A 144,179-nucleotide genomic window follows, 5' to 3' on the forward strand; every position below is an offset into this window, starting at 1 on the left:
AGAGTGGTGCGCTGCAAACCGTAAGTGGGGAAAGGGCCTAAGAGTAGCACAGATCCAGGAAACAGGGATGGATCTCAGGTCAGCCTGTTGTCTTCTCCCATGCCACCAGGCACAGTGATGCTTCCTATACCTCAGAGGTTCACTTTGGTTGCCTGGGTGAACAGATTGCGCATGGTGACCAAAATGACTGAATGCATACCGGGGGGTTCCCTCATCTATTTGGTAAGGCTACCGGCCAGTGGTGTACATAGTTCCAGGTTATAGATCTCAGCTTGTGGAACAAAACACCGAATGCAGATTGTAGGCATCATAAAACAGAACTGGTTCCCCCGTGTACGCAGTGTCGAAGTTCCGCCCTGATAGGGCATGTGCTGATAGTAAATCTAGCACTACTTGATAATTGCACTCACCAATGGCCTCCAGGTGACAAAAGGCCACCACCGGAGCGACCACTGAGCTGGGGTAAGTATGTGGTTTTATTCTGTCCTCTGTGTTTGACCCCCCTCCAAATTGTGGGGAACCAAGAATACAAGGATCTAATCCAGCATCCACACTTGCCTGCCAGTTGCAGTGGCATAGGAGGTTAAGAGCTCGTGTATCTAATCTGGAGGAACCGGGTTTGATTCCCAGCTCTGCCGCCTGAGCTGTGGAGGCTTATCTGGGGAATTCAGATTAGCCTGTACACTCCCACACAAGCCAGCTGGGTGACCTTGGGCGAGTCACAGCTTCTCGGAGCTCTCTCAGCCCCACGTACCTCACAGGGTGTTTGTTGTGAGGGGGGAAGGGAAAGGAGATTGTAAGCCCCTTTGAGTCTCCTGCAGGAGAGAAAGGGGGAATATAAATCCAAACTCCTCTTCCTCTTCCTTCTCTTCTTCCTCTTCCTCTTCCTCTTCCTCTTCCTCTTCCTCTTCTTCTTCTTCTTCTTCCAAGTAGGCAATGAAGAGCAGATTAAAGCTTCAGCTCTTCTCTCCCCAACTGTTCCCCCCCCCCCCACACACACGAATAAGCATTTGGAAGCTTCTGGATCTTATGAGTCCTTTTCACTCTCCTAGCCAGTAGTGTAACGATGGGTGTGTGAGGGGGCTGGAGCCCCAGGCACCATTTTGGCAGGTCACGTGGAGGGTGTGTTGGCGAGGCCTCCCTCGCGACTGTGTCCCCCCCAAACTCCAATTGGAGTTCAGGAGCTGGGGTGCAGTTGAATGTTGAGCTGGTCAGTACAAACTCATCACGTCCTGAACTCCACGTGTTCAAAGTGAGACAGGCCTGTTTAATGCTGGTTTCTGCTTTGAGCCTGCTGTTGAGCCCAGGCTACATTGAGCCCATGATCGTATTGAGCAGTTGGGCTGACCCAACTTTATACTGTTGGCTCCGTCCCCCAAGCTCGGAGCCTACAGGATCACTATAAGCAAAACGTTACTTGGTAGCGCTTTCCACCAGCACTATATGCAAACTGATTTCTTTTGGTTAAGTGGCTGGAAGGAGGGAAAAGGAGATAGACACCCTTATGATTGTAAGCCCATTTAAACCATTGTGCTCCCAGGCATCTCAAGACTTCAGGAGATGACCCATGATTGAGATGGGAAAAGCACTCAGTGCATGCTCAGAAACACTTTTACTTAATAGATGCCAAGACATCACCTAACCCTAATCGAGGTTTATCTCAGGAGGTAGTTTTTAACACTGCAGGGCTGATGTCAAAAATGGACTCATGGGAGAAACCTGGGTTAGGTGACATCTTAAGTAATTAAGGCCTGGGAGGAGAGAGCTGAGGAAAGAGAAAAAGAGTTCCTATCATTTTGTTTTATTTATCTCATTTATAAGTCTGCTTTTCTTGCTGAGACTCAAAGCGGATAACACAGATTGCAGCATCTAGAGAAAGGAGGAATGATGTTATTTTAACTTTACAGAAATTTAATCCTGTCATGGAATGATGCTATCGCTAGAGCAAAGGGAAATCACACATGACTGTGAAAAGCATCTTTGGTTTTTGATCTCCTGGATGGAGAACAGGAAGCTATGCAAAGGTGCCAGGATGCAACTTCAAAGGCCTAAATTACCTCGTGGCCAGAACACAGTTTTCTTGAGAAGGGGGAAACAAAGGATTTTAGATTCCATCTCCAGAAATGGTCAGGGAAGCATCTCTGGGCTATGGGTTCCCAGAATGGGGACAAAGGAATCCAAAAGGACGTGTTTAGCTGAGAGATCTCTGTAACCAAAGTTTGTTTTATTTCTTTGTTTTGAATTTTTACAATAAAAAATCGTTGAGAACTCAGCTGGAGTGGAGTTTTGAAGCAAAGAACCAAGATCTTACTGAAGCAAGCTTGCTACCCCGTGGGCTTGGCGTGACAAATCCTGGTTTAGAAACCAGGTTGTGCAAAGGAAACCTACACTGGGGACATCACAGAGCAATGTAGTTTGACAGAAAGCTTCAAGAAGTAAGAAGCTTGTATTTGCACTGGGCAAGTAAGAGAAGGAGGGAAGGCATATGCAAGCACAGGGAACAAGTCACCTTTGCTGCTCACAGAGGGGTTTCATAACATCTGAATGCAACCATCTATGAAACTAGCATTACCAAAGTGCAGGGTTAGACTATACATTCAGGAGATCCACCAATAATAATATCACTAGCCAGACATAATTCCGGGCAATATTCAACAGGCAAAACACAAAATGAAAAATTACTGGGAAAAAATATTTTATTATCCACAGATCTTACAGAGTCTTCTCTACATAGTTTATGTATATGTCCTGTGTGATTGTACTGTTTTGCCTATATGAGGTCATACAGTTTTGAAGTGATATGTATAGGCTATGTAACATTCTAAAAATGTACGGGGTTTCTGGAATGTAGGATCTGGAGTAGAATACGGTTGCTGTAAAATCTGTTCACAAAGAAATAACTTGAAGTGGAATTCTAATGACGAATACATCATTCAATTTACTATAAAAATAGTTCATTTGCATTTTATCATGGAAAATAAAGACAATAAAGGTTTATCTGCGGCCGCCATTCTTGCTATTTTCGACATGCAACCACACAGAAACTTCCGGATCACCACACCGGATGCCATCCACGCTGCCAAACGGACACACTGTACGATGCATCTACACATTCTTCAAACAAGCAGCGCCATCCTAAGGTGGGGGCTGAATTGGCTCAGGGAGCTGATGACTGATCCTTACACAAGTGTACCTGTGAGATACACGGTGAAAGGGCCAGTTACACCAGTGAAGGACTCCAGGCCCTCTCCCCTGCTTCGGAACACTGGAACTGCAACTCAAGTTCCCTGGTATCGTCATGGGTAGATAGCGGGTCATGACTGCAGCTGGTCCACTCCCTCCTTCAGCCTGGGAAGACTCTGACAGAGGCTCAAAGCTGTACAGTCAGTGGTGGGATCCAAAAATTTTAGTAACAGGTTCCCATGGTGGTGGGATTCAAACAGTGGCGTAGCGCCAACGGGGCTGGGCAGGGCATGACGGGGGCGTGGCCGGGCATTCCAGGGGCGGGGCATTAATAATTTCTCTGTTACTGTAAAAAAAACTCTTACTGGAAAAAAAAAGTTCCTAATTTCCAGCTGGTATCTTTCTGCCCATAATTTAAAATCATTATATAGCAAGTCCCCCATCGCCTACCAAGCCAACAGAAACAACGACTTCTCCTCTAATTGACTGCCTGTCAAATACTTAATACTTTCAAATACTTAATTTTGTTTCTAGAAATCAAAAGAAGGATACTTTCCTTACACAAGGAACTTTACCATATTTCCAAAACACGTTTTTAAAACAGCCCAACAGGGAGAATTATCCCGTTTTCTACCCTCGCTAACCAGCCACATAGGGAAACAACAACAGGACTTTATGATTTTTGGACCTAATGGAATTTCTAACGGAAAAGCGGACCCAATTAGTAACCCCCTCTCGGCACACGCAAATAATTAGTAACCCACTCTCGGGAACTGGTGAGAACCTGCTGGGTCCCACCTCTGTGTACAGCCCAAAAAAGCCCCCCCCCTCAAAGAGAACAAGTGCCCCCCAATGCAGCAGTCATGTCCATGATGCCCCAAGCAGGCATAGTATAGCGGTTAAGAGCAGGTGGATTCTAATCTGGATAATTGAATTTGACTCCCCATCCCTCACCTAAGCAGTAGAGGCTTATCTGGTGAACCAGATGTGTTTCCGCCCTCGGCACTTCTACATTCCTGGGCTAGAAAGCATTCGGTTTCTGCAGGTGTCCTTTGCCAGCAGAAATAAACCCGTGAACTGATGAAGCAGAATGTTTGCTGCTCATGCCGTGTGGGAATTCCCAGCTCTGAATATGCTGTTGCCCTATTTACTTTTCAGGGGAACAAAAGGAGGAGCCAAAACACAGAACTCTGGTGGGAGAGTTGGGAGGCTCTTCTCTGTGCCTCCAGGGCTGGCGCCCGGGGACCAGCCACCTCCCATGTTCCTCTGCGAGACTTGGCTGAGTGGGACATAAGCTTGCAAATTGCACACGGAGCACAACTCAAGACTTCCTTCCCTTTCCCCACGCTATAGCCAGGCTGTGCAGGTGCCAAGCTGAGTACTAATTAACAGTAAGGGAGTCCATAAAACAGCATCTGCGAACAGTGCCCTTTCAACTTGGGTATTGCATGGGGTTGGGCATCCGTGATTGTGGGCGATGGGAATGGTTGATGGAGTTTCCCAAGCACAAGGGGGCTCCACTGCCCTGCCCAGCCCCATTGGTGCTATGCCACTGTTTGAATCCCACCACCATCGGAACCTGTTACTAAAATTTTTGAATCCCACCACTGCACAGGCTGCCATGTAACTAAACCCATTAGGGAGTGGAGTAGCAGTGCCAAGCTTAAGCCGTGGCCAGGGGGTGCACATAGGATGGCTCTGCTCAAATACAAACGTGCGCAGATGAAGAAGAAGAAGAAGAGGAGGAGGAGGAGGAGGAGGAGGAGGAGGAGGAGGAGGAGGAGTTTGGATTTATATCCCCCTTTCTCTCCTGTAGGAGACTCAAAGGGGCTTATAATCTCCTTGCCCTTCCCCCCTCATAACAAACACCCTGTGAGGTGGGTGGGGCTGAGAGAGCTCAAAAGAACTGTGACTAGCCCAAGGTCACCCAGCTGGCGTGTGTGAGAGTGCACAGGCTAATCTGAATTCCCCAGATAAGCCTCCACAGCTCAGGCGGCAGAGCGGGGAATCAAACCCGGTTCCTCCAGATTAGAATGCACCTGCTCTTAACCACTACGTCACTTTTGCTCATGTTTTCCATTTGGAGTTCTCACTGCACTCATTTTCTTTCCAACTCACAACATTAAACAATACCACATGTAACTAGACACAGATATAGGCACAAAATACAAAAAGAGAGAGAGAGGAATGCTTAATGCCCTTCACATTCTAACAATATGACTCAATCATTGTATTTTCATAGCGGAAATACATTTCAGAAAAACAAGTTACAAAAGCCCGTAACATACGGTGCGATCGGACATCTTTTGAGAATTCCTTGTGTATGCGGTGCCATTTGGAAGCCATGAAACCCAGCAGCACAGTCGATGAGGAGATTTGATAATGGCCAAGATAACTGCTCAAGAACTTACAACTGCATAGCAAACTCACAAATCATGGGCAGATTGTACTTTGAATGCAATACTATTGACATGCAACCAACAATTCGATCTTGTATTAAAAAGACTTCACGTTGAACACTAATCAAGAAACAGCAAGTTTTTGGTAAAAAAAACAGATATCTTTTTTTTAAATTTAGTGCCCTAAGAAGAAGAACAAAAAAATAGCAACACCAGAATTTGATGACAATGGCAAGAAGCCACAGAATACGGACAACGATCAGCGAGGCTCTTCTAGGATTGGTCCTTTGGCTGTTCAACACATATTTGGTCAGATTTGATTGGTTAGATCTACTCAAATGTTGGTCATGCATTGAAAACACCAGGGCAGGAAGGAATGACAAAAAGAGAAGGTTAATCCATGAAACTGCTGTTCATCATAACGAAAATGTAAAGCGCACATGAAAATGAACTTTATTTTGATTATATTTAATAAGCCAGACAGATCTTCCTGACACATGTCACAGAACTTCAGGGAAAAGCCAGGCAGAAGGAACCTGATATGACTGATTGACAGATTGGTATATCCCAACCCTGTGGCCCTTCTAGGAAATCTACACTCCTACAAAGAGGTGCAAGTAGACTCCAGACTACTTCTATTCAGACTACTTCTGTTCAGATGCCTCACGTATTAACCTTGCTATCTCCATTGTTACTCACATGCTACACTTCATTGTTACTCACTTGCCAGGCCACTCCTATTCAGATGCCCTCACCTATTGACCTTTACTCACAGGTATATATACTCCACTTGCTTTCCTTGCTTACTATCAGATCCTCTGAAGATGCCAGCCATAGATGCAGGTGAAACGTCAGGAGAGAATGCTGCTAGAACACGGCCATACAGCCCGGAAACCACACAGCACCCCAGACTCCTCTTGTTACTGAGAAGCTATATCCAAAATGTGTAAAACTTTAGCTGAGGTGATGGCAAAATTTGTCATTTTTCCTCAGTTGTCACATTAAACTCAATTTATCCAATTAGTTTCACCCAATTTATGGTTTGCTGCTTGAGGAAAGCTTCTTTAATCATGATAAATCACGATAAGGTCATAGAGGCACAGTAGGAAATCATTTTCACTGCTTCAGATGTGAATTTTTATGCAGCCTGGTTACATACTTTACATCCCTTCCATTCTGCTTCAAGAAACTTACATATGAAATGCTACATATGAAACATTTGCTGCTCCAAAAATTATATTTCATTAACTTCCAAAAAGGAATATATTGGCCTCCCCCCCACTGAAAAAAACCCCTCCCCAGCAGGTTACATTGTTAAATTTGCATGCTGCTACCTGAAAATGTTTGCAGTTGTGTGATGGATATGCTAAAATCCAGATTTTGAAAAAGCAAATTAAAATGTATTGTCAAAGGCTTTCATGGCCAGGATCACTGGGGTGTTGTGGGGTTTCCGGGCTGTATGGCCATGTTCCAGTAGCATTTTCTCCTGACGTTTTGCCTGCATCCGTGGCTGGCATCTGAGGAAGATGCCAGCCACAGATGCAGGTGAAATGTCAGGAGAAAATGCTACTGAAACACGGCCATGCAGCCCGGAAACCCCACAACACCCCAAACTAAAATGATTTTTAAACATTATGATCAATGCAAAAGGTAACAAGCAGTGGTGAAAAGCAAATCGGCGTTCTCATTTTATTACAAAGTACTGAATTATAAAGGTAACTAAAATGGAAAACACAGCAAAGAGAAGAAGGATGATTGTGGCGCACTGTTCATCACTAAGAGCCCATTGTGTGGTTTCCACAATGTCCTTGCCAATTGTTGATTCTGTCTTTTGAGGGATGAATACTGTTGTGGCACTGTAAGGACCGATGAGATCCCGATGGCCGGAAGAATCTCTGACCTGTCGAATGGCACACACCCGAAAACGAGATTCACAGTTCAGCTGGAGGCCCGAATAACGGAATGACCAATCAGGGCCTTTATAAATCTACCAAGAGACACACAAAATAATCAAAAATTACTGTCTGTTTCTTACAGAGGCATTCAATGTAGGTTAACTACCTGAAGAATTTTAGGTGACAGTATCAACTGATGAATCAAAGTTGTACACCAGCAAAACTTAAATTCCTTTTTGAGATACAGTGGAACCTCGGTAATCGTTGCCTTCGGTTTTTGCCGGTTTTGGTGTTTGCCGGTTGCCCCAGGCCGTTTTTTTGCCTAGGTTTTTGCCGGGTGCCTCCGTTTTCGGCTACGCTGTTTGGGTAAATTTACACTTTTTGCATACATTTGTGTAGCGCACGCGCAAATGGCGTAGCTTTGGTTTTCGCCGGTTTCGGTTTTCGCCGAGTGTCGCCAGATGGATTACTGCCGAAAACCGAGGTTCCACTGAAATGGAAAAGTAAAATAACAGAAGTTACTCACTTCTATCAAACGAGGGCATTCTTTAATAGTTTTTTTCATTTCACATCACAGTAACAATAGAACCACAAATAGTACATTAATGCCAACACCTTGATTTGCCTTTTATGTTTTCTTTCAGTGTCAGAACAAGCTGCTAGGATATTTTTCTCTTCCCAGGCCAATGACTAGTGATCCAGCCATGCACGTTTTGTGAAGCAGAGGGAATGCTAAGAAAACTGATTGCTGACAGGATCATCATAACCAAAATGAAGCGCTTTAGTCCAAAGGCTGTCCTTAGATTATAATAAAGGCCCTGTCCACAACATTAGCTTATACTGCGAGTGCTAAGTGGAAAGAACATTTAAGTACACATTCTAGGAAACGGAAGACACAACCCTGAACTGTATGAGAAGACAGGCAACTCTTATTTAATTTAGGGCTATAATAAAATCACAGAGTCACAAAATGAGTTGTGCTTCCTTTCCCCTCTTGAAGGAAATCTGCGTCCCGGTGAGAAATAATGCTTACAGACCTAATGATGATCAAATTTTCAGGGCACTATTGGGAGAATCGACCGGAAGATAAAGATGATGCTATTGATAATATCTTTTCCTTTTGCAGTTTGGTTTCCTTACACTAATTCTGAACAATGCAATAGCTGAAATGATAGCATATTCTAAAATGTTTGGGCCACAGATTCTTTGGCCATTTCCACACAGCCACGCTGGGGGTTGGGTCGGCGTACATAACGCCGACCCAACCCCCCCGGGACTGTTCGCACGAACGGTCCCGGTGATGAAAGGGAAGATGGTGCCGCGGAGCGCCGTTGCCCGATCGACCTACCTGCCCTGTGACCGTCCGGCGCGTTGCAGAGGCCAGAGGACAAGCCCCCCTGCCCTGTGCGACCGCTCCAGAGTCGCAGGGCAGGGGGGCATGTCCCCAGGTCTCAATGACGCACCAGACGGTCGCAGATAAGGTAGGTCGATTGGGCAAGGGGAGGAGGGATGGCGCCTTCCAGCTGCTGCCGTTCGCACGGCAGTGGCTAGAAGCCGCCGTTTTCCAAAAACCTCGCTCAGGGAGCAAGGTGGGAAAATGGCAGCTTCGTGCCGCTGGGGAGGACCGAGGGCAGCATGGTTGCAAAGCAGCTGCACCCCCCATGCGAACAGCTCCCTGGGGACAGCATTTTTGCCGTCCCCAGGGTGCTGTATTTGCCCCGTGCGGAAAGGGCCTTTGAGTGAAATGGACTGGAGGTGCTTTGCTATATTCTCTTCGCTTCATGCCTCGAAACCCAGAGATGGAAAGATTTGGGGAGAGGAAGTTTTTTCCCCCTGAAGCTGGTGGGATAAGCAAGAACAACGCTGAAGACCAGTCATTACAAGTTAACGCTGCTTAAAATGGAGGCACAAACCAGATGCTGGAAGAATCTCCTTAAAGCAGTTCATAAATGTCCATAGTTTTCACTTTCAAAGATTCATTTGAAAGAGGACATTTAGTATTCTTGCTTGGCAGGCCCCATCAGCTAAAGCTGCAGGTGCAGTTTATACCCAAACTTTATTTGCTTTTTTAATTCATCTTTTTCAATTTATTTGTATTTATATACTTCTTTTCTCCCCAGTTGGGACTCAAAGTCAACTAGAACTTTGTCCCCCCCCCCTTCATTTTCTCATAACAATAACCCTGCGGGGCTGGTCAGGTTGAGGGCATGCAACTGGCTCAAGATCACCTAGTGAGCTTCTATGATAGAAAAGGCAATTCGAACCCAGTTCTCCCAGGATCCTAGTCCAAATGTCCATCAGCACTGGCTATCAAATGCCCCAGACTGGAAGAAGAAACATTCCTCTCTGTCAGGGATTGCATTGAGTTGATTGAGACGCACTCCTAGCATAATGTGGTGTTACAAAATATATTGCCAGGGGATTGTATGCAGTTGATCGCGATGCATTCCTCATTCGATGTAATTGCTATAAGATATAGGCAATCAGCCTGCTATATGTTACCAATGCTTTAAGGGGACATTCTTTCTTTGATATTTCCATTATGGCTTCACACTCTGAGTGGATAACTAGGCATCCCCCTGACACTTCTGGTCCCATGGGAAACAGGATGTTTCCGCTGTTCTGTGGGGGCAGAAGACCCGGCGGCTTTATCTCCATCTATCACCAACCTTGGGGTGCCTTTGCTCTTTCTCACGTTCTTTGGAGAAATGGGAGGGGGGATTCACTTCTGAATAAAGGGCAAAAAGCCTGGTTTGGCAGAACTGGCTTTCTCAAGCTGGGTGCTTCGCTGCCTATCAATAAATGCTGCTGATCAATCATCCAAAGTCTGTTTATTGCTTCAAGATTCGAGACCTGACACTCTCCCAAGTTCTACTTTGGGGTAGTAATGCAATCTACTACATCTTCCTCAACCTTCCTTCCATTGATATATTTGTACCGTTGTAACATCATCATCTACATTCTATACATGCACGTAGGTAAGGGGGGGGTTCTCTGGTTTGAACCCCCCCATTCATGTCCGAAGCTCCGCCCACCCGTTTGTGGGTTTTTAAAACATTTTTAGAGTTTTTCGGTTTGTGGCCTGCAGGGGGTGCATTGTTTGGGCTAGCAGCACCAAACTTTCAGGGATTGTTTGGGGGACTCTCTTGATGATACAACCCGGGTTTGGTGAGCTTTGGTTCAGGGGGTCCAAAGTTATGGACTCCCAAAGGGGGTGCCCCCATCCTTCATTGTTTCCAATGGGAACTAATAGAAGATGGGGACTACACTTTTGAGGGTCCATAACTTTGGACATCCTGAGCCAAACTTCACCAAACCTGGGATGTATTATCAGGAGAGTCTCTTATTGATACCACTTGGGGTTTGTGAAGTTTGGTCCAGGGGGTCCAAAGCTACGGACTTCCAAAGGGAGTGCCCCATCCTCCATTGTTTTCAATGGGAGCTAATAGAAGATGAAGGCTACATCTTTGAGGGTCCATAACTTTGGACATCCTGAGCCAAACTTCACCAAACCTGGGATGTACTATCAGGAGAGTCTCTTATTGATGCCACCCAGGTTTTGTGAAGTTTGGTCCAGGGAGTCCAAAGCTATGGACTCCCAAAGGGGGTGCCCCCATCCCCCATTGTTTCCAATGGGAGCTTAGGAGATGGGGGTACACCTTTGAGGGTCCATAACTTTGGACCCCCTGAACCAAACTTCACTAAACCTGGGTGGTATCATTAGATAATCCACCCCTGAAAGTTTGGTGCTTCTAGCTTAACCATTGCACACCTGACAGCAGGCACCCCCCAAATTTCCCCAGATTCTCCTTTTAAATCCACCCCCTTCGGCATGGATTTAAAGGGAGAATCTGAGGTCCTCAGTTTAGAAGAAGAAGAAGAGTTTGGATTTATATCCCCCCTTTCTCTCCTGTAGGAGACTCAAAGGGGCTTACAATCTCCTTGCCCTTGCTCCCTCACAACAAACACCCTGTGAGGTGGGTGGGGCTGAGAGAGCTCCGAAAAGCTGTGACTAGCCCAAGGTCACCCAGCTGGCATGTGTGGGAGTGCACAGGCTAATCTGAATTCCCCAGATAATCCTCCACAGCTCAAGTGGCAGAGAGGGAATCAAACCTGGTTCCTCCAGATTAGAATGCACCTGCTCTTAACCACTACGCCACATTGAAAGTGATGCTGTTTCAGGGTGGGGGATAATCCACCCCCAAACAGCATCACTTTCAATGTTGTTTAACTAGGGACCCCAGATTCTCCCTTTAAGGTGGATCTAGTTTAAACACCATTGAAAGTGATGCTGTTTGGGGGTGGATTCCTGCATCACAGCGGCTGCCCCGGGGTGTGTGTGTGTGTGTGTGTGTGTGCAAAACTCAGATTTTGCATCAGGCTCCATTTTCCCTCTATGCCTCAGCCCAGAGGGGAGGGGCAGGGCAGGGCAGGGGAATCTGCCATCCCCGACCTCGGAGAGCTGCTTTTATAAGCGCTAGGCCAGGGGTGGGGCTTGGGGAGGCGTGGCCATGCCCTGGGGCGGGTGGGGGTGTGGCCCCACCCTGAACCCCCCCCATAAAAAATCTATATCTACGTCCCTGATTCTATACATACAAATAAGGGAGAGAGCACCCCTGATATGTGGTTGCTGGTTTCCCAGTAAGCCAGTGGTGGGATCCAAAAATTTTAGTAACAGGTTCCCTTGCCAGCCCCACCAGCCCCCCCTCAGCAAAGGGGACAGAGGCGTACCTAGGCAAACCTGAGCCCTGGGCAAAACCTGAGTTGGATGCCCCCTCCCATGGGCAGCCCCCCCACCACGACCCCCCAAAATTTTTTTGCACCAGGTCATTTCTAAATCATCATCACATTATAGAAAATGCCCCAACTCACAAATCTGAACACAGCAGTGGTGAAACACACAGGTTCTTTGATAGAGACTGGTGAGATAAAAGGTACGAAAGGCTGAGAATCAATGAATTGCAGTTCCTGAAAGGGATTAACCCAGTTCAGGGAGTTACATTATTAGGCACAATTGCTATATGGAACCTTCATGTTCAAAGGCAGTATGCCTCTCAGGGAGGCGAGGGCGTGGAGATGGAAAAGCAGACCCAATTAGTAACCCCCTCTCGGCACACACAAATAATTAGTAACCCACTCTCAGGAACTGGTGAGAACCTGTTGGATCCCACCTCTGCAGTAAGCGCGAATATAACATCTAAACAGAGTAATTATTTCAGATCTTTTTACAGTTCTTTTTGACCCTCCTTTTTGTTGACGGGTTTGAGCCCCTGATTCTCTAGTACAAGACTAGCTTTCCATCACTACAACATACTTGATCTCAAAATGCTGTTTTAAAATGGCTTCAATAAATATGAAAGTTCAAATAGCAATTAACGGAAAGTATAAAAATCACAAAAGGAAGTCTACAGGAAATCGAGAAAACATCGAGCTACGGACAATGCTGTTTATTCTTCCTGCAGAAACTAAAGGGTAGGTTTAAAAACCAAACCCAAATAATACCCTTTATTAAGACCGACCCAAAGCTAGGCCGTGTTTTTAAAAACTGAAAACTGACACAGCATGAAGATCCATTTCTTGCCAAAAATGGTGTGGGCCAGTAAGCAGAGCTGGAAAAAGAGGGAAATGCCTACTTATTTCAAAACTTTCCCCTCCAAACATACCTGTCTGAATTCAGTGTCCTTTACCATCATAGCCTGAAGACTGTAAACAATGGAATCCCCTTTCATGGGCTGTAGCCTCTCCCATGTTATTTCGCAAGTGTGATCATTGATTCTCTCAATTTTCAGCACTGAAGCAAAATGAAGGCAATGCGTTAGTGTCGCATTTCCTAATTAGAGCAGGAAATTTACCAAAATGTTACGAAGTGGTTAGTTATGATTAATTACTATTGGGACGGTTATTGCAAGTCTAGCGCATATTGCACTTTTATTATCTGGATCAATTATCTTAATTCATTTACAGGTATGATGAAAGGAACCGTTTTAGTAGCAACATTTTGTTTTTAATGTACATAGGCAGTGACCACATAATTTTTGTTTATTTAGGTAGCACAGGGGTCTGCAACCTGCGGCTCTCCAGATGTTCATGAACTACAGTTCCCATCAGCCCCTGCCAGCATGGCCAATTGGCAGGGGCTGATGGGAACTGTAGTTCGTGAACACCTGGAGAGCCGCAGGTTGCAGACCCCTGATCTAGCATCATATACATTGATTGCATAGTCATACTAGTTCAACTTAGGATACTGTGAGCTATGTTTTGGCAGTGCTTGGGTGTTGGCATGAGAAATGCTTAGGGCTTTGCTATTCTGCTGTCAAAAGAGAGCCAGGGAACTGTGGCGCTTGGTATCAGGTTAGTTACAGAAGAGACCTGCGCTCAAAATACCACTCAACTGTGATATAGGATGGTTTGGGAAGGGTCCCTTCTCTGTTCATTTAGGATACCTCACGAGGTCACTCGAAAAGCAGGAGTATGGAGCTGCTTGAAGTGAAGGTAGAGTAAACTCATAATATGTAATTTAGCATTACATTTCAGTTTCACTGTCTAGAGGCGTGTACCCCTGCATTCCAGAACTTTTTTTCCCTGAGTGAGATAAAAATGCTATAATTTTTAGCACCTTTCAAGAAATGTGAGATGGGAAGAACATGGAGATCCTGGGAGATTACTGGAAAATATACATAAAGCAAAGGACTATAAGCCCAACTCACGTTACCGCTAGGTTAAAAAACAATTAAATCAGTTACCTTCTTTCAACAGATGGCACAACTGGGAAAGTATTACATCTAGCATTATAAGAAGTAAAAACGGAATTAACTTTGGCCCGTTCCGCATAAACCTTTTAAAACATTCTGAGGTAGGGAATAAAATGTTTCCTCTGTGGAATTCTGCATTGCTTACACAGCATACTTGCCCCTTGCATACTTGCTGCCTTACATAAAGCCATGCCTTAGCATATGCCTTACACGCACTTCCCCAAAATGATTTATTTCCTGCCTCCAAACATTTTAAACAAATCTCATTTGAAAAAGATTCTCTAGCCTGAGAGGTTTCCAAAACAGTGTCACAGGCTGTGCGATCTCTTTAAAACATTTCCCACACTTCTCTGCCATCTCTGAATTTCCTCCTCGTTGCCATTTTCTGAGCTCACTCTGTCCCCCCCCCCCATTCATTTGCAGTATTCCTGTGTTTTTTTTTTGTGGGGAGGGGTTAAATCTTTAAAGCATCAACTGTAAAAGTGTCAGGAATTGCAGAAAGAAGCATTGAAGCATCGATTCAAGAAATAACATGCGCGCGCACGCACAAAGGAAAAAACACCAAATGGCAGCCAGAAATTGGGTTTTTTTTTTGGGGGGGGGTGCAAACAAACATTGAGATAAGTGTGGGGGATTGAAAATATTTTACAAACATTTTTTGGGAGATTTGTGCGGAAAGGGTCTTTAACTATTATTATATTTGTTTTCTGGTGCAATACATTTCCTGCTAGTATGGAACTCACATGGTAACAAGTTCAGATCATTGGCTCACATACAGCCCTGTTCCTAGGCTTGTGGGGATAAGGGAGAGGTGATCTGGGGCTGTCTGGTTTCTGGGCAGTGGCCCAGCTATGAAATACCCTGGGAAGGGCAAGCAAGACCAACATCCATACTGCAGCATTCCACAGCGAAAGCGTACAATCTGGAAGATCAAAATATATCCTTACTTTTCAAGGCAGGCGGGACAGATTTAGTAGTGGTGAAAACATATCCTTGGGAAAGAGGACCTTCCCCCGCCCCGTTGCAAGCCTGGATATAAAACGTGTATGATGTCGACTCGCTAAGTCTTTGTACTTTGTACGTATGACAGGATCCCCTGTATATGGACACAATCCTGAAGGCAACAACAGAGTCTTGATTAATCAGTTTCCCACTCGTTTCTTTGAAACAAACGAACTCTGAGTTGGTCATAACAATAAAGTGATCAAGCAATTCCTAGCGTTGCGAGGCAATTCCTGGCAACTGGCTGGAGAGTTCTGGAGCAAGATTACCATAAAGTTTTTGGCAGTTGCTAAAGCTACCCTTATTACTTCCAAGTCGCTCTAGGAATTGGCAGGAACTTTATGGTCAGAACTTTCTGTAAATAGACCGGGAATTATTTTTCTTTTTAATCGTTCTCCCCAGGATGATTGCGCTCAGCTTTGGCCCCACTTGCCACCCGTCAATCAGCTGAGCACCAGCAGGCAACAGCTCCAATTAGCAGGAGGTCTTCCACCTTGCTGTCCAGATGGCAAGAAGCATTTGAGCTTAGTAGGGGAAAACCTGGAAGGTGGACAGTTAGGAGACATGTAGACATGTGGAGTCTTAAAAACTTGCTCCAGTTTGGATGCCAAACGGAAATAAAACATTCCTGTAGAAGCAACCTAATTATGAAGAGTACTTACCGTCCAGTCTTATCGTCCATTAGAAGGTGATATTGAGTGGAATCTGAAAGCATTCTTGCAATCCCCTCGCCCCACTTCAACTTAAGAGTCTGAGAACCATACGCGGAACATTCTAGACGAGGCGGGTCAGGAGGGAGGGGCTTTGTTTTCAGTTTCACTATGTTGCTGAAAGGACCTGCTCCAAGGCTGTTCCAAGCTTGGATTCGTATTCTAATGATCAGGCATGGAAGGAAACAGATTTTGTCAGATTTGTGACTTGGCACAGTATACATTGTGTTTTATCCTTTTATGTTTTGATGTTATTGGGTGAAACATGCCTTTCATACTTGAGAATACTATTTTTACTGAGAATTCTAACTGAATAATCAGTGGGTCGGTCCTACCATTGAGTCACTAAGTTAGTTCATGGAAAGATGTACTCCTCCCACAGTAAATACCTGAGCTTCCTAAATGCTACTGTTGGGAGTTGAGTGTCAGGGGGCCTGCATCTAGATCACAGGTGTCAAACTCGTGGCCCTCCAGTTGTTCATGAACTACAATTCCAATCAGCCCTTGCCAGCATAGCCAATGCTCATGTTGGGAGGGACTGATGGGAACTGTAGTTCATGAACATCTGGAGGGCTGCGAGTTTGATACCCCTGATCTAGATGATCATTCCTAGCTCAATGTAATTGCTACAAGATATATGTAACCAGTCTGCTATATATTTAATTAATTAACTAATTAATTAATTAATTAATTAATTACACTTATATACCGCCCTCCCCCGGAGGGCTCAGGGCGGTGGACAACAAAGCATAAAGATAGAGCACAATTTAGAACGGTAAATATCAGAAATTAATTAAAAATGGCTCTATATATATTAAAACCAGATCCCATTAAAAGCATAGTATCAAATTATATCACTGGTGTCCTCGGACATTCTTTCCTTGATCTTTACTTTATGGCTTCACACCCTGAGTAAATAGCTAGGCTTTCCCCTGACACTTTGGTCTCATGATAACCAGGGTTGTTTCCGTTGTCCTGTGGGAGTAGGATGCCAGGTGGCTCTCTGTCGCTAACTATTGTCGACCTTTGGGCACCTTGGCTCCAATCTAACTCTATCTTGCATTTCTGGGAGGGGCGATTGTTAACGGAATAAAGGGGATTGCAAAAGCCAAGTTCATCAGAACTGGCTTTGTCAAACTGGGTGCTTCGACGCCTATCAATAAATGCTACTAGTCCATTTATTGCTTTAAGGTTCGAGACCTAACATCGAGGGACCTTCCAGAACAAAATGCCATGAGCCCATAGGGGCCACAGCAAGAAAGACTCAACAAGAACTGTGGTCTTACCCCCTTGGGCAAATATAACGAATCCTAGCTACAGTATACATATGATGCACACTTTTGAACATGGTAAGATGTTCGTGGCGAAATTTGCAACATCTCAAAGCCCAATGACTGCTCCCCACTGTAAGCTTTGCAAGTCATACCTGTACGTTGTGTCTGGCTGCAAATTATCTATGAAATAGCTTGCCACCTTCCCCACAGTAATGGGCTGCTTTTCCCCATAATCTATGGTGTAGCCGGTTATCTCGGACCCATGGTCGCAGGGCCTCTTCCAGCTGATTGCAAGGCAGGTGGAAGGTGAATACAGCGGGTTTTCCACCTTAGCTTCTTGGAGGCAAGTCACCATGGCAGGGATAGAGCACGGAGTCAAACGGACCGCCGGATCACTAAAAGGTCCCGCGCCTGCAACATTTACAGCCTGCAATGAAGACCAGAAAGAAATAAAGGCCATGTAAACTTTGGAATCCGAGGTTACTGGAAAACTAGCATCTTGTTATCTTTCTTTACCTGAACCTTGGTGTAATATAAAGTTGCTGGCAAGAGGCCTTTCATCTCATAACTGAGTCCTGGCCCACAGTAACAGATATTCATGCTTCCTTCTGCAGTTCCCCACTGCAACCGGTATTCCGTGATGTCTGCTCCATTGCTAATGGGAACCTTTCAAAACGTTAGAAGTTGGTGGCATTAAAATTCGTTATTCAAAAAAAACCCCAATTTTTGTCAAAGTGACACTCTTTAGAAACTGCAGGACAACACTTCTTCTTTCTGTGAAATTGGTCTGTTTTAAAAGGGAGCAAATTGGTAAGTGTTTGGGTGGAACTTGCTATGCAAAGGTGTGGTTGATAGTATTGTATTGCGGGGGGGGGGGGGGGTCACTCCAGGGAGTGATTCACATTTGCATTCCCTGCAGCAGTATTGGTGAATGCAAATCCTGTGTTTGGGTGGAGTCCATTGCCCACGAATTTAGCATGCCTTTGGCCCTTGCTTCTGTTGTTTTAAAGTACTGGTAGCCAAGCTTTGTTAATTCTCAGAGTCTCTTCTTTCTTATTGAAGTTGTCTTGGTGTTTGTGAATTTCAATGGCCTCCCTGTGCAGTCAGAATGTTACTTACTGATTGGTTCCCCACCTGGGGACATGACAATTTATACCCCACTAAAACATTCCCTTCTCACTGGACACAGTATGTAACAGACTTCCCTCTGTGATTCACCTCTGAAGATGCCAGCCACAGATGCAGGCGAAACGTTAGGAACAAGATCCACCAGGCCATGACCACACAGCCTAGAAAACCCACCACAACCAGTTGAATCTGGCTGTGAAAGCCTTCAACAATACATTGATTATGCTATCTTCATGGTTATTCACATGCTAAATGGGTGGGTCCCATTTAACACATGCAAATCAAGCTTGCTAATTAAACCCTTTATACTTGTTAACAGGCACATGGTTCTTTCTCCCACCCTGGACATTCCACAGGTATATACACTCTGCTTGCTTTACTACCATCAGATCTTTTGAAGATGCCAGCCACAGATGCAGGCGAAACGTCAGGAGAAATTAGAACATGGTCATACAGCCCGGAAACCACAGAACCCCCCAAGTGATTCTGGCCATGAAAGCCTTCGACAATACAATAGAAGTTGTTTCCTTCACGCAAGGTTATCTGGGCCTGCATTCTTGCGTTAAAGAATATTTCATCATTCGAAATAGATGCCTATTGTGCTATTCCCATCAAAATAACCAGGAGACTGTGGGATATTTAGCTATGAATTATGAAAGGGAAGGAACACATGAAATCAGGCTTTTTCACACGTTGGGGCCATACAGATTTTTTTTTTAAGTCAGTATTACCGTTGGGGATAAAAACCCTAAATTCAGGTACAGAAAGTCTATAAGATGAGAGACTCAGAAAGAAACGCAAACTGCTAGAAATAAACACAATGAAATTCCTACCTCCCAAAATATGACAGCGCATGTTGCAGATCTGCACGTCACTTCTGGTGGCCGGCATTGGTCCGGGGGGGCAGGGGCTGTTGAATGCTGGCACTTCTCCGAATAGGGGCCAAGCTGGTAAAAGAGTTGACATAATAATGTTCTAATTCTGATCATTATCATTTTGACATAATTGTCATTTTGTTCTTCTTCACCAGGCAGGCAGGCAGGCAGGCAGGCAGGCAGGCAGGCAGGCAGGCAGGCAGGCAGGCAGGCAGGCAGGCAGGCAGGCAGGCAGGCAGGCAGGCAGGCAGGCAGGCAGGCAGGCAGGCAGGCAGGCAGGCAGGCAGGCAGGCAGGCAGGCAGTAATCCAAGGGATATAGCACAGTCAACATGCCCGAAACTCAAGGGGAGGAGCAACCGCTAAAGCCAAGCTTTGCCGTGAACTATCACAGACATCGGCCTGAAATGGGATCTGAAGGAATGAGACTTCCTATTTATGCTCTTCAACCATGCACAGAAAACTTTGAAAGAAACTGAGGTCAAAAACACTTCTGTGATGGTCCAAAGAACAGTGTTGTCCCTTAGAGCCAGCGTGGTGTAATGGTTAAGAGCAGGTGCACTCTAATTTGAAGAACTGGGTTTGATTCCCCGCTCTGCCACTTGAGCTGTGGAGGCTTATCTGGTGAACCAGATTAGTTTGTGCGCTCCAACACATGCCAGCTTGGTGACCTTGGGCTAGCCACAATTCTGACACAACTGGCGTGTTGAGAATGCAGGTGGAGCAAGCAGAGCTGTATACATAGAACAAAGGTTGTCTTATTGAGAATTTTTGAGTCCAGTAAATCTAAATCCGAAAAATACCAGAAAGTGGTTCACACACCTACTCCTGGCCATAACTGCCAACTGCTTATTGAACAGTAGGCCTTGGTCAAAGAGGATCCCCAGACTATGGGCCTGTCCCTTCAAAGGAACACTGCTCCGTTCAGAACAAATGACATCTTACATCCTGGGTCAGACCTTCTGCTCATCAGTATCACTTCCTTCTGGTTGGAGTTAACCTCCAGTTTATTAGCCTGCATCTGCTCCAAACCCACTTCCATGTCACTGCTACCAATTTCTACATCCTCCCTGGGATTAGCCAGAAGTGCAAGATCTGCATCATCTGCACAACCCAGCTCTAAATCTCCAGATGACCTTACCCAGTGGTTTCATGTAGGTGCATATGGAAGAACAAGTAAGCTTATGTAAGCCAGAGGCCAAGGGATGGAGCAGCAATCCCTCAGCACCGTCTTCTGCAACCTGCCTTCTAGGTAGGTCCAGAACCACAGAAGAACAGTGCCTCCAAATTCTAGCCCAGATAGGTTACACCTACTTGATGATCTTAGGCCAATCACCATCTCATTCTCTAGTGAAATTCTAAATCTAGAGCAAACCATGTTTACTGCTCTGAGTTCCTTGAAAGAAAGGGAAGAATTAGGGTTGTCCAGTCAGGAAGCAGCAGGAGGGGTGGGTGGGAACGAGGGGGCAGCCACCTGAGCTAGCATGATGCCCTTTCTGGAAAACCTGCAAATGCTGTTTGTCCTCTCTAGGAATTGCCAAAAAACTCTATAGTTTTACCATAAAGTCTTTAGCAATTCCTAGAGAGATTTGATGCCACTTCCAGGTTTTCCTGGAAATGACATCATACTGTCACAGATGACTGCACTCAGTCCCACTCCCCCACTCCCCCAATCTCCTGTTGGCTGCCAGGCTGGTTTTCCTGGAAGTGACATCATGTCATTGAAACCAATTTTTTTTCATTCTCTGTTGCTGGAGTGCTGGCAAGCAACACTTCCTGGGGGTGGAAGATCTCCTTCCTTCAGTGGGCATGTGTCAACCCTAGTGAGGATCAAAGGTAATAAATAAGAGTTTTGTTTATTTATCTACCATTGTGAGACCATAAGCATGCCAACTAACTGCTTTTGCCTGGATTCTTTCCTCACCCCAGCTGCACTGGCAGCCCTCAGTCGAAAACCGTATGTTGTTCCAGGGAGCAAGTTGCTGACTGTGAATTCTTCATCGGGGCCGCAGTAAACCTCTTGAGGTTCATCTGTTTCTACAGAAGACATTTCCAAGCTGTAAGAGATGACTGGCGACCCATTATTTACATCCGGTGGCCCTGAAACAGGAGAAAGCCAGTTACGAAGGGGTTATTTGGATAGGTTAAAATGAACGAATGTTTACTGTATTAAAAACGTTACCCCACTGTAGTGGAATCTCTCTTGATCTCGGTCTGCCCTGTAACCTTGGAGGCTGACATGGACCAGGCAACATGGGTGGTGTTTGCAACAACAGCGAGTCAGATGGCTATGAAGACCGTAAAAATAATAATAGACATTAGCACACCAACAGCTGTAGAACGTGATCTTTTTTAGGGATGATAAATCTCCAGGTAGGGAGTCCCTTGGCCACAGACAGGGTGGACTCGATGGCCTTATACCCTGCTGAGATATCTCCCTTCCTCAGGCTCCATCTCCCACTCTCCAGAAATTTCCTCGGCAACCCAGTTCCAAGAGCTGATGAAACTTATTGAATGTTGGCGTCTTCCCCAAACTGATTCTGTGACTGAATGTCAAAGGGCATTTAACGTTCCACCATTGCTTTTTTCTGCAGCAATTCAGGGGATTCAGGAATGGCTACCTGTCTACCAAATACTTTAAAAGTAGTGTACGTTTGATTTTACATAGTAACTTCATTTCTACTTAAGTAAATACGATTCAAGGTCACGAACAGCTTATAAGTTATTAGCAGAAAAAGCAGAAGGGAAAAAGAGACACACCACCATTTTTTCGTCATACCATGTAAATATAACATGTCGCAAGTGAATTGCTTTTGAATGAACATGATTTGGGAAGCCCTGACTTAGGCCCCTTCCGCACATGCAGAATAATACACTTTCAATCCACTTTGAAGCTGGATTTTACTGTGCAGAATAGCAAAACCCGCTTGCAAACAAATGTGAAAGTGGATTGAAAGTGCATTAGTCTGCATGTGCGGAAGGAGCCTTTACTCTCAAGCTAGCCTGATCTCCTCAGATCTAAAAAGCATAGCAGAGTTGGCCCTGGTTAGCATTTGGATAGACAACTTCCAAGGAACACCAGAGTCATGATATGGAGGTAGACCAGTGTTTTCCAACCTTTCTGATGTCACGGTACCCCTGCCATCCTCCCCCCACCTTCCCCTCCCAGGGTGAAGGGAAGCACGGGGGGGTGGGGGTGGGTGGAAAGTGGCTGCTGACCTTGCGGCAGGCCCTGCCCCCTGGCCCAGCTCCATATCCTTGCTGGTGCCGGTGGGAGACACCGCAAAAGCGAGGGGGGCTGGTAGCATTGCCACAGTACCCCTGGGACATGCTCACGGAACCCCAGGGTACCACGGAACCCTGGTTGAGAATCGCGGAGGTAGACAATGGCAGGTCACCTCTGAAAGTCTCTTGTTTTGACAACCTTACAAGGTTGTTGTCAGTCAGCTATGATTTAGTGGCACAAAAAATGATGTGGGAAATACTGTGGGACTGCAGAATGGTTGGCTCTCTTATTCAGCAGGCGTGGACCAGGGATGTAAATGAAAGGGATGGGCACTCTGATACAAGGAATGACTAGAGTTCAATTGACTTTCTTCCTGTCAGCTTTCTTTACTGTCCAACTTACATACCTAAACATGGGCCTTTTCCGTGTCAGGATGGCCCCCTTCCGTTAACCCGGGAAGGGGAATCGGGCCATTAAGGTCGGCTATCACCCTGGCGCCAGGCCGTCTCCCTCCTCCCATCTGGTCAGTTGGCTGCGGGCCTCTCTGGCCTACCATTCTTCAGGTGTGAAGTGGTTCCTGTCTTTTGTGCACCCCTCCAAATTCATCGAGGTAGATGAGGTTACAAGGGTGCCCCTTTGCTGAGAATAACACCGTTAGAAATGAAACAGACTCCCTTAAAATATGTCACATAAAATATTAACTTTACCACACTTTGTCCTCCTTCTCCAACGCAGGATACCCGTAAGCGGTAAAAACAGCCTGGAATCAGGTGACTACATGAATGTTCCATAGCAGTTCCACTGTATGTGATGTCCCACTGGTTCCCTGGAAGAGTTAACAGTGATCAAGATATGATTTTCAACAATTCAGCATGAGATAGCGGAGGTATCTCAGAAACACCAGACAAGCATTTGTCTTTATTGCCTCCAGTTCCATGGAATTGAAGTAAGATTACTAGGAAGTGTCTCACACCAGGTGGTAGGATTTTGGGAGGGGGGCAGTGACCTGGGAGAAAAAATAAAAATAAATCCTTGCTTATATACAAGAAGTTCTGCAATTCCTGGTAATTCCTAGAACTACCAAGAAGTTTCAATGGTAGCCTTAGAATCAGCATAAACTCTGTGTTAATCTTACTTCTGGGTAACTCTAGGAATTGCAAGGAACTCTGTGATCAGAACTTGATGTAAGTTGACAAGGTCTGATTTTTCTTCTTAATTACCCCAGGATGATATCCACTCTCGTTTGGCCCCAGTTTCTGAAGGGCAACAGGCATATTTGGTATATATAATCCTGTCAAGCAAAGTTGCAGGCGGAAATGTGGATTGTGCGGCACGTCAAATTAGAATAGTTATCTTTCAAAAGACCAGCCGTTTTGCCTCAGAGGTTCATTAAAACATAAGCAGAACTTTACTTGACCTGAGAGAGATATTTACATTATGTACACAGTATCGCATAATAGTTACATGCACGGCTAATGGTTTGTTACAGTTTGGTTGCATTACAATAGGCCCCTTCCGCACATGCAGAATAATGCACTTTCAATCCACTTTCAATGCACTTTGAAATTGGATTTTACTGTGCAGAATGGAAAAATCCACTTTCAAACAACTGTGAAAGTGGATTGAATGTGCATTATTCTGCAAGTGCGGCACTTTATATATATCATTTGGTTTACAGCAGTATACAGAGCATCTTTCCTTTAGTTAGTCAGTCAGGCAGTCTCAGAGAGCGTGTGGTGAGGGAACAGAACACTACCAGCGGATTCTAACTGTCACCTTTAGAATGTTCGTGCAGCTTCCCAGAATTCCATGCTGCTTCTGCTGCTGCTGCTGCTGCATGCAAAGCAAGGCTGGAAATTCCAAGTTTCTGCATTTTGAACAGGTGAGAATCAGCGGGCAAGGGCCACGCATGGAAATTTCTCATCATATGTCGGCAAATGGGAAGTATACATGGGTTACATTCCGCAGAGGTGTTCCAACTTAACTTCATGCATCAGAGAGAGAAATCATGCGTCAAGAGAGGGTACAGCAATTAGCAGAATGGATCTGAATAATCCAATCCAATTGGCAGATTCAAACCAGTTCTCCAGTATCATGTGCCTTCAGGCCACCGCTGCATGATCTTACTGAACTTCTGGAAGCATTTGGAAATTACACCATCGTTTCACAAACCTGGTTCGCTAGACAGATTTGTGTCAATTAGCCAAGATAAAGAATCCCAAGTATTTAACATAATTCAGTAGATGTATTATGCATAGCATCTTGATAATGCGATTATATTTTAAAAAGATGGGAAATGACATTTAAGGCTGCCTGAGCGGAAGGAAGTTTAATTAAATAACATATTTTAATCAAATAATCGATATTTAATTTTTATACAGTGTCAAGAGGGCCACTTTTAAATGTTATAATTTTGATAAACAAGCTTGATTCTACATTACCTCAGAGGAATCGGATGTACCTGACAAAGGCTGACATCCTAAATATATAATAATACTGGACGGGTTGCTAAGTTGCATGGAGGGTTTCACTAAGGCATTTTTATTTTACTCAAAGCTGCTGCAGGAAGCTACTAGATGGAGTTCACAACAGATAGAGCTTGTCTTTTCCCCTGTAGACTATCTTCCTTACTGAAACCCTCACGCAGAAAGAGATGAATACATATGGTGTGTCCCCCCCACCCCGCAGGGCCAAAAGTAGATCCAAGTGGGCAGATTTAATTTCAAATGGCCCACCATACAAGTTTATTCAGGGCTTCTACCACAGAGATTTGCCTAAATACCAGAGTGTCCCCATGGTCATCAGTGACATGTTGACATCACTTTCGTTGCACACTGGAATGATGTCACCACATTTTGGATTCCAGAGCCTTCAGAATAAGCTCACAGTCCTAAATTCTCCCCAATCCCCGTAGGTTGTCAAGACGTACCTAGAAACCCTATGCATAAATACTTTTAAAACACCTTAATTCTTCACTTAATTTTTTTTAATCCCAAATTTTCTTTTATTAAGAGAAAGACAATTATTCATGTAATTACAGGCCCTTTCCCCACTTACCTTAAGCCCCGCGCTACTCTCCTCAAGTAGCGCAGGGTCCAGCTGCCTTCCCCACTTCAGGGGCGGTGAGAACGCAGCCGCCCCGATGCTGCCTCTCTCGCGCCCCCCTCGACATGCATAATTCCTGGCACCTTTTGAAATGGCGCCTTTTAACAACCCCGTGCAGAGCACGGGGTCATGGGGAAGCCAGGGTGCGCGCCAGGAATTGCGTGCGCCAGGAATTGCCCGCAGCAACCCTCGGGCAAAGGTGAGTGGGGAAAGGGCCACAGACTGATAGGACAATCCAACTTGGTTTTATCATGAATGAAACAGAATGCTGAGAAATAGACACTTTAACTATCCAGAGACCTCTGCAGCTGTTTAAGTTTTAATTTATCAATTAGTCCTGCTTTGGTTTGACCTGAGCTGCAAACTTATTCTCATGTATTGTGGGGAAGCACACTGCTTCCCCCCAATACATGGGTGTGGTTATGGGGGCTCACGCCCAGGCGCCATTTTCTCCCCCTACTCCTGCCTCAGGCTTTGAATTGGGCTGTAAAACTGCAATCTTAAACAGAGTTAAACCCTTTTAAGTCTACTGAAGTCAACTTAGAAGGCAACATCATGCTTGGGATTCCACTGTAAACCTACAAATAGGGTTTCTCCACATACTGTTACAGAAACAAAATTAAGAATATTTTAGGAACAGTAAAGAGAAAAAGGTTCGGAATAGCAAACTGTCGTGTTTCTTACCATTTAAGCCTTCAGAAATTTCTAAAATATATTTAGTGATTACGGCTCCTCCATTGTCTGTGGGCGGCTCTGTGAAAATGAACACAACAACAAAAGGGAAAATACAAAGGACAGAAAAATAAGGGAAAGTATGCAGACATGGATTTTTTTTATAAACTATAAAACTCAAACTATAGAATGAAATTAATGGAATATAGTTTTTTGCATAAATAGAAATATATAAATGGAAGGGTCACAAATAAATATTGAGATCTACAAATTCTTATGACCCTGCATGGAAATGTCCTTAAGTGAAAGGTCAACTGTTTTCCAAATAACTCTGGGATTCCTACACTATTTAATTTAAGGGACAGAGGAATATTTACCCTGTGAACTATTAGTTCCAAAGCAGCAACTTATTAAATGTAAGTGGTTTGCCGAGTTTAAACCCCCAGATAAGTTGGATTTTTAATATATTATTTGGTACTATAGACAAGGATTTAGAACAGATTTGAATCCCTGTTCTGCTATGGAAGCTTGCTGGGTTACCTTGGGGCAAGTTATATACTCTCAGCTTGATCTACCTCACAGGACTGTTGTGAGGATAAAATGGAGAAGGGGAGAATGTCATGAGCAGTGGTGGGATCCAAAAATTTTAGTAACAGGTTCCCTTGCCAGCCCCCCTTCAGCAAAGGGGGCAGAGGCGTACCTAGGCAAACCTGAGCCCTGGGCAAAACCTGAATTGGATGCCCCCCCACAACGACCCCAAAAATTTTTTTGCACCAGGTCATTTCTAAATCATCATCACATTATAGAAAATGCCCCACCTCACAAATCTGAACACAGCAATGGTGAAACACACAGGTTCTTTGATAGAGACTGGTGAGATAAAAGGTACGAAAGGCTGAGAATCAATGAATTGCAGTACCTGAAAGGGATTAACCCAGTTCAGGGAGTTATATTATTAGTCACAATTGCTATATGGAACCTTCATGTTCAAAGGCAGTATGCCTCTCGGGGAGGCGAGGGCGTGGAGATGGAAAAGCGGACCCAATGAGTAACCCCCTCTCGGCACACACAAATAATTAGTAACCCACACTCGGGAACTGGTGAGAACCTGCTGGATCCCACCTCTGGTCATGAGCCACTTTGAGTTCCCAATGGAAAGACATTGAGTTCCCAATGGGGCAAGAGAAGGGAAGGCCAAACGGTCTGGTTCTTTTCATGCTGAGGGCCTATTGCTTGAACAATAGACCTTTGGAACGGACCTAAAACTTACATTGTATAGAAAAGTAATGCTAGATGAAAGACACCACCCTCCCCCCACCCCCTCAGGCAAGGGCGTGGAGGTTGCAAGGATAGAACAACTGGAGGTTGCAAGGATAGAACAAGGAAGCTAGGGCCCAGAAAAAGGGAGGACTGGCTCAGCTGGGGACTCTTTGCAGTAGGAGAAGAATCCTGTTGCAGTAGGAGAAGAACCCACCACAAAGCAAACCACCATGAGGTAAGCACTTCATGCATAATTGGCCTAACTCTAGAAAGCCACACAAGAAGCTGCATTTTCTGTAACTTCACTTGGAACATTAATGTGTTTTTTGCTGCTCTTATCACCATCATACCCAACCCAGATTGACAGCTCTGGTTCCAGAAGTAAGTGTGTGACCAGAGGCTAGCCTTCACATTACCACGTTGCTAACACCAAAGCCTCTCTAAGAAACTGATGGAATTGTACCCCAAAATACTGCCACGCCTTGTGGAAGGATTTTCCCTTTGACAGCTGGTTTCAAAGGTGCGCTGGGTTTGTCTGGCTTAGTAGTTAAGTCTGCCACATTGCTTGGATTGCTTTTACCTTCCAAGTTGCTGGCAATGACCTATAAAAACAGATAACATGTTTGAAAGCATTTTCTGTATATTCCTATACATAAGTAGACAGCATTAACCATAAAGTAAAACATTTATCACTGCTCTGCTGGTCTGTAAGAACATGCCAATTTTACTAACTTCTAAGCAGTAGTGGGATCCAAAAATTTTAGTAACAGGTTCCCATGGGGGTGGGATTCAAACTGTGGCGTAGCGCCAATGGGGCTGGGGCCGAGGAGACACCCCAACCCAGGGGGCATGGCTGGGCATTCCAGAGGCCGGGGGGGGCATTCCTGAAGTGGCGCTGTGGCAGGGGCGCAGCCGCTGCCTTGACCCTTGGTGGGGCTGTGAATGCACACTGGTATGAGCTGCCACGCACGCTGGTGCACCTCCTGCTAGACTGCTTCAAGTTCTGCGCGCTACTGCTGAGAGGAGGGGCGTAACTAAAGCAAAAATCACGTGGCAAAATCACCAATTAGTAACCCCCTCTCGGCACACACAAATAATTAGTAACCTACTCTCGGGAACCTGTGAGAACCTGCTGGATCCCACCTCTGCTTCCAAGGAACAGTTTTGTGAGGGCAAGAAGTGCAGTTATTTCATGTGGTCAATTATGGCCAGAATATTATTCACAAATTATTTGAAAACCAGCAGTAAAGCCTGTTGCGTGAAAAAATACAATGGGCTCTAGCAAGAAAATTGTGAAGAGGACATTACCCCCAAGCTGGAATCGGCAGCTTCCAAGCCTTTTCATTTTCAATCTCTCTTTATTAGCGAGGACTTTGTTGATAAAGCAATGGATTGTGGGCGTTGTAGTCCAGTTGGCCCCGCTTTGCGCTGGAAATAGTGCCCTCTGGACTACATCTCCCAGAGTGCTTTGCTTTAAGGAGTGAGTTGGGAACACAGCTTGCCCTTCATATAGTACAATGACGATATCCACATTAAACTCTAAGCTAAAATTATCAAGATGAACAAGCTCACATCTCACACAAAAGTAAAAAATTGAATGACTGTGGAAAAGAAAAAGAAAATGACTCCTTTGGGATTCTGATACAGAGTGGCAGGCGGGCACAACCACAAAATGGCTGCCAGTGATGGCAGAGCCAATCACAAAGCATCAGGAAATGCTATAGATAACTCTTAACAGTATCTCTTTAGCATTTCAGAGAGAAGCTCTGTTTAACCGGGCACCTATTAAAAATGAACATATAATGAAAAGGTATGTTCTTGCAGTCATGCAGTGAAAATGCTTGTGCTGTGGGAACAACTGCTGTTGAAGCAACTTTTCAAAAATCAGTTCAGCCAATCAGATGTCTATTGGCCAAAACGCCCTGCCAGGACCAACGTCATGACATCCAGATCGGAGACCACTGGTTTAGGAAGTTTTTAGGTGAAAAGCCAAACAATGGCCAAGGTAACTCCTTCTCTCTCTAGTACAGTGGTGGTGAACCTTTGGCACTCCAGATGTTATGGACTACAATTCCCATCAGCCCCTGCCAGCATGGCCAATTGACCATGCTGGCAGGGGGCTGATGGGAATTGTAGTCCATAACATCTGGAGTGCCAAAGGTTCACCACCATGGCTCTAGTACAATGGTTTTCACGCTATGGTAGATAATGGTTTGATACAGTGACATGCAAGTGGAAACATAATGGATTTGGTGCAATTCTGCTTGCACAACCTCTTGTGCAGCACCCATAGTCTGTCTCAGAAAAAGATGTTAACGGAATGGTATATTTCTCTGCTGCAGAACTCAAGAGGCTAAACCTCCTTTGTCGCAGAATGCTCCACCTGGGTCCTAGTGTTTATTTAGCCCTGCTCCCCCCTCCGTTAGAAAGTAAAAATACATGCTCTTGTATTAAAGTACCATGCACAATAATGCACAATATAGTGGTTTTGACACTTTACGGCTCTAGCCCCTGCCTGGTGGAATGCTCTACCTCCAGCTGTCCGGGCCCTGCGGGACCTTGGTGAGTTCCGCAGGGCCTGTAAGACAGAGCTATTCCACCGGGCTTTTGGAGGGGCCGGCCGCAGCTCCATCGCCCCCCACTGAAATCAAAGCTGCCTGTCTGGACCTTGGTTGGGCCCTAATTCCATCCTGGGCCCTGCCTACCTCCTCCCCTTCTTTTTTCTTCTTTTGGCCTTTTAGATCAGGTGCCTGTGTGTGCATGTTTTACACAATTTTGTTGTTTTAATTTACTTATTGTTATTAACTGCTGTTGTGTTTTGATTGGATTCAGTTTTTATGCTGTATTAAATTGCTGTTGGAAACAGCCATGTTGTGAGCCGCCTCGAGCCCTTCGGGGATGAGGCGGCCTATAAATAAATAGATAGATAGATAGATAGATAGATAGATAGATAGATAGATAGATAGATAGATAGATAGATAGATAGATAGATAGATAGATAGATAGATAGATAGATAGATAGATAGATAGATAGATAGATAGATAGATAGATAGATAGATAGATAGATAAAAGGCACCATGTAAAATGAATTATAATTCTCATATTATTTCGGGACTATATTCTAATGCGGAAGCATACAATTTTCTCAGTCGCTACACTTCAGCTGACCATACTAACATCTTTTTCTGAGACAGAGCATAAGGCTATTTTCCAGAGGTGGGATCCAGCCAGTTCTCACCTCTAGAAGTGGTTACTAATTTTTTCTGAGTGCTGAGAAGGGGTTACTAAAGCAACCACCCTGCCCAATAGGGACTGGAGGTGCGTGTGTGCGGCGGCGCCACTGTTTGAATCCCACCTCCATCGGAACCTGTTATTAAAATGTTTGGATCCCACCACTGCTATTTTCTCTATAGACATAGAGGAATTTATTTCACAACATCTGGTAGAAGCAGAAATACAAATGAGCGAACAATACATTTGACTTGGTGGAAGCAGTTACCACGGTCCTTTTCTTTTGTTTCACTTCCATAAGAGCTCTGGCAGAAACAGAAATTTTGGGCTGGATCCAAGTCGCGGTATAGTTTTGTAACAGTCATTGTAAATGATGGGCATCATGTGATCAATATGCATTGTTTTAATGAATAGGCATTTACAAAATTAAAATCTTACCCTAAATTTATACTTGGTGCTTCTTTGAAGATTCTTCACTGTGTAAGTCAGTTCATCACCACTGTATATGGCCTTGAAACCACACCCCTGTAAAATGAGTGAAAATTCATTTGCTTAGCTAATATGTGGTGGTCATAAGACCTGTTATTCTCTGGGTCTTTAATGTTATCAGGACCCATTACCTCCCCCCCTCCTCCTTTTTCAGGAGGGATAAGTTTAAGTTTAAGTCTAAGTAAAGCTTTCGTGAGATGCCTTTTTAGAAACAATTACTGTTTTAAGTGTATTTATGGAAATTATATTTATGTTGATTTTATATATACTGTTTTATGTTGTACACCGCCCAGAGCCCTTCGGGGATGGGGCGGTATATTAAATAATAATAATAATAATAATAATAATAATAATAATAATAATAATAATAATAAATGGTAGTATTGTGTGTAATAATAATGTGTATTAATGTGTATTATTATTATGAGAATTATTACCTTGACCTGAAACACCAGTGCAGGGGCATGGCCGGATCGTGGAGGGGGTGTGGCATGGCATTCCAGGGGTGTTCTGGGGTGTGGTGGGTGGGGGCGTGGCAGGGGTGCAGGGCGCACACATTCCCCCTTGCTCCGGCCCTGGATAATTGTGGCCGTTTTCCCATTTTGAAAAGAAAAGTGAGGCTTACTGGGCTTCATTAACTGCGGGTGTTTCTGAGCGCGCAGTCATGCTCCCCACTGCCTGCACGTGTTTGGGGTTTTGCAAAAGGCGCCATTCTGAACAGGGGCAGAAATGATGCACGCTGAGAGGTCGTGAGGGCAGCAGAATCGGGGCGACTGCGTTGTCACCGCTCCAGTAGTGGGGAGTGCCGCTGGACCCCGCGTTACTTGGAGCGAGTAGCGCGCAACAAAAGGTGAGTGGGGAAAAGGCCTGTATTTCCAAAACTTGATACGTATATGTGCTACAAATATTTATATTCTGAATAATGTTTAAGTCCATGAGTTTGTAACCCAATTAAGTTTCACAAGGTCAGTCCACCAATTAAACTGTGATTTTCAGTTTATAATGAAAAAAACAAAACATAGGCACTGATTGAACATAGACACTGATTTAATTATATGCCATTAAAGGTTGAATTGAATTGAAGATACTGATTTAAGAGGTTGATTGCACTAGTATAGAACAGTAAGCTCAGATGAACTTATTTATATTCTTTACATTGTTATATTGAACTTATCAACTTCCATGTGGTGGCCAGATATCTCCTGGTAGTACAACTGATCTCCAGATGGCGGAGATTAGTTCACCTGGAAAAAATGGCCACTTTGGAAGGTGGACTCTATAGCATCATACCTCACTGAAGTCTAAGGTGACCAGATGGTCACCTTTGTGAACCGGGACGGGGGTAGGTGGCCTGTGACAGGGCAGGAAACGGCAAGCCCCAGAAGGCCATGCTCCTGCGGCCGTGCGCACGGGAGGCTGCCGCACTGCCTTGCGCCCCAGAAGGCAGTGCAGCAGCCTCCCAAAAATCGGGACAATTGAAATAACCCACGGGACGCGGGACAAATTGTTTGAAGGTGGGACTGTCCCGCCAAAAGCGGGACGTCTGGTCAGCCTGCTGAAGTCCCTCCCTCCTGAACCCCCACCATCCTCAGGTTCCAACCCTAAAATTTCCAGGTATTTCCCAACACAGAGATGGCAACTCTGGGCCGGAAGTTCTCCTGGAATTACAACCAAACTCCAGAGTACAGAGATCAGTTCTCCTGAAGAAAATGGTGGACTCTATGGCTTTATATTCCACTGTGGTCAGCCTCCTTATCAAACTCTGCGCTCCGCAAGCTTCTCCCCTTCTGCCAAATCTCAAGGAATTTGCCAACCCCAACTAATCCCTCTGCTCACCAAGTCCTCATCTTCCATTTCCAAACTGTAAGAGAGCTCTTCATCAGATGGCGTTCCAGCGGGTTTAGCCCACTGCAAGGATAGCCAAGTAGATCCAGCTTCAAGCAGCACAGGACTTGGTGGGGTGCCCGGAGCAGTTCCTGCGGTATGATATAGGACTTCTTCACTAAAGCCACTGTTTAAAGACAAATTGCACATAAACTAAACAGGCCAAATAAGATTTACAGTATAGATTTCCTACCCAAATGTGCCTGTAAAATACCTAGGCTTTTTGCTGAAGGCTCCATATATTGTCCCTTTCTCTCCTGTTTCTCTCTCCCTGACTCCTTCTCTTTTTGTCTCTTTCACACATTCTGCTAGTGGAGTTTGGGGAAGGTGTTACAGGTTCCAATCTGAGAAGCAGTATACTTAACTGCAGCTCCCTTTAAGCCCTGGATCTCAGCAACCCACAAGCTCAGCGTACAGAAACACAGGCCTGGCCCTCTTAGAATTAATTACAATGAGAAGGAGCAACTTTTACAGCTGTAACCCCCAGGGTGCATATGTGAAGTGCCATCAAGTTGCAGCCAACTCATGGTGAACCCATAACATTTTTAAGGCAAGAGATGAATAGGGGCAATTTCCCAGTGCCTGCATCTGTTCAGCAACCCTGGATTTCCTTGGAGGTCTTCCATTAGGGCTACTAGGTATCCCTTGCCAACTGTTAGAGAAAGGGGGGGAGCAGTGGTGGGATCCAAAAATTTTAGTAACAGGTTCCCTTGGTGGTGGGATTCAAACTGTGGTGTAGCGCCAATGGGGCTGGGTGGAGCACGATGGGGGCGTGGCCAGGCATTCCGGAGGCGGAGCATTCCTGGGCGGGGCTGTGGCAAGGATGCAGCCGCTGCGCCGGTCCTTGGGCGGGAAATGAATGCATGCAGGCGCAGGCTGTCACGCACGCCGGTGCACCTCCTGCTAGACTGCTTCAAGTTCTGCGCGCTACTGCTGAGAGGAGGGGCGTAACTAAGGCAAAAATCACATGGCAAAATCACCAATTAGTAACCCCCTCTCGGCACACACAAATAATTAGTAACCTACTCTCGGGAACCTGTGAGAACCTGCTGGATCCCACCTCTGGGGGGGAGGTCTTACCATCCCAAATTGAGGCCAAAGCCTCATTGTCGTTGGCATGTTGACATCCCCTCCAGAAGTGACATCATCATTTCACTGACAACGTGGGAGAATATCCTCAAATACCAGAGCATTTCCCACGTTGTCAGCAACATGATGATATCACTTCTTGAAGTGACATCAATGCACTGACAATGAGAGGCCTAGGCCTCAATTTGCAGCTAGTAAGACCCTGCTAGCTGGCTGTGGCGCTAGAGGGCCCAAAGCGGGGGGACCTTTGAATAGTGTCTGGCAATCCTACCTCCCATTCAAATACTAACTTCTAAAACTAGAATGGACTGGGTCATTCAGTTCAGGGCAGATCCAAGTTACTATGTGGTTACGTGGGGGTGCAAAAAACAAGGAACTCCTGCTGCCTTGTTGCCTTCTGGCACACTCAGCCCCACCCATGTTGTCATCAACATGGGCAGGGCTAAGGAAGCCAGAGGACCCCCCAAGCCTCACCCCCCTCCCATCTGCCGGCTCCGAGCCAGCAGCCAGGAGGGGGCAGGGCTTGGGTGTGGGTCTGCCATGGGCTCCGCCCCAGGAGTAGTGGGGGGGGGGGCACCCAGAGAATGGATGTCTCTGGGCGCCATTTCCCCCCAGTACGCCTCTGCAGGGACTTCTTTGGATGTTAGCCTTCCAAGTACAGACCCAAGTACTCAGTTTCCAAGATGTGATGAGATCGGGCAATACCAGTCACTTTCCTTCCTACAAAGATAATACTGGCTTTATAATAGAAAAATCCTGAATTTCCATCAGTTAAGGAGTGACTAATTAAAATCCTAGACATTGCTGATCTTGACATATTCACTGAAAATAAAAACATAGAACAACTGGAAATATTCTTCCACTTCAAGCAGACGATAACGACATCATTTATAATCTTCTAGATAACACGCTGAAGTTGTATAGATTTTTCTCCCTGTATGTTTAATTATCTGAAGATAACCCATGAATTCAATTGTAATAAAAAAAAAAAATCTTGGCAGAAGCAGCCATGCAAAAATTTATTTATTTATTTGTTTTATTTTATTTTATTTTTATACCGCCCCATCCCCCAAGGGGACAAATATGAAATACTTCCGGATTTTAGTGTTAAAACAGATCTTTTTTTTCCAAAGAAGCCTTTTATCTTGCTTTATTTCCAATGTGTATTGTTATTTATTTATTTATTTATTTATTTATTAAACTTTTATACCGCCCCATCCTCTGCATATTACAGAATATTTATCTGGGAACAATGCTTACCTCATGCCCAAATCATTCTTAGCGGCCAGCCTAAATGTGAATCCCATTGCTGGGGACAGCTTTGGGATCTTATACTGCTTCTGTTGACCATAATAACACTGTTCAAACTCCCCATTTCCATTTCCCTAAAAGGAATAACAGAGTTGCAGTACCATCTTATGGACAGAAGTTTTAGAAATAAATATCACTTCATTATAAGCTGGCGGGACTTAATGGAGTACAGTGATAAAAGCAAGGGACCTGCAAGGACTTGTGGGGTGGCATCTTATTTTCCCCTCCCCAACTATTTCCTCTGTTTCTTTGCTGACAAATCCCCACAGTCCCTCTCATTTACCTGCTTCTGTCTCTCCTTCCCACCCACCCACCAACCTACCATTATCTTCCATCATCTGTACCCCCCCCCGCCTACTCTGGTGAACCAATTGCACAGTGCTAGCTGTCTTGCCATCCTCAATTGCTCAGCGTCGACCACTAGGATGGACTCAATTGCAGGGTGGGGAATCCACAAGGACTTGTGTAGGGTACTTCATTAACCCATTATTTCCTTTTTTCCTTCCTCCAGGCCACCCCATGTCATTATCTTCCCCTGCTTCTTTCTCTCATTTCCACCCACCAGCCAACCTATCTTTAATATACTCCCCATCTTCAGCTATATTTATTTACTTCATTCATACCTCACCTTTCTCCACGATAATTGTCCTTTATACGGTATACCCCACCTTTCTCCACAATAACTGTCCTTTATACCCCACCTTTCTCCACAATAATTGTCCTTTATACCCCACCTTTCTCCACAATAATTGTCCTTTATACCCCACCTTTCTCCACAATAATTGTCCTTTATACCCAACCTTTCTCCACAATAATTGTCCTTTATACGGTATACCCCACCTTTCTCCACAATAATTGTCCTTTATACGGTATACCCCACCTTTCTCCACAATAACTGTCCTTTATACCCCACCTTTCTCCACAATAATTGTCCTTTATACCCCACCTTTCTCCACAATAACTGTCCTTTATACCCCACCTTTCTCCACAATAATTGTCCTTTATACCCCACCTTTCTCCACAATAATTGTCCTTTATACGGTATACCCCACCTTTCTCCACAATAATTGTCCTTTATACGGTATACCTCACCTTTCTCCACAATAATTGTCCTTTATACCCCACCTTTCTCCACAATAATTGTCCTTTATACGGTATACCTCACCTTTCTCCACAATAATTGTCCTTTCTACCTCACCTTTCTCCACAATAATTGTCCTTTATATGGTATACATCACCTTTCTCCACAATAATTGTCCTTTATACCCCACCTTTCTCCACAATAATTGTATTTTATATAGTATAACCCACCTTTCTCCACAATAATTGTCCTTTATACCCCACCTTTCTCCACAATAATTGTACTTTATACGGTATACCCTACCTTTCTCCACAATAATTGTCCTCTCCGTCATTTTATCCTCACCACAACTCTGTCTGGCTGTTTCGTGTTTGCTGGCATAAACTTAAAAACTATGTTGCCAGTTATATAGACATATTCTTTGCCAAATATTGTGCTTACCTGGTCCCATTCTAAAAGATAACTGTTGATTTTGGAACCATTGTCGTAAGGTGCCTGAAATGGAAGAGGAGAGAAAGATCACTTGCAGAGTGTTCAATGCATTGCTCTCAAGTTTATTTTCACATACCCAGCTCTCCCTTGGAGAAGTTCATAGTAACTGGCATGGGACAAGTAGGCATTTTCCCTTCCTGCAACTGTCCTAAATGTGACTTCCTTTTAGCAACAGAACACTTTCCACAATCTGTCCATTCCTTTTTTTCGGCCTCTTGTACGGCTCTATCATAAAACCATAAAGTTTTCAGTTACTCGTAGAACTACCCTATGTCATTCCTGTTGTTTTTTTTAATGGAAGTGATGTAGCCATACAACAGACATTGCTAGGGAACTAGCATCTGTAACAGGATGTGGGAATCAATAGAAATCACTCCCTCCCCCCGCCCCACACACAAGTGCCTTTACACCAACATATTCTATGCATGTAGAATAGCACCTTCTGATTCAAACCCTATCTGGATTATGTAAATCACCTTAAATCTCAACAAGTTATTTATGTAGTTATTTAGTTCGAAGCCAACAGAGATGTAATATTACCAGTTTAATAGTTAATGACCCTACAAGTAAAGAACATGTTCAAAGTAAAGAACATGTTCGAAGCCAACAGAAATGTAATATTACCAGTTAAATAGTTAATGACCTAATAAGTAAAGGGGGAAAACCCTCCAAGGCCCCTTCCGCACACGCAAATTAATGCAATTTCAAACCACTTTCACAACTGTTTTCAAGTGGATTTTGCTATTCCAAACAGCTTCAAAGAGCACTGAAAGCAATTTGAAAGTGCATTATTCTGCATGTGCGGAATGAGCCCAAGTTAGAAGAAAAGAAGAGAAGAGTTTGGATTTATATCCGGCCTTTCTCTCCCGTAAGAAGACTCAAGGTGGTTTACAAACTCCTTTCCCTTCCTTTCCCCACAACAGACACCTTGTGAGGTAGGTAGGGCCAAGAGAGTTCTGAGAGAACTGTGACTAGCCCAAGGTCACCCAGCAGGAATGTAGGAGTGGGGAAACACCTCTGGCTTGCCACTCAGGTGGAGTAATGGGGAATCAAACTCAGTTCTCCAGATTAGAGTCCATCTTCTTTCAACCTTAGTTGGCTCTTATGACACTCTCTTTTTATTTACCTGAGCACCATGTATTTAAACTTAATTATCGTTTATGATTCAAGTACTGCATTCTGGGTGGGGGGGGCATTCAGGAGGAGTCATGACCCTGGTGCTGGCGTAAATGCCATTTGCATTGGCATAAGAGCACTTACACTGGCACAGAGGCACTTATGAAGAAGAAGAAGAAGAAGAAGAAGAAGAAGAAGAAGAAAAGTTTGGATTTATATCCCCCCTTTCTCTCTTGCAGGAGACTCAAAGGGGCTGACAATCTCCTTGCCCTTCCCCCCTCACAACAAACACCCTGTGAGGTAGGTGGGGCTGAGAGAGCTCCGAAAAGCTGTGACTAGCCCAAGGTCACCCAGCTGGCATGTGTGGGAGTGCACAGGCTAATCTGAATTCCCCAGATAAGCTTCCACAGCTCAGGCGGCAGAGCTGGGAATCAAACCCGGTTCCTCCAGATTAGATAGAGCTCTTAACCTCCTACACCACTGCTGCTCCTTATGTGGGTATTAGGGAGCAAACAGCAGTGAAACACCCCAATACCAGCGCAGTCGCAGGTCCATTGCTCCTCCTGTGCAAGAGCCAGTGTTGGCCCCAAAAGGAGCATTAGAAGGGCAGGGCTGGCTTTAGTCCAATTCCTGAACCCTTTCAGCCCAGGAATGGCCCATTTGCCAGCACAGACTTATGTCAGCAAAATTGGTGGCTGAATTGGCCACTTTCACGGAGGAAGGGCCAGTATCACTTTTGGCTTGTTCTCTGTGGCATAAGAAGCCTCTTTGAAGGCTGTGCAGCTGCACTGTGGTTGTGTCATCCTGGATTGCAACACAACCCCCCCCCCCCACTCAGGACTGAACAGAAATTCTCCTATGTTCCCCTGACAAAATAAACACAGCAGATGCTTTTATCCATTTTCCGACAGAAAAACCCAAATTGCAGAACTCCTTACGTCCAAATATTTAAGGAATCAATCAGAAAAGGCGACCTCCGAGAACTCTTCCTTTAGCCCGATTCACACAACCATTTTGATGTGAAGAAGTCACCTCAAGGTGGCTTTACCTCACAGTTCTGGCAAAGTGAATTGGTCCTGTGAATGCTCTGCCACGTAGAAGGCAAATTGCCAAATTCCTCAGGATTTGGTAAATTGCGATCTCGTCGCGTGGTGGAGCATCACCTGCAGGAGTTTGGTTTCTCCAGGACATAGCGTCCTTACCTCTAAGATGTGGCTAAGCCGAAATCTCATCATGTGGTGGAGAATTCACCAGATTGCTTCACTACACCAGAATTGCGGGAAAAAATCACCTCACGGTGAGTTTTCCAAGTCAAAAGTGGTCATGTGAACAAGGCCTTTGTTTGCCTCTCAGGTGTGACTTCTTCCCATTGCCTTGTCCTGTAAAAATGGAATGTATAGCCCAGGGTTTATTAAAAGGAAGCATAAAAAAAATGTCATTTTGCAAAATAACAAGTTGATTTGGCAGGGGGATGTTAACTTTTCAGCAAACACTGTGTTATAAGCAATAGGCAGGGCGACCAATATGAAGGGTTATGTTTTGACCACTTTGCAAACAGCCAAAAACAATTTAAAAATCCTTCGTGCAAAAATTATTGGACCATTGATGGCAATGTAGAAACGTCACTGCCGTTTAATTTCACAGGTACACGTTTGCTTCTCAAATGGATTCCACACTGACAGGTATAAGACTGTGCTAGGGAATGAAGAGGAAAGCAATACTCTGCATCATTGTCCCATGCCCCAGGGAGAGAGAATTCACTTGCATCCAGAGTCCATGTAGGCTTATGCAGAGGTGGGATCCAGCAGGTTCTCACAGGTTCCCGAGAGTAGGTTACTAATTATTTGTGTGTGCCGAGAGGGGGTTACTAATTGGTGATTTTGCCACGTGATTTTTGCTTTAGTTACGCCCCTCCTCTCAGCAGTAGCGCGCAGAACTTGAAGCAGTCTAGCAGGAGGTGCACCGGCGTGCGTGGCAGCCTGTGTCTGCGCACATTCGTTTCCCGCTCAAGGACTGGCGCAGCGGCTGCATCCTTGCCACAGCCCCGCCCAGGAATGCCCCACCCCTGGAATGGCCGGCCATGCCCCCATCATGCCCCGCCCAGCCCCATTGGTGCTACGCCACAGTTTGAATCCCACCACCATGGGAACCTATTACTAAAATTTTTGGATCCCACCACTGGGCTTATGTTTTCAAGAAAGTCAGGAATAATCAGTGAATGTTCAATTTTAAATGAAAGATATCTTCTAAAACAGTGGTTCCCAATGTGAGATACATGTACCTTTCCAGAGCATTTAGGGGTACGTGAAAAATTTACATGATGAGTTTTCTAATGTGGGGGTACATTTTTAGGGAATCAGGTTGCCAAGGGGTACGCGAGTGGAAAAAAGTTGGGAATGGCTGTTCTAAAACGTACTGCTGACGCCTTTCACGGCTGGGATCACTGGGGTGTTGTGGGTTTTCTGGGCTGTATGGCTGTGTTCCAGCAGCATTTTCTCTTGATGTTTTGCCTACGTCTGTGGCCGGCATCTTCATCTGAAGATGCCAGCCACAGATGCAGGCGAAACGTCAGGAGAAGTTGCTATTGGAACACAGCCATACAGCCCGGAAAACTCATAACACCCCACTGTTCTAAAACATTACAACTGCTCGGCTAACATTAACTGTAGTTAGTCTGAATTCAGTTGGCTCAGCTATGGTTAATTAGAGTCCATCCAACCAGGATCTAAAACCATGGTTTGAAGTTGGCTTGTTAGCCATAGTTGGTTTTAACTGTGGTTTGGTGTGATGTGGGGACATTCTGGCTTATTCCTGGTCCCAATCTCCCTGGTTATAGAGCAAATCCAACCAAACCAGAATTTGTTGAAGCAAACCAGGGATATGAGTGGTCACCTGCAAGGTGAAACCATGGCTAATCATGGATAAAATAAACCATAATTTTGCATTTGTGTCCCATAGGGTTGCTACTTTCCAGGTGGGGTCTGGAGATCTTGCAGAATTACAACTGATATCTGTACTACAGAGATCCAATCCCTGGAGAACATATCTGCTATGGAGAGTGATGAGGTCTCTCCTGTGTCCAAACCCTGCCCTCCTCAAGGCTCTACCCGCAAATTTCTAGGTATTTCCCAAACTGAAGTTGGCAACCCTAGTTCAACAAGTCAAATATCTGTGGCTATCCATCTGTGTAAACAATTAGCAAATTTTCAGAACTAGTAAATCAACTTTTGCTCTACAGTAGTGCAAGTTGAAAGCTTAGATGAAGACTGGTTCTGGTGGGTTTTCCAGGCTGTGTGGCCGTGGTCTGGTGGATCTTGTTCCTAACATTTCACCTGCATCTGTGGCTGGCATCTTCAGAGGTGTATCCCATAGGGAATATCACAGTGTGTATCACAGTGTGTAACAGGCTTCCCTCTGGGATACACCTCTGAAGATGCCAGCCAAAGATGCAGGCGAAACGTTAGAAACAAGATCCACCAGACCACGGCTGCACAGAAAACCCACCAGAACCAATTGAATCCAGCCGTGAAAGCCTTCGACAATACATTAGATGAAGACTGTATTTAAAGCACAGGAAAAAGGTGTCATTAAAAATCCACTCCTAGAATAGATTTTTTTTTAAAAAAAAAGAATGCTTACCTTCCATTGTAAAGTAAGAGAAGTTTTGGTCCGATGAATTATCATTGGGGAATTTGGAGGATCAGGTTCACAGCTCATTGTTGTAAAACATTGTGCTTCAGATGGAGTTCCTTTCATGCAATTGCATTGTGCTAGCACTCTAGGGCAGCCAAAAAAAAAGTTCTGTTATTTTTACAAGCCCAATTACACGTTGCATATAGTCTTTATTTTAAAAACTAAGAAAAACTGGAATTTCTGTCCATTTTGCTTGCCTCTGTTGTCTGAAATAAAACACACTCAAAAGTAGGAAAACTTAGCTTCCTGTTGGAAATTGTAATATCGAGGAAGAATATTACATCAAGCTCAAATAGAATATTCTAGAATAGTAATGTACTGTAACATAAAATGCTACACTAGGTATCCTAGTGAAGCATGCTAGAATTACTAGGTCAGTCAAGTATTTATTGTTTGAGCCACTGGCTATAACTATACAGAGATACATGCAGTTAAAACAGTAACTTAGTTAAAACAATAATTTAAATTAAAACAATAACTTAGTTTAACATTAAAATATAAATTATTAGTGTTTGCAATCTCTAAATTAAAATGCTCCATCAAATACGTCAGATGTTTTTGAAGCTTCTTCAGCTAGTCTAAGTTAATCTCCAGTACTTTGGAACATCAGTTCAAACAGCGCTTTAAATACTTTGCTCGTAATTTCCTATCCGCCAGGGCAAAGAGAGCCATCTTATCAGAAACATAGGAATCAATATCAGATAATAAGAAAATCAGTTTCTCATCATCGGACAAAAAAGCTGTCCTAGGTAGTATCGGCTCCAAAAACCTTTTCCTTATTTCAGGATATAAAGGACAGGAGAGTAAGCTAGAATTACTAGCATGTCTTGGGATGATTTTCACTCAGACTGCACTAATTGTGCGTGAATAATGTAAATAACTAAACTGAGGCAATATATTGTACTTTGGTACACCCCAAAAGGTTCTAACTCTGGCGATACTAATTGTGTTTTGCAAGAGGAAGAATACTGCAAATCATAATGCCTTTGAAATCACATCTGACCGTTTTTATTCATACGGGTATAAACGGAGACCTTCACTACATGCATTTTATGTAAGGGACAATAATTTACCTTGCATAATAATCGGTTGCTGGCGTGAGCTCATTTACGGTGGCGTGATTTTTTTCACCCCTGAAAGCAAAGAACGTCTTTGTTTAATAGGTGCAGAAATGTCGGCTGTGAAAATTGTGGTGTTAATATAATTGCTGCAGTGAGGTTGATAAACAGTACATATTTTTCTCCAAAAGTAATGTTATTGTGGTCTTGTGAATTCCTATAATAAAAAACAATTCCCTCAGTAATTCAGCCACAGCTGCACAATTTCCATAAGCCTTATCTCTGGTATTCTGCATTGGACAGTTGAACAGAAACAAAGATACAGAATTATATGCACCAGCCTGGCGCTCGTTCCACCCCTCTTTGCCCTCTTCCTCCGCATTCACAGCCACTACTATCACTGTTGACACCAACAAAATCCAGGGTGTTTGGGTTTTTCTTTCTAACTTATCAGGGGAAAATCATAGCGTTCTCACTACATTAAGACAATTCAAGTGGCCATCTGACTTCCTATTGCTTGTGGGGAGAGAGCATTTCAGGGACTTTTTAGACGCTAATTGAGGCCCCCACCGCAAATGCAGAATAATACACTTTCAATCCACTTTCACAATTGTTTGCAAGTGGATTTTGCTACTCTGCACAGTAAAATCCAGTTTCAAAGTGCATTGAAAGTGGATTGAAAGGGCATCATTCTACATGTGGGGAAGAGGCCTCAATTAGCATCTAGAAAGTCCCTGAAATGCTCTCTCCCCTTCCCCCAAGCAATAGGAAGCCAGATAATCTTCTCATTGTAGACACCCATTGAAGACACAATGGAACAGCCAGTCTTTCCAGCAATTAGCAAAACAAAGGATCCCTGTGTTGTTACTGAGCAGTGCTATTGCATATATTAATAACCAAAATAAGAATCATGATGGAGGCTGGACAGTAACACAGTCGAGGGAATGCAATCAGAGGTGGGATCCAACCAATTCTCACCACTTCTCTAGAAGTGGTTACTAATTTTTTCTGAGTGCCGAGAAGGGGTTACTAAAGCAACCTCCCTGCCCAATAGGGACTGGAGGTGCGTGTGTGCGGCAGCACCACTGTTTGAATCCCACCAGACACAATAACATTACTTAAAATTTTTGGATCCCACCACTGAATTCAATCCATCTCTAGTGGGGAAAGGGAAACCGCAGCTATGTTGAAAAACTGTGCCACCTGTTGTAATAGAATTTATATTTTCCAGTTATTCCTTTCTATCAATCTCTAGGGTGTTAATTTGAAGACCTTCCCTGAGTAGGATTCAAGTAGGTAGTTCAGTTAATTGAAAGCTTGCATGAACTTGTTGGAGTTGCTCTGTAAGTTAACATTGTTTTGACCAGTTCTTCTGGTCTCTGTTTTGGAACATAGAAACATTATACCACCTTGTGTGGAATCTCTGGGACATGCGCATATTGAGCAACATTTGCACCAGAAACATGATTGCCTCAGAAAAGGACTTCTGATGTAGAATCAGCTGTGGAGAATTTTATTGACATATTTTTCTCTTCCCACAGCAAATGTGGGGGATGCAGAGGAGGGTCTTCTCATAAACTGAGGCAGCATAACAAGGGAATTGCTCTCTCCCTGACTTCCACTGTTGGGCCACTTCCGGATTCATCCTCTATGTTTATCCTCCAGCTGTCCTTGAGAAATGACTCGCCAAACATCCCTTCATTCCCCAGTCTTTTGTGGTATAAAGGAATCTATGATGACTAAACCTACAGACAACAGCTTCACAAAACATGTTCTTTCCCAAACAGCATATTTCACTCAGGTTTGAAGCAATGAAGATTATAGTGCACCGGTGTCAAACTCGCGGCCCTCCAGATATTATGGACTACAGTTCCCATCATTCCCTGCCAGCTGATGCTGGCAGGGGATGATGGGAACTGTAGTCCATAACATCTGGAGGGCCACGAGTTTGACACCTATGTATATAGTGAGACACCTCTCAATCAATTGTTAATCATATACATGACAGTAGCATGCAACCCCCCCCCACCCCAACCTGGCATAAAATAAACTATTTTAAATGAATTTGCTAATTCTCCACACCACCAGCAACTATTCTCCCCAAAGCTTCACTGCTAAACACAAACCAGGACGCAATTCAAAGATGTGGCTGCGAGGTTGGTCTGTTGTAGGACAACCAAAAAGGAGTCTTGTGTTACAGACTTGTTGGAACCTAAGCTTCATGAGTAGAATTTTAGTAAGTGCATATGGCCACACACATGGATTTAGAGGGAGAAAAATGTGAGCAGAGTGACTAAAAAGCCACGAAATGCATGTATAGTTGGCAACATTTCCTTGCCAAACTCAACAGTGCATGACAAGCACAGAGAGCGTTCACAACAGCTGTTTAAGCTGTTAAGCTGGTTAATAAATAAACTCTTTTGTTAAACTCTAATTCAGCATGCAATTGTTTATTCAACAATTATCAGTGCTACAATAACTCAGTCTTTAAGTTAACTGTAAGTTATTTCCTATGCATTGTGCTGTTCAGAAACCGATTGAGTGGTTGTGTGTAAAACGGCACTCGCTTGGGAGACGAAAGAAATCTTGAAATGGCCCTGAGGTACAAGTTTTTTCTGTCAGACGTGGCATCTGACTAGAGACAAGATGTCATCAGTTGGAGGACCGTTGCTCCATTACCCAGTCCCGACACAACTAGTTCACATGTACCCTGTTTCCCCAAAAATAAGACATCCCCTGAAAATAAGATGTAGTAGAGATTTTGCAGATGTGCTAAATATAAAGCATCCCTTGAAAGTAAGACATAGCAAAGTTTTTGTTTGGAAGCAGGCCCGTCGACCAGAGCATGCAGCTGTGGAATGGAAAAATAAGACATCCCCTGGAAATAAGACATAGCGCATCTTTGGGAGCAAAAATTAATATAAGACGCTGTCTTACCAACTATTGTGCTTTTTACTGTTCATTTGAGAGATATAATACTGAAGAATGGAACAAATGGAAGTCCACAGATTACCTTGCTTTCCTTACTGATAAAACATAAACATTGCTGGAATTGATGGATCTCTCAGCCTCAGACTTCAGGAAGGGAGTCGGAAAAACACACTGGACCCTATGCATCCTTTCTACTGCTCAAATGCTATCCCCTTGATGTGCAGTTTGCTCCTCTCAGGGAATCTTATTTATTGTGGATTTTATTTGTTTTCTGGATTTATATCCCTCTCTCCCTTTCAAAGAAGGCTCAGAGCAGCTTCCAACCATTACATCAATAAAAACACATACGATATGATGGCTTAAAACTCCAACCAAGGTGGAACAATCCATTAAACATCTCCCCTGGCCCCCATAACACACAATCATACTAATACAATACAGAAAGGAAGGGAAGGGAAGGGAAAGGAGGACAGTCAAAATGGATCAAACACCGTTTCTGTCCTCAGCTATAGTCCTAATAGAACAATTCCAGCCCGTTCTCCACAACACAAATAAAGGATGTTAAAGGAAACGTTTTGGGGAGGAACTCTGCACAGCTTTTTCCCCAATATGTTTTTTTCAACTTAACCTGTTGTATTTTGAAATTTATATTTGTATTTAGCGTATTCTGAAAAAGCTAAACTAGCCGAGACGGCTTCAAGACACTTCCTGCTTGCTGTGTGGAGCTCAGGAAACGTCTTATTTCTCCCGCCAGATTTCAAAATTCTCATTTTCGTTTTTACTGCCACTCACTCTCATCATTTTCTGCCACTGTAGTGATTCTCCATGCCGCCTGCCATGTGCTGAGTGTTTCCCACAGATGCTTCCTCACCTGGCGTTGCAGCCACCCGCTATTTCAGCATTTAAAGTTCATGAATAAAGTTAGTTTTGCCTGGCAATTCTGCAAATGTGTTGTTTTTTCTGTGTTTTCAAGGGCGTCCGTGAGGCGAGCTGAGGAGACACCCGTGGGAAACACTCAGCAAATGGCAGGTGGCACAGAGATTCTCTGAAGCAGCAGAAAATGGTGGGCGTGAGAACCTTTTCCCCTGACAACACTTTATTTTTCTGCGCTATGTGGACAAAAAAAAGTGAAAATGGTTCTTTTTATAACATCTTCAAGACATTTTATTTGTGTTGAGCATAAAGGGCCTCTGTCTTACAGGGCCTGCAGAACTGAGATAGATACCGCAGGGCCCTGGTTTCATTCGACAGAGTGTTCCACCTAACTGAAGACAGCTGGACACTTTTTGGGTCAGCGATCACCAGCCCAAAACGCCGGACCAATCGGGCTAGAGGGTGCACACAGATGTAAAATAACATTGGGGAAAGGATTGTTCCAGTGGTGGGATCCAAAAATTTTAGTAACAGGTTCCCATGGTGGCAGGATTCAAACTGTGGTGAAGCGCCAATGGGGCTGGGCGGGGCACAATGGGGGCATGGCCAGGCATCCCAGGGGCGGGGCATTCCTGGGCGGGGCTGTGACAAGGATGCAGCCGCTGTGCTGGTCCTTGGGCGGGAAATGAATACACACAAGCGTTGCCACGCACCCCGGTGCACCTCCTGCTAGACTGCTTCAAGTTCTGAACGTTACTGCTGAAAAGAGGGGCATAACTACGGCAAAAATCACGTGGCAAAATCACCAATTAGTACCCCCTCTCGGCACACACCTGCTGGATCCCACCTCTGGATTGTTCCCTGTGGGACCCCACACACCAATGAACGGGGTGATGAGGTTGTCTCCCCACGTGCGACCCCCTGTCCCCAACCCGGGAGAAAGGAGACCAGCCATTGAGGCTGTCTCCTTTATACCAATGTCGGCAAGGCAGTGAGTCAAAAGGTCATGAGTGACTACGCCAAACGCTGCTGTGTGATTGAGAAACACCAGAAGTGCTGGCCCGCCTTGGCCCAGTTGTCTCTGGATGTCGTCCTTTCAGTTGACATCTTCTCTCTCTCTTTCTCCTCCATCTTGCAACCATGAGAGCAGAACATGTTTCCTGCATCTCCGTTCTTAGGTAGACTAGATTAGAATCCTGTCTCCATCCTGTCTGGAATGGAGTTCCTTACAATGAAGGGCACATATTAGTTTTCCAAGATAAAAAGGCTTCTTGTGTAACTGTGGATAATTCCACTGCGCCATGTACCTTGAGCATTCTGCTATTCTATCAAAAAACTATACATTAGTGGAATTTCTGAGCTATTAACACTATTGTGTTGAAAATAATTATTTTGAAGCTATCTTAAAGGTGACAGGAACGCTGAAGGCGTTGGTAGGAAAAGTAAGTGCAGAAGACAGGGTTGCCTGTTGCAGAATGCAATTCCCTGGAATAAACTGGAGGCACAGTCGTACACACTGGGAACAGACATGCTGGTTGTTGGAGAGTATATCCAGTGGCCAGCGGAAGGCCTGTTACCAAGAGCAAGAATATGCAGACTTGGGACTCTGCCGCAACACCATGATAGCAAAAACACCACAGGAAGCAGTCACTCTTCTGTGAAGTGAATTTTATCTATAGTGCAGCTATATACAATACTATTTACCGAATTATGGAACAAACGGATAGCATGCTTCGCTCAACTCATTAAACCCTACCAAGACATGCTATCACACCTGTTCAGACATTTATACAAGTACTGACCAATGAGCACAAATGGCCACTAACCTTGATAGCTTTAAAAAGGGCTTGGACAGATTTATGGAGGAGAAGTCGATCTATGGCTACCAATCTTGATCCTCCTTGATCTCAGATTGCAAATGCCTTAGCAGACTAGGTGCTCAGGAGCAGCAGCAGCAGCAGAAGGCCATTGCTTTCACATCCTGCACGTGAGCTCCCAAAGGCACCTGGTGGGCCACTGCGAGTAGCAGAATGCTGGACTAGATGGACTCTGGTCTGATCCAGCAGGCTAGTTCTTATGTTCTTGTGTTCTTAAAATCATGCACTGGCATGATGTTGAAGTGCCCCACACCCAATTTCTAGCCATTTTTCTCCTGCCAGATTGTAAAGTGCTGGTGAGGGCTGAGGGAAATTCCTGTGTGATGTCTTCTGCTATAGCTGAAGCCCTGGGAACCCTATTGGAGGACTGAACACTCAAGCAAAGGGTCTCTATTATTTAGAACTTCTTCCATTGTTTAAAAATTTTTTTGCCACATCCAGAGGCAATTTAGAATTTTTGCCATTTAGAATTTTCGCCACATCCAGACTGAATATTAGCACCAGGAGAAAGCATTTTATCCTCTGCCTTTATGCCCTGTTTCTTGGCCCTTCGGAGGAAGTGGTTTACCACTGTGTGAAACAGGATTATTGGACTAGCTAGACCAGTGATGGCGAACCTTTTTGAGACCAAGTGCCCAAACTGCAACCCATAACTCACTTATTTATTGCAAAGTGCCAACAAGGCAATTTAAGCTGAATACTGAGGTTTTAGTTTAGGAAAACCGGTTGGCTCTGAGCCATGTGTTACTCGGGAGTAAGCTTGGTGGCAGTCGGTGGCTTTGAAGCCCCTGGGCAACTCTTCGAACAGGTGAATCACGACCCTAGGAGGGTTTACTCAGAAGCAAGCCCCATTGCCAGCAACCAAGCTTACTCCCAGGTAAAGGACTGCGATTTAGTTCTTCGCATGAAAATCAGTGGGGTTTAACAGCGCTTAACAGGGTTACCTACACTGCCTCCCCAAAACGAGGTCTTAGGTTTAATGCTAATAATCGAGCCCAGTGGCCCAGGCCAGCCTAATGTGTGTGTGTGTGTGGGGGGACTCTGTTTGCGCGTGCCCACAGAGAGGGCTCTGAGTGCCACCTCTGGCACCCGTGCCATAGGTTCGCCACCACTGAGCTAGACCATTGGCTTCATCCAACAGGGCTCTTCATGCATTGGTTCATTTCCTGAAAGAACAATTGAGAATATCGGACTCTGCCAGAAAATCAAACCCAGACAGAGCTCCAATAAGTTATTTTTACAAACACGTTTTAAATGTGCATCTTCTATTATTTTATTCTTTTTAAAAAGCTTCTTTGAACAGATGCCTAGAGAAGTGGGGCCATGCATAAATAAGCTAAGCAAGACAAATAAATGATTACTTTGAAATACTTCATCTTCATTCAAACGTAGGGCAATAAAGTCAACCTTTTTTTTTTTTTGCAGGCAATGTTTTGATTGGGTTTTTTTTTCCAAATTAAAATAACTTAAGGCAGCCGTGGCTTCACGAAGATAATACCTACATATAAACGGATGTGTACTTTCCGTCCTTTCCACCTTTAGAAATCAACACTTCATAAGCATAGGCCTGTGATTTGTCTTTGTCTCCACTGACAATTTCGCAGGGAGGGGACCATGTGAGCTCCGCCGACCTTGCCTGGACATCTTTGATCTGCCAAAAAATAACACGTGAGTTGTATGCTCATGCAAAAAGCAAGCTGCCTGAATAAATAAAAACACAAATGTTGCTAAGAATTATTCAGCCATTTCCCCATATTTGTTGCACAGTGAATCTTACTTTACTGAGCAATGCTAAAGATTCTTTTTCCTCTTACTGAATTTGGCACATAGTATAAAATACAATGAAAAAGCTAAGAAGTCTTCGTTGTAGCCAAAGAACATAACTGTGCAAAAAGAGCCGCCTAGTGGTATAATATATTCGGTAAACTGACTACTGTTGATTGTTAGTCTTTCTTTTCTTTTCTTTGTGAAACAATCTGAACACAAAGGAGAAAGTAGGAAAATAAGTAGGGGAACACGTTTTTGCAATTATTTATGTATTTATTTTTATTTATTGTTTCGATTTATAAACCGCCCCATCCCCTGGGGGCTCTGGGCGGTGAACAACATTCACATATACAATTAATTAAATCGATAACAACAATATAATACTAAAAACCATTAAAAACTACTTAAAAACAGCGGTTAGCATCATAATAGGTGCCCTTTGAGTTATCAAAACTCAAAGGCAGCCTCAAGTCTAGAGATTCCGGATCAATACTTCCCACTAAAACTTCAGAGGATATATCACAGACATTTCTTAATAGACCACTTATAGCCCCATCCAAAGGGGCGGGGGAATCCACTACTGGGAACGGTGCAGGGTTGCGCGAATGGATTTGCCTTCTTCTCTTCATGCAATATGAGCTTTTGGGGAGGCTGGCCGCTGAGTTCCGCCCCTCTCTGATGCCCATGTACTACCTGTTTATCTTTGGAAATTTGCTGGCCCCCTCCTGGGGTTGGGACTGGATGCCATCTATCAATTTGAGGTGGGGAGGTATTGTTGCTACTGTTTTTAACTGGATTTTAATGATGTTATTCGATTTGTTTGTAAACTGTTATTTGTTGTCTTTTGTTTAATTTGTACACCGCTCTGAGTCCTTAATGATGATAATGATAATAATAATAATAATAATAATAATAATAATAATAATAATAATAATAATAATAATTGTTATTATTATTATTATTATTATTATTATTATTATTATTATTATTATTATTATTATTGACAGCAGAATTGATGAGAAGCAACTGGAAAAACTTACACGATACGAGGATTTAAGGATTGAACTACAAAGACTCTGGCACAAACCAGTAAAGGTGGTCCCAGTGGTGATCGGCACACTGGGTGCAGTGCCTAAAGACCTTGGACGGCACTTAAAAACAATCAGCACTGACAAAATCACCATATGTCAGCTGCAAAAGGCCACCCTACTTGGCTCTGCACGCATTATTCGTCGATACATCACACAGTCCTAGATGCTTGGGACGTCTCCGACGTGTGATGTAATACAAAATCCAGCATATTGATCTTGTTTGCTGTGTATAACTGTTTTTGTATCATCATCATCATCATCATCATCATCATCATCATCATCATCATCTTTTTAGGTTAAGCGTCAGATTCTTACCATAGGCTTGCCGATGTTAGAGAGAAGCACTTCAAATGCTTTTGTTTCTTCATCCTTTTCTTTAAAAAGAACCCCCCACCCCAAGAGACCAATGAATATTTTTCAGTACTCCCACAGTAGACTAACTTTTAAAATCTCTACAATCAATACTTCTGTCAAAACTGGTAAACCAAAAAGGGACTGCTTAGGACGACTGCTGCACAAAACAAAGCGAGTGTACAATGAGATAGGTACATTTAAATATCAATAATAGCTCTACTGAAACAGAAGTTGGAAATCCCTTACTGAGGTGACTTCACTGTCCATATATTCAATCATTAGGATACATTATATTCTAATCTATTCCATTTGAATTTTTAAAAAAACATTGCTCTTCTCACAGTCTCCATCTTTTGATCTCTTAGTTAAGTCAAGTCAAGTCCAACATCTATTTATATATAACATATTTTCCCTTACAACTACAGGATAAAGCAGCGAATAAATATCCTTTTAGTGAATCAATGGTTTATCCCAAACATTTCATTTCCTGAGATTCTCCAACCCATGACTAGGCAGAATCAATGTTAATTGTGGATTCTCGCTTACCTTCTGCATCATGGTCTTTTTCTTCTCCCACGTAGTTACTCCTTGCATATCCTAGACTTATCTCACTTGAATCTTTTCCAGTTGCAAATCCATTGTATCCATTGGTGGGAGAAATACATTTTTGAGGCGACGAGGAAGGACTGTTTAATTTATCATTCTGTGTACTCTGACGATCTTTTAACTTTTTCTGTAATCGTTCGTGAGTTTTACTAGATCGCTCATCTCTAAAAGGAGACCTTCCATGGATTGATACTGTATCTAAAATAAAACCCCAAAATAAGATAAAGAACATTTAAGCAGGTCAAGTTTTCCAGGGTGACGGTTGGCTGGCCGTTTATCAACAGATACAACCAGATATCATCAACATACTGATGACTATCCAATCCAAAATGCTATACCAGCTGGGTCAGAGGTCACACATAGATGTTAAAAAGCATTGGGGAAAAGATTGTTCCTTGAGGAACCCCACACAAATGAGTGGTATGATGAGGTTCTGTCTCCCAATGCTACCCTCGGTTCCCAACCCTGGAAGAAGAAGACCAGCCATTACAAAGCTAAGCTCCTAATACAAGCATCAGCAAGGTGATGGGTCAAAAGATCATAGTCAACCAGGTCAAATGCTGCTGTCAGATTGAGAGAAATCAACAGTACTGACTCATCATGATCCAGCTGCCCCCAAGATGGTCTGTGAGAGTGACCAATGCCATCAGGTTGGAAGCGGGACTGAAATGGGTCCGAACCCAATCAATTATCTAAGAACACCTGAAGCTTCTTTGCTGCCATGCTCCCAACTACCTTACCCAGAAATGGTACATGCGAAACATGGCGGCAGTTGGCTAGATCTAGTGATGTGTTTTTTCAAGAGGGGACGTACCACCGCCTCTTTCAGCTCCACCAGAAATTTAGCCCCACTGGTTAGTAGTAGGGACGTTACTCCTGGAAATTCCCCATTCCCCATTGAAACCAACATCGGGTTGATTTCTCTTATGACTTCCACGATGAAATACTCTGAAGTCAGCTTTTTAAATAACATACGAGACCACTATGAATTTGATGTTGCAAATCTCCATCAAAAGATAAAATTCTTTAACAGCGCACCCAGACCTATTTGCCTCCGAATGGTATCAACTTCTCAAATCAAAAATTTACTCAATAGGTTTATTACTGGAAGATCTCTGTATGCTGACACCCAGAGAAATTTTCCAAACCTTGAAAAGTAAACTTCTAGAACAGGAATATCATATCTTGTTGGGGCAAGCAAATAAATCATGCTCACCCCTCTCTGTCGGAATAATACCGGAACAGGGGCACATAGCCAAATATCTTGAATTATTAACTGAACCCCAACAGAGATGGATTATCACAAGGGCCAGATCCAATACCTTCCCATCGGCCATTACAAAGAGGGTGCAGCTACTTATCCATACCTCTCCTCAGGGATCCCGGGTTTTGTCCACACTGTAAAAATCAAGTGGAGACTCTTGCTCACATTATTCTTGACTGTCCGAGATATGTGGGCATTAGGAATTTCTCTCCCAGGCTGGCCCTAGACAAATCTGAACGTGACTCTGACTGTTCTGTTGTGGAGCTTCTGTTAAACAACACAGATGTCATGCTCTTGGAAAAAGTAGCAAAATTTCTTTTACAAGTGACAGAACTTTCTAAGTAATGTATACTGCTATATAGTCTTCCTGTCTGCGCTTTGAATGTACTCTTGATTTGTATTTCAAAAATGTCTGTCAATGCTCTAGAACCTATTTTTAAATTCCAAATAAAGGTTGTTGTTGTTGATAAAATTCTCTGCTGCAGAGTTTTATGACCTGTAATTAAAGGCTGGGTTTAAAGTTAGAGCTGATGTGTGAAAGAACGGAAGTTACTGACCTGAATCGCCATATACCCGGGTAATGTGATATTGTGGAATAAACTGAGTAGTCATATCACCAGATCCGGTTACTGGTGAGTATAAGCGATGAAGTGAAGAAGGGATCATGGTTGGAAGAGGGATGAAAGGCAAGGGGGGGAGCGGAGGCTGCTGTATCACTGCTTGATTTCCCAGAGGAAATTCTGCCGTTTGGGGAAGCACTAAGACCCGCTGAACACCATTGTCTTCAATAACCTGTGGACCGAAGGAACACACACTTTTCAAAGATGGGAAAACTCAATGTCTGCAGAGCGAGCTTTGAAGAAACATGTCTGTCTCAGAGCCCTCAAAAATAAAATTGGATTCTGTGGTATAAATAACATAGACGAGACGACACAGTCATAAACAGATTAAATCCGGCACAGTTACCCTGGTTTTCTGGCAAAGAGAAAAAAGTGCTACAGGTTTCAGAATTAGAAATTACAACTCTAACAATAAGAAATTGTAAGAGACAAGGACTTAAAATTTACTTGCTGTACTAGACTGAAAGAAAATTACTACAAAATGATGTTCAGGTGGTACCTTTGTCCAAGCAAACTAGCACTAATGTATAAAGGGGTCTCGCCCTTATGCTGGAAGTGTCGCAAAGAAAAGGGGTCATTGATTCACATTTGGTGGAATTGTAAAATAATCAAAAAATTCTGGTCGGAAATATACCAAAATATTAAGTTAATATTAGGAATAGACATAGGCTTTAGTCCAGAACTATTTTTGTTAAATATGATAGATGATAAACTCCAGAAAAACTGTAAAATCCTGTTATGATATATGATTACGGCAGCTAGGATTTTGATTGCGCGAAACTGGAAGAAGACAATCCCACCCCAGATGCAAGATTGGACCTCACTTTTAACTGAATTTGCATCAATGGACAAACTTTCGGGCATAATAAGAAAGAAGAACATAGAAACCATTTTGAAGACTTGGAAACCATTTAATGATTTTCTTCAATCAGAAACTGAAACAAAAAAAAATGTTGATTTACCTTCAATGTTAGATAATAATTAATTAAGGATTTACAAATTGAATAGTAAAATATAAATGAGACTGTGATTAATAAGGATAAGGTCCCTAATCGGAAGTCCATTTTCTTTTCTCCCTTTTTCTCTGTTTCCTTTTTTTCTTTTCTCTCTCTCTTTTTTTCTTTTTTTCTTTTTTCTTTTATTATTAACTTTCACTTTTAAAAAAAAACACATTTTTTTCCTTAAAAATTTTTTTAAGGTGTTGGTGGGGTTGTATACTCTTCTTTTTTATAGATTGTAAGTAAAGGCAGAAACAAATTGTTGAATGAAATGCAATGTAATGTTTATTTTTGAATTATCTAATAAAATTAAAAATTATTACAAAAAAACCCATTAAATTGTAAGAGACAGGAATGATTTTCTTTGCAATGTGAATTTAATTAGAACATTTATATCCCTCCTTTCCTTGTGGCTCAAGGCGGCTTAAAATAGCAATTAAGTTAAAATCAAAATGAAATAGCTAACCTCAAATCTCTTCGATGGTGGCCATGTCTGGCTGCCACAACCTCTGGACTGGGCTGTTAGTCTGATAACGTTGTGTGTAGGTAGAGTGAAAAGAACCGAACTGAAAGACCTACCTGTGGGGCATACCCAGGAGGCACAAAAATAGGAGGCACTGAACCATTGTGCGACATCATTGGCACCTGAGCAGGACCTACAAGTGTTAACAGAAAGATTTCGGCATCACATTTATTAGCACAAATGAGTTGCGATCTCTGAACTGTATTCTTTCTTAGAAGATACAGGCAAGCTAACCCAGTAGAATCAAGATAAAAGAGGTTTTAGTGATTGTCATTCATTCATTCATTCATTCATTCATTCATTCATTCATTCATTCATTCATTCATTCATTCATTCATTCATACATTCAACTTGTTAGACCACCCACCCCCAAAGGGCTCTGGGCGCTATGAAAGATAAACAATTGAAATAACAATCTAATAGTGATGTGTGATTGTGATTTTAATTGTTTATCTTTCATACTGCCCAGGCCCCAGAGCCAGATCTAATACTTTCTCATCGGCCATTACAAAGGGTCGTTACTTATCCATCCCTCTCCAGGGTCGGGTTTGTCCACACTGTAAAAACCAAGTGGAGACTCTTGCTCACATTATTCTTGACTGTCCGAGATATGTGGGCATTAGGAATTTCTCTCCCAGGCTGGCCCTAGACAAATCTGAAAGAAACTCTGACAGTTCTGTTGTGGAGCTTCTGTTAAACAATACAGATGTCGTGCTCTTGGAAAAAGTAGCAAAATTCCTTTTGCAAGTGACAACTTTCTAAGTAACGTATATTGCTATATACAGTCTTTCTGTCTGCGTTTTGAATGTCCTCCTGATTTGTACTTCATAAATGTCTGGTAACGCTCTAGAGCTTATTTTAAATGCCTAATAAAGGTTGTTGTTGTTGTTGTTGCTGGGAACAATCTAATAGCTAAAACACTCAGTTAAATACAGCCTCAACAAAAATAAGGAAAAAAATCCTTAACATTAGATGGCAACCTGAAAGAAAACCTCCTCTCCCCTTAGGAGGAGACCGGGCGGCTAACAATGATGTTATGTGGGGAAAATGGTGGGGGAGCCAATCAGCAGCTCCCCCCCCCCAAGGCCAATGGAACAGCTCTGTATTAAAGGCCCTGCGGAACTGTCCAAGGTGCTGCGGGACCCTAATGGCTAGAGGGAGAGCATTCCACCAGGCTGGGACCAGGGCAGTGAAAGCCCTGGCCCAGTCGTGCCATTGAGGGGCTGGGGACCTCCAGCAGATTTGCCTCCACGGATCGCAGAGGCTGAGTCAGGACATATTACTCATCTAGTGCAGAATATAAATATAGTAACTTTCCAACTTAATTGCTTCCTTGCACTGCAAAAAACAAACTGCATATTTTCACAGACAATATCAATATTGATACTTTGAAAAATCTCACAAACTCTCAAAGACTCAAAGGGGCTGACAATCTCCTTTCCCTTCCCCCCTCACAACAAACACCCTGAGAGGTAGGTGGGGCTGAGAGAGCTCAGAAGAACTGTGACTAGCCCAAGGTCACCCAGCTGGCGTGTGTGGGAGTGCACAGGCTAATCTGAATTCCCCAGATAAGCCTCCACAGCTCAGGCGGCAGAGCTGGGAATCAAACCTGGTTCCTCCAGATTAGAGTACACCTGCTCTTAACCACTACGCCACTGCTGCTCCATAAAGGGATAGGTTGTGTTAGTTCCAGAGTCGTAAAAGGATAGGTTGGGTTTGTTCCATCTAAGGTAATTGTCTTGTAATGTCACTTAACTAGACTTATGTTTTCATTTTATTTCCTTAGTATCTGTTAACTATGGTCCCTTCTGCACATGCAGAATAATGCACTTTCAATTCACTTTCACAATGTAAACACATTCTTTATAACCTGATCTATTGATTAGCTATTGGTTAGTCAGGTAGCCATGGCTTACATGTTAGGGAGCATGTACATCAGAAGTTATAAAGTTAACTTGGGCCCCTTCCGCACATGCAGAATAACACACTTTCAATCCACTTTCACAATTGTTTAAAAGTGGATTTTGCTATTCTGCACAGTAAAATCCAGGTGCAAAGTGCATTGGAAGTGGATTGAAAGTGTATTATTCTGCATGTGCGGAAAGGGCCCCAAGATAGCTATTTTCCATGTACGTCCTCTAATTAAATTTTTTGTAATAAACCTCTTTCTTCTTCAAGAAAGTGGACTGTATCCCAAATCCTACTTACACACTAAAGATCACATTTACACAATAAAGATACACAAACCTGAGGGGAGTTAAAGTAATTGGAAGCTCTTCCCTTTGTACTCACTGAGAGGCAGCCTGACCAGGCATAAAGAAACTGGGTTTTGTATCTTGGGGTGGTGGCAATGAAGAGAAGACATGCTTCAACATGCAGCCCAGCATGCAACTCACATGTGAGAACACACAGACCCAGGGTAGGATTGTGACAGAAAAAAATCTCAGAAGTATTTTGCTCCATCCACTGCAGTAGCAGAATTCCTTACAACTTCCCCAAAAGACAGACTTTTCCATGAAAACAGATGTCACAGAGATCCAGTTTTCTGGCTGTAACATTCATTATACCTCAGTCTTTTCTTTGTAATTTTCCCTTGTTGTCTTTCCTTTAGATGGCCAAATTTAACACATTTTAGATGTGCGAGAATGTGAACTCTTATGTTTTCTGTATTTTTAAACGTACGTGGAATCTTTTTAAATTAAATCAGAAAATGTCATTAGGCTTCCAGGCATAATTCAAAGCGCTAGGTCTTAACTTTAAGGACCTAAATAGTTTGAGGTCAGGTTACCTGGAAGATTGCCTCCTCCTCATAGGTGGGATCCAGCAGGTTCTCACCAGTTCCCGAGAGTGGGTTACTAATTATTTGTGTGTGCTGAGAGGGGGTTACTAATTGGGTCTGCTTTTCCGTTAGAAATTCCATTAGGTCCAAAAATCATAAAGTACTGTTGTTTCCTATGTGGCTGGTTAGCAAAGGTAGAAAACGGGATAATTCTCCCTGTTGGGCTGTTTTAAAAACATGTTTTAGAAATATGGTAAAGTTCCTTGTTTCAGGAAAATATCCTTCTTTTGATTTCTAGAAACAAAATTAAGTATTTGAAAGTATTAAGTATTTGATAGGCAGTCAATTAGAGGAGAAGTAGTTGTTTCTGTTGGCAGTAGATGATAGGACTTGCTATAATGAGTTTAAATTATGGACAGAAAGATACCAGCTGGAAATTAGGAACTTTTTGTTTTATAGTAAGAGTTTTTTACAGTAACAGAGAAATTATTAATGCCCCACCCCCAGAATGCCCGGACACCCCCCCCCCGTTGTGCCCATTGTTTGAATCCCACCACCATGGGAACCTGTTACTAAAATGGATCCCACCACTGCTCCTCCTATACTGTTCAATCCACCAGCTATGATCCTGTTCCCCATTTATGGGGTCTGTGCCAATACCTCTAGACGTGAGCCAAATGGTGACCAGTGATGGAGCATTTTCAGTGGGGGCATCTCACCTTTTGAATGCCTTCATTCTTGAGGCTTACCTGACATCTACCTGACTGTCTCTTGGGCACCTTGGCAAGATATTTCTTTTTTTACCATGGCAAGTTTTTCTTTTCTTTTCTTTATTTCTTTAACTGAGGGATTCCATCTTCTTTAGCAGATTCATGGTTTGTTTCCAGCTAATGTGCTGTTTTATAGTTCAGTGCTAGCATGCTGGATAATTTTATGTTCCTTGTCTGATTTTGTCCATAACTCTTCCTATTGTGCTTTCATGAGTTTACTGTATTGCTTTTACTTTGTGAGCCATCTCAAGAGCAGGTCTCTAGAGAGGTGGCACATAATTTTTTTCTAAATAAACTGGAAAATGTTATCAACGTGCACATTTCATTTAAAATAACATACGACGACTCCTATAGGAACGTCAAACTGTCTTTACTGTTAGTCTTGAAAAATTAGGAGTCTGTTCTGTTGTCCATCCTTAACTGATACCTTTTCAACTTCCAGTCCAAAGTTTATTTATTTATGTTATTTATAGTGGGTCTTTCTCACTAGGACATGGGCAGGCCCACCCAAATGGCAGGGTGGCTGGACGCAATGGTGCAACCACGCCACCCTGCTGTTTCCAAGAAGGCTTTCCAGTGGCACAGGGAGCCAAAAAGGCAAACAAATCCCTCCCCCACATTGGCACCAGAAAGCCAGTGGAACATGCTGCCACAGGAGGTGGTGATGGCCACTAACCTGGATAGCTTTAAAAGGGGCTTGGACAGATTTATGGAGGAGAAGTCGATCTCTGGCTACCAATCTTGATCCTCCTTGATCTGCGATTGCAAATGCCTTAGCAGACCAGGTGCTTGGGGGCAGCAGCAGCAGAAGGCCACTGCTTTCTCCTCCTGCATGTGAGCTCCCAAAGGCACCTGGTGGGCCACTGCGAGTAGCAGAGTGCTGGACTAGATGGACTCTGGTCTGATCCAGCAGGCTCCTTCTTATGTTCTTAAAGCCCTCCATAGGGCTCCCAGGAGCTAGACACCAGCGTTTCCAGTGGCTAAGCAGGGGTGGAAGCTGACTAACCCTGGTTCTGCCCAGGCCATGCCCCTGGAACACCCCTGCAGTGGGGGCACAGGAGCACTGGGGTGGTGTGTGCTGCTGTGTTTGGCTATTTTGGTGGCCCGTGACAGCCACTCACTGACAGATCCACCACTCTGGCAGGAAGGGCAAATTGGCTGGTATAAGCCTGCAATAGAACCGAACAACTCAAAGAGCCAAAATTGGCACACTGACCTGGATTTGTATGTAGACATCATTTGTATTAAACAATTCAAAACAACATTTGTTCAAAGTTATTTTTGTCATTGCACACTTGTAAATTCACTTACACTAATGCTAACCCTATTCTAATATACTATAATGAAAAGATAATATATATATAAAGTGCCAGTGTCAATAAATCATATCAATGTACAATTTCATAATCTCATTCAAGATATAATGACAAAGGTCCATATGAGACTTCAAACTAATGAGTTCCAAAAATTTCTTAATATGTCCATACATTGTATGGTTTCAAAATGGAACTTCACAAATTTTCACCAACTGTATTGACAAACAATTATTCACAAGTCCATATGAGACCACACTGTTCAATTCCAACGGAAGTTTTGTATCTCCATTTTTATGTGATTCCCAAATGGAACTTCACAACAGAGCTGATATCTCCTGTGCCTTGAGTCCATTCATGGATGGTATATAGAAAAATGAGAATCAGCAGGATGGCACATCCTATAAACAGTGCCCTGTCATGAAAAGATGCATTGTTTAGAGTTCTGCTAGGAAGCTGCTTCCAGGTCAACTGAGCCCCAGCAGCCAGGGGAGTTACAGAAGACATCCTTTCAGTCAAACTTATGCAAAAGATGCCATGGCCAGTTATGGAAGTATTCAGTGTTCACTTGAAAGGGCTGGCGTAATTGTGGGCCTAGAGAACCAAGCTGCAGACGAGTGAAGTCTTTTTAGCAGAGTTTACCTTTTCATGCTGCAGAATTTTGTTATTTAGCATGTAATACACACGATCTTGCTATTTCCTTCCAATGTAACCTATAAGAATACATATTTGATGGCATGATCACTGTTCAGATGTCATCTGATGTCCATGTTCTCCAATAAAGGACACTTATGACTTGATTTATAAGCCCCCCCCCCCCCGTTTAGGTTTCCCCCCCTAAATAGGGCAGAATCGGTTTAAACTGGCCAGAACCAGTTTAAACCAGTTTTAACCATTTCAATTGGTTTGAGCTGATCAGAAACAGTTTTAACTGGTCTGAACTGGTCAGAACCAGTTTGAACGGGTCAGAATTGATTTGAACTGGTCAGAGCCAATTTGAACCAATTTGAACTGGTCAGAACCAATTTTAACCAGTTTGAACTGGTTTATACTGGTCAGAACCTGTTTGAACCAGTTTAAACCTTTCAGAACCAGTTTGAAAATGATGCAAAAATGCATAGTAAGAACCTACTTACAGCAACAGACAGTAAAAACTATACATAATAGCATAGCCCACAGTTCCATTGCTAAAGAGTTGGTGGTCACATACATTTTCATAGGCTAGAGAAGAGGTCTGCAACTTGTGGTTCTCCAGATGTTCACGGACTACAATTCCCATCAGCCCCTGCCAGCATGGCATGCTGACAGGGGCTGAAGGGAATAGTAGTCCATGAACATCTGAAGAATCACAGGTTGCAATCCCCTGAGCTAGAGCTTCGAAATGAGCAGATATTACGGAGCTGCAGTAGTGGCCCCATTGAACACATGAATGTGTTCTTATGCTTACACCCTTGGTCCTTCAAGGCCAGTACTGTCTCCTCTGATCAGTTGTGTGGCTTTCTGAAGTCGTTACAGTGACGCAATGAATGAGACGAGACGCAGCGATATCAGGAGACTGGTGGAGAGAAGCCAGCGGCTGATCTAGTTGATCCGGATAGTCTGGCTAGTCTGCCGAGCTGGGGTCCCTGGCACCTTTATTACGGGTTTGGGGAAGGCAGGAGAGCGGGAGAAACTTGCGCAATTCATGACTCAGTGAAGGGCTGCGTACGTGCAGGGGGAAACGTTCCTGTCTGGGTGGAATCCATATTCAGGTATCTTGTGACCTGGGTGTCTGGGGGATCTCGTGATGTGTGTATGTGAAAGCCCAGGAGGGGACAGATGGCGCAGGCATTCCTGTGAACTTTCTGAGGCTCTACTGGGTTCGCTAACGCACCCCTACAGCTTTCCATAGTACCTGGCAGAGGATGACCTACTGGCTGATCATTTTGTAACTAGAGATGCCATGTATTGGGTTTGAGACTATCTGCATGCCTGAAAATCCTGTCAGTATTTCCTGTGGAGCTGAAATTTGGCCCAGAGAATCTAACTTGCAAGTAGTATAATCAGGTCAAAATTCAAACAAAATCCATTGTAAAACAGCAGAGATAAACCCATTTTTCCCCTGAGGGGGTCCTCTAGGTCCACAGAAGAACACCCCTCCATTGGAACATGGCCCTATTTTCTGGGTCTATTGATCTGCATATAATATACATCCTATATTATGTATTGTGTATATGAAACTTTAAATATTTTACATACTGTGACAAAACTACAAAACTACTAAGAATTACCTGGGTGCTGTGTGGTTTCCGGGCTGTATGGCCGGGTTTTAGCAGAATTCTCTCCTGACATTAGGAGTCTGTGTCTGTTGTCCATCCCTTAACTGATACCTTTTCAACTTCCAGTCAAAGAGTTTATTTGGTATGTTGTTATGTTATTTATGAGTGGGTCTTTCTCACTTTTAGGACATGGAGCAGAGCCCACACCCAAATGGCAGGGTGGCTGGACGCAATGGTGCAACCACGCCACCCTGCTGTTTCCAAGAAGGCTTTCCAGTGGCACAGGGAGCCAAAAAGGCAAACAAATCCCTCCCCACATTGGCACCAGAAAGCCAAGTGGAACATGCTGCCACAGGAGGTGGTGATGGCCACCACTAAGCCTGGATAGCTTTTTTAAAGGGGGCTTGGACAGATTTATGGAGGAGAAGGCGATCACCGGCTACCAATCTTGATCCTCTTTGATCTCTGCGATTGCAAATGCCTTAGCAGACCAATGAGTGCTTAGGGGCAGCAGCAGCAGAGAGCCACACTGCTTTCTCCTCCTGCATGTGAGCTCCCAAAGGCACCTGGTGGGCCACCTGCAGAGTAGCAGAGTGCTTTGGACCTAGATGGACTCTGGTCATGAGTCCAGCTTGGGCTCCTTCTTATGTTCTTAAAAAAGCTTCCTCCATAGGGCTCCCAGAAGTAGAACACCAAAGCGTTTCCAGTGGCTAAGCAGGGGTGGAAGCTGACTAACCCTGGTTCTGCCCAGGCCATGCCCTGGAACACCCTGCAGTGGGGGCACAGGGAGCACTGGGGGTGAAGTGTGTGTTAACTGCTGTGTTTGAAAGCTATTTTGGTGGCCCAGTGACAGCCACTTTCACTGACAGATCCACCCACTCTCTGGCAGGAAGGGCAAATTGGCTGGTATAAGCCTGCAATAGAACCGAACAACTCAAAGAGCCAAAATTGGCACACTGACCTGGATTTGTATGTAGACATCATTTGTATTAAACAATTCAAAACAACATTTGTTCAAAGTTATTTTTTTGTCATTGCACACTTGTAAAATTCACACTTACACTAATGCTAGCCCTATTCCTAATATACTACTTAATGAAAAGAGTAATATATATATAAAGTGCCAGTGTGTCAATAAATCATATCAATGTACAATTTCATAATCTCTCTCATTCAAGATATAATGACAAAAGGTCCATATGAGACTTCAAACTAATGGAGTTCCAAGAAAATTTCTTAATGTGTCCATACATTGTATGGTTTCAAAATGGAACTTCACAAAATTTTCACCAACTGTATTGACAAACAATTGATTCACAGAAGTCCATATGAGACCACACTGTTCCAATTCCAACGGAAGTTTTGTATCTCCATTTTTATGTGATTCCCAAATGGAACTTCACAACAGAGCTGATATCTCCTGTGCCTTGAGTCCATTCATGGATGGTATATAGAAAAATGAGAATCAGCAGGATGGCACATCCTATAAACAGTGCCCTGTCATGAAAAGATGCATTGTTTAGAGTTCTGCTAGGAAGCTGCTTCCAGGTCTAACTGACTAGCAACCAGGGGGGGAGTTACAGAAGACATCCTTTCAGTCAAACTTATGCAAAAGATGCCATGGCCAGTTATGGAAGTATTCAGTGTTCACTTGAAAGGGCTGGCGTAATTGTGGGCCTAGAGAACCAAGCTGCAGGCAGGTGAAGAGTCTTTTTTAGCCAAGAGTTTACCTTTTCATGCCGCAGAGATTTTTGTTCATTTAGCATGTAATACACCGCGATCTTGCTATTTCCTTCCATATGCCAACCTTATAAGAATACATATTTGATGGCATGATCACTGTTCAGATGTCATCTGACGTCCATGTTCTCCAATAAAAAGGACACTTATAGGAAAAACTTGATTTATAAGCCCCGTTTAGAGTTTCCCCCCCCTAAATAGGGCAGAATCGGTTTTAAACTGGCCCAGAACCAGTTTAAAGCCAGATTTCTAACTTCCACATTTTCAATTGGTTTGAGCTGATCAGAAACAGTTTTAACTGAGAAGTCTGAACTGGTCAAGAACCAGATTTTGAGCAGGTCCCGGGAATTGATTTGAACTGGTCAGAGCCAATTTGAGAACCAATTTGAACTGGTCAGAACGAATTTTTTAACCAGTTTGAACTGGTTTATACTGGTCAGAACCTGTTTGAACCAGTTTAAACCTTTCAGAACCAGTTTGAAAATGATGCAAAAATGCATAGTAAGAACCTACTTACAGCAACAGACAGTAAAAACTATACATAATAGCATAGCCCACAGTTCCATTGCTAAAGAGTTGGTGGTCACATACATTTTCATGGAAGAAACAGAGAAGAGGTCTGCAACTTGTGGTTCTCCAGATGTTCACGGACTACAATTCCCATCAGCCCCTGCCAGCATGGCATGCTGACAGGGGCTGAAGGGAATAGTAGTCCATGAACATCTGAAGAATCACAGGTTGCAATCCCCTGAGCTAGAGCTTCGAAATGAGCAGATATTACGGAGCTGCAGTAGTGGCTCCATTGAACACATGAATGTGTTCTTATGCTTACACCCTTGGTCCTTCAAGGCCAGTACTGTCTCCTCTGATCAGTTGTGTGGCTTTCTGGAAGTGTAGATTACAGTGGCGCTTAATGAATGAGGGCGAGGAGGCCTTGTGATATCAAGGAGACTGGTGGTGGAAGGAAAGCCAGCGGCTGATCTGGATTGATCAGGATAGTCTGGCTAGTCTGCCCGAGGCACTGGGGAGTCCCTGGCACCTTTATTACGGAGTTTGGGGAAGGCAGGAGGAGGCCGGGAGAAGCTTGCACAGCAATTCATGACTCCAGTGAAGGGCTCTGCGTGCGTGCGAGGGGGGGAAGCGTTCCTGTCTGGAGTGGAATCCATATTCAGGTATCTTGTGACCTGGGTGTCTGGGGGGATCTCATTGATGTGTGTATGTGAAAGCCCAGGAGGGGACAGATGGCGCAGGCATTCCTGTGAACTTTCTGAGGCTCTACTGGGTTCGCTAACGCACCCCTACAGCTTTCCATAGTACCTGGCAGAGGATGACCTACTGGCTGATCATTTTGTAACTAGAGATGCCATGTATTGGGTTTGAGGAGCTATCTGCATGCCTGAAAATCCTGTCGAGTATTTCCTGTGGAGCTGAAATTTGGCCCAGAAGGAATCTAACTTGCAGAAGTAGTATAATCAGGTCAAAATTCAAACAAAATCCATTAATAAAACAGCAGAGATAAACCCATTTTTTCCCCTGAAGTCCTCTAGAGTCCCACAGAAGAACACCCTCCATTGGAACATGGCCCTGGCCCATTTTCTGATTCTATTGATCTGCATATAATATACATCCTATCATTTATGTATTGTGGTATATGAAACTTTAAATGGTACACATACTGCTGACAAAACTACAAAACTACTGGGAAGAATTACCTGGGTGCTGTGTGTGGTTTCGGGCTAGCTATGGCGGGTTTTTTGGCAGAATTCTCTCTCCTGACATTTAGCCTGCATCTGTGGCTGTGGCATCTTCAGAGGATCCTCTAGAAGATGCCAGCCACAGATGCTGGCAATAATATTCGGAAAAACTACTTTCTTAGAACTGCGGCCATGCCAGAGCTTCTACAACACTGATCCCGTAAGCCGTGATAGCAATCGACAATACTAAGAATTACTTTAGCCAAGGAGTGAATTCCCCTTCATTTTTTAAAACTATGATGTCTTGGAGGCAGGGGGCTCTGTTAACAAAATAGCAAGGATTGCTAGTTGCCCTTTCTGGAGGCCGCCAGAAACCCAGCACTCCTAGAATGTATGCAGCTGCAATGAATCACTCTTTCTTTGTTATTCCCAGGAGGGGGAAAATGTTCAGGATTTACTGCAGCCCATTAGATTACTTCTGTCTCTCCAGCCGAACACCCACATTTTAACATCACACAGGCAATGATAAGCATCATTGACGCAAGCACTGCCAAGATCAAATCTAAAGGCCACTGCGGCTGATACAAAGGGGCGCCATGCTGACGTAGGAACCGACTCATCCGGCTCCGGATTCTGCAAGTCAATCATCCTTGGGGCCAAGAATAGTTGTTCTCCGCTTGCTTTTACATAACGGCAGAAGCGCGGATATTTTATTTTCAGCTCCTGGTAACCACGGTTATTACCAGGGGTTGCCAGAAATAACATCTATAACGCGCAAGCAGAGCCTGTTACCCTTTGCAAACTCGGTGTGCAATTTGACACAGTCAAATGACAGGGGTTTGAAAGTGGTACAGAGAGAAATCCATCTTCAGTTGCATTTCCTAATGTTCTTATGTAAGGTTTCTGACTCATTCACTAACTGTGTAATCTTATGCAGAATTTTCCCAGGTCTGAGCCCACTGGTTTCTGCTCTGCAACCAAGTGCAATGGTCGGTCTCACTAGCCAAAGCTGGGCAGAGGTAGGCAAAATGAGCAAACTGTGGTACGTAAGGTGCATCCGGCACAGCTCATTCATAACAAACGTAACTCATTGTGAATGAACCCACTTCCCCCCTCCCCCTTCACACGTGAGAAGCTTATCCAGTCAGGAAACAGCAGCAAACGCTGCAGCTCGTTCTCACAGGGACATTTTTTTCACCCCTTTCCAGGATCACGTGTAGCTACGGAGGCCTCTGTGGGACCTCTGTAGCCACATAGCACCAAGGCAAGAACATAAAAAAGGGGGGAAAGTATCTCTCCCCCCCCACATCCTTGGGACCTTTGAATCGTGGGCAGCAAGAGACCTCCCCATCCCCACAAACAAAGAATCTCCCCACCTGCAACCGAGAATCTCCCTCCATCTGAATATGGTGGCAGCCATTTGAGTGGATTGTCTAGTTTAGTGATGTTTGAAATAAATATAACAGGCTCAGCCCGTTTTGAGGGAGAGACCTGTGCAAAGTTCTTCCCAAAACCAGGATATTTTCTTTCTTCTGCCTATTATATTGGTGCTATGGAATCCACCTAACAGAAGTTGCTGGAGTTGTAAGTTTTAGAAGGCGGGGGAAACAAGCGATTCTGGCGCCACTGGATTTGACAACTTTCATTTATCTTCCTATCTAAATTAATTACCATGGCAGATTATTTGAGTTTACTTCAGGAGCCCAAGCATAGATGGATAATCACTAGGGCTCGATGGAACTCCTTCCCTTGCTCTATGCTACAAGGAAGGTTCCGAAAAATTGACCTGCAAGAGCGGATGTCCCCATTGTACCGCAGCGATTCAAACCATGGAACATATATTGCTCGACTGCCCCAAATACGAGGGATCTAGGACCAGACTTTTTGCTCTTTGCCCTGTAATCTTTAATGAATAATCTACTGTGGGGAAGATTACGTTTCTATTAAACAATTCCGCCTCCGAGATTTTAACTTTTGTAGTTAGGTTCCTTATAGAAACTTTGAAATGATTACCTGCGATGGTTCTCATGTATGGGATATGTGTTTGGACAATGTTGGCTGTTATATGGATTCTATGCCTAATAAAGGTTTATACATACAAATTAATTACAGTAGCTAAAGTTCCACACAGAGGGAAGGAGCTGTATTTCGCCATATTTTATGCTGCAGGATGACAAAGAGGATTTTATTATAACGTTGGATATTTAATTTCATTTGAATTATACTGTTCTTTGGGCGTAAGAATGAAATTGGCTCATCTAATTAACGAGAAGCTCGTTTAGCAAAGCATCCTCTATTAAAAGTCTCTAAACTGAAATCTCATAATCCGAAATCTTTGAAATTAAAACCTATCGAAATTATTTTTCATAGTTAGGTCTTCGTGAGTTGCACATACGCTATCTGCCTTCTCCTTTGGAAGTACAAGAGAGGCAGACCTGGAAAATTAAGAGGCAGGGAAAACAATCGACTAAATCCTGGGATCTTCTGCACGGTTAGAAAGCGCCTTCTTCTAGATGAAAAATCTTTCCCCTGAGAAAACCTCTAATGGCCCAATCACATATGGGGAGCCTAATCGCATCATGGAAGTGGCACGGAGCTACGCGAACACATTTGCTCCCTTTCCTGGCTCAAGGGAACCCCGTTGGTATAGAAGAAGAAGAGAAGAGTTTGGATTTATATCCCCCCTTTCTCTCCTGTAGGAGACTCAAAGGAGCTTACAATCTCCTTGCCCTTCCCCCCTCACAACAAACACCCTGTGAGGTAGGAGGGGTTGAGAGAGCTCCGAAAAGCTGTGACTAGCCCAAGGTCACCCAGCTGGCGTGTGTGGGAGTGCACAGGCTAATCTGAATTCCCCAGATAAGCCTCCACAACTCAAGCGGCAGAGCTGGGAATCAAACCCGGTTCCTCCAGATTAGATACACAAGCTCTTAACCTCCTACGCCACTGCTGCTCCTATAGGGGGCAAAAGAGTCAGCAGTTGGCCACCCTTTAGCTTCACAGCAGCCAAGCCCGGATGTCTGGGACTCTGCAGAGCTGTGCTGGAATCTGATTGAACGCCAATGTGTGTGTGTGTGGAGGGGGGGTTCCTGGGGGTGTTGGGGCTTGGACATAGGGTTGTCATAAGTCCATCGAGCCCTAAGGAGAGCTTTCTGGTGGTGATTTATTTATTTAGTTTAGTTTTTCCCTGGCCGCCTCGGGCTGAGGATTGGGCTGCCCATATCCCCTTCATCCCTAGCAAATCAAGGTAAAACATGGTGAAGCTATGTTGGAAAGCAACTTTGTTTCCAGAGTTGGAGTAAGCATATGCTGAGGCGAGCAACTGTAGGGCCCCAGACTTGTGGCAGGGCACACTGCCAGAACTGTAGCGAGGGGGAATTGTGCCCGGGGCACATGTGTGCCCTGCACCCCTGCCACGCCCCCACCCGCCACACCCTGGAACACCCCTGGAATGTCCCGGAATGCCCACGCCACACCCCCGCACCAGCGTGCACCCAGGGCAAGATGTCGCCCAGTCCCCTGGCTGCTACGCCACTGCACACTGCCAGCAACTTTCCCACTTATATACCCACCTCTGATGCTTATCAGTATACTTGTCCCTTGCTCATGTGCTATCTGCAACTAGTGATCCCAGCTGCATGTAGAAGATACAAAAAGAAGAACAGTGTACAAGGGGCGAATTTAGTTTTGAGAGGGTAGCCATGTTGGTCTGCCTTAGGTCGAATCCCCACTACCGTCCTAGCCAGGCTCTTGAACACATAAACTAACCAGGAGTTTGAGGGACTAATTCTCCTCAGTCGGTTCATCTTGTTGTCTTAGCCAGGTTCTTTGAGAACACAAATCTGACCACCTCAAAACCTGGTTACATTTTTTTTGTGTTCTGAAACCTGGCTAAGACGGTAGTGGGGATTGGACCTTAGAAGAGCTAGATCTGAATCTGGTAGCACCTTAGAGACCAATGAGATTTTTCAGGGTATAAACATTTGAGAGTCAAAGCTCCTTTTGTCAGATACAAGTAGGAAGAATTTCAGATGGTAACCATGTTGGTCTCCAGTAGAAGAGCTGGATTCGAGTCCAGTAGCACTTTAGAGACCAACAACTTTCCCCGGGTATAGGTCGGAAGTGACTTGACAACACTTAACACACACATACACATACACACAGAGACAAGCTTTTGAGACTCGAGGGTCCCAAAACAGTTTTAGAAAAAAAGGTATCATACTAATGTGTTGTGATTTTGCAAGAGTCATAAAAGGGTTAACTGTATGTAAACACATTCTTTATAACCTGATCTATTGATTAGCTATTGGTTAGTCAGGTAGCCATGGCTTACATGTTAGGGAGCATGTACATCAGAAGCTATAAAGTTAACTTGGGCCCCTTCCGCACATGCAGAATAACGCACTTTCAATTCACTTTCACAATTGTTTAAAAGTGGATTTTGCTATTCTGCACAGTAAAATCCAGGTGCAAAGTGCATTGAAAGTGGATTGAAAGTGCATTATTCTGCAAGTGCAGAAGGGGCCTTGGTTTCTATGTCTGAGCAGGAGGAAGACATGTGAGACAGCAGGACACCACCTAGTTAGCAAGATGGCACCAGATGCACAGTAATGTAGGCAAGTAACAGGAAAGAAAGGCTTTCCGATTTTATCTCCATGTAACCCTCCCTTATGGTTAGTAAACTTGTACATAAAAAGCAACTGAGAATCTGCTAAGTATATGATTCTCTTCTCTGCTAAGTATATGATTGGGGTGTCTTGCTAGAATCAGCTCCCCACACAGTTATATCCTACGTAACGCCATGCCATAACAGAGTGACAAGGGAATTGATGGATGTGATTATTCTTATACTGATATCTTGATCACCCAACTGAGAATATTTATGTATAAAAGGAGGCAAATACATAAATAAATTGTCCACCATTGAAGGAGACAGCCATATGCTTGTGGGAATGTACAGCCAGGAAAAAAAAACATTTTAGACAGACTATATTTTCACTTCTAAGAAGAAGAAGAAGAATTTGGATTTATATCCCCCCTTTCTCTCCTGTAGGAGACTCAAAGGGGCTTACAATCTCCTTGCCCTTCCCCCCTCACAACAAACATCCTGTGAGGTGGGTGGGGCTGAGAGAGCTCCGAGAAGCTGTGACTAGCTCAAGGTCACCCAGGTGGCGTGTGTGGGAGTGCACAGGCTAATCTGAATTCCCCAGATAAGCCTCCACAGCTCAGGCGGCAGAGCGGGGAATCAAATCATGCTGAATTCCTCAGATAAGCCTCCACAGCTCAGGCAGCAGAGCGGGGAATCAAATCATGCAGGCAGGGGCTGATGGGATTTGTAGTCCATGAACATCTGGATAAGCCTTCGCAGCTCAAGTGGCAGAGCGGGGAATCGAACCCGGTTCCTCCAGATTAGAATGCTCCTGCTCTTAACCTACTACGCCACTGCTTGGCCCTTGAACCCTCTTAATGGGATTCCCAACTAGAATGATGGACACCTAGGCCCAACCTTCACCAAATGGATCCAGCCCAATGCCAAAACCTACCCAGTTTTGAAAACAAAATAAAACAGGAATAAAACCATTCTAACAAGTAATGTTGAACTGTACTTGCCAGCAAAGCAAGTGAGGGTTGGGTAGGAGAAACCATCAAAGGTGAATATGATTCCGGAACTCATACAGATGCTGGCCAAGTGAACCAGGCTGAAGACTGGTCCACCTAGCTCCACCTGCCTGGCCCTGCCCCAGGGACAAGCCCAGCCAGCCCTGTGATTGGTTGGTTGGAGAGGAAAGCTGCAGGAAGTCTGGGAGAGCCGCCCCTACTCCACAACTGGGGACCTGTGTTGAGTCACAGACTAGGAAGTGGAAGTTCTAACAGAATTACTCCCCTCCATCAGTGACTTAGCAGATGGAGTAAGGTCAGTCACGGCTCCTGGCCTCTTAGTTGTCCAACACTTTGGATATTTCATGACATAGTTGGTTTTCTCTCCTCCTACACCACCAGCGTGGTATAGTGATTAAGAGCGGGTGGACTCTAATCAGGAGAACTGGGGTTGATGCCCCACTCCTCACCTGAGCAGTAGACTCTTATCCGGTGGACCAGATTTGTTTCCCTGCTCCCACACATGAAGCCTAATAGGTGACCTTAGGATAGTCACAGTTCTCTCAGAACTCTCTTGCCCACACCTACCACACCAGGTGTCTGTTGTGGGGAGCGGAAGAGAAAAGGAGTTTGTAAGACCCTTTGAGTCTCCTTACAGGGGAGAAAAAAGGGGTATAAATCCAAATACTTCTTCATCTTCTTATCCCTTGAAAAGGTAATATGGAAAATTACGTCTGTGTGCATACTACTTTTAGGGGAAGGGCAGTTGCTATTTGGTTAATGTTCATAGTCCCCCACCCCCAAGTACCATCTGCTCAATATGGAAGCTATTGTTTTATGGCATAACAAGAGTATGGAAGGATAATGTCTTTTTAAAGCATGGAAGAATTTGACGCATTCTAATTTGCATATTTTCCTCATTTGGTTAGGAGTGCAGGCATTTCCTTTTGGAATAAATCCACATGTATTGTAGCTATTCTTATGTCAAATAATATTTAATAGCGTGGCAACTGTTAGAAAATCTTAACTCATCGCACTACAGAGAATTCTTGAATGGACGATCGGTGCCATTCGTTTCTACAAACAGACCTCATTCATGCTAAACCTGGCAGGTGAATCACTCTGATGTACGAAATTACTCATCTACAACATAATAAGCCTTCACAGAACAGCCGTACCACCTGCGAAAAACTGCCACACAATAATGTTTTTGCTGCTGCTTTTATCCCGGTTCGATATAATGACAAATGAGAAGTTAAGAACATTCTTATGGCTGAGGGGGGATAAGAAATGCTTCCTGATGTTTAGGAGGAATCTCTTTTCCTTCGCCTTGAACCCGTGACTCCTGGTCCTAGTCTCTGGAGCCACAGAAAACAAGTTTGCTCCCTCACCAACATGCAGAGGCAGAGTGCTCACAGGGACATGTGGGGTCACACGTCCCCGGGCGCATGCCAGCTGGTCACTTGGGGGCAGATAATCACCCCCACACCCCTCCCCTCTGGCCTGTGCCGGCAGGTTGCTCCTTCAGCTGGTGGAACCACCTGGCTGGGCCGCCACCCTTAGCCCGGCCCCACCAGGCTGTACCCTCAGCTGGTGTAGGCTCCACCGGCTGAAAGAACAGCCTGGCAGGGGTGGGTCCGGGGGGAGAGTGTGGGGGACGCAGGGGGGCTCTTGCCGGCTAAGGTAAATGGGGCACTGGAGGGCGCAGGGGGGCAGAGCAGGTGTTTCCTCAGGAGCCATCCCCCCCCCCCCCGCCTCTGCCAACATCACATTCCTTCAAGTATCTTGGTTTGGGCCTGGGAAGGTGAAATATTGTGATGTGTTTAGGTTCCAAGACAGAAGAAAGCAAGTCTGTTTCTTTAATTTCCTCAAGTTGCTGGGCCCATGATCTACCTCTGGTGTTTTTAAACTTCTCATAATTTATCACCCTATTGGAGCGTAGATCCAAGTCGGGTTCTGTTTCCTGTTCAATTGGCTGCTGCAACTCCGTAGAGCAGTGATGGCGAACCTTTTCGAGACCAAGTGTCCAAATTGCAACCCCAAACCCACTTATTTGTCGCAAAGTGCCAACACGGCAATTTAACCCGAATACTGAGGTTTTAGTTTAGAAAAAATGGTTGGCTCTGAGGTGTGCGCTGCTTGGGAGTAAGCTTGGTGGTAGATGGTGGCTTTGCTTTGAAGCAACCGTGCAACTCTTCCAATGGGTGAATCACGACCCTAGGAGGGTTTACTCAGAAGCAAACCCCATTGCCAGCAACCGAGCTTACTCCCAGGTAAAGGATCGTGCTTTAGTTCTTCGCGTGAAAATCAGTGGAGTTTAACAGTGCTTAACAGGGTTACCTACACTGCTTCCCCAAAACTAGGTCTTAGGTTTAATGCTAATAATTGAGCCCAGCGGCCCAGGCCAGCCTAGATGTGGGGGGGGGGGCATTTTCCCCCACATGATGAACTCTATTTGCGAGTGCCCACAGAGAGGGTTCTGAGTGCCACCTCTGGCACCCATGCCATAGGTTTGCCACCACTGCCATATTGGAACAGAAGGAAGGATTGAGCTCAACCTGCAGAGTTGTGCCCACACATGAAGAAAGCTTTAAGATGGTTTCTCTTTCTACAAGGGTTGTCACAGCCTCCATTGGGGTACTGTTCTGAATTGCTTCATCAGGAAACCAAATTAAGTAATCTACAATGGGCATTATTTGATTGGAGGAAGCATTCATTCTTTCTGTAAATTGCTCACCCGAAGAAATTTCACTGGCATTCCTCTTTTTACTTGTCAAAAAGCTATTCTTGAGTGAGACTGATCTTTCTATAATTTCGTTTTGTTCTCCTTCCAGCAGGTGACCAAACGATTCTCCTACATTCTCCTCCAAAATCTCGCTTCCTGCCCATTGGTTGCTCAACTCAATTCCATAAACGATGTGCCATTACTTTGCATCAAATCAGCATCCTGTAATTTGTCCATACATCGATCCCGATTATCAACTGGTGCCCTCTTAATTAGAGGAACAATATTAGACAAGACTCGCGTGGGCATTACTCCTTTGGACCAAAGTTTCAAGGAGTGTGTCAATAAGCAAGTGGACACCTTTGTGGATTTAAACACCCAAATAATCCTTTGATAAAAAAATAATTAGAATGTATACTCCCCAAATCATCTATTGCAACTTCAATCAAAGTTTCCACCAAGATGTGAAAAGCCTCTTATATCGGGCACTACTTGCAATACAGTGATCCAAATGGCGGACAAAAATCAAAAATAAATTACATGCCCTGGGGTCTTCTGTAGTTGTCCCAATTGTCAGAAAGGGAAATATTTCAGACTATCAAAAAAAACCCTCCTAAAGGAAGAATTCCTGATCTTGCTGAAGGAAGCCAATAAATTTTGTTCCCCTCTCTATTTGAATATTCCATTTACAAAATTAAACATCACTGGGTATCTGTACAGAGTACATGGTAGAGGGCCCTGACCTTAGCTAGATGTTGTTGTTGTTGTTATTATTATTCAATTTGGTATACCGCCCCATCCCCGAAGGGCTCTGGGCGGTGTACAACATCAACATAAAATACAATAACAAGAGGGCGAGTAAATAGCAACTAATAAATAATACCTAACATTAAGAACTCAGCCCCATAAACTCTAAAATTATTAATTTAATTTAAAACAGCAATTGCTACATAAAATTGGCATCCTGCAAACCCTTACTTAAAAATCCTCCTAACAAGGGAAGAGGGAAGAGGGAGGCACAGTGGGTCCCAAAGATGTAAAGGGACCCTCACAGGAGAACAGGGGGGGGGGGGGGCACAATTCAGCGACTGGTCTCTCCAAAGGCCCAGTGGAGCAACTCAGTCTTACAGGCCCTGCGGAAATCGCCAAGATCCCGCAGGGCCCGGACAGCTGGAGGGAGAGTGTTCCACCAGGCCGGGGCCAGAGCCGTAAAGGCCCTGGCCCGGGTGGAGGCCAGTTGCATCATCGAGGGGCCAGAGACTTCCAGTAGATTGGCCTCTGCCGAACGCAGAGGCCGAGTAGGGACATATGGGGTAATGCGGTTTTACCTTCCACCCTTAGACAGAGGAGAGGCACTTAGGAACTCCACATAAGGAAAGGATATGCAGTTGTGTTACCAGCTGCGAAGAATTGGTTTTGCATGTCCTGTTACATTGCCCCCCCCCCCTGTAATTTGTCTAGAAAGATATATCTATGCCCATTGTTGGAAGGGACTGAGAACTTATTGGATGAACAAAGAGTTGTATTTCTCTTAAATGGTGAGTCCAAGGACAAGTTGGAAATTCTGGCCAAATGTGATGTTATTGCCTCATGAGCCTAACTGGTTTTAGGATTGTAAGTGTATTATGCCATTAAAGGTTTCTTTGAACTTTGAATTTTTGATTGCAACCAGTAATTATTGACCTCTTGGAGGGAGGACTGATGGAACCTTTCATGTCTCCCTATAATATCCCTATTTTACCTGTTAAAAAGCCAGATGGGAGTTTCAGATTAGTACAAAAATTAAGCCAAACTTTTGTTAAAGTAAAGTATCCTATTGTTTGTAATCCGTACACATTGCTTAGTCATATTCCCTCAAAACATGGGTGGTTTATTTGAAGAATACATTATGGCCATGTCCTTTGGACCCAAACAGTAGGAAATATTTTCCTTTGAGTGGGAGACATGGGAAGGGGGGGGGAATAGTGAACCTGAAGGTTTGGACCAGTGGCGTAGCATCAACAGGACTGCGGGGGCATGACGCCCCGGGTGCACGCCACAGTGAGGGCATGGCCAGGGCATGGAGGGGGCATTCTGGGGCAAGGCGAGCAGTGCTGCGGCAGGGGGGCAGGGTGCACATGTGCCCCTGGTGCAGTTCCCCTCGCTCCACCCCTGATTTGGACTGAGATGGAAAAGGGGAAAGGCAGTTTGGCAGGCACCAGTTCTCACTCTTCCTTCCCAGACCAAACCTTTTCACATGTTTGTAACAACCAGAAATGGAACAGCCTTGGCAGTTCACACCCAAAAGTGGGCAGGGAAAAAAAATCATCCAGTAGCTTTCCTGTCTAAACTGCTGGATTCAGTAATACAAGGGTACCCCAGTTGCCTCCAAGCATGTGCTGCGACTGCCTTGATAGTAGAAGAGAGCAAAAAAATTAACCCTGGGAGCAGAGATGGGATCCAGCAGGTTCTCACCAGTTCCCAAGAGTGGGTTACTAACTATTTGTGTGTGCTGAGAGGGGGTTACTAATTGGGTCTGCTTTTCCATTAGAAATTCCATTAGGTCCAAAAATCATAAAGTCCTGTTGTTCCCTATGTGGCTGGTTAGCGAAGGTAGAAAACGGGATAATTCTCCCTGTTGGGCTGTTTTAAAAACATGTTTTAGAAATAGGGTAAAGTTCCTTGTTTAAGGGAAGTATCCTTCTTCTGATTTCTAGAAACAAAATTAAGTATTTGAAAGTATTAAGTATTTGACAGGCAGGCAATTAGAGGAGAAGTAGTTTCTGTTGGCAGTAGACAATAGGACTTGCTATAATGAGTTTACATTATGGACAGAAACATACTAGATGGAAATTAGGAACTTTTTTTACAGTAAGAGTTTTTTACAGTAACAGAGAAATTATTAATGCCCCGCCCCTGGAATGCCCGGCCACGCCCCCGTCGTGCCCCACCTAGCCCCATTGACGCTACACCACTGTTTGAATCCCACCACCAAGGGAACATTGTATATTTTCAGTTCTCTAATAGGATTGATTTTTCCATCCATTGATGAAAGTTAGTGAGGGAGCTCTTGTTACCTCAAGCCTGATCTGGAATTATTGCTTTCAGAAGCCCCTTGAAACATTCAGAGCCCTGCTGGATCAGACTGGAGGTCCAAGTCCAGCATCCTGCCTCACACAGTGACCAATCAGTTCCTCTGGAGGTCCAACAACAGGGCACAGAGGCCGAGGCTTTCCTCGATGTTGCCTCATGTCTCTTCTCTTCAGGCAGCATGGCTGCTAGCCACTCTCTTCCATCAATGTGTCTAATTCCCTTGCAAAGCCATCTGCCTGTGGATACCATGTGGTAGGCCGGGGGTACCCGTGGTCAGAGGTGGGATCCAGCAGGTTCTCACCAGTTCCTGAGACTGGGTTACTAATTATTTGTATGTGCCGAGAGGGGGTCACTAATTGGGTCTGCTTTTCCGTTAGAAATTCCATTAGGTCCAAAAATCATAAAGTCCTGTTGTTTCCTATGTGGCTGGTTAGTGATGGTAGAAAACGGGATAATTCTCCCTGTTGGGCTGTTTTAAAAACATGTTTTAGAAATAGGGTAAAGTTCCTTGTTTAAGGAAAGTATCCTCCTTTTGATTTCTAGAAACAAAATTAAGTATTTGAAAGTATTAAGTATTCGACAGACAGTCAATTAGAGGAGAAGTAGTTGTTTCTGTTGGCAGTAGACGATAGGACTTGCTATAATGAGTTTAAATTATGGACAGAAAGACACCAGCTGGAAATTAGGAACTTTTTTTTACAGTAAGAGTTTTTTACAGTAACAGAGAAATTATTAATGCCCCGCCCCTGGAATGCCCGGCCACGCCCCCGTCGTGCCCCGCCCAGCCCCATTGGCCACTGTTTGAATCCCACCACCATGGGAACCTGTTACTAAAATTTTTGGATCCCACCACTGCCTGGGAGGGGCATTGGTGGTACAAACTCCTCACCAATTTAAAACTTTGCTAACACAAAAGGCAGGACATTGGCTGGCTGATCCCAGATTATTAAAATATAAAACTACATTGTTGGAGCAAAATGATTTAATACTGGTGACTGGCCCAGCTCTCATTCCAGCAGATTTTCTTACACAAGGCAGCCCATGAGAAAATCTGTGGAAACATGATTGTGGTAAAAGTTATTGACTTTTAGACTAAGGCCCATTTTAATCTGAGAAATAAACCCATTTCTGGGGCAGTGGAAGTCTACACAGATGGGTCCCCTAAAATGGTGGAGGGGAAGAGGACAAGTGGGTATGCTATAGTGGAAGGGAGAAGTTTAAAAGAGTCAGGTAAATTACGAGTGGCTTGGTCAGCCCAAGCCTGTAAATTATATGCACTTAAAAGGGCATTGTAGCTTTTTGTGCACCAAAGCATAAAATTTTATACAGATTCAAAATATGCCTACCTATGTTTAATAGGCTAATGCATATTAACTTTTACGCCCTGGTATGAATAAGAGGTGTTGATAATGATCAGGGGAGGGGGAGGGGGACTTGCTACATGTGGGGTAGTGGCTTATGATATGTTTATGACATGTAATAGGCGGATCTGAAAGTGATTCTAAATATCCTTAGCCAATGGGGGAATGGAGAGGGACCATTGCATCATGGGAGATAAGGGAAAGATAAACTTTTATCTCAGTTCCACAGGGCCTGTAAATTAAAGTTGTTCTGCCGGGCCTTTTCTGCTGAGCCAGCTGGGCATCCTTTTTTCTAAGATCATTCCTGGTCCTTGTTTGGATACAGCCCACGCATCCATTTTAACGTCTCCATGTGGATTTTTTTATGTCATCTGTTTGTAATCTGTTTTTAAGCCTATACTATTTATAATGTTTAAATGTCCATTTTATATTATTTATTGTATTGATTCTTTTATATGATTTTATTGTGAGCCATCCTGAGTCCTTCGGGAGGTTGGCAGGGTATAAATGCAACAAACAAACAAACTGTTGTAATCTCTATGCGGCTTCGAGTAGAACAGGAAACACCACTTGCTCTGCCCCTTTTGATAATAAACCTGTTAAATTTTAACCAGTGGGTTCAGTGAATGGTTTCTCCTGAACCTGAGTATAACAGGTTACAATGAAAAACCTAATAAAACGGGTGACTGAGAGTGTTTATAACAGATCTGGGCGGTGCAGATGGGGGGTGGGGGGAGGCTGAGAAAGAATGACTTGGCTTTGGCGATCTGATGAACAACATGGTGGATCAGAAATGTAAACCTAGGTCTCTTTGACTAATGTCCAGTATTTCCAGTACCATGTTAAACAGAGCTACATCTTTCTGGTCCTGTTGACTTTAAGGGACTTAGAAAGGTGGAACTCTGCTTAGGGATTGTATTGTTTATCTCTAACCTCACCTCACTTCTGCAGGAAAAAATCCATGAACAGATTGAAGACACAGCTGCTGCTGAAACGTTCCTCTTTCTTTCTCTCTCTGCTGGAATCAACGCTTCGGTCCCATGCGTACGAAATTCTATCATTCTTATCCTGTTTGTTAGATGCTATCCTTGTTCAAGTAATGTACATGACAATAGCCTACAACTGGCATAAACCCTACAAAGTTAATAATATTTTTACAAAAATCAAATAAAACCACAAATTACTGCCCGTCAATGGAAACCCAAATGTGCTGGCTTTTGTTGTTGTTAAATAGCAACTGACTTTCAGTGACCCCAGAGGCGGTGGGTTCTGGTAGGGTTTTTGCCCAGTAAGGTTTCTGAACAGCTATTGGGGATTTCATTGACTGTGCAATTTTTTTAAAAATGTTGCTTTTGACAACAACAGCCATTACAAAAATCTTCACTGTGTGTGTGTGAAGTAAAGCTACGGCAATCATTTCACGGCTGGCTCTGCCTCCTGCCTCCTGTGGCAGCCATTTTGTGGCTATGGCCACCATGACACATCAGAATTTTAAAGGTGCCTGCAGGCTTTAAAAGGGTGAGATCCAGAGGTGGGATCCAGCAGGTTCTCACCAGTTCCCGAGAGTGGGTGACTCATTATTTGTGTGTGCCGAGAGGGGGTTACTAATTGGGTCTGCTTTTCCATTAGAAATTCCATTAGGTCCAAAAATCATAAAGTCCTGTTGTTTCCTATGTGGCTGGTTAGCGAAGGTAGAAAACGGGATAATTCTCCCTGTTGAGCTGTTTTAAAAACATGTTTTAGAAATATGGTAAAGTTCCTTGTTTAAGGAAAGTATCCTTCTTTTGAAATTAAGTATTTGAAAGTATTAAGTATTTGACAGGCAGTCAATTGGAGGAGAAGTAGTTGTTTCTGTTGGCAGTAGACGATAGGACTTGCTATAATGAGTTTAAATTATGGACAGAAAGATACCAGCTGGAAATTAGGAACTTTTTTTTTACAATAAGAGTTTTTTACAGTAACAGAGAAATTATTAATGCCCCGCCCCCGGAATGCCCAGCCACGCCCCGTCATGCCCAGTCCAGCCCCACTGGCGCTACGCCACTGTTTGAATCCCACCACCATGGGAACCTGTTACTAAATTTTTTGGATCCCACCACTGGTGAGATCCCTGCCAAAGAGTTTTCAGTGCAAAAGATGAAGAGGCGTGGTTTGCTGTTGCCTTCCTTTGTTTCACAACTCTGGTAATGGGAAAAGGCAGTAAATTTAGTATGACTAGTATTGTTATTGGAATCGTATTGTGATTGTAGGGTTGTATGCTTGAAACCTGTGAGATCAAGTTTGTTCAAGGGTTGCCAGGCATGGCCCGGAAACTTGCAAGAGATGGGGAGGCAGGTATTTACTGGGGGAACAACTACTCCTGCTGCATGATGATGTCATTTCTGGTACAGCCACGAGCCCACCCTGAGTCTGACTTCAGGCGGGAAAGGGCAGGATATAAATCTAATAAAATAAGTAAAATAAACCCAGGAACGCCAGCACTGTGCTGAGGCGATGCTTTAGCACTTGCCCTAAAACTCTATTGCATGAAAAGAAGTGCTCAAGCATTTCACTAGGGCGATGCTGGCATTTCCTGGTCATGTGGGAAGTGATGTCATTGTGCAGTGCCCCATCATTTGGCTGGCCTGCTGCCACCTGCCAACTAGCTGACTGTCAGCAGGTAGTATCTATAATTGCCAGGAGTTTGCCTACCATTACCAGGAACCTGACAAGTCTAGTTTGTCCCTTTGAGCAAGAGAACTGCATTGGAAGACTCTGGCTTTCAGGGGACCAGAAAAGTTGGACTTTGCTACCAGGTTTCCCTGAATATAAGACATCCCCTGAAAATAAGACATAGTAGATGCTTTGCTGAAGTGCGAAATATAAGGCATCCCCCGAAAGTAAGACGTAGCAAAGTTTTTGTTTGGAAGCATGCCTGACAAACAGAACACAGAAAAATAAGACATCCCCTGGAAATAAGACATAGCGCATCTTGGGGAGCAAAAATTAATATAAGACACTGTCTTATTTTCGGGGAAACACAGTAGTTGATATCACGCAATGACCTCAAAATACATTATCCTCAGCAAGTTTCTGTTTTCTGTTACACCAAAGCGTTGTGTTATACACATCCTGTTGTATTGTTTTGTACGTTGGAAAGTTTCAACTTAAAGAAATTTATGAACTTACATTGTTGTACGAGTTCTGTTCCAAATTTATCCCCACAGAAATCAGGCACAATCTCATCCACGCTTATTTTTCATATTAAATAGCCATGCATACTACCAGAGCTGAGACCTCAGCTAATTACCCACTCGTCCCATGCCAGAAGTGGTCTCAGTTTTCCTGCAGAAAGCATGAACCACACGTGTGGCAAGAGGAAGCACATTGGGACAAGAAATATTGCCCCAATGCTGCTGCTGCAGAAGAAGAAGAAGAAGAAGAAGAGGAGGAGTTTATATCCCCCCTTTCTCTCCTGTAAGGAGACTCAAAGGGGCTTACAATCTCCTTGCCCTTCCCCCCTCACAACAAACACTCTGTGAGGTAGGTGGGGCTGAGAGAGCTCCGAGAAGCTGTGACTATGCACCTCATTTCTTGGCGTGCTGCAAGCAGGAAGTGCGTTGGAAAAAGATTTCTTGCCCTGACGCACTTCCTGTCCCACTGCGCACCACAGTGCTGGTGGGTAATTGACCCTCAAGTGTTTTTGACTCTACGTGGCATATGTGACAGCTGTCACAGAACAATTCCAAAATATTGTGGGAAAAGTCTCCATGCTTGTTAACGAGAGGACTAAGTTAAAGGTAACCAGGAATAAGCAACTGTAGCGTCGATAAGGGTTGAATCCCCGCTGGAAAATTCTACGCAGATCAAAACCAGTTCATAGTGAAACTGCACCTCTTCATCAGAGTTTCAACCTCCCCACCGCAACATGCACACAGCAGACACACAGAGGCCTATCCTGGGTTCCAGAAATGTAGCAATCTCCACTACCAGGCGATCTCGTTTCACCAGTCTCCCCTGATTGGCTGGCGTGCCTTGTTGGGGCGGGACCTTTCTCCCTGCGAAAACGTGCCGTGTTGGGGCGGGACCGCAAAAAAAGTTAACGTTTTCTAGTTTAACGTTCACTGGGATGAACGTTTATGCGGCTTATTGGGTGAACAGTTAACCGTTTGACTGTGTGAACAGTTAACGATTAAATCGTTACACGTTTGACCGGCTCACGTCCCCTTCTGCTCTTGCTCAACGATGGCAAAAGCAAAAACGAAACCCAGGAAAGGCTGGCTGCACGCACATCGCTTCAGCGCCAGCAGAGCGCTGATTGGTTGCCCAAGTTTTGCGCCACGCTCCAGGGTGGGAAACGAAACCCTGTCCCCTCCCCCTCGGATCTGTCTCTGAACCGTGCCAATGTGGTTTGACCCACTTGCAAGCAGGTTCTGCTGGGAAGTGGGATAAGGGGAAGAACGAGAGCTAGAAACTGGAAGAATCCATGTCTGTCGCACAAGCAACGGGAAGGTCGTCCCTGAAACCAGGTTACTTTGCGTCCTGAAATCTGGCTAAAAAGGTAGTGGGGATTCGACCAAGGAAGCATTGCACAGCTGAAGATGTGCCCTGTGAATAGATACTATCAACAAAGATAATGCAGGAAGCTGCATGGATTGCCGTAGCCAACAACAGCCATGGCATGTCCCTCTTCTTTATTGGAATGCAACAAGTGTCTATTAGACTCTTTCCTCATGCAAGGCTGAAAATGGCTCCGAGTCCTCACACAAATGTAAAATCTGCAGCAGCTGCAAGATCTGTGGTGTTTCTCTTCCAAAACTTTCCCCACACTCAAACGTCACGTGTGTCCGCGCAAAAAGCACAAGAGAGGCTCAAATGCCCTTTATCAGGATTGGAAACGAAAGATGGAGGGTTGAAGAGTCATGCTCTAAGCTTGCACAAAGGCCTTGTGGGCCCAAGCTAGGTTGCCAGCAAGCCTGGATTTTTAAAAGGGACCTGTCCCTTTAATAGAGATTTAATATATGGAAATAGACAGCTGTAGCTGGTCATGATGAACAACATTCTGCTAAGCCTCTGTTAAAGGGACAAAACATTTTTCCCCTATAGGCAGCTGGCATCTCCAGCCCCAACCTATGTACATCCCTGAGGTCTCTTCCACACGTGCAGAATAATGCACTTTCAGTCCACTTCCACACTTGTTTGCGAGTGGATTTTGCTATTCCGCACAGTAAAATCCAGCTTCAAAGTGGATTGAAAGTGCATTATTCTGCATGTGCGGAAGGGACCTGAGTGCAGCATACTCTGCAAACATGCAATTCACAATGCAAATGTTAGAGACTGGGGTGGGTAACAATCCACGTTTTCCAGGTTTGGTTCTCCATGTGACTTAAGCCATTTGGGCAGCTATTGCAAAAAAAAAAAAAAGCAGGCTATATATGAAGTACCAATAAATAAATGTGTTGGACTGAACATATACATAGGTAGACTGTACTCCTTAACTACCATTCCATTTATGGCTACCAATCTTGATCCTCTTTGATCTGAGATTGCAAATGCCTTAACAGACCAGGTGATCGGGAGCAACAGCCACAGAAGGCCATTGCTTTCACCTCCTGCAGGTGAGCTCCCAAAGGCACCTGGTGGGCCACTGCGAGTAGCAGAGAGCTGGACTAGATGGACTCTGGTCTGATCCAGCTGACTTGTTCTTATGTTCTTATGAGGTCACGGACTTCTGCAATAAAACCTTATCACAAAAACACTGCTAGAAGCTTTCTAACAAACACTCTGACTCCAGTCATGTGTTCATGCATTGTCAACAACTATAATAATCATACACGTCTCTTTCCAGACAGCAACGGTGCTTAATTATTCATTCAAATTATTTTGGCTTATAAAAAGGTGGGTGGGAAATAAGGATTTGGGTTAATCTATGAGATAAACCCACTGTACCTGTAATGCACTGAAATTGTCCATCTTCTCTTCTTATTGTAAATGTTTCTCCTGGATTCACCTGGACCAGAATAACCTTCAAAATGATTAAATGTGCACAATTAGATACCATACATTCAACATAATTCTTTATTCCTGGTTAATGAAAGAATATGTCCCACCCGCTTCCCTTCCCCGCCCCCCTCTCCTTCTCTCTGTCTTCACACAGTGGACTGTGCTAATGTAACCCCCATGCTCAGAATGGGTTGACCCAGAAAGGGGTGGAGACCCAAAGCTGCAGAGCTCATGTAGTTTGGAGGAGACAAGGCTACCAGACTCAGACCTTGATTGGTATAAACCCTTAACACCTTGTTAAGGTAACTGCAATGTTGTTGGGAACTACTGGGAAGGTAGTTGTTTATTTTTGCTATGTTGTAAATGTTGGAATTTATTGTTTCAGGGTTCTTTTTGTGGTTGTAATGGGTGAGAGTTCTCCTGGAAACCTTCATCATGTTGAATCCTGTTCATCAAGCCCTTGGAGTCTTCAGGAGCCAACCCACTTGCCAAGAAGAATTGGACTTGGCTGTATCAGTAGACTGTAAATATAAGGACTTGAAAATGCAACCTGAACAGGACCTTGAAGTGTGATGTTAAATGTTGATGTGATATGTTATATGTTAAGAAAGTAAACCATTTTGTTTTTAAAAATTGTTGTTGCAAACTCATTCCAAGTTCTGCCCCACTGAACCCACAAGCTGAGGTTACACTAGCTGCTTCTCAGAATTCCTTCAAGAGAGATGACTATGGAAACTTCAGGTGCAGTCAATTGCCAGCGTCTTTCAAGGGCTTTAAATCAAGACCCCCTTTGAAAGTACCTATCCAGCAGTGTGATTCAATGCAGTTACTCCAAACTAAGCCAACTGAAGTCAATGGACTTAGGTGGGAGTAATTTTTGCATCACATTGTACTTCAGAGGTAGAACTCATTTGGTAAAGGATACTTGGAAAATGCAATGTTGGAGGCTTTCATGGCCGCAAATGTGGGTTTTTTCCCAGGCCGTGTGGCCATGGTCTGGTAAATTTTGCTAAGGTTTCACCCGTATCAGTGGCTGGCATCTTCAGAAGCATCCCATGATGAGATGTGTTTCAATTTGTGGCACAGTTGTGACATGCCTCTGAAGATGCCAGCCATAGATGCGGGTGAAACATTAGGCGCAAAAACTACCAGACCCTGGCCACATAGCCCAAAAACCCCCCAAACAGCCGGATACTTGGACAATCCTATAGATCAGTTGGTAAAGCTATAGACGCCTATATCCAGCTCAAAACATAGTTGTCTTTTTGGCAATTATGGTGGCTAACATTCGTATCTCTCCCAAACACCTAGGTAGCCAGACTGGAGATCTCTTGGAATTACAGCTAACTGCCAAATTATAGAGATCAGTTCTCTTCAATTAAATGGTTGCTTCAGAGGGTAGACCCTACAGCATTATACTCTGCTGAAGTCCTTCCGCTCCCCCAACCCTGCCGTTCCCAAGCTGCATGCCCAGTGGTGGGATCCAAAAATTTTAGTAATAGGTTCCCATGGTGGTGGGATTCAAGCAATGGCGTAGCGCCAATGGGGCTGGGCGGGGCACGACGGGGGCGTGGCCGGGCATTCCGGGGCATTAATAATTTCTCTGTTACTGTAAAAAACTCTTACTGTAAAAAAAAAGTTCCTAATTTCCAGCTGGTGTCTTTCTGTCCATAATTTAAACTCATTATAGCAAGTCCTATCGTCTACTGCCAACAGAAACAACTACTTCTCCTCTAATTGACTGTCTGCCAAATACTTAATACTTTCAAATACTTAATTTTGTTTCTAGAAGTCAAAAGAAGGATACTTTCCCTAAACAAGGAACTTTACCATATTTCTAAAACATGTTTTTAAAACAGCCCAACAGGGAGAATTATCCCGTTTTCTACCTTCGCTAACCAGCCACATAGGAAACAACAGGACTTTATGATTTTTGGACCCTTTATGCCTATTAAAGGTTAATAAAGATAAAGAAAAGATTTTTGGACCTAATGGAATTTCTAAATGAAAAACAGACCCAATTAGTAACCCCCTCTTGGCACACACAAATAATTAGTAACCCACTCTCGGGAACTGGTGAGAACCTGCTGGATCCCATCTCTGTGCACGCCCAAATTTCCAGGTATTTTCCAACCCAAAGTTAGCAGTTCTGCTCCCCAAGACTTTGCAAAACAAAAACACCGAGGACTTTTCCTCATTCTAATTTTCCGCACTTCTGTTTCTTTGGGTGGGGGGTGGAGTGGGGTTGTATGTATCCTGTTCCGCCTGTGTTTTGTTCCCTCTAGTGTTCCCATCTAGTGTTCAATCTGATATAACACTGGTTTGTGTCTGGCATATCTCCCTGCAAATTCAAACTGCAGGTTTTTCAGGTATAAATCTGTGTTATATCAAATCGACCACGAGGGGGAGCAAAACACGTGTAGAAAAGACACTCCCCCCCAAAACACAGGAAAATGCGAATGCTGAAAAGTCTCTTGTCACCTGACCTGCCAAGCAACAAGGTTTGTGCATCTTTGTTTCAGAATTTGTATAATTGGCTTTGTGAAACATGAAAAGGAAGATATGAAAACTGGCATCTTCTTGCCCTGTTGCCAACTTTTTGAAAAGCTGTCCTTCCAGACAGTGACAGAGATGCTTGAGAACATCAGCACTGTGAAACAGATAGGTCTGGTCTAGTTAATTTGGATCTAAGACATTATTTCATTCAGACTTCATTCAGCCTACAAGGTTAACAAGCAGCACAGAATGTATCTACTAACTAGGCCAGTGGTGGCGAACCTTTGGCACTCCAGATGTTATGGACTACAATTCCCATCAGCCCCTGCCATCATGACCAGCAGGGGCTGATGGGAATTGTAGTCCATAAAATCTGGAGTGCCAAAGGTTCGCCACCACGGAACTAGACAGTGTCTAGTATCCTGATCTGCCCCTTTTATTACTTACAGAAATAAAACACCTTCTAAGCTCACTGGACTTTCCTCAGGATTGCTACACTAGACACATGTTGCAGTAATCCATATCAGAAACCTTCCGGCATTACTACAACAAGGGATCTACTCTTGCTCAAATGCACGGTCAACAAGACCTGACCCATGTCCTGTTTGATATGAGATGGCCACATATAACCTTACTCTGAGCAATTCTATCTTCACTTTGAGCATGGGAAGTATAGCACAGGGTCAGGAATGTCCCGCAAATGCGGACAGACTTGATATAATGGTTACAACCCTGAACCCAGATTCAAGCTAACCAGCCATGAAATTTACTGGGTGACCTCAGATGAATTACTTTTCTGAAAGCTAGACTTCCTCACAGAGTTATTGTGACCGATAAAATTTGAGGAGGAGTGGAGAACCATTCACACTACCAGATGACAGTTGACATACTACATCAAGGTCCCCAATATTTTTGACCCAACAGGCAAATTTCGAATTCAGACATGGCACGGTGGGTGCAGCAACAAAATGGCTGCCACAAAATGGCTGCCGCAGGAGGTCGAGCCAACCACAAAATGATGGCCGTACTGTTCTAAAATTGTGTAGTTCCGTGTCGTGGTGCCAGCTGCTACCAAAACAACATTTTTTCAAATTCCGCATAGCCAACAAATCTACAATAGTTAATCGGAAGCCTTGTTGGGCAAAAGCTCCACCTGACCTCAACCACTTACTGAAAACAAATGCTAGAAAAGGTGTCTGAGGCACCATGGCTTCCATGGGCAACAAGCTGTGGGCCCCTGCAATATGGAAGAAGGAGAAGGAGAAGAGGAGGAGGAGTAGTAGTTTGCATTTATACCCCACCTTTCTCTCCTGTAAGGAGACTCAAGGTGACTTACAAGCTCCTTTCCCTTCCTCTCCCCACAACAGACACCTTGTGAGGTAGGTGGGGCTGAGAAAGTTCCAAAGAACTGTGACTAGCCCATGGTCACCCAGCAGGCATTATGTGTAGGAGGGGGAAAACAAATCCAGTTTACCAGATAAGAATCTGCCACTCAAGTGGAGGAATAAGGAACTGAACCCGATTCCCCAGATCAGAGTCCACCTGCTCTTAACCACTATACCACACTGGCTGTCAAGAGCAAGTGCAAGGTATGCTGGGGATTTTCAAACCAGTAATGGTGAACTTTGGAGTTCTACAGAAATGTGCCCTGCTGTAGACTAGGCCCGTGGTGGCGAACCTTAGGCATTCCAGATGTTATGGACTACAATTCCAATTGGCCATGCTGGCAGGGGCTGATGGAAATTGTAGTCCATAACATCTGGAGTGCCAAAGGTTCGCCACCACTGGACTAGGCCATCCTGTTCAATGTTTTTGACTTTGACTAGCTGGGCTCTCCGGAGCCTCAGATCAAGGCCTTTCACATCACCTCCAGGTAGAGTTGCCAATATACCTGGACAAAAGTGTCATCCTTTGAACCGAGGAGTATTAATATGTGGAAGCGGGCCGTTGAAGCTTCTCACGGCATAGAGATTAATAACATCACCTAGTAAATAACATTCCATTAAGCCTCTATTAAGAGGGAGGACATATTTGTTCTGGTAGGAAAGGCAACTCCCCCTTACACACACACACAGTAAGAATACTTTCTCCAGGTGTCTGGCAAACCTATTTCCAGGTGACAGTGTTTTAGATCACAGCATGAATGCCCATACTCCATATGCTGAAGAGTGTTTTTTTTTTAAAGTATTCAGGTAGAGATAATTAAACGGGATAGAAAAGAAAACCCAAAAGACTAGCTCGTGATTAAAGCTACCAACCGTGTCCAAATTCAGCTGAATAGGGTGAAACGCACATTTCAAAATATAACTGTCAGTTCGTGTTAGCACCAACTCCCTGAAAGAAAGCGTCTCCTATTCCAGCAGCAGGCAGGGATTCGGAGACGGAACACTGCAATTTAGTACTTAACATCATATGCCTGTGAGTCATGAACCGAGCGTGCTCTCGCAGCTCTCCCGAAAGACGGTCGGGGCTGCATTGTAATCAGCCCAGGAATCAAAAGCTCGTTCTATCTATTTTCCGGGGCAGAGGGTATCTGGAAAGAGCCGATTGTTTCATAATTAAAGCAGAGAGACATGAGTCAGGTGCCAGAGCGCTCAAGTTTTCCAAACTGTCTCAATTCGTTCTTGCTTGCCCTTGGATCAAACGATAATTTTACAGCTGAGTTGTGAGCCCCCTAATGTTTGTACTTGGAGAGGCTTTCTTTTTTATCAATGGGAATATTTGTAGGTCACTGTTCCCCCCCCCCCCCCCCAACATGGTCTCAGCACAGCAAAGCTGATATTAAAATCTATCACTGAAATTGATTACGCTCAGGCTAATGCTGGTGACCCAGCATCTAATATATTAGTAATGAGATTCTGAGCATTAAGGTTGGGTTGCACAAGGGATAGTGTGGAATAATCCCCCTAACTTAAAACTCGAAGAATAAGGAGAGAGCAGAACAACAGCTGGGTTCTAATGAAAACAAACTGTGTTTTTGGTGAAAAGCCAGGGTATTGCTTAGGAAGGGAAACGGGGAGTGAGCAACATTCAGATCTCCAGAGCTCTAAGTCCGTATTTTAAAGGAACCACATTTCTGCATATGATTTAAAAAAACAGCATCCTCTCCTGGGTTACTTTGCTGTGAACATACAGATTGCAACTTTGATAGTTATCTAAACACACAACTCCATTGCTTCTTACTACACAACAGCCAATAAAAATCCACAAATGGAAAAGAAACATGCCTCACCAAGACAACATTTTGCAGCCTTAGAGCAGATGTAATTGGGACCTACTGTTCATAAGAAGTAATTTGGGTGAAGCGTGGCAGGCTCAAATTGATTTTAAGATCAATTGCCACACAGTAAAGCAAAAACAACTTACACATAAATTGTAGAAAAGCATACGCTAAACTCGTCACCGTTAATGCGTGCCCTCGTTTTATGTCTTATTTTCCAGCAAAGCGTGGCTTGTAAATGGAACGCATTCAAATCGAGTGACTTGCTTCGTCTAGGAAACCGTGCCAAAAGACCAGACATTCAACTCACCGTTGCCCGCATTCTTGAACGTCTCTCATTCAACTGGTGCTACCAGGGTGAGAGAGGATAAAAGGAAGACTCAGTTGTCACCGCTCCGAATTCTCCAACCCATCCCATTCACTGAACATGGAGGTGATCTTCGCTGTTCGTGCAGAAAGTTGACCTCATTATTTAGCAGCGCAATCTGAACTCGAAGGCTGGTAGCATGTCATGGTATTCCTCCTGACAGCCGCACATCCATCAACCGTTTAGAGGCAGTATGCTGAAGGTATGATCAATTACCACTCCAGCCTGCAATGCCTGCCTCAAGCATCAGCTTCCAATCAAATTAGCCAATGCAGAGAGAGCTTCTTGAGATGCCTGGTGCCCTGTCCCCATGGCAACTGAACCAACAAATAGCTGCCAGCAGCATCTGCTTCTGGATGTCAGTCCACAGAAGACGAGAGTTCAGGGAACAAAGCTTCCGAAAATATTCTTCTTTAAAATGATATTTTTTTCTTCCCTGATTCCAAGCTGGAATATTCTAGCTGGAACACGTCCACTTCTGCCTTTGGCTGAGGATATGGGAAGCGGTGGGCGGCGACAGTCTATTAGCAGATGAACTGTAGCAGAGAAATCCCTCGTCCCCAAGGACTTTGCTGTATCCATTTATTTCCTGCACCTCCTCGCTCTTTCGGCACGCCTGTTAACCTGTCTGCACGTACAGTACCGAAAACACATATTTGACGTTTCTCTTGCTGCTGCCTCCCGAGTCTGCCTGAGAAGTCATATTTGTCTCTTTCGCCTGAAGCTTCGTCACGTAGGATAATGAGCTCGGCTGCATATGTAGAAAGGCTAATTGAAATGTTTTTAGGCAGGTCGGCAGAAAGAGTGGATGCCTGCTGAGGAGAAAGGAAATACGGAAAAAGAGACGGGGGGAGACTGTTGGAAGAGAAGAGGGGAGAACGTAGTCGGGAGAGTGTGTGAAAGAGAAAGAAGGATATTGGCATGGCTTCTAGAAGGAAGGCTGCCAACTTCTCATTTTATTTTATTATAGCTCACCCTCCCTAACCAAGGGAGATAACGCTACACCAATCATTAAAAACACACTGAAACACATGATGGCAGCAAATAAATTAAAGCCTATGAAAACCATACAAACCCAGCTGAGGTACAACTGTCCCAACATCTATCTGAGCATGGGCTGAGTCAAGAAGGGTTAAGGCAGAATAACCACAAATTGATTGTTGTACGGAGACCAGCTGATGATATCAGGACACATGAGCAGCCTCAACCACAGGCCTGGTGGAAAATCTCTTCTAGGCCTGTGGAGCTGTTTAAAGTCCTGCAGGGCCCCGGTATCGGCTGACAGAGAGTTTCACCAGGCCAGGGTTGGGGCAGAGAAAGCCCTGACTCTGGTTGAGGCCAATCGCAAGTCCCTGAGGCCAGGAACCACCAGAAAGTTCTTATTAGAGGACCAAAGTATCCTCCGTGGGCAATATGAGGCAATGTGGTTTTGTAGGTACCAGTCCCTCTAAGGTCGATTCCTCTCTGGCAGGTTTGACCTAGGTTTAACCTAGGTTTGACTTAGGTATTCCCCACAACCACTGAGTTCGACACGGTTCCGTCCCAGCTTCACCCCCTCAAACTGTCAAATTCCGACTCCATCAGGGAGGTACAACTTTTTCAGCGAACCTAGGTCGAACTCAGGTCGAAGCTGGTAAAGTGGGGAATCATCAAGGAACTGTTCCCTCCAGTCAGCCAATCACAGTTCAGTGTTTTGGGCATGCTCAGAACAAAAGACTTGTGGCGGGGAAAAACGCACCCTTAAAAAAAAAATCCTTCTTGTATACGAAGCGATGGCCATACATATAAACAGCACACGTTTACACGCCGCTTTTAGCTGCACTGATTTGTGGCTATGTTGCCATTATGTAAAAAAAAAACGGACGCCCGTTCACATTCCCATGGTAACACGACAGCCAATCGGGAACAAAGAGCAGAAGAGGCGCTGAGGTGATCCCGCCCTCTGAGCTCTGCTCTGGTGGGACAAACTTGGCTGCTGTGGGGAGTAACAATGGAGTCGACCTAGGTCAGTTACTTTTCAGGGAACTGGGTTGAATCTAGTCAACTCTGCAGTGGGGAATCAATCTAAATGTCCTTTTCATATCTGTTTGATCTGCTGTTAAGTCTCGACCTTTGAATCAATAAACAACTCTGGATCTGTTGATCAGTAGTGTTTATTGGAAGGTAACAAAGCACCTAGCCTGCAAGAAGCCAGATCTGCCAGACCTGGCTTTAGTGTCCCCTCTACCCAGAAATGATCCCCCCTCCTGTTTCCCCAAAGAATGTGAGAAAGAGTTACTTTGGAGCGCCTCAAGGTCAGCGACACAGAGAGATAAAGCCACCTGGTCTCTCATTCCCACAGAGCAATAGAATCATCCCGTTTCCCGCGGGTGTAAAGAGTGTCAGGGACAAGTCTAGTTAGCTACCAAGCGTGTGAAGCCATTACAGCAAGATCAAGGAAAGCATCTTCAATTAACACAGTGGTAACATTTAGCAGGCAAAGTACTTATATCTGAAAGCAGTTACATTGACAGGAGTGAATCTCAGTCACTTGGATACAATCACCGTCTATTTTCTAGCCCTGGTCTGGAGTTAGGAATTCATCTCAATCAGCTGGGTGCCATCCTGGACATCCGCAAGCTATTTCCCAGCAATGTTATTTAGTGTCAAGCCACGAAGCTCTCTTCAGCTGCTGATTTCCACGCATTAACCCTCTGCTAAGGGACATCTTTTTTCCTGATTGGTAGGCAACCTATTGGAGAGCAAATACATACCGTGTTTCCCCGAATATAAGACAGTGTCTTATATTAATTTTTGCTCCCAAAGATGCGCTATGTCTTATTTTCAGGGGATGTCTTATTTTTCTGTGTTCTGTTCGTCAGGCATGCTTCCAAACAAAAACTTTGCTACGTCTTACTTTCGGGGGATGCCTTATATTTCGCACTTCAGCAAAACCTCTACTACGTCTTATTTTCCGGGGATGTCTTATATTCGGGGAAACAGGGTATTAGGCCAATGATGGCGAACCTATGGAATGGGTGCCAGAGGTGGCACTCGGAGCCCTCTCTGTGGGCACGCACACACAGAGTTCGTCATGTGGGGGGCGGAAAATCACCTCCCCCCCCCACACACGTAGGCTGGCCTGGGCCACTGAGCACGACGTGTGCACATCACGGTAAGCAGGGAGGACTCGGCTGGCTGGACTGGTGCCTGTGCTCCAGGTGGCTGCTGCCAAACGGGGGTGGGGGTGGGGGCAGAGGAGGCAGAGATGCTAGAGAGCCACAGAGCGGTGCATGCGGGACTTGCTGGAGGCTAGAGCAGGCTGGCCCCTGCTCGAGCGGGTGGGGCAGAGGAAGAGGGAGCCAACCATTTTTTTCTAAATTAACACGTCAGCATTCAGGTTAAATTGCCGGGCTGGCACTTTGCAATAAATAAGTGGGGTTTGGGTTGCAATTTGGGCACTCGGTCTCGAAAAGGTTCGCCATCACTGTATTAGGCCATAAAACAAGATCTGAAAGAACAACCGGAAACGTGGAAATGGAACAGAAGTAAAAGGGGCTAAGAATACAATTAGAATCCATTCGTATTTTACAAACAAACCAGCTTTTCCAGGGCACGAGCTTTCATGACAGAATGTTCGTTTTGTCAGATACAAGCAAGAATGAAGATCTATCAGCCCTTATATCCAGGTCAGAAGATGGGAGGGCCATTACAAATAGGATTGCTGACCACCAGGTTGTGGGTTTTCCAGGCTTTTTGTGTGCAGGTTACCTGCAGAATAAATGACACCCCCCCTTTCTTGTGCAGATCATAATAGATGTGATCTATTTGAAATGGAAGACAGTGGTCTGAGTTCCACAGCCCAACAACATGACTGAGGCCCCTTCCGCACATGCAGAATAATGCACTTTCAATCTACCTTCACAATCATTTGCAAGTGGATTTTGCTATTCCACACAGTAAAATCCAGCTGCAAAAGTCCGGCTGCTCCCTCCTTTGTGGGGTGGTTTTAAAGGAATTGGGTTACGGGATGCCATTACTATTGTTACTGTTTTTGACGGCTGTTTTAATGGTTTTAATGGATTTTAGTATATATGGTCACTATGGTAACCCTTGTTATATATTGTATATAGATAGTGTTGTGCACCGCCCAGAGCCCCTTGGGGATTGGGTGGTCTATAAATTTTAATAAACAAACAAACAAACAAACAAACAAATAAATAAATAAAAATAAAAAATGCAATGAAAGTGGGTTGAAAGTGCATTATTCTGCATGTGTGGAAGAGGCCTGAGTCTGCTGTCTTTGCTCTTACCTATTACAAACTACTTTGCACACAGGAGGCAAACAATAGCTGTGTGGGAGTTGAGAGAAGGCAATGCAGGCAGGAACAGTTTTGGGAAGCTACCATCAACTCGTGTTCCAGTCCTCCTACCTGGCCCAGTGCCTGGGTCGAGGATATTTGCATTAACTCCTAGACAAGGTATTTCAGTCGCATAGATACTTCTGTGTATTAATTGGGTGCTGCATTGAAAAAATCAGCTCTGTTCTTTCCTAAGCAGTATTGAATGCTGTTTATGTATATAACTACTGCAGCAAGGATCTTATATGCACAACAGTTGAGAGATAATTCCAACAAAAGATTGGACTTTGAGAGTTTTAGAATATTCCGAAATGGCAAAGTTTACAGCACTACTAAGGAACACAGTTTGGATGATTTTGTAGAAAACAGGGAATCTTACAGAACAGACAGTAGCAGCAGTGGCGTAGGAGGTTAAGAGCTCATGTATCTAATCTGGAGGAACCGGGTTTGATTCCCTGCTCTGCCACTTGAGCTGTGGAGGCTTATCTGGGGAATTCAGATTAGCCTGTACACTCCCCTACTACCACGCTGTAGGTGGGTGACGCCTTGGGCTGAATCACGGCTTCTGGGAGCCTCTCTCAGCTCCACCACCTTTTAACACCTCACTGGAGTGTTGTGCTTGTGAGGGGGGAAGGGCAAGGAGCTTGTAAGCACCTTTGAGTCTCCTGCAGGAGAGAAAGGGGGGGAGATATAAATCCAAACTCCTCCTCCTCCTCCTCCTCCTCCTCCTCCTCCTCCTCCTCCTCCTCCTCCTCCTCCTCCTCCTCCTCCTCCTCCTCCTCCTCCTCCTCCTCCTCCTCCTTCTTCTTCTTCTTCTTCTTCTTCTTCTTCTTCTTCTTCTTCTTCTTCTTCTTCTTCTTCTTCTTGCTCTACCCCTGAGCCAAGTCCCCTAGAACTCAGGCTGAGTATCAGAAGTGATATAGCTGCTGGTTCGATTAGAGGTTTCTGTGCATAGCTGCTGGGGAGGTTGGCAGATGCCGCGCGGTGATTAGCTGTGCTCATTTTAGTCCCTGCAGCTGCTATGAAGGAAGCAGAGGGTAGATGAGCTTCTCCGCAGAAGGCAGAGACAGGATTTGGTCTCCCGTTTTTACACTCTCTAGTCTAGAGGGACAGAACTTACCCAGAAGGTGAAATCTTCCAGGCTGGGCAACAAACAATTTACAATCTGCTGTAGGTGGATCAACTGAACACGGGCCAGACAGATGTCATTAGGTTTATTTTGCTACTAACTAAACCAACATGGACAATGTTTAAAGCCACAACCCTGTGCTTTCCTTGTCAACTGACCAGCTGTTACAGTGGCTTTCTTTTCCCCTAGATGACAAGCATTTTCCTCTTCCTGGAGTCCACCAGCATGCGGTCACTTACCCCTGTTCTTTTTCTTACCACTACTGTTTTTGGAAGGATCACAGTGAAGCCAAGGAGGGGACTCATATGGCCAGGAAAGTCTAGATTTTCCTAATCTTAAACACATCTGTGTCATTTTCCCAGCCCCAATTCCTGCAGAGGCCATTTCCATCCACCAGAGGGCTTATTTTTTTTCCATTTCCAACTGCACATCATTATAGCATTAGAACAGTAACAATCTATTCATCAGGGTCTCTGAATTTGATTAGAGGTTTCTGTGCAGCAGTGGCGTAGGAGGTTAAGAGCTCGTTTATCTAATCTGGAGGAACCGGGTTTGATTCCCAGCTCTGCCGCCTGAGCTGTGGAGGCTTATCTGGGGAATTCAGATTAGCCTGTACACTCCCACACACGCCAGCTGGGTGACCTTGGGCTAGTCACAGCTTCTCGGAGCTCTCTCAGCCCCACCTACCTCACAGGGTATTTGGTGTGAGGGGGGAAGGGCAAGGAGATTGTAAGCCCCTTTGAGTCTCCTACAGGAGAGAAAGGGGGGATATAAATCCAAACTCCTCCTTCTCTTCTTCTTCTTCTTCTTCTTCTTCTTCTTCTTCTTCTTCTTCTTCTTCTTCTTCTTCTTCTTCTTCTTCTTCTTCTTCTTCTTCTTCTTCTTCTTCTTCTTCTTCTTCTTCTTCTTCTTCTTCTTCTTCCCAAAATTCGTTCTTTTATTTTTTTAAAAAAAGCAACTCCCTAGTCCATTTCATAGAGGAGATATGCTTTCCCCTTCATACCTCTGCAACTAGGGAGAGCAGGAATTGCGAAGAGGCGGACTCTAATCTGAAGAACCAGGTTTGTTTCCCCCCTCCTCCAAAAGAGTGTCGGACTTTAAATCTGGAGAACCGAGTTTAATTCCCCTGCTCCCATGGATGAAGCCTGCTGGGTGAACTTGGGCTAATCACAGTTCTCTCCGAACTCTCTCAGCCCCACCTAACTCACAAGGTGTCTGTTGTGGGAAGAGGAAGGGAAGGTGATTGTAAGCCACGTTGAGACTCCCTAAGGTCAGGAAAAGCAGGGCAGAAAAAACAACTCTTCCTCTGGTGAATCTTTTGGGCTCAGTATCCCAAATACTCAGAAAATGCCTAACTTGACATTGCTAGCATGTCACACACACTCAGTGGTGGGATCCAAAATTTTTAGTAACAGGTTCCCATGGTGGTGGGATTCAAACAGTGGTGTAGCGCCAATGGGGCTGGGTGGGGCACGATAGGGGCGTGGCCAGGCATTCCGGGGGCGGGGCATTAATAATTTCTCTGTTACTGTAAAAAAACTCTCACTGTAAAAAAAGTTCCTAATTTCCAGCTGGTATCTTTCTGTCCATAATTTAAACTCATTCTAGCAAGTCCTATCGTCTACTGCCAACAGAAACAACTACTTCTCCTCTAATTGACCGCCTGTCGAATACTTAATACTTTCAAATACTTAATTTTGTTTCTAGAAATCAAAAGGAGACTTTCCTTAAACAAGGAACTTGACCATATTTCTAAAACATGTTTTTAAAACAGCCCAACAGGGAGAATTATCCCGTTTTCTACCTTCGCTAACCAGCCACATAGGAAACAACAGGACTTTATGATTTTTGGACCTAATGGAATTTCTAACGGAAAAGCAGACCCCATTAGTAACCCCCTCTCGGCACACACAAATAATTAGTAACCCACTCTCGGGAACTGGTGAGAACCTGCTGGATCCCACCTCTGCACACAGTCCCAAACAAAGGAGAAACAATTCTTTACATATTCATTTATTTTTAAAAATGCAGTCCAATCATGTGTGCTGCCATGTATTATATAAAGAAAGCAGTGGCGTACTGCTAATGGGGACGCGAGTTGTTTGCTGTGGCCACGGGCCGGCTCCTGTCACCCCCCCCCAGCCTCCCTGCAGGCCAGCTCCTGCAGCTTCCAAAGGTAAGAGGGGGGGGTGCACAGGGGCGGGGGGTGATGGAGCAGATGGTATGCCTCTGAAAGAAAGTCAAATAACTGCAAAAATGAAATATGAGTAAAACAAACTCAGTTCGTGTCAGGTGTTGGTGAACATTCGTGTGTCACCCAAAATGTTGCCGAGTATCACCTTACACATGTGTGTCACTGTTCTAGAGGCTAGTATGGGGATTTAGTATTTATTTATTTACAATCACACACCAATACCATTCAATAAAACAAACCAAGTTGCAGAATTATAAACCAGAAGGCATTCCAAGTCGAACAAGCATGGGAATCTGATTAAGGGAGCTTTGAGCAGGGGTCCCCAAACTTTTTAAACAGGGGGCCAGTTCACTGTCCCTCAGACTGTTGGAGGGCCGGACTAAAAAAAACTATGAACAAATTCCTTTGCACAAATGACTGTAAAATGTTTGATTTCACCTTTCAGCCTTTCTGTCATGGTCTATTTTTAGAACAGTAACCAAAGTATGTCAAGTACAGGGTGGGCTCCAAATATTGTTGGGGAGGCTGTGGAATACCTTCCCCTGTAAAAAAAGCAGAACTTTCCCAATGAAACATTCCATCTAACCCAGGATCAGGTATCTTCCTGGGTTCTTTCCTCCCTAGCAGCCAGCGAGCGATTCGCCAGCCTGGCTGATGCCAATGGGAGTGAGGCGGAACAGAAAGCCTGAGAGCAACACATGGAGTAGCTGAGAGGGAAGGGCGGAGCAGGCGTTGCCACATGTAAGGTTTCCAACTCTGGGTCAGAAAATTCATGGAGATTTGGGGGTGCCATCATGTAATTGCAATCAACAGCCGTTGGGGCCGGTTCCTCCTCTCCCTCGAGCCCCCACTGCACATGAATGGAGCCATCGCCGCCATGCCTGGCGGGCCGGATAAATGCCTTCAGGGGGCCACATTTGGCCCCCGGGCCATAGTTTGGGGACCCCTGGCTTTGAGTCTTGAAAACTCTTCCTCCAATAATCTTGTTGATTATCAAGGTGCTAATGGACTTGAATCCAGCTTTTCCCTTGCAGAAGAAGAAGAGGCAGCAGAAGAGGAGGAGGAGGAGGAGTTTAAACTTACACCCCACCTTTCTCTCCTGTAAGGAGACTCAAGGTGGCTTACAAACTCCTTTCCCTTCCTCTCCCAGAACAACATGGCTGCCCTCTGAAACTCGGAGGCTAGAGACTCAATCGAGAAAAGATCACTGCGAAGTCAGCAAGCCACCCAGCTGTACCATTCTAGGGCTACTGAAAATGGCCCCCTGTGGCACAAGTAAAGCTGCCAACCTCCAGGTGGAGCCTGGAGATCTTCTGGAATTGTAACTTATTTTCAGAGATCGGTTCCTTCCAGCTGCTTTGGAGGGTGAACTCAGTAGCTTTTATACTGTCTGGCATGCCATTCCCTCCCCAAACCCCACCCTCTCCAGCCTCCACCTCCAAAAATTTCTTGACCCATAGTTGGAAACCTTCTCTCACTGGGATAGCCCAGGCTCCCCTGATCTTGTCAGATCTCAGAAGCTAAGCACGGCCAGCCCTGGTAAGTATTCGGATGGGAGACGTCCAAGGAACACCAGGGTTGTGATGTGGGGGGCAGAGGCATAGCGGAGAAAAATGGTGCCCGGGGCAATGGTCCCCGATCCCCCCCCCCATGGCAATGGTGCCCGATTTGCTATCCCCCACAAGTTGGCATGGGGAGGTGTGGGAGGGCCGAAAATTGCCTCCCAGACGGCATACCCCTCCTCCCCCGTGCCGACCCGGGAGTTGTGTCGGCACGGGGGAGGAGGGGTGGGGGGGGAGATTTTGCACCCCCACGTGACAGGATGGTGTGCACCCGGGGACATGTGACCCTACATGTCCCCATGGGCGCTCCACCCCTGCGTGGGGGCAGGCAATGGCAAACCAACTCTGAACTTCTGTTGCCTTAAAAGCCCCACTTGGGTCACCATAAGATATGATTTGCAATAAAAAGGTGGTAGGTCTAGGCTTGGGGTAGGTGGGTCAAACTTGAGTCGATCAGGGCAGTGAAAAGAGAAAACCTTCCAGGCAGAAGCTCCACAACTGCTCCATATGGGTAGTACCACAGTGGGGAAACCACACAGCCCCTTTGCCTGGGGGAAAAAACTTTCTTCTGGCTGGAGCAGGCGGGTTTGTGCAGCAGATTCTCTGCTGTTTCCACCCTTATTCTTGCTGAACTTTCTTCTGTTCCTTCCCCGTGCTGTTCCTTTGAAACCAGTGGAACCGGCCAACTTCTCAGGACTTCCAGCACCACTCAGGAATGCATCTTTCTTCATGGAGCTTAGAGATTTTCAGTCACATTGGATCCTGTTGATATTTACCGAAAGGCTTACAGCACAGCTAACTATTGCAGCCTCCTGCAATGGCATACATACAGCTGGATCATACAGAACTTTGCTAATTTATGTTTGAGGTATTGTTTATGTAATAGATTTTGATAAATACCCAAGAGAAGCTACAGTGATATTGGAACTTCTTTGTTTATGGTACACTTTCGTATAGAAAACTGTGCAAAGTAACATAGGGCGTTTTCCCACTTACCTTAAGCCCCGCGCTACTCTCCTCAAGTAGCGCGGGGTCCCCCAGCACTCCCCACTACAGGGGCGGTGACAACGCATTCGCCCCGACGCTGCTGCTGTCGCGCCCCCTCAGCGCGCGTAATTCCTGGCGCCTTTTGAAATGGCGCCTTTTGATGACCCCGCTGTGGGGAAGCCCAGGCGCGCGCGCTGGGAGTTGCGCGCGCTGGGAGTTGCGCGCAGCAACCTTTGGACCAAGGTAAGTGGGGAAAAGCCCATAGAAGACTAAGAAGTGTTTGGATTTATACCCTGCTTTTCTCTCCTGTAAGGAGACTCAAGGAAGTTGACAAACCCCATTCCCTTCCTCTCCCCCAACAGATACCTTAGGTACGTGGGGGCTGAGAGAGTTCTGAAAGAACTGTGACTGGCCCAAAGCCCCCCAGTAGGAATGTAGAAACAAATCCGGTTCACCAGATAAGAGACCACGTTCATGTGGAGGAGTGGGGAATCAAACCCAATTCTCCAGATTGATACAGCAGAGACAACATTCTGAAGGAAAAAAAACTGTTAAAGTGCCTTATGTTTTGCATAAGTACAACTTTATAAATAGAAGGTAGAAATGTTTACATGTAAATGTTTAAAAAATATATTGATACAACGAAAGCACTTTGCTGTCTAGATTGAGAAGTTATTTTTGAAAGGGGTTTCTGGGGGAATAAAAAAGTCACTATCCTAACCAACAGCACTGAATGGAGTTTTATAATGATGCAACTTGTCCTTGAATGCAGTTAGTCCTGCTGGGTGACCTTGGTCTAGTCACAGTTCTTTGGAACTCTTTCAGCCCCACCTACCTCACAAAGTGTCTGTTGTGGGGAGAGGGAGGGAAAGGAGCTTGTTCAATGTATTTTTGAAGGCTTTCATGGCCGGATTCGACTGGTTGCTGTGGGTTTTCTGGGCTGTGTGGCCGTGGTCTGGTGTTACACTATGTGTAACAGACTTCTCTCTGTGATACACCTCTGAAGATGCCAGCCACAGATGCAGGCGAAACGTTAGGAACAAGATCCACCAGACCACGGCCACACAGCCCGGGAGACCCGCAACAACCAGGAAAGGAGCTTGTAAGCCACCTTGAGACTTTTTACAGGAGAGAAAGACGGGGTATAAATCCAAACTCTTCTTCTTCTACTGACTAAAATGATCCAAAACATATATTGACATACGTACCAGAACATATATTGATATACTGTACAGAGGTGGGATCCAACCAGTTCTCACCACTTCTCTAGAAGTGGTTACTAATTTTTTCTGAGTGCCGAGAAGGGGTTACTAAAGCAACCTCCCTGCCCAACAGGGACTGGAGGAGCGCGTGTGCGGCGGCGCCACTGCTTGAATCCCACCACCATCGGAACCTGTTATTAAAATGTTTGGATCCCACCACTGGATATACATATGCTTGATCTATTTTTTGTCTTCAGAATGCTATCTCTGCTAGATCAAGATTAGAGTTACCTACGAAGCCACGCTGGCTACCATGCCTGTGATTTTGGTACAAGCCTGTGACTTTTTGCCCCTCTTCCGGGGTTGGCTTCCCCGCGCCATTCCTCCGCCTCCCCACGGCCCAGCAGTCCCGGGCAGAGGGGCACTCGCTCCAAAGGGGGCGGGCCCTCTCCAAAGGTTTGGGGGCCCGCCCTGCCTCCTCGGGTTTCCCCAACTTCCCACCTGGGGCTGCTGCGCGCCCTCCCACCGCCCCGCCTCGCCATGTCTCCAAATGCGCCCAACTTCCCAACTTTGCGCCCTGGGGCGGCGAGGTCTCCCGAGGACCCGCCCGGCCCTTTCCCTTTCCCTTTCCGGGAGGAGGGCGAGAGGGAGTCCCGCCCGCCTCCTCCGCCGTCTCGGCTGCTGCCTGGGGCCGCGCGAGGGCCGGAGCATGAAGCCCGACGGCAAGGTGGTGCTGCTGGGCGACATGAACGTGGGCAAGACGTCGCTGCTGCACCGCTACATGGAGCGCCGCTTCCAGGGCACCGTCAGCACGGTCGGCGGCGCCTTCTTCCTCAAGCAGTGGGGGCCCCACCACATCTCCCTCTGGGACACGGCAGGTGAGCCCCGGTGGGGGTGGGGGGCGCCACGGAGGGCGGCGGGGCGCCTGGCTGCTCGTGCGCCTTTGGCACGCCTGGAGTGGCTGCTTTGCTTGGGTGTGGATGCCCCCGGGGCACTCTGATCTCCGAGTAGCTCAAGGCTCTGTGTGGCCCACACAACAATCCTGGGAGGTAGGCCCAGGTGAGAGACTGGCTCACTAGCAGCCCTATGGGGTTGGGCAAGGGTGAGCGACTGGCTTTCCTCTCAAGCGACTCTGTGAGAGTGAGAGACTGGCTTTCCTCTCCAGCAACCTTGTGAGGTGGGCCAGGATGATCGAGAACTGGCTTTCCTCACAAGCAACCCTGTGAGGTAGGCCAGGTGGCACAGGTGGTGGCCCATCCAGTTTCAGCGCAAAGGGAACCGCTCCACCGTTCTGCACCCTGCTGTGCTCTGCAGTTGTCGTTTGAGCAGTTGGAGGTTACGAAGAGTGACGATGTAGGATCGTGTTCTCCTCTTTGTATGTTAGAGGTAACACCTGTAAAGAAGTTATGCAGCTGTGTATGTAGGAAAGTCCTCGCGAAGATTCAAAAACTCACCGAGAAATGGGGCAACAATAGGTAACGCTTTGGCATGTCAGCCATTGGCACGGTGCTGTTAAATTTCCCCAAGCCCTATTATTGGGAAAAAGGGCTTTTTTACGTGGATCACAACAGAAGGTTTTGTGTGGAACATTGGTTAGGGACGGAGGCATCTGTCCCTTGAGGCTGCAAATTTGCCAGGAGAATAAAGTGTCTGGCAAGGGGTGTGGCAGGCGGAGCTGTTCTTTTGGTGGAAGGAGAACTTATGTTTTTTTGTTCAGTTAAGGTTTCTTGCTCTTAAGGCTAGAGCAATGGTGGCGAACCTATGGCACGGGTGCCAGAGGTGGCACTCAGAGCCCTACTCACGCACAGAGTTGATCATGTGGGAGGAGGGTGGAAAATCACCCCCCCCACACACACATCTAGGCTGGCCTGGGCATGATCCTTTACCTGGGAGTAAGCTTGGTTGCTGGCAAGGATCATGATTCACCCATTTGAAGCGTTGCACAGTTTCTTCACTAAGTTTACTCCCAAGTAACACGTGCCTCGGAACCAACCGTTTTTTCTAAACTAAAACCTCAGTATTCAGGTTAAATTGCTGTGTTGGCACTTTGCGATAAATAAGTGGGTTTTGGGTTGCAGTTTGGGCACTCGGACTCAAAAAGGTTCGCCATCACTGGGCTAGAGAAACATTTGAAAACCAGTGCGGCATTGTGTGTGCAAAGGGCTGTTAAATTGTAGCAGATTTGTGGCAATTCCACTGTGGAGTTTTCAAAGCGAGAGACTAACAGAGTTGGTCTGCCGTTGCTTTTCTCTGTATAGAGACCTGGTCTTCCTTGGTAGACTCCCGTCCAAGTTCTAACCAGGACTGACTCTGTTTATCTTCTGGGATCTGACACCATCAGGTGAGCCTCCCTAGACCATCAATAAATGTTTCATTCAGTGGACACTGAGGCCCCTTCCGCGTGTGCAGAATAATGCACTTTCAATCCACTTTTCACAATTGTTTTTCAAGTGGATTTTGCTATTGCAGCTGCAAAGTGCATTGAAAGTGGATCGAAAGCGCGTTAATCTGCATGTGCGGAAGAGGCCCGTGTGCTTCTCAACCAGGTCTGTAGAGGAATTGGGTTTTATCGCCTGCTTGCCTCTCCCTTTAAGAAGTGTCAGAGCAGCTTATATTGCCTTCCCCTCCCACAGAAGAGAGGGCCGAGAGTGTTCTGTTACTGGCGCAAAGTCACCCGGGAGACTTCACGTGGACTAGTGGGAAAACAATCCCGGTTCACCGGATTACGCCACGCCGGCCTGGGTCACATTGGAAGATGTCCAGAAGAAAAATCTGCTAAATAATAGCAGTCCTTGAATGTTTTGTTGGCCGGCTTTGGCTAAATATGCAGTAGATTACATGTTGTTGAAGCGTCTGGGCAGACGGGTGGTTAGACTGAAAAGTTTAGATTGGCAAACGCTCAACTTGCCAATCATCTGTTGTGTTAAAGTTTAATGGATCCCCGGTTGACTTCTGTGTTGCCTTTGCCTGCTATGAGAGACCAAAGGAAAGCTCGCAGAGGCTGAGTTGTGAGCAAAGTGCAAGAGGCCACATTACGTTGATTATTTTTGGGGTGCAGAGGTCTTTAATTCGACAGTTTCCTTTCTTTTTGGTGCAAGAGCAAGTATGCCTCTTAAACCAAGGGAGAGTTTTGATCCCCTAGATATTGCGGCAGGGTGTAAGTCAATACAGGGTTTCCATAGATAGTTCATGAACTACAATTCCCATCAGCCCTTGCCAGTATAGCCAATGCTCATGTTGGGAGTAACTGATGGGAATTGTAGTTCATGAACATCTGGAGGGCCGTGAGTTTGACCCCCCTGCCCTAGAGCATAGGTGTCAAACTCGCGCCCCTCCAGATGTTATGGACTACAGTTCCCATCACCCTCTGGGCAGGGGATGATGGGAACTGTAGTCCATAACATCTGTTTGACACCTGTGTCCTAGAGTTTCCTTGCTTCTTGGGAAAGATTTTTGCTTGATCCTGAGTAGGGGCAGCTCGATATATTTTGCTGCCGCTTCCCCTACCCAGAAAAGTTGGGTTTTATATCCCATTTTTCTCTATTATAAGCAGCCTACGATCGCAATCTCCTTCCCTCTCTACAACAGACACCTTGTGAGGTAAGTGGGGCTGAGAGCGTTCTGAGAACTGTGACTGGCCCAAGGTCACCCAGCTGCCTTCACGTGGAGGAATGGGGAAACAGACCTGGTTCATCGGATTAGAGTCTGCTGCTCATGTGGAAGAGAGAGGAATCAAACCCGGTTCTCCGGATTAGAGTCCACCTGCTCTTAACCACCATGCCATGCTGGCAGATGAATCTCCCACCTGTTTGCTGCTCTTGCGATCTTTAAAAATAGCCCCATGGAGCTTCCTGACATTCTGAGAGATTGCTTCTTCCCACGGCTACTATTTTGGTTCCCCTGGCTCAATAGTAACTTGGTAGCTCAAACCTTGTGAAAAGAAGTAACCACAGCAGTGTTCAAGGGCCATGTGAAATTACATTTGCTGCCCTGTACTTCTCAGAACACCAGGCATAGCTTTTACAAAGGGACCTAAAGGCTTCAAAGGAGAAGAGTTTGGATTTATGCCCCACCTTTCTCTCTAAGGAGACTGACGGTGGCTTAAAAGCTCCTTTCCCTCCCTCTCCCCACAACAGACACCTGGTGAGGTAGGTGGGGCTGAGAGAGTTCCGAAGAACTGTGACTAGCCCAAGGTCACCCATGCAGGAATGCAGGAGTGTGGTTCACCAGATAAGCCTCCGCCACTCAGGTGGAGGAGTGGGGAATCAAACCCAGTTCTTCAGATTAGAATCCACCTGCTCTTAACCACTATATCACGCAGCCCATGGGAGAGAGGGAGTGTCAGGGAAGAAAAATAAATATGGTGTGCATCTTGTGCGCAGATCAGCATGATCTAAATGACAGCACCTGTCATACAGAGTCAGTTGGCAGAACCTGATGCAACTGAACCAAACCAGTTTGATCCAATCCAGTGACCTTCACAGTGATTGGCCAGTGATAGTATATAGACAGAGCATATGCATTGTACATTGTCCGTTAGGGTTTCTTAGTTGCTGCGAAGCATGCTGCCGGTTTGTTCGTTGATTCACTGTATATAACCTGCACCAACAAGTAAAAACCTTCTTTGAAGTGAAACAGCTGTGTGGTGTGGAGTTGTTCTTGTGCCGTGCCAAGCCGTCTACAGCAGCGCTTATCTTACTCTGGTAACGCACCTTTCCGCTGATAAGCCGCCTACTCTGTCAGAGAGTCAGGAAGGTTTCCAGTTCCCGGGTTGGGGCAGTAGATGAGCAGCAATAAAGGAGATGTCCCTAAATGTAACTCCTTGAGGGTCTGCCAGGTCATTTAATAAAAGCCATGCCTGGTCTTCTGAAAAGAACTTTGGCAAATGTAATTTCATTTGATCCTTGAATACTTCAGTGGTGGCGAACCTATGGCACTCCAGATGTTCATGGACTCCAATTCCCATCAGTCCCACCATGGACTACAATTCCCATGGCTATGCTGGCAGGGGCTGATGGGAATTGTAGTCCATGAACATCTGGAGTGCCATAGGTTCGCCACCATGGACTTAGTAGATTTACAGCACGCTGAGGAGTCAAAAACATGTTATATTTCTATAAACCTTGCAAGGTAGGCAATTTTGATTATTCTTCTGTGTCACATGAGGGCATAAAGCCACATGCTCTGAGAAAAGCCTCCCCCCCCCCCCATCACCGCTGCGGGTGAGCTCTGGTGTATTAATTTATTTATTTGAAACCTATATTAGCCTCCTTTTTCCCTGATTGAATCCAAGGCGGCTTCTAACATAAACAAGATACATAAAGCAAAAAGACACAATAAGACCTAAAACCCAAAATATCTGGTGAAAATAGCCAAACATGATCCTAAATAAAAACTACTTTATCGGCCCTCTGGAGATCAAAAGTGAGGAAGCCAGGCGCAACTCCCTAGAGGGGTTGTTCTATAATGATGGGGCCACCACTGAAAATACCCTCTCTTGTGTGCCCATCAAATGAGCTTCGTTGATTGACGGGACAGCCAGGAGGTCCCCTCCCTACGATCTTGATTCAGGGGCAGGAACACATGGAAGGAGATGGTGAATTCAGAATTAGCAGGAATTCATAGTTCCGCCATGTAGGAGTGGCGTAGTGGTTAAGAGCAGGTGCATTCGAATCTGGAGGAACCGGGTTTGATTCCCCGCTCTGCCGCTTGAGCTGTGGAGGCTTATCTGGGGAATTCAGATTAGCCTGTGCACTCCCACCCATGCCAGCTGGGTGACCTTGGGCCAGTCACAGCTTTTCGGAGCTCTCTCAGCCCCACCTACCTCACTATAAGTTTTAGAGCTAGAGAGGGGAGGGGCCAGGAGATTGTAAGCCCCTTTGAGTCTCCTACAGGAGAGAAAGGGGGGATATAAATCCCACCTCCTCCTCCCCCCCCCCCCCCCCCTCCTCCTCCTCCCCCCCTCCTCCCCCTCCCCTCCTCCCCCCCTCCTCCTCCTCCTCCTCCCCTCCTCCTCCTCCTCCTCTCCTCCTCCTCCTCCTCCTCCTCCTCCTCCTCCTCCTCCTCCTTCTTCTTCTTCTTCTTCTTCTTCTTCTTCTTCTTCTTCTTCTTCTTCTTCTTCTTCTTCTTCTTCTTCTTCTTCTTCTTCTTCTTCTTCTTCTTCTTCTTCTTCTTCTTCTTCGTCATGCCTGAAGAGTTGGGTAGAGGGCAGGCAGTTGTTAGGAGATCAATGAATGTATTTTATGCATATGCTCCTTCTGTTGGGGAAAATGATTCAGCCATCTTCAGATCTCTGCTAAATCCATCTGTTCGGCAGCTCACCCCAGATACCATCCAGGTGAGTTGGCATTGGGAGATGCCAGCGTAACTGTGCTTTTATAGTCACATAGAATCCCCAACACTGACGTATCTTCATGATCTTGGGCGCATGGTCCAAACGGGTCCTGATAAACACACACAACCCTTTAATACAATGAACTGTGTTGCGTTGTGTTCTTAACATCAAGGTCAGCGCGGACAACTTATCTTTTGGACGCCATCCAAGACGTTGGCGGCATTTCGATTATATGTTTTGTAACTCTTCTGAGACGGTTTTCTGTGTGCCCACAGAAGCCTAAAGAAGAACCGTGCTGTAATGTTGCCAAATCAACCTTGTGCCTGTTTTGAACTTCTCCTTTTCAGGAGTCAGTTAAAATTGCACTGTCTAGCTGTTTGCACTTCTCCATAATCAGATCTCACTGATTTCTTTTCCTTCAAAGGAAATTATAATTGTCATAGTTCGGTGGTGGAAGCTGCTATCAAGTTTTAGCCATCTTATGGGATCCCCTTGGTGCAGTGATTCCCAACCAGGGTTCTGTGGTACTCTGGGGTGTCGTGAGCATGTCCCAAGGGTACCACGGCAACGCTAACGGCCCCCCTCACTTTTGCGGTGTCTTCCGCCGGTGCCAGCAAGGATATGGAGCTGGCCCAGGGGGCGGGGCCTGCCACAAGGTCAGCAGCCACTCCCCCCCCCCGTGCTTCCCTTCACCCTGGGAGGGGAAGGTGGGGGGAGTGGCAAGCAGAGGAACTGGAAGGTGGGGGGAGGATGGCAGAGGTACCGTGAGATATGAAGAGTGAGGTCAAGGGTACCGTGACGTCAAAAAGATTGGAAAACACTGCCTTGGGTGTTCAAGGCAAGGGATGTTCTGAGGTAGTTTATCATTCCCTTCCTCTGCATAGCAACCCTAGCTTGAGGCATCCCAGTCAGGGTACGTAATAGTTTATAATAGTCCGTAAGTTGGCTGGTCATGCCACATATATAATGAATAGCTGTTTCATCTGAAGATTCCTTTTGACGGGTGATCCTCGCTCACATGTCCATGAATAGTATCTCCATGAGATTTAAGATCTTTCCTTAGAAAACTTAGTACAAAAGATGCTTTATATCCTACAGTAATAGACCGTGGCTGGTACAAATTAACCTTCCGAACGATTCGCATAGCGGTTCTCCCTGAGAATTCCCATAGATGGATTAGTTTTGGCGGGTAAGTTGTCCACACTAAACAGTCGTCCGTACCCCACTCCATCCAAATCCCCGCAGCGTATTGGGATTCGGAAGGAGGAACCCTGTTTAAAGTCTGCTTTTAAAAATCACAATGAAAATTGCATCAGTTGTAAAATGAAGACAATTGTCCCATTGCCGTAAAGTTTGACACAGTGAAACTGCCAGCTGAGGGGCTGGTCAGACAAATTTGATGAAATAATTGTTAAGCTGTAAGGATTTTTTTTTTGCCCAGACCTGCATAGCCCAGGCTAGCCTAATCTTATCAGATCTTGGCAGCTAACCAGGGCCCTTCCGCACATGCAGAATGATGCACTTCCAATCCACTTTGCAGCTGGATTTTACTGCGCAGAATAGCAAAATCCACTTGCAAACAATTGTGAAAGTGGATTGAAAGTGCATTATTCTGCATGTCCGGAAGGGACCCAGGGTCAGCTATGCAGAGGCAGGCAATTGGCAAACCATCTATGTTACTCTCTTTTCTGGAAAATCCTTTGGTGTCACCATAACTTGGCTACGACTTGATAACATTCTTCACCACCGAGATTTTTCTGAACCTTTGATTCCCTGTAACGTTTGGGAGTTCGTTGAAGGTGAAAATTATCCTCTCGACTTGTACTGCCCAGATTTGGAGCTCAGAGAATCGATTCCTGCTTTCCTCCTCCCGCACCTGGGTGGTAATGTGGGCCGTTGTGCAGCGGCTCTCCAGATGTTCATGGACTACAATTGTAGTCCATGAACATTTGGAGAGCCGCAGGTTGCAGACCCCTGTGTTAAATGGGTAGACTGCTAGAATTCAGGGCTGGAGGAATGGCTGTAACTGCCAAGCTCAGCAGTATTGAGCTGTTGTGCTAGGAAGGAGAACGTGTTCCCACATTATTTTACACCCACCGCCAGCCTATGATTCCTGCATAACCTGACTTCATTTAACCGCATGATGGAGCACCTTCCTTATGAGGAGAGGCTGCAGCGTTTGGGACTCTGTAGTTTGGAGAGGAGGTGTCTGAGGGGGGATATGATTGAAGTCTACAAAATTATGCATGGGGTAGAAAATGTTAGAGGGAAATTTTTCTCTCTTTCTCACAATACTAAAACTAGGGGGCATCCATTGAAAATGCTGGGGGGAAGAATTAGGACTAATAAAAGGAAACACATCTTCACGCAACGTGTGATTGGTGTTTGGAATATGCTGCCACAGGAGGTGGTGATGGCCACTAACCTGGATAGCTTTAAAAAGGGCGGACAGATTTATGGAGGAGAAGTCAATCTATGGCTACCAATCTTGATCCGCCTTGATCTCAGATTGCAAAGGCCTTAGCAGACCAGGTGCTCAGGAGCAGCAGCAGCAGAAGGCCATTGCTTTCTCCTCCTGCATGTGAGCTCCCAAAGGCACCTGGTGAGCCACTGTGAGTAGCAGAATGCTGGACTAGATGGACTCTGGTCTGATCCAGCTGGCTTGTTCTTATGTTCTTATGTTCTTATACTGTTAGAAGACTCCTGTGAAGAGAACCAACTCTTTATGTTTGAGTTGGAAACAGAGAAGGACAAGAGATGGATTTTATACCCCGCTTTTCCTCTTTAAGTAGTCTCAAAGCAGCTTACAATCACCCTCCCCCCCAACAAACACTTTGTGAGGAAGGTGGGGCTGAGAGAGTTCAGAGAGAACTGTGACTGGCCCAAGGTCACCCGGCAGGCTTTATGTGGAGGAAGGATAGATAAAAATCATTGATTAAATTAAAAAAAAAATCAGCTTTCAAAAATTTTAATCAGATTTTTTAAAAATAAAATGCCGTTTGAGGAAAAATCTATCTATAAACAGCTGTATAAGATTCACGATGAACAATCTTTGGACTATAAGGTAATAAGGATTAGTTTTTAATTATGTAGCACGAGGCTGTATATTCATGCTGTGTGTAATTTTTTGGGTAAACGGATTCTCTTAACCAGTTCACAGCGTTATGTTCTTTCAGAGGTTTCTGTGAGATTAATTGGAACAATTTTTCAATCTAGAAGATACTGCCACAGATGCTTGGTTTGGCAGTTTTCAAAACTGTGAATTTGTGCTTGCAGAGATAACATGCCTCTTCTTCACATCAAAAATGTGATAACATCAACATACAGATTGGAGAAAAAGACTTTAATCCCATTGTCCCTTTCAAATCTTTGTACGTAGAATCAACCACTTACCTCTTAGGTGCTACATTTTAAGAAGTACAATGAGTAAAAGATTTTTTTTTTTGGAGTGGAATACATCTGCACAAGGAGCTAAGTGGGAGGAGGGCGGGGCAAGCATTAAAATTAAAGTGAAATCTTTTGAGGGGAGTACTCCAAAAGTCTTGGGATCTTTGGGTGTTTAGCTTGAGGTTTATTATATTATTCTCTCCCTGAAGGAGGAAATCTGTAATAGCAGTAGGCAGAGGGACTGTTTGGGACTGTTTTAATGAAGTTCCTCTACTGATGGGTAAGGCAAACATGTGTGCAAAATCCAAACACTGCAGTGAAGAAATGCAGGACCTAGTGGCCTGGATTAAACTGGAGATAAAAGCTTGAGTCCAGGGGCACCTTTGAAAACAACAAAATTGTATTCTTGGTATAAGTTTTCATGCACACGCACACTTCTTCAAATACATATGGAAGCTTATACTAAGAATGAAACGTTGTTGGTCTTAAAGGTGTCGCTGAACTCTTCAGACCAACCCGGCTACCCCCCTGAAACTGGAGGTAGTTCACCTTGCAATAACTGTTGAAGCAGCGGATTTACTCGGAGTAGACCACCTTGCAGGACGCAATGTAGACAAGAACTGGCAGACACACAGTCACCAGTGCAGTCCTATTTATTGCTATCTACTGACAAAGTGCTTCGCCAGACCACAGGTGTTTTCAGGCACACATCACTCTGCTGTCTGTGCTAACTATATACAGAAATGGAACCAATCAGGTGCCCTCACCTTATCAGGTTTTGCACACGGCACAAGCTGTGCACTCAGTCCTAATCTGCACACGGCACCTGCTAGAAGGAGGGTCCACCTGTCATTTAGATTTTGCTCATCTAAACACATGTTCTGACAATAACTTAATAATTATCTATCTGTTTAATATAACTAAATCGATGATTTCTGATACAACTGTAAAGCTAATCAGAATAGTTATTATTCTAAAAACAAAACCTTCATCTGGCTGTAAATATTAAGATTCTTCCAGCCAGAATGTAGAAAATCATGATTTAAATCAAGTCGTTCTGTCCGTGATTTAAATCAAACCCACCATGGGTGGAGGAGTGGGGAATCAAACCCACAATTCACCCCTCTTTACCACTATACCACCACACACTGGTGCTTAAGGCAGAGTTGTGAATCGTTCCGTTCGGAGCGAAGTTTCATTCTTGCCCTGGGAAAAACTGGGGCTGATCTCATCCTTCCAGAGTCATCCGTGTGGAGGTTTTATGCCGTAAAAGACTCTACCAGTCCGATGTGAGGAATTTCCCTCCGCTCTTTTGCAAGCCCTTCACGAGAAGACTTGCCTTGCTTCCTGTTTCCAACAGCAGTTTATCACATGCTTGTCTCTCTGCTCATTATTGTGATTTCAGTACTGTGCCCGTGGTGCTAAACTTTCTTTGGGGGTTAGTAAGGAAGAAGACTGAAAAGGCTGCAGTGTAAGCTAGGTTAAACGTACTGGCCACAATGTCTTTCTCCTGCTTTTAGCAGCTCTTGCATCGGAAAATGATTTCTAGGAGCTTGTCCATCACTATGTCATCGACTTAGAATCCCAGCCCATCTCTAGACACCTTTGAAGCCTGAACATCTAGAGCCAGCATGATTAAAAGCCAGCGGTTAAGAGCAGGTGCACTCTAATCTGGAGAACCAGGTTTGATTCCCCGCTCTGCCACTTGAGTTGTGGAGGCTTATCTGGTGAATTCAGATTAGCTTGTGCACTCCCAATGCATGCCAGCTTGGTGACCTTGGGCTAGTCACAGTTCTTCTGAGCTCTCTCAGCCCCACCTACCTCACAGAAGAGGAAGAAGAGGAAGAGTTTGGATTTATATCCCCCCTTTCTCTCCTGCAGGAGACTCAAAGGGGCTTACAACCTCCTTGCCCTTCTCCCCTCACAACAAACACCCTGTGAGGTGGGTGGGGCTGAGAGAGCTCCGAGAAGCCCAAGGTCACCCAGCTGGTGTGTGTGGGAGTGTACAGGCTACTCTGAATTCCCCAGATAAGCCTCCACAGCTCAGGCGGCAGAGCTGGGAATCAAACCCGGATCCTCCAGATTAGATACACGAGCTCTTAACCTCCTACGCCACTGCTGCTCCAGGGTGTTTGTTGGAGGGGGGGGGGAAGGGTAAGGAGATAGTCAACCCCTTTGAGACTCCTTACAGGAGAGAAGGATGGGAGATATAAATCCAAACTCTTCTTCTTCTGCTTCTTCTTCATGTACAGAGGTTGTGTGCCTGTATTATTTTTTCTTTCTAAAACGTGAAAAACATGATGTGCTCCGAGCACTTTCCTCTTCTCTCTTCTAGGGCGGGAACAGTTTCATGGCCTTGGATCGATGTACTGCCGTGGAGCGGCTGCTGTTATCCTCACCTACGACGTAACCAACTTGCAGAGCATAGTGGAGCTGGAAGATCGGTTCCTGGCCTTGACAGACACGGCCAACGCAGACTGCATCTTCGCCGTTGTCGGGAACAAAGTGGACCTCACGGACACTTGCACCGTGCCGCCGGAAGCAGAGGACGAGCACCCGTCTGAGAAACCCATCAGCGGCTGCACGTCGACCAAGGTGAAAAGACAAGTCCAGATGGAGGACGCTATCGCACTTTACAAGAAGATCCTGAAGTACAAAATGTTAGATGAGAAGGATGCCCCGGCGGCGGAGAAAATGTGCTTTGAAACCAGCGCAAAAACCGGATATATGGTGGACCATCTTTTTGAAACTGTGTTCGATATGGTGGTGCCGACAATTTTGGAGCAGAAAGCAGAAGGACCGTCACAAACTGTAGACTTAAATAACTACAAGACTGCCAAAACTGCACAATCCGGCTGTTGTCGATAAACCATTGCTGTGAAATCCCCACCCACCCCCAACACACACACAAAATCAAAGAGTATAGCAATTTAACTAGGTGAAGGTTATAACACAGATGGCTGTCAAGATTAACTAGAATAAATAAATGTGTAATAATTTGATTTGACTAAAAGAAAGGGGTAATTGAGGGGCAGATAATTTAAGAGGAGAACAGTGATTTTTAAGTAAAGCTTTCGCACGAGGCATTGTTCTAAAATTTTATAATCACTCTCTGGAATCTTAATCTTGACGTCCTTTCTACCCACAAGATGTTTCACTGATCTGTCACTGTTTTTTTTTTTAAAGACACGCTTTTCACTTTTTATTTTAGTAATAAATATTTTTGAATATTTGCATAACTTTGTGCAAGCTTCAATTTTGTACGTTAGTTTTTAGGGGGAAATGCAGGGGTATCTGCTTTTGGCTCACAAAGTCAACAACAACAAAAATGTACTTCCTTCAGATTTACAGTAAAGTTAACTTCAAACTGCATCTGACCCTTCCAGTCTCAGTTGATAGGGGGAAACAGGAAGTTGGTTCTGTATGTGCCATCAAACTGACTCGGTAGGGTTTTCAAGGCAAGAGACATTTGAATGCAGTTTTCCATTTCAGCCTCTGCGTGGGCTGAGAGAGTTTTGACAGAACTGTGACTGTCCCAAGGTCACCCAGGTCGATTCCACACTTGCGTTATCAACCTAAGTTTGAGCTGCGTTCGACCTAAGTGCTCCACACAACCACTGGGATCTGCGTGGTTTTGTACCAGCTTCACCCCGTGTAACGGTCAAATTTCCGACTCCAGTTGGGAACTACTACTTTTTCAGGGAACCACGCTCGAACTCAGCTCAATTCCAGTAAAGTGCGGAATCTCTGGTGCCAGGAGTCCCCCATTCAGCCAATCACAGCTGAGTGTTTCAGGCATGCGTACAGCTGGCCAATCAAAAAACGCCACGTTCGTCCCTCCATTCCTGTGGCAGTTTTTTCAATAACGTGTGTGGGGATAGACGGAACATGGCCGTAGAACAGTAGCCAATCGGAACGGAGTGGTGAAGAGGCACAGGATGATTCTGCCCTCCGAGCTGGGATCAAGCTGGTTGCAGTGGGGAACAACCACGGCTTCGACCTAGGTTAGTACCCTTCTCAGGGAACTGGGTCGAACCTATTTTACTCGTGTGCGGAATCGCCCCCAGAAAGCTTCATGTGGAGGAGTGGGGAATTGAACCCGGTTCTCCAGATTAGAGTCCCCTGCTCTTAACCATTATACCACGCTGGCTCTCTAGAACTCTACATAGATGTATTGGTTTTCCCGACCAGAGCCAACTGGCTGTTGTGGGTTTCCAGGCTGTATGACCATGATCTAGTCCAGGGGTAGGGAACCTGCGGCTCTCCAGATGTTCAGGAACTACAATTCCCATCAGCCTCTGTCAGCATGGCCAATTGGCCATGCTGGTAGGGGCTGATGGGAATTGTAGTTCCTGAACATCTGGAGAACCGCAGGTTCCCTACCCTTGATCTAGTCGTTTTTGCTAAAAAATGTTTCGCCTGCATCTATGGCTGGCATTTTCAGAGGAATATCATGATAAGATGCGTTTCTCTCTGTGGCACAATCTAAATACATCTGGTGGAGGGTCCAGAGTATTGGAAACCAGTCAGTGAGCAAGTTGTTAATTACAAAAGTTAATTACAAAAATTATTGGCAGGCAAAAATGGGGAGAATGTTTATAAAGCCACTTGGAAGTTTGGTGTAACTTTTTAACCCTTGTTGTAGATCAGTCATTACTTGGCGAGTTTTGTTTCAGAGAGAAGCTGTGTTAAATGGCTAGATTTGAGACCATTGGCAGCTCAGAGACCAACAACATTGTTTGAGTGTAACCATTTGAGAATCAAAGGTAGTTTAGACCATTTGAGAATCAAAGGTAGTTTAGACCATAGGTGTCAAACTCGCAGCCCTCCAGATGTTATGAACTGTAGTCCATAACATCTGGAGGGCCATGAGTTTGACACCTGTGGTTTAGACTCATAGACGTTCAAAACCTTCACAAGTGTGGGGGAGATTGGGTCCATTCAGTAGGCCGACAGATCGGGAGTGTTTCCTAGTGTCTCATGGGGATTTCCCCTTCAGCAAGACTGGTGCTTCTGACCCATTCATGGTCAACCTGTTGAATGTGTAGATGACCAGGGTGGTGGACACAATTGCTCTGAAAGAATTAGAGGAGGAGTAAGGATTTATTTCTCCTGTAAGGAGACTCAAAGGGGCTTACAAACTCCTTTCCCTTCCTTTCCCTACAACAGACACCTTGTGAGGTAGGTGGAGCGGAGGGAGTTCTGAGAGAACCGTGACTAATCCAAGGTGAACCAACCAACTTTCTGTGTAGGAGCAGAAAAACAAACCCAGTTCACCAGATGAGAGTCCGCTGTTCGTGTGGAGGAGTGGGGAATCAAACCCGGTTCTCCAGATTAGAGTCCACCCCTCTTAACCACCACACCATACTGGCTGGAACACCATCTCACTTTCTGTGGAGCCTGGAAAGCCCCTTGATTTGTTTTATTTCAGTTCATTAACACTCCATTCTTCTCCCCAGTGGTGTCCCAGAGTGGCTTTCCATATCCTCCTCTTGTTCTTATCCTCGTAACAGCCAGCCAGTGAGGCTGGTGAAACTGAGATTGTATGATGGCCTCAGCAAGTTTCCACGGCAGAGCGGGGATTTGAACTTGGATCTTCATGATCCTAGTCTGGTTCTCTAACCACTGCACCGGCTCCCACGGAGTTTGTAGCGACAGGCAGAGAAGGCGCAAGTGGAGGGAAACTCAGCCACTGTGTTGAACGAGACTAAATTGTCCAGTTGTAGATTGGACATCTCCTGCCTCCTTTCCTTCCAAGAAATGCTGCTCCAGGTAGGACTGCTGGCCACCAGATGGGACCTGGGGATCTCCTAGAATCCTAGCTCATCTCCAGACTACAGGGATCAATTCCCCTGGGGGAAAATGGCTACTTTGGGGGGTGGACTGTGTACGCTGTACTTGACTGAGGTCCCGGCCCTCGACTGCCCCAGATGAGCGGCGATTTTACTTCCCACCTCAATCCATTCACCCATGGTTTGTGGTTCTTGATTCATCACAGCCCACCTGCGGATCTCAGGATGCACAGCATCATAAAACAGTTTGGCCAACATGCGATCGGGCCAATCATTAATTTCCCCCGCTATAGCTCTGAATTGGCGGGCAAACACAGCAAATGGTTTGTTTCCCTGGCGCAGGGCTTTGAGATCCTTTTTGGCTTGGGTACTGGCATGGAGATCTTCAAAATGTAGACATAAGCCTTGCAGAAGATCAGGCAAGGACGCCAGCTCTCCAGAGTCTCGATTCAATAGCAAGCCTTTATTGGGAGGGTCCCGGAGAATGGTCTCCACCACCATTCAACCCACAGATTCTCTATATTCCCACCTAAACAATTTCCTGCTTTCCTCGAACCCATGACTTAACTTCAACGCACATTGAAAAACAGAATTGCCTTTTAACAGTCAGTTCACTGAATTAGAATAAAACTGTTGAGTCCAAGAAAAAAAAATCACAGACAAGATTCCCAGGTCTTCATGACTTTTTGGTGCTGAATCTTTGCAACTCCCTCCCCAGGGAGATTTATCTTCCTTGTTTTTATTTTTATTCCTTCAATTTCTCCATCGACCTTCCCTAGAAGGCTCAGGGCGATTTACATCCTCCACCGTTCCTCTACTGTTGTCTTCTTCTGGAGTGCAAAGACTGTTTGTGTGCGTGTTTGGTTTGTGTGTGTTTTATGCGTTTATATATTTTTTTTCATTTTCTTTGATTTCTCTTCTGGCCTTTCCAGACTAAAGTCAGGCCCAGATTAAAATCATAAACCATTAGATATAAATTATGCTTAAAATCCTTATTTGCTTTAAAATTCCAGATGGTGTCCTTAAGTAATAATAACCATTGTGGGGATAACCGGGGGGAGGGAAGGGGAAGGGAATTGACAAAGAATAAAATAAAAGTACCAAGGAACAACTGAGGGGTGGGATTAGGGGTAGGGGACCAGCTGGAATGGAAGCGTTGTTACTATCATCAGCCATAGACCTGGCAAGACATCTCAGTCTTACAGGCCCTGTAGAATTCAGTTAGATGCTACAACATCCAGGTCTCTCCTGATAGAGAGTTCTGCGGCCGGGGCCAGAGTTTAAAAGGCTCTGCTCAAGGTCAGCCGGATGCTGCCTGAGCCAGGAAGTTGTTACTAGCAAAACGTAGCACTCTTTTTGGGGGGAGGGGGTATCGGCAGAGGTGGGATCCATCAGGTTCTCACCAGTTCCCAAGAGTGGGTTACTAATTATTTGTGTGTGCCGAGAGGGGGTTACTAATTGGGTCTGCTTTTCCATTAGAAATTCCATTAGGTCCAAAAATCATAAAGTCCTGTTGTTTCCTATGTGGCTGGTTAGCAAAGGTAGAAAACGGGATAATTCTCCCTGATGGGCTGTTTTAAAAAAATGTTTTAGTAATATGGTAAAGTACCTTGTTTAAGGAAAGTATCCTTCTTTTGAAATTAAGTATTTGAAAGTATTAAGTATTTGACAGGCAGGCAATTAGAGGAGAAGTAATTGTTTCTGTTGGCAGTAGACGATAGGACTTGCTATAATGAGTTTAAATTATGGACAGAAAGATAGCAGCTGGAAATTAGGAACTTTTTTTTTTTTACAGTAAGAGTTTTTTACAGTAACAGAAATTATTAATGCCCCGCCCCCGGAATGCCCAGCCACACCCCCGCTGTGCCCCGCCCAGCCCCATTGGCGCTACGCCACTGTTTGAATCCCACCACCATGGGAACCTGTTACTAGAATTTTTGGATCCCACCACTGGGTATCGGGCAGTGGTGGGATTCAGCCGGTTCGCCAGAACCTGTACCTACATTTTTTGTTGAGTTCAGTGAACCGCTTGTTAAAAGCGGCTTTCAGAGCCCCGGAGCCACCTTTCTGCCCGGCTGCTATGAGGAACTAAAAGCCCCGTCGTCCCCTCTCCCAGGGGAGGGGAAGCAAGGGGGCTTTCAGAGCCCCCTCTCCAGGGGAGTGAGGAAACTTTCAGAGCAGCAGCAGTAAGGCCCCGTTGCACCCCTTCCACCCCCACAAGAAGTTCCACTGCAGCTGATAAGGAGGCAGCAGGGGGCAGCAGCGGGGGGGGGCACACGGTGGGGGGCGTGAACCGTTTGTTAAATGATTAGATTCCCACCTAATAATTATTAGATTCCCACCTAATAATAATGGGTTTATATTATGTTTTGGTTTATATTATGTTTTGCATTTTAAATGCTTTTAAATGTCTCAACTGTTTTAATATTTCAAGCGTTTTCGCGTTTACTGCTTTGGGGACCATGAATTTGATGGAAAGGCAGCATGAGAACATTTCAAATACCCCCCCCCCCCATCTGCTAATATTGGGGCAAGGGAGATGTCAGTTGTTTTACACCTCTTTGAGCAACAAGGAAAAGTGGTGTAGAAATACAGCAAAACCCCACCTCCCCGCCACTTTAAACAAACAAGCATTTGAGAGCAATTTATTTGTTGTATCTCCTTATGATGACTGAGGCTGAGATTAAGCTTGGGAGAGCCACTCTTATCTCACCTCGGTCTTGGGTTCTTTTCCCTCCTAATGTCTCCAGACCAGCTGATTTCTCAAAGATTTATTGTAAAAGTTCAAAACAAAGAAATAAAACATAAATGCGTTTAGAGAAATTGGTCAGCCGAATGCATCCTTGTGGATCTCTTGGGACCTCCAGCCAAGAGGTGCTTCTCTTAGCTTAGCCCATGACAGAGTCACCTAGGCTTTGTTCCCTTACTCTCCAAGAAAACTTTCCCCCTCGCCATGAGGTTTCCAAAACCTTTGAAGGGCCTTATTTGGGCATCTTCCTGTCCTGGGTACATTTCCATGGCCTTTTGGTTTCCCCATCCGGCGATGTAGGTGTGATGCTGCTAGATTCTGCTAGGTTTTACAGTATTATTCCATCACACTCCTGCTTTCAGACTCCCCTCCCCCCAAAAAGGGCTCATGTCACCTGTGTAAAAGGCTGTTCCCCTAGACCAGGGGTCTGCAACCTGCGGCTCTCCAGATGTTCATGGACTACAAATCCCATCAGCCCCTGCCAGCTTGGCCAATTGTCCATGAACATTTGGAGAGCCGCAGGTTGCAGACCCTGGCCCTAGACTTAGAATCTCCAAACGTAAAAAAAAAGTAAGTGGAAAGGGTGAAAATAGGCACCAGAGATTGGTTTGATGATTAGAATTGATACAGGATTGCATCTGCCTGGCCTCCTCTGGCAGAGAGCCTTGCTTGCCTATTTAGCTCCTGGCGGGGGTCAGAGCCCAGTTTGTCTTTCTCCAGTCAAGGCATTCTTCCTGAATGCAAAGGAGTGCAGCCCCCCCGCCCCCGGCTGCCTTTATTTTTCTGGCTGGCGATAGCGAACATCTGTATAAACATAGTTTCAGAGGGGTAGTTGCCCTAGTCAGTTGCAGAAAAATGAAACCATTTATTCCTGCATTAGTTTTTGTGAGTCCAGAGTAGCTGAACACATAGACATAAAACTGCCATATACTTCAGTCTATCCGAGTGATTATTGTCTACTTAGACTGGCATTGCTCTCTTACGCGGGGCATTTCACATCGTCTACAACCTGGTCCTTACTGGAGATGACGGGGTTGGACCTGGGATCTCCTACATGCCAATCAGTTTCTCTACCATTGACCTCACCCTTTCCGCCATGGTGTTAATGATGCCAGAATAGATTCTGCTTGATACCCAAAAGGTTTGTCTGGACTCCTGTTTTAATCTTTGTGTAAACACAGGTATTTTTTAGATGTGTATCCCATGTTTCATTGTTCCTACCAAGAAGCCATTACCTAGGTTGAATTTGCAGAGAGCTTGATGTTCCCTTCTGGACACTTGGCGTTTGTTTATTTATTTCCTCACTTCACGTGGACTACATTCCTTAGTAGCACTGAATCTGCTGTCTTGTAGAAAATGTTCTTGCTAATCTGCAGTATCATAGCTTTGTTCTCCGGATGTGCATAAAATCCGTTGGAACCTGGAATCAGAACTAAAGAACGTTTGTGTGTGTATATACTGTTGTTTTCTTGGGTTGCAATTCACAGATCTTTAAGATTATCTTTTCCAGGAAAAGGCAGTCTATTTCTAAGAGAGAGATGCACTCGGCACCTTTCTTGAGGGCCCAACCATACAGAAATCACGCAAGGTACATCATTCTGCTTTGGGAGTTGTTACTGTGTCTGGTTTTCCCTCCTTCACTCTCTGAATAATGTGAAACAGTGGGTGATTTGTTCTCCGTGAACAACAATAGAGTCTGTTCACAAGCCTTTCTGTAGAGTGTGGGAGAGAAGGTTTGCCATGTTGCTGTCTTGATTCCAGCCAGGCAGAAAGTTGGACGCCATCAGACCTTGACAGTGACAACTTTCCTGATCAAGCCAAGTCAACCTTTACTGGCATATCAGCATGTGAGACAGGCACAAGGAATTCCGATCTTAACATCTGTTACAGCTCTGTACAAACCGTTGTCTATAATTGTGAATGCATCTCAATAACATTGCATAATTTTTTTTGCTGTTGTCAGCTATATTATCTATATCAGTGGTGGCGAACCTATGGCACGGGTGCCAGAGGTGGCACTCAGAGCCCTCTCTGTGGGCACACATACACAGAGTTCATCATGGGGGGGTAGAAAATCACCCCCCACACAGACATATAGGCTGACCTGGGCTGCTGGGCATGACGTATAGGTAACCCTGTTAAGTGCTGTTAAACCCCACTGATTTTCATGGGAAGAACTAAAGTGCAATCCTTTACCTGGGAGTAAGATCAGTTGCTGGCAATGAGACTTGATTCTGAGTAAACCCTGCTAGGGTCATGATTCACCCATTCGAAGCATTGCACAGTTGCTTCAAAGCAAAGCCACTGACTACCACCAAGCTTACTCCCGAGTAATGCTTCTAAACTAAAACCTCCGTATTCAGGTTAAATTGCTGTGTTGGCACTTTGCAATAAATAAGTGGGTTTGGGGTTGCAGTTTGGGCACTCGGTCTCGAAAAGGTTCGCCATCACTGATCTATATCATTATTCTGCAAGTGTAACATTTTTTTGTTGGTGCGATGAATTATTTTTATTTGCCACAGCTGGTGGCAAACGACTTGATCTAAGTGCCACATAAAACAGGACAATTCTGGAGCACATGTGATTCCATACAGCTCAGACGACGTATGCAAGTTCTCATCTGGTGGAGCATTTTCCGCTGTCTCCCTTGCAACAGGTCAACGTTACACCTTGCACGTGTAAAGGCATGGCATGGACTGGGCTCAGTTAGTTGGATTACTTTGTCATACCGGCCGCCATGATACATTGCAAATAACAGGGGGGAACAGAACTAGCTTCCCTAGTCAGGTTCTGATACTCTTGGGCGATCAGTTTCCTTTTCAAGTTCTGAAAGATTTCATTGGCTGGTAGCATTGCCAAGGCTTTGAGTGACGGACATAGAAGGAAAAGGAGAAGATGGTGCCTTCCCCCCTCACAACAAACACCCTGTGAGCAGTGGTGGGATCTAAAATATTTAGTAAGAGGTTCCCTCGCCAGCCCCCCCCCTCAGCAAAGGGGGCAGAGGCGTACCTAGGCAAACCTGAGCCCTGGGCAAAATTTGAGTTGGATGCCCGCCCCCCCATGGGCAGCCACCCCACCACGACCCCCCAAATTTTTTTTGCCACCAGGTCATTTCTAAATCATCATCACATTATAAAAAATGCCCCAACTCACAAATCTGAACACAGCAATGGTGAAACACACAGGTTCTTTGATAGAGACTGGTGAGATGAAAGGTACGAAAGGCTGAGAATCAATGAATTGCAGTACCTGAAAGGGATGAACCCAGTTCAGGGAGTGACATTATTAGTCGCAATTGCTATATGGAACCTTCTAACGCTCAAGCGCGAATGCAAAGCACGTCTCCGAGGGGAGGCGAGGGCAGGTGGAGATGGAAAAGCGGACCCAATTAGTAACCCCCTCTCGGCACACACAAATAATTAGTAACCCCCTCTCGGGAACTGGTGAGAACCTGCTGGATCCCACCTCTGCCTGTGAGGTAGGTGGGACTGAGAGAGCTCAGAAGAACTGTGACTAGCCCAAGGTCACCCAGCTGGCGTGTGTGGGAGTGCACAAGCTAATCTGAATTCCCCAGATAAGCCTCCGCAGCTCAAGCGGCAGAGCGGGGAATCAAACCCGGTTCCTCCAGATCAGAGTGCACCTGCTCTTAACTGCTACGCCACTGCTGCTCGTAGCATATTTTAGCATCTATGTAAGTCCACCACTCAGACTTTTGGAGGGCGGGCAAAGTTTCTTAGATTAGGCTCAAAACCTCCTGGTTACAACATAAATGGACCCCAAATTTAAAGGTGGCAAGCCGTGCGCTGCTCTCAAGAAAGAGCTGTCTAGCTTCCAAATACAGAGCAGCAAACAACACACAACGGGGGACTCCTAGAATCAAACAAGAAATTGTCTGATCAGATGAGGAATAATTCTTATCCCCCTGACCTTTTCTTTCCAACTGGAAGTGAAGGCGGGAAACCGCAGCTTTAAACACTTTAAAGCATGATTCAGTTATGCAGTTGCAGGCTCCAGGAACATTTGAGGAAAAGGTTGGTGTTTGCCCGCATTGGAAAAATTTGTGCTTTCGCCCATCAAAAGTGCAGTGTCTTAACCTACTGCATCTGTGTATGGTTCTCCAGTTGCACAGTGGCAGATAGGAAGGCGCTCCAAAGGGTGATCACTACTGCACAGAGGATTATCGGCTGCCCTCTCCCCTCCTTGGAAGAACTCTACAATTCCCGAAGCCTAAAGAAAGCCCAAAATATTCTGAGAGACCCGTCTCATCCAGCACACTCTCTTTTTGAACTGTTACCATCCGGCAGGCGATACAGGTCTATCAAAACTAGGACAAAGAGGCCTAGAGACAGCTTCTACTCTAGAGCTGTGGCTATGCTAAACTCCACGGCTTCGTGTTGATGTGTTTGGGGCTGTGTAGGGATGGGTGGAGGAAGGGGAAAGTGAGGATGGGATATGAGTCTGAAATTGTGTGCATCGAGGAATGCTGCTGTAAATTTCGTTGTGCGTGCACAATGACAATAAAATGCTTATGCTCATACTTATTGGGACCATTGCGCAAATAAAAACCAGTTGGATAATGCAGTGAAAATGTTGCAGAATTGAAAATCTGCCCTGACGTGAAGGTAGGTTTGCTGTGAGGAGAAAGCTTGTGCATAATCGGCCTATTTTATTTTGGTGCAAGCAGGGGGGCGGGCGGGACTTTCTTAGTGCGGTTAGGGATGCCCGCTCCAGGTTGGGAAACTTGGAGATTTGGGTATGGAATCTGGGGAGGTTTTGTCTGGGCACGGCCCACATCTGAGGCGATCGTTAGTCCCAAACTTCCAAGCCACCCTTATGTCACCAATGTTAACAAAAGCACAAACAGGGGCAAAGGAGAAGGAGAGAAAAAGGAATTCCCCTTTCCCTGTCACCTATTTCAAAGTGCCAAGCCCCAGGGAGATATTCCCTCAAGAAACTGTTTCCTCTCCAGCTGGAGGGATCTCCCCTAATAAAAACAAAAATATTAAAGTTTGCTGCCACCAAAAATATGTACAATGTGATAAAGTTCAGTCTTTAAAAACATCTGTTTTCTGCAGGGAATTGATCTCTGTAGTTTGGAGATGAGATGTTATTCTGTGGGTTCCCCAGGTCCCTCCTGGAAATTGGCATCCCTGAATAGAGTTAGATTTATTTATCCACAGGCATTCCTTGATTGCTCATATGAAGAAACAGTCTTCACTTCAGGTAGGTGGGTACCTCCCAGTAATCTCCTGTATCCTAGGCAGTGTGACGTACGCACTTTGCGGACTAGCAAGTGGTCTGGAGTGAACAAACGTCTAAATGGCAACTGTGACAGATCTGAGCAGCCATGCAAAGGCAGAAAAGCTTGTCTGTAAAGAGTTAATCCCTCACAGAGCCTGAGTGTTTGAGTGACAGGCTAGGAGTGAGTGGAGTTCAGAAGGCAGTCAGAGCTTCTGAAAAGAATATAAGGGCTTGAACTCCGAGATCCAGAGTGATCAGACGTGTACAGTGTCTGTGAATAGACCTGGGGTGTTTGCAGGGAGAGGATAGTGGGGGAAAAGGACTATACTCTAGCCATAGAGGGGAATTATCTTCTTGGGAGAGAAGAATTCCTACCTCAGGTTCTAATAACAGAGTTACCGGTAGATCATTTTCTGGATAGAGTGGGTATAAAGTCGCAGTTCGACCTTGGAGAGGTTCTCTTGGAGGTTTTGGCTGAACGCCCAGAAAGGGGAATTTGATGTTTTGCTTATCTTTTACTTGCTTGCTTGCTTGGGTGAAATACTGTGTGAAACTTTCCTTGTTTATATGCTTTTGGCGGGAGCCTGTCTGATGCCCTGTATAAGCGGCTGCTTGAGATCCAGGTGTCAGTTCTCGCATTGCCTGTTCCAGACTAAGAATGCCAGCTCAATAAAGAACTTTATACGGTTGCTTTTGACTGGGCTTTACTGGTTCGTTACAGTGGGTAGAATGGAGGGAATTGACTCGAGGGTTATTAACCAGAAGCTAAGTATTGGAACTCAGTTCCAGCAAAGATTTGCTTGTATCCTGTTCGCATTGTTCCTATTCAATAAACCAATGTCTGAATCCAAGAGTCTGGTTACTGCGGGGACATCAACAGATCCTGATACCCACATACACTGCTGCAAGTATTAAAAAAACATAGTTGAAGCTTCACATTACAAAACATCTAATTGTCATCCAAACAACAGAAAACAACACCAGTGTCAGGTAATCAAAGTCTTCTATTCAGGAAGTAACTGACCAGTGCACTTCTTGTCGAACAAGTATTTCTGTTTGCAAGCAACTGTGCGTTCGGGGTTAATAGTGACACCATAAATCTGGGCATGTAGCATTTCATTTTTCCACCAATAAAACTCCCAACAGCACTGCAGTTTTGACTTTAAAGCGAAGACAATAGAGAAGTTGAATTGACTTATTATTGAGAAATACAGTAAAGGGTACCAATTTGCTAAACGTTTTTATAATTTTTTTTCTTTTGTGCTTTTGTAAGGATTTTGGAATGTCACTGGGGACAGAGGTTTAATGGGGTATTTTATGGGGATGTGATGTTTTAAATCCTACAGTGTGTATAATTCAATATCAAGCCAGCCAGTAAGTACAATTGTTAAAACAATCTCCTTTATTTTAGGATGTAAAAATTATAGATCAATTGAAGGCAAAAACAAGGCAAGAGAGATCCTCAATTCAAGGTGTGCCTGGGGGCTGCTTCTTAGCCTTGGGGAGGGACTGTGGCTCAGTGGTAGAGTCTCTGCCTGGGATATGGAAGATGCCAGGTTCAATTCCTGATATCTCCAGTTAAAAAAAGGATCAAGTAGTAAATGGTTTTGTTTGGTTATTTAAAATATTTGATAGCCGTTTTCTCCCTTGCAAAACTCAAGGAGGCAGTTACAATTATCTGAAAGACTTCTGCCTCAGATCTTGGCGAGCCACTGCCATTCAATACTGATCTTGATAGACTTAAGGATCTGATTTGATATAAGGAACCTTCATGTCTGTTCGGTGTGGGCAACAGAACTGAGATGTTCCCTGTTCAGTGTGGGCAACAGAACTGAGATGGACCAGTCTCACTGTTGGCCTGTTCAAGCACTTTTCACCCCAGGCTAGAATAGAGTATCCACTTCCTTGCAGTGGATTCTATCTCTGCCTTCCCTGCCACTTCTCAGTGCTGAAGAAAGAACTATAGTTGGAAGCAGATTTAGAATCACACACCTGGGAGGAAAAGGGCACTTACTAGGTGCCATTCCAGGTGCGACAGAGTTGGAGGGTGAGAACTGGGCAACCTTTGAATTAGAATGTATGGATCAGTGAGATATCTTTCTCACCACACTTCCACCTACCAGGAAATGGCAGGGAGAGGCAAAGTTAAAATGGCACTTGCTATGGGGAACAAGCCCCCCAGCCCGTTCTCTTTCTGGTTTCAGTGCCACCCCTCACTCTTTCTGGGTTCAGCCTCTGGTAGGTCAAATCTTGAAGCTCACTGGTCCAAATGCAGCACCGTTTGAGTGAGTAACTAGCTAACTGTTCCTCAGAAGTATATAACACTTCCTGTGTATCAAACGCAGGCCATGGAAGCAAGCTGGCACACGAAGCAATAAACTCTTGACTGGCAAACTGTTAGGAAACAACAAGCGACCGTGCCACAGCGTTAACAGCACCAAGGTCAGAATCCAGCGCAAACACACCCTCGGTTGGATTGTGGCCAACATCTTAGAATGGAAAAGGACATCTCTCTCCCTCTCTCTATTACAGTGTTTGTGTTTCATCTTCTAGGCCGATTTCTGGGTATTTCGCCCTTCCGTTTTCATACCAGCAGCCATTTTTTAATGACTATGAGATGGGGGCAGTCGATTGATTGCAGAGAAAAGCATACAGAACAAATGCGATAAAATTGTGGTGTAAACACCAGCAAATGAGTTAGGTCACGAAATCTGCCAACTAGTTCGATTTTGTAAGGGAAAGTTGTTCCATTTGCAATTGAATAGAAATCAGATGAGACCATAACATGAAAAGGTAATAGAAACCACCGTTTAGCGGAAAGCAGTGGCTGTGGTCTGTTCCTCTCAGATAATAATGGGAATACATGTCTTCTTTGGGTTTTGAGGTAATAAGTTAAAATAAGCACCAACAGGATTTGCTCCCTGCCATTCTGGAGTGATTTTTTTCTTTTAAAGGTTTTTCATACAGACTTGGCATCTGCTGATGTGTGTTCGGATGAGTCCTGCCTTGAGCGTATCTGAGGAGGGCGAGTGTTGGAATTGGTCGTCGATGGTGGTGAGCCAGAAGCTGTATTTGTTGGCAAAGTAGTGGCAAGTCCCCTGAGCCCCGTTGCATTCGATGAATGGGGTCGCTCGGAAGTCCTCCAGGCAGCTCCCCGGGGAGACGAGCGACTGGCCCCCTCCTTCAGCGCCGGCAGCAGTGTGCTAAGAAAGACCGAGAAAACCATGTTTAAATGCAAGATATAGGATCTGGAGCATCACTTTCACTGGCCTGCACTGATTTACAGCAACAACAATAATAAGAAGTGTTGGATTTATATCCCCCCTTTCTCTCCTGCAAGGAGACTCAAAGGGGCTTACAATCTCCTTTCCCTTCCCCCGTCACAACAAACACCCTGTGAGGTGGGTGGGGCTGAGAGAGCTCCGAAGAACAGTGACTAGCCCAAGGTCACCCAGCTGGCATGTGCACAGGCTAATCTGAATTCCCCAGATAAGCCTCCACAGCTCAGGCGGCAGAGTGGGGAATCGAACCCAGTTCCTCCAGATTAGCGTACACCTGCTCTTAACCACTACGCCACTGCTGCTCCAATACCAATAAATGTATTGTCGAAGGCTTTCACGGCCAGAATCACTAGTATGTTGTGGGTTTTCCGGGTTGTATGGTCGTGTTCCAGTGGCGTTTTCTCCAGACGTTTTCGCCTGCATCTGTGGCTGGCATCTTCAGATCCTCTGAAGATGCCAACCACAGATACAGGCGAAATGTCAGGAGCTACTTGAGAGGAAAAATTAGTTGGCACTGGAAGGAAAGTGATGGCTAAACTACTTTAACCAGGGGTCGGCAACCTTTACCACACAAAGAGTAATTTGGACCTGTTTTCCATGGCCCGAAGGATCTACTGAGCCAGAGAAGCGGTTCCGCACGGAACTGCCTGCGGTTCATCCCCTCCACTCACCTTTCCTTCCAGCCCTGGGAGACGGAAGTGCCGAGCAGGGAAATTCCCTCTGCCCTCTGCTCCATGGGGCAAAGGGGGGATGGTGACCACGGCCTGCCTGGTGCTGCCGCCTCTCGTGCTGCAGGAGGCAGCGGCACTGGGCAGGGAAACCCCCTCTGCCCAATGGAGCAGGCAGCCACCTGCTCTGTGGGGCAGAGAGTGGATGGCAGCTGTGGGGATGGCAGAGGGGGATGGTGGCTGCTCTGGAGGGACATGCCCATGCTACCCTCCAACCTCCAGGCCACACGGAGCCGCAGTATAAGGCTGAAAGAGCCGCATGTGGCTCCAGAGCCGCGGGTTGCAGACCCCTGACTTAAACTATGTAGTTTTCATCTGTGTACTTCAGAAATCCAGGTCTCTATTACATATGCACATGTGTATGGACAGTCAAATGGATCCACCACATATGCACATGCCTAGCCTTACTCAGTGCCAAACTACACGTTTGGTTTTTTAAGAAGTCGGGTCCAGATTTCCCGAAATTGAACGGCAGCTGCAGAGAATGGCTTTTAAGAAATAAAGGACAGTCAAAATGGATCCTGCCTCCCCCTGCTCAGCCATTCTCTCACACTGAAAGTGATCGCAAGAGGTTCCAAGCAGCTTGGGCTCTCCTTTATTTTTTTAAAAGCCATTTCCCGAAATTGAACGGGCATTCCGGGGGCGGGGCATTAATAATTTCTAAATTTGCTGGGAATTTGAGTTTCCTGTACCCAGAGGTGGGATCCAGCAGGTTCTCACAGGTTCCTGAGAGTAGGTTACTAATTATTTGTGTGTGCCAAGAGGGGGTTACTAATTGGTGATTTTGCCACGTGATTTTTTCAGCAGTAGCGCGCAGAACTTGAAGCAGTCTAGCAGGAGGTGCACTGGCGTGAGTGGCAGCCTGCGCCTGTGTGCATTCGTTTCCCACCCAAGGACTGGATGATGCGGCTGCGCCCCTGCTACAGCTCCCCCCCCAGGAATGCTCTCCCACCCTGGAATAATACCCGGCCACACCTCCTGCCAGCAGCTCCCTGCTCCAGCCCTCTATTGGCTTACACCACTGTTTGAATCCCACCACCATGGGAACCTGTTACTAAAATTTTTGGATCCCACCACTGCCTGTACCCAACTTGTTAAAAGTCCCTGAAGTGTAGTTTGGCCTTCAGCAAAGTGGCATAAGAAGCAGGAAATAAGAATGTGAAAGACTTGGCAAAGCAGACCGTCTTGCGCAAGGAAAAGGCTCTGGCCTGAGAAATTAGGTCTGATTAACCTCAGAGGCTGATCGGTCATAAGGATATTTTTGTTCATTAGTTAGTTAATCTCAGCACATTTGCTGTGAGCCGGGCTTGTGGCCAAATCTGGGAAAGGAAGAAAGAGACCTTAAGGTTCCAGAGGTTCCCATTTAGTATTCCACAATACTTGGTCAATTCTCAGAGGACACATTTCCTGACCTTACATTTGTGACCCCTATTCCAGGGGACGTCAACTTGCTGAGTTTGGCTGCTTTTGCAGTTTACCGAGTCTGGGAACAGAGGGATATAATTAAGGAGCTGCTCAGAGAGTGACTTTCCTCCAATCCAGGACAACTTTATATGTCGTGTCCAAGATGCCAAAGCCCACAGTGGTGGCGTACCTATGGCATCCCAGATGTTCATGGACTACAATTCCCATCAGCCCCTGCCAGCATGGCTAATTGATGGGAATTGTAGTCTGTGAACATCTGGAGCGCCATAGGTTCACCACCACAGCCTTAGAAACATACAGTATCCTGGACATGGGGGGAAGGCAAAGTTAGGCTTGCAAAGAAGTTCTGAAGGATGCAGCGAAGTGTTAGGGGTGGAACTGAACACTATCCCATTCCTTTAGGGAACGGGCCATAGGTCAGTGGTAGTCTGACTGCCATGCAGAAGGTTCGAGATTCAATCCCCAGCATCTGCAGTTAAAAGGATCAGGTTGAAGGTGAGGTGAAAGATCTCTTTACCTGAAACCCTGGGGATGCTGCCAGTCTGAGCGGACAATACTGGCCTAGATGAGTTCAAGTGGTTCCTCCTCCATTTAATAGGCTAATAGAGTTCAAGTGGTTCCTCCTCCATTTAATAGGCTAATAGAGTTCAAGTGGTTCCTCCTCCATTTAATAGGCTAATAGAGATGGCTTCTCATCCTTCACTGGGCTGATTTGGGGATTTTTTTAATTGGGAGGGTAACTTCTTTTATGCAGAGTATTTTTAATTTCTAAATTTATCTGTGGAATTACTGGCAGAGTATCTAACTCAGCTCACTTCCAGATAGGCATGAAGACCAACATATTTTCTATAAAATATGGTCCAGTTCAGTGGTGGGATCCAAAAATTTTAGTAACAGGTTCCCATGGTGGTGGGATTCAAACAGTGGTGTAGCACCAATGGGGCTGGGCGGGGCACGACGGGGGTGTGGCCGGGCATTCCGGGGGCAGGGCATTAATAATTTCTCTGATACTGTAAAAAACTCTTACTGTAAAAAAAAGTTCCTAATTTCCAGCTGGTATCTTTCTGTCCATAATTTAAACTCACTATAGCAAGTCCTATTGTCTACTGCCAACAGAAACAACTACTTCTCCTCTAATTGACTGCCTGTCAAATACTTAATACTTTCAAATACTTAATTTTGTTTCTAGAAATCAAAAGAAGGATACTTTCCTTAAACAAGGAACTTTACCCTATTTCTAAAACATGTTTTTAAAACAGCCCAACAGGGAGAATTATCTCGTTTTCTACCTTCGCTAACCAGGCACATAGGAAACAACAGAACTTTATGATTTTTGGACCTAATGGAATTTCTAATGGAAAATCTGACCCAATTAGTCACCCCCTCTCGGCACACACAAATAATTAGTAACCCACTCTCGGGAACTGGTGAGAACCTGCTGGATTCCACCTTTGGTCCAGTTGGTTTAAAAATCCTTTTTGTGTCACAATCAACAAAATGACAAGAGAAGCAAATACCATGAGGAACGAATATCCGATCCATAAACTGCGCCATCCTTCCGGACAGTGTGGGATAGAAACGTCTTGGCTGTGGATAGCGATGGCGACGGCTGGAGCCTCACAGACAGAACAACGGCTGATGTAAGGCTGGATTTCATCTTCTCTCACAGGCATCATTGGAAGAGGAGCCGTTGTAGACAGCCAGTAGGATTTGTCGTTGCGGCTTGCGTAGTAGCAGACGTCTCCGGGATTGCAGTAAAGAAAGGGCATTGTGCTGAACCGAGCCAAACATGACCCAGCTAGACCTGGAAAAGTGAAAAGCATGCCTGGCATGTATAGTTCAAGCGCCTGACCTTTTAAAGTACCACTTGAAATTCTGTCCCAAGGTGATATTCCAGTGGTTCTCAATTCTGTCCCAAGGTGATATTCCAGTGGTTCTTCCTAATGCCGCGACCCTTTAATACAGTTCCTCATGTTGTGGTGACCCCCAACCATAAAATTATTTGTATCTCGGTTCCTAAGACCATCGGAAATATGTGTTTTCTGATGATCTTAGGTGGAAGGGTAATTCGACCCCCAAAGGGGTCGTGACCCACAGGTTGAGAACCGCTGTGATACTCTCTATTTGACTCAAAGCCTTCTCAGCCTACTCAATAAGACCAGGATTCTGCAGGATCCATTTCAATTCTGCAGGGCCTGTAAGATGGAGTTAGGCCAGGTCTATAGTTGCAGGCCAACCATAGTGAAAGTGGGATAGGTGGCTCAAGGGTTAACAATAAAAAAGCATCAATATGGGTAATGGTATCAATACGCCAATAACTCTGATATTCACTATACATATACTTAAACAAGCTTTTATACTGCAAAACATAAACAATCTCATACAGTGTATTGTCGAAGGCTTTCATGGCCAGATTCAACTGGTTGTGGTAGGTTTTCCGGGCTGTGTGGCCATGATCTGGTAGATCTTGTTCCTAACGTTTCGCCTGCATCTGTGGCTGGCATCTTCAGAGGTGTCTCACAGAGGGAAGTCTGCACCAAGTAGTAGTAAGTGTCACACTGTGATGTTTGCTTAGCAGACTTTGGTTATGGGGTGGTTTGCCATTCCCTTCAAAGCAGTCGTCTATACATTTCCCACAGCAAGTTGGGTGCTCGTTTTACCAACCTTGGAAGGATGGAAGGCTGAGTAAAACTTGACTACCTGAATCTGACTTCCGTTGGGATTCATTGAACTCAGGTTGTGAGTGGAAGTTGGGTACTCATTTTACCAACCTTGGAAGGATGGAAGGCTGAGTAAATCTTGACTACCTGAATCTGACTTCCGTTGGGATTCATTGAACTCAGGTTGTGAGTGGAAGTTGGGTACTCGTTTTACCAACCTTGGAAGGATGGAAGGCTGAGTACATCTTGACTACCTGAATCTGACTTCCGTTGGGATTCACTGAACTCAGGTTGTGAGTGGAGGTTTGACTGTAGAACTGCAGTTTACCACTCTGTACCACAGGGCTTGACAACACTTAATTATTAGTATGTGGACATCCTACGTTTTGCTGCTATGTAGCCTGTCAGCACTATAGGGCAGTATGAAAACCTCTCATCTGTACATACCCAGGTCCTGATTATGTGCTTTATCTTGTCCTTCAAAATACAGCAAACTGTAGCCACTCCACAGTTTATTCATGCCCACTGGACACATGGGTTCTTGCTCTGACTGGCTGTGTTTCACCAGAAGATATCCTATATTAACACTGCGGCCTGGCATACCTGGCAGCCCAGGAGTACCTGGGTCACCTGGTGAACCTGGAGAGAGGGGAAAACAAGAAGTACATTATTTTAAAGTAGAAATTATTAGAGTCCAATTAAAGCCAAGCTGCCTTCTACCTGGTGCAGAATAATGCGAAACAAGCAATTGAACAGGTGACTCAACTATTGAAATGAAGCCATTTTGACAATACAGGCTCTAGCATCATAGACAGATGAGTAAGGAATTTGGATTTATATCTCTACTTCTCCTGTAAGGAGATTCAAAGGGGCTTAAAAACACCTTTCCCTTCCTCTCCCCACAACAGTCACCTTGTGAGGTAGGTGGGGCTGAGAGAGCTCTGAAGAACTGTAACTAGCCTAAGGACACTCAGCAGGAATGTAGGAGTGCGGAAACACATCTGGTTCACCAGATAAGTCTCTGCCACTCAGATGGAAGAGTGGGGAATCAAACCTGGTTCTCCAGATTAGAGTCCACCTGATCTTTACCACTACACCACATAGGAAGATGCAGGTTTATTTCGTATACACACGCACAAATAAATTGCTCTAGTGTAACTCTCATGTTTTCTGAATGGCACCATCCTCAGTGATAATGCACATATTCAGAAAACAAACAAACACATGGTATTTTCCTCCTGTACCATTTTGGAATACAGGCGTAGAAATCACGTGGCTGGATGCTCTTAGGTTAAAAAACTCCCTGATTTTTTTCTTTGTTGAGAAGCTACTTTTCTACCAGCAGGGCAGGCAAATGTGGCCACACTGAAATGGTAATTTGGCTACTGCCCTTTTCTCTTGGAAGAAACTAGTAGTGCAATCCTAGAGAGAGCTGCACCCTTCTATGTTCACGGAGTCACTGAGCTTAGGAGGACGTAACTCTGTCAAGGGTTACACTATAAAGATATTACCATGTCTCAGTAATCGTCTTCCAAATGGCAGGATCCCCCACTCATTACCTAACATTCATAATATAGCCACTATGTATGTATATCAATGATGGTGGAACATGCCCTGAAGTCACAACTGAATTATGGTGTCCTCTCACTGGTTTTTCAGGGTAAGAGACATTCAGGGGTGGCTTGTCATTTCCTTCTTCTGTATAGCACCCCTGGTATTTCCTTGGTGGTCTCCCACCCAAGTACTAACTAGGGCTGACCCTGCTTAGCTGCTGAGATCTGACAAGACTGGGCTAGCCCAGGCTATCTAGGTCGGGCAGCAGTGTATTTGCCTAAGGACAAGGGTATGGTGACCAGACGTGCCGCTTTTGGTGGGACAGTCCTGCCTTAAAACAATTTGTCCCGCATCCCGCGGGTTTTTTGAACCGTCCCGATTTTTGCACTGCCTTCTGGTGCGCGCCCCAGAAGGCAGTGCGGAAGCCTCCCGCGCATGCGGCCTCAGGAGCGCACTGCCTTCTGGGGTGCTCCCATTTCCCATCCTGTCACAGGGCAGGAAACAGGAGCGCCCCAGAAGGCAATGCGCTCCTGCGGTTGTGCTCGCATGTGCGCGTGCGGCCAGCTGGGTCCCAGTTTACAAAGGTGACAATCTGGTCACCTTATACAAGGGGTGCCCTCTGTCCCTGGCTGCCACTGATCTGGTCACATGGGGGTGCAAAATCAGGGGGCCCCCATGTGACTAGGAAGACAGCAAGGCAGCAGGAAGTCCTACTGCCTTGTCTTCTGGCATTCTCAGCCCCGCTTGTGTCGTCATCGCTCCCCTCCTGGCTCGCTTCCCTCCCGGGCTGCCTCACTCCCTCCCGGGCCGGCAGCTCCTTCTGCCCTCCCCTCTGGGGAGGGCAGAAACAACTGGAAGGCTCTGTGCTGGGGCCTTTGCTTTTATAAACTCGGTGTGGCCCCACTCCTTGGGGGCGTGGGCCCATTGCCCCAGGTGTAGTGGGGGGACGCTTGGAGAATGGATGTCTCCGGGCACCATTTTCCCCTGGTATGCCTCTGAGGTCAGGGGATCCCCTCCCTCCTTTCCCTCCCTTTTATTAAATAAACAGAGCTTAGTGGGGGATGAACGGCATCTGATATAGCAGAAATTATTGGATTATACTCCCATTTAGGAAATATTATGGAAGAACGATGGCATGTTAAAGTTGGGTCGATTATTTTTAATTGTCCTTGGACTGACATGAGTCATTTTAACTGTTCATTGTATCATATCAATCATGTTTGTTTCTGATCTATGAATGTTACATTGATGGGTTGTAAGCCATCCTGAACTCGGCCTTTTGCTGAGGTAGAAATTAAATAATAGTAAAATATTAATAATATTCTGATATTAATTTTGCAGGCCAGTAGTACAACTTCTGATTATAATTTTTTTCCCCCCCTGATTTCACTTTGTGCAGATTTGGAGCCTTCCTTTCACGATTTCAAATGGGCAGGCTTTTAAAGAGACCATCACCAGCAGGTAATCAGTCCAGGTGAGAAAGCCGATGCCCTGCCATCGCGGCTGCTCTGGTGTGGCTACGGAAGATTCTGGACTTCCTCACCAACTTCTCCTGAGCAGTTCATATACAGAACACTACACTGCTGGCTACAATGAATATATTATATAAATAATTACTGAATATTTGATATAGGGTACAGCTAACAAATATAAATAACAACGAAACCTAATGATGTGTGTGTGTGTGTGTGGGGGGGGAAGTATCCTCAAAAGAGAAAAAGATATCATTCTTGAAAATTCACACATGACTAGAATTCCATCAAAATCCTCATATTAGGAGAAATATTCAGGTTTCCCGGTAGTTTTTCCCATTTCATAGGACAGAAGTTCCCAATTCTTCAGTCAATAAGTAGAGATGCTGTCATGCCCAAAGGAATGGCCTTCGCAAGTTAAAAACATCACAATTTCCCCCTTATTTGATGACGTTATACTTGTTCTTGGGATTTCGTGTCTCACCTGGGGATACGCAGTTCCAGTTTTCAGTAGGAAAAGGGACAGAATTCAAGGAGCGCCATTTACCTTCGAGGCCCAGAGGACCCTGCAGTCCCGTTCTTCCTTGATCGCCTCTAAAGCCCGGAGACGCTGGTATTCCTCCTCTTCCTCCCACTCCTGGTTTGCCTGATGGTCCTCTAAATCCTTAAACATAGTCATAAATTGATGCAATGTTATAATATGTTTTGTTTATCATCTGGTCTTTCTCCAAATGAGCTCACGATGGTCTACTTCACAGGGGTCCCCAACCTTTTCAAGCCCGCAGGTGTGTTTGGAATTCTGACACAGCATGGTGGGTGTTGCCACAAAATGGCCGCTGCAGTGGGTGGAGCCAGGTACAAAACGGCTGCTCTAGCTTATCTTCAGTCACACAGTAAAGATCCTTGGGCTCTGGCGACAGCTGCTGCCAAAGCAACATTTAAAAAAATTTGCATAGCCAGTCAAAAGCTTTGTTGGGCAAAAGACCTATCTGGCCCCATCAACTTTCTAAAAGAACTTGGTGGGTACCAGAAAAGTACCACGGGTAGTGGTGGGATCCAAAAATTTTAGTAACAGGTTCCCATGGTGGTGGAATTCAAACAGTGGCGTGGCGCCAATGGGGCTGGGCGGGGCACAACAGGGGCGTGGCCAGGCATTCCAGGGGCGGGGCATTAATAATTTCTCTGTTACTGTAAAAAACTCTTACTGTAAAAAAAAGTTCCTAATTTCCAGCTGGTATCTTTCTGTCCCTAATTGAAACTCATTATAGCAAGTCCTATCGTCTACTGCCAACAGAAACAACTACTTCTCCTCTAATTGACTGCCTGTCAAATACTTAATACTTTCAAATACTTAATTTTGTTTCTAGAAATCAAAAGGAGGATACTTTCCTTAAACAAGGAACTTTACCCTATTTCTAAAACATGTTTTTAAAACAGCCCAACAGGGAGAATTATCCCGTTTTCTACCTTCGCTAACCAGCCACATAGGAAACAACAGGACTTTATGATTTTTGGACCTAATTGAATTTCTAATGGAAAAGCAGACCCAATTAGTAACCCCCTCTCGGCACACACAAATAATTAGTAACCCACTCTCGGGAACTGGTGAGAACCTGCTGGATCCCACCTCTGACCACGGGTACCCCCGGCCTACCACATGGTATCCACAGGCAGATGGCTTTGCAAGGGAATTAGACACATTGATGGAAGAGAGTGGTTAGCAGCCATGGTGCCTGAAGAGAAGAGACATGAGGCAACATCGAGGAAAGCCTCGGCCTCTGTGCCCTGTTGTTGGACCTCCAGAGGAACTGATTGGTCACTGTGTGAGGCAGGATGCTGGACTTGGACCTCCAGTCTGATCCAGCAGGGCTCTTAATGTTTTAAGGGGCTTCTGAAAGCAATAATTCCAGATCAGGCTTGAGGTAACAGGAGCTCCCTCACTAACTTTCATCAATGGATGGAAAAATCAATCCTATTAGAGAACTGAAAATATGCAATATGCATTAGCTGGGCTCATACAGTTATAACATTTTAGTTAACAAGGTGTGAATGTAGTGGTCAGCCAGGTGGTGATTCCTGAGATTCCTGAGCTTTTTCCCCGGTCTTCAGAATTTCACAGTGTAAGTGTGACCTCCTCCTGGAAATTCCAAGAACATAGCCTGTTATTCCTGACAACCAGGCTTTGAGACAGCACACTCTCTTCTGAAATCAGCCTGCTTACTCTCAAAGCCAGGCTCTAAGACATACAAAGTCTCCTGAGGAAAGAGTTGTTTCCAGCTGACTCCTTTGGTAGCTCAGATCTGACACAATCTCAGCTGACAGGGTAACTTTAAGGCCTTGCGCGGCCTGGGACCTCCGTACCTGCGGGATCGTCTTACCGCATATGTCCCGAACCAGTCTCTGCGTTCGGCAGAGGCCAATTTACTGGTGATCCCTGGCCCTTCAATGATGCAGCTAGCCTCCACCTGGGCCAGGGCCTTTACTGCCCTGGCCCCGGCCTGGTGGAACGCTCTCCCTCCAGCTGTCAGGGCCCTGCGGGATCTTAATGAGTTCCGCAGGGCCTGTAAGACCGAGCTTTTCCGCCGGGCCTTTGGGGAGGCTGGCTGCTGATGCCCCCCCCCCCTTCGTAACATCAGTGGATCCTGCCGTCCCCCCTCCCTTTTTCTTTTAGGGGATTTGATAAGAACATAAGAACAAGCCAGCTGGATCAGACCAGAGTCCATCTAGTCCAGCTCTCTGCTACTCGCAGTGGCCCACCAGGTGCCTTTGGGAGTTCACATGTAGGATGTGAAAGCAATGGCCTTCTGCGGCTGTTGCTCCCGAGCACCTGGACTGTTAAGGCATTTGCAATCTCAGATCAAAGAGGATCAAGATTGGTAGCCATAAATTGACTTCTCCTCCATAAATCTGTCCAAGCCCCTTTTAAAGCTATCCAGGTTAGTGGCCATCACCACCTCCTGTGGCAGCATATTCCAAACACCAATCACACGTTGCGTGAAGAAGTGTTTCCTTTTATTAGTTCTAATTCTTCCCCCCAGCATTTTCAATTAATGCCCCCTGGTTCTAGTATTGTGAGAAAGAGAGAAAAATTTCTCTCTGTCAACATTTTCTACCCCATGCATAATTTTATAGACTTCAATCATATCCCCCCTCAGACGTCTCCTCTCCAAACTAAAGAGTCCCAAACCCTGCAGCCTTTCCTCATAAGGAAGGTGCTCCAGTCCCTCAATCATCCTCGTTGCCCTTCTCTGCACTTTTTCTATCTCTTCAATATCCTTTTTGAGATGTGGTGACCAGAACTGAACACAGTACTCCAAGTGTGGTCGCACCACGGCTTTATATAAGGGCAGGACAATCTTTGCAGTTTTATTATCAATTCCTTTCCTGATTATCCCCAGCATAGAGTTTGCCTTTTTCACAGCTGCCATACATTGAGTTGACATTCCCATGGAACTATCAACTAAGACGCCCAAATCCCTTTCCTGGTCTGTGACTGATAGCACTGACCCCTGTAGCGTGTATGTGAAGTTTGGATTTTTGCCCCTATGTGCATCACTTTGCATTTTGCTACATTGAACTGCATTTGCCATTTCTTAGCCCACTCACCTAATTTATCAAGGGCCGCTTGGAGCTCCTCGCAATCCTTTGTGGTTCTCACCACCCTACATAATTTGGTATCATCTGCAAACTTGGCCACCACGCTACCCACCCCTACTTCCAGGTCATTTATGAATAGGTTAAAGAGCACTGGTCCCAATACGGATCCTTGGGGGACACCACTCCCCACATCTCTCCATTGTGAGAATTTCCCATTTACACCCACTCTTTGCTTCCTGTTTCTCAACCAGTTTTTAATCCCATAGGAGGACTTCCCCTCTTATTCCTTCATTGCTGAGTTTTCTCAATAGTCTCTGGTGAGGAACTTTGTCAAAAGCCTTTTGGAAATCCAAGTAGACAATGTCCACTGGTTCCCCCTTATCCACATGCCTATTTACATCCTCAAAGAACTGTAGTAAGTTTGTAAGACAGCATTTGCCTCTGCAAAGCCATGCTGACTCTTTCTCAGCAGGTTTTGCTTTTGTACATGTTTTATAATTTCATCTTTAATGACAGATTCTACTCATTTACCAGGAACCGATGTCAAACTGACTGGCCTGTAATTTCAGGTCCCCCTAGATCCTTTCTTAAAGATTGGTGTGACATTGGCCATCTTCCAGTCTTCAGGGATGGAGCCTGATTTCAAGGATAAGTTGCATATTAAAGTGAGAACATCAGCAATTTCATGCTTGAGCTCTTTAAGAACTCTTGGGTGAATGCAATCTGGGCCAGGGGACTTGGTAGCATTTAGTTTATCAATGGCTGCCAGAACTTCTTCCTTGTCTACCACTATCTTTGTTAGTTCCTCGGATTCGCCTCCTAAGAAGCTTGGTTCAGGTGCAGGAATTTTCCTCACCTCCTCTTGGGTGAAGACAGATGCAAAGAATTCATTCAGCTTTTCTGCAATCCCCTGTCATCTTTTAGCACACCCTTTGTTCCTTTGTCATCTAACGGGCCTACCGCTTCCCTTGCTGGCTTCCTGCTTTTGATGTACTTGAAGAACTGTTTGTTGCTGGTTTTGATGTTCACAGCCATGCATTCCTCATAATCCTTTTTTGCCTCCCTTACAGCTAACTTGCTTCTCTTTTGCCACCATTTGTGTTCTCTCTGGTATTCTTTTATCAGTTAAGTTGGACTTCCATTTTCTAAAAGACATCTTTTTTTATCCCTCATAATTTCCTCAACGCCCCTTTGTTAACCATGGTGGCTTTCTTTTGGACTGGGCGCTGCCTTTCCTAACCTGTGGAACACATTCCAGTTGAGCTTTTAAGACTGTGTTTTTAAATAACCTCCAAGCATCTTGGACATTTTGACTCTCTTGATTTTCCCTTTCAGCTTCCCATGACTATCCCTCATCTTTGAGAAATTTCCTCTGAAGGCGAATGTAACTACATTAGTAGTTGTCACTTGTTCGCATGCAGAGATACTGAATCTGACAGCATTGTGGTCGCTGTTCCCTATCGGCTCAACAACACTGACTTCCCGCACCAGGTCCTGGGTCCCACATAGAATTAGATCTAGGATCACATCTCCCCTGGTTGGTTCTACAACCATCTGCTCTAAGCCACAGTCATTTAGCATATCCAGGAATGTTCTCTCCTTACTATGACCTGAACATGCATTTTTCCAGTTTATATGGGGATAGTTAAAATCGCCCATTACCACGACATTTTTGCTTTGTTGGCCTCTCTAATTTCTTTTTCCATCTCAGAATCCTCTTGTGCGCTTTGGTCAGGGGGACGATAATATATTCCTAATGTTAAACTATGCTTCACCCCTGGTATTGATATCCACAGTGCTTCTGTAGAGGAATCAGCTCCCCTGCATTGTCTATTTTATGTGACACTATGCTCTCTTTGATGTAGAGGGCCACCCCACCCCCAATACGCTCTGTCCTATCCTTCCTGTAGAGCCTGTAACCTGGGATAACAGCATCCCACTGGTTCTCCTCATTCCACCATGTCTCTGTGATGCCCACTATATCAATGTCCTCCTTCAAAACTCTGTACTCCAGCTCCCCCATTTTAGGTCGAATGTTTCTACTATTAGCATAGAGACACTTGTATACTCTGTCTCTGTCCCTAACCTGGGATTTATGTGTTTTGCCCTCTAGCCTTTTGTAGACACTATCACTTATCACATTGCTATGTTCTTCACTTGTATGTGGTTGATTTAAAAAAACCTCCTTCTCTGTCTGCATCCCCATGGACTCTGTATTCTGAACCGAAGTCACCTCAGCTCCTGTCGGCTTTCCCCCAGGAATCAGTTTAAAAGCTGTTCTGCCACCTTTTTAATGTTGAGCGCCAGCAGCCTGGTTCCTCTTTGGTTAAGATGAAGCCCGTCCCTTTTGTACAGGCCTGCCTTATCCCAAAAGGTTCCCCAGTTCCTGACAAATCTGAAACCCTCTGCCTTGCACCACCTTCTCATCCACGCACTGAGACCCTGTATCTCCGCTTGCCTAGCTCGCCCTGCGCGTGGAACAGGTAGCATTTCGGAGAATGCCACCTTGGGGGTCCTGGATTTCAACCTGTTTCCTAGCAGCCTAAATTTAGCTTCCAGAACCTCCCGGCTACATTTCCCAATGTCATTGGTACCAATGTGGACCACATTGCTGACTCCACCCCAGCTGACTCCACCCCAGCACTGTCTAACAGCCTATCTAGACGTAGCGTGACATCCGCAACCTTCGCACCAGGCAGGCAAGTCACCATGGCAGGCAGGCAAGTCACCGCAACCTTCGCACCAGGCAGGCAAGTCACCATGCGGTCATCACGCCTGTCACAAACCCAACTCTCTATATTCCTGATGATCGAATCACCCACTACAAGGAGCCCCCCACCTCCCCGAGGGGTATCCTCAGTGCTAGAGGATAGCTGATCACCAGTTAAGGAAGGGATCCCATCTAAGGGAGCATCTTCCCCCACCTCAGACTGGCACCCTCTGTCACCCAGACTCTCATTCTCCATGACATCTGAAGAGATGTCATGGAGATGTCTCATTCTCCATGACATCTGAAGAGATGTCACCTTGGGAGTGGGACCCGGCTGCTAGGTCCCTGAAAGCCTTGTTTGTTGCCCTCTCTGCCTCTCTCAGCTTCTCCAGGTCTGCCACCTTGGCTTCAAGAGAACGGACACGTTCCTTGAATGCCAGGAGCTCATTGCAGCGAGGGCACACCCACGACTTCTGGCCTAGTGGCAGATAGTCATACATGTGACACTCAGTGCAAATAGTTGGTGCCATCTGTCATGTTGGTGCCATCTGTCATGCTGATTCGTATGCTGCATTTTAATGGGGTGGGGTTTATTTATATAGAGCCAAATTAACTAATATTTAACTGATTTTAGT

At 45.1% G+C, this 144,179-nt stretch overlaps 3 protein-coding genes across 3 annotated transcripts in view; 1 reads left to right on the forward strand and 2 right to left on the reverse strand.

Annotated features, from left to right (window-relative positions):
• Window positions 1-7,194: 7,194 nt before the first annotated feature.
• Window positions 7,195-91,405, reverse strand: FNDC3A (fibronectin type III domain containing 3A). Its single transcript, XM_048501018.1, has 25 exons — window positions 91,144-91,405; window positions 85,064-85,139; window positions 55,885-55,961; window positions 54,245-54,479; window positions 52,364-52,621; window positions 51,779-51,837; window positions 50,108-50,256; window positions 42,940-42,999; window positions 41,813-41,951; window positions 37,007-37,060; window positions 35,434-35,558; window positions 33,037-33,211; window positions 31,150-31,236; window positions 27,943-28,081; window positions 26,232-26,300; window positions 23,150-23,268; window positions 21,399-21,504; window positions 21,141-21,316; window positions 19,177-19,290; window positions 17,732-17,881; window positions 17,368-17,642; window positions 15,894-16,103; window positions 15,177-15,343; window positions 13,141-13,268; window positions 7,195-7,569 (listed from the first exon to the last, which is right to left on the reverse strand). Exons 1-25 carry the CDS (start codon window positions 91,153-91,155, stop codon window positions 7,267-7,269), a joined length of 3,462 nt encoding a protein of 1,153 aa, XP_048356975.1. The 5' UTR covers window positions 91,156-91,405; the 3' UTR covers window positions 7,195-7,266.
• Window positions 91,406-103,011: 11,606 nt separating this feature from the next.
• RAB20 (RAB20, member RAS oncogene family) lies at window positions 103,012-115,574 on the forward strand. Its single transcript, XM_048501059.1, has 2 exons — window positions 103,012-103,492; window positions 114,671-115,574. The coding sequence occupies exons 1-2, from the start codon at window positions 103,165-103,167 to the stop codon at window positions 115,201-115,203; spliced, it is 861 nt and encodes a 286-aa protein (XP_048357016.1). The 5' UTR covers window positions 103,012-103,164; the 3' UTR covers window positions 115,204-115,574.
• An 11,922-nt stretch (window positions 115,575-127,496) lies between these two features.
• COL4A2 (collagen type IV alpha 2 chain) overlaps window positions 127,497-144,179 on the reverse strand; it is a 174,461-nt gene continuing 157,778 nt past the window's right edge. Inside the window, 4 exon segments of the mRNA XM_048501030.1 lie at window positions 127,497-129,320; window positions 133,069-133,355; window positions 134,659-134,850; window positions 137,785-137,901. Coding sequence (XP_048356987.1) covers window positions 129,066-129,320; window positions 133,069-133,355; window positions 134,659-134,850; window positions 137,785-137,901 — 851 coding nt within the window. The 3' untranslated portion in view covers window positions 127,497-129,065.

The sequence above is a fragment of the Sphaerodactylus townsendi genome, linkage group LG01 (assembly GCF_021028975.2).
Source record: "Sphaerodactylus townsendi isolate TG3544 linkage group LG01, MPM_Stown_v2.3, whole genome shotgun sequence".
Taxonomy (NCBI): Eukaryota; Metazoa; Chordata; class Lepidosauria; order Squamata; family Sphaerodactylidae; genus Sphaerodactylus; species Sphaerodactylus townsendi.

Excerpts from the sequence above, each read along its gene's own strand:
- RAB20 (XM_048501059.1), top strand. The coding sequence starts at position 103,165 with ATGCGCCCAACTTCCCAACTTTGCGCCCTGGGGCGGCGAGGTCTCCCG. Across the intron at positions 103,493-114,670 it reads CTCCCTCTGGGACACGGCAG|GGCGGGAACAGTTTCATGGC; the intron begins GTGAGCCCCGGT and ends TCTCTCTTCTAG.
- FNDC3A (XM_048501018.1), bottom strand. Across the intron at positions 31,237-33,036 it reads AAATGGAAGATGAGGACTTG|GGGTGTGGTTTCAAGGCCAT; the intron begins GTGAGCAGAGGG and ends CTCATTTTACAG. Across the intron at positions 17,882-19,176 it reads GCGCTGTCATATTTTGGGAG|GTTCCCATTAGCAATGGAGC; the intron begins GTAGGAATTTCA and ends ACGTTTTGAAAG.